This window comes from Aspergillus aculeatinus, assembly GCF_003184765.1.
Source record: "Aspergillus aculeatinus CBS 121060 unplaced genomic scaffold BO66scaffold_57, whole genome shotgun sequence".
NCBI classification, from domain to species: Eukaryota; Fungi; Ascomycota; class Eurotiomycetes; order Eurotiales; family Aspergillaceae; genus Aspergillus; species Aspergillus aculeatinus.
This window is the reverse complement of record NW_020291526.1, coordinates 1-121,278: the sequence shown is the minus strand read 5'-3', so window position 1 is coordinate 121,278 and position 121,278 is coordinate 1. Positions and strand designations below refer to the sequence as shown.

The following is a 121,278-nucleotide window of genomic DNA, read 5'->3' as shown; positions in this document are numbered from 1 at the left end:
CCCCCCCCCTTGCCCTAGATACTCTTACATTCCTCGTCTACTGCTTTACTTGCCGTCATGTCCGCGCGGCTCGGCTAACGTGCCCTTTAGGATCGGCCAATTCTACAACGTGATTCCTTACCAACACTGGAAAGATGAGGTCGAGAAGTGGGCCCGAGCCAAATATCCCGAGCTGTGGGCGCAGCTAGAGCAGATCGAACGCATCGAGCATGACGAGGGCCCACAATTCAATATCGAAATGAAGGAGATTGACATTTAAACGTAGATATAGCGAGTCCTTTCTGCGGGCGGTTTTGTGCGTACAATGCGATTGAGCGGTTTAGCGGTTCATTGATGGCCGGCGGAGTGAGCCTCCGTGCGTCCATTGCTTTATATGCAGTCATTGTGCCACGCAGATGTGTCACATGTACGGACTCGTGAGATTCTGGCAGAAAGGGCAATTGCATCACGATTGAGCGACACCGAATGAATAATCAATCTTAAGATCTCCCTTGCTCTTGGTCGTAATTTGCATACCATACATAATTCCAAAGCTGCCCATGCTACGGCAAGACGATCTAAATTAATCAATCAATGGAAGAACGGAAAAGACTACTCCGTAAAGGTCCTGAAGATGAATAAATCACTCTATTAGGCTAGGCTCGTAGCAGCTTTTCTGTATTCCACAAAACAACTGACGTCCACTCATTATTGATATATCCATAACAAACTGCATATGTGCAGCAGGCATACCCGGAAGATGCATATCATCGCACTCTTTAAGGAATCAAGGAAGACTCATGTATATTCGTCTAAAAATCACGTTTACGCCTGGGAAATCTGCGCAAGTCGCTTGGTCATGCTGTCAATCAAGTTAGCGAAGTCACGGGAGCGTCAAAAACAGGGCACTCACAAATCGAAGAAAGAGAATTGGCTTGGGCTGCTACCATACTCGTAAACAAACCGACTGGCGAGGTAGCTACCAAAAATAGCCCGCAGATAATTCTCCGGTACACGCTGAAGGATAGTGTCCAGGCCGATCTTGTTCAGAAGCAGCTTAGGGAGAGCATCGTGGAGAACCGAGCGACGGAGCTCGACATTATCCCACAACTCGGTGTTTTGAAGCTCTTCATCAAGCTTGGTGATCGCGATACTAAGCTGATCGCTGAGCACACTACGGAGCACACCAGTTTGCTCATGCTCGCGCCAAATAGCCTCAAATTCGAGGGTGGCGTTCTGCTTGATCACTTCTTGAACCTGCTTGACATATTCGCTGTAGAAAGTAGGCACCGTGCCGTCCTCACGAATGCACATGTTCTCCACGAACTCGGCATCATCGAAAGACAACGAAGCCAGAACCTCCAGGGAAGACGAGGTCACACCACCCTTGTTGGCAGACGCGTCCTTGAACAAAATACAGCCGGCACGCTCCAAGCGGAGCTTGGCGTCTTGTGTGATGAACAGATTGGCACCTTCGACAATGTAGGGAATGGTGGCTTTGCCATCGTTGATCAGCTTGCCCACGGTGGACAGGTCAATTGATTCGGGGCGACCACCGCAAGGCACAAAGGTGTCATACTGCTGATCATTGCGCAGATGAAACAGGTTGCGGAAGATCATTCCATTGTGGACGAGCTCGCCGCTAGGCAATCTCACGTTACTCTCGTCCACTAAGACTCGGTAACCCTGGGGCGAAAGCTTGGACAGGTCGAACTCCGAAATCGTGACCCGATTCTTAGCCAGTCGGACAAGCTCTTCCTGGTTGAGACCTTGGGGATCAACAATCACACCGGAGCCGTCCACGATGGCAGTGTACTTTTCATTGGCGAGGAGAATCTCGTTGGAGCCTAGATCACCATCGGGACCACCGGTTTGTAGCTTGCGAATGGTGCTGGGATCGATCTTCAACTTGCGGTAGATTCCAAGAACATACTGCCGCACGGACAACGTCGTCATTCCGTAGGTGTCATGAGGGATGCCGCCCAGTCTGGGGCTCTTCCCCGTGAAGAAAGACTTCCACCATGGGGCACCACGATTCCGGGCATGCTCTGTGGCCCAGTCGACCAGCTCAGCCGTGTTCTCATCTGGGCCCATAAATAAGATCTCGTCTTTGCCGTACAGATCAACAATAGGGTCCTTGATGCCAGGACTGACTGGTGGCAGCAAGAGATCAAGGATACTGTCAATATACTTTTCAAAAGCGACACGGGCCTTGTCCTGGTGATTCACGTCGAGCAGGATTACGCCCTTGGCACCGCCTTCGGGAATGTCCTTGTTCTTGCGTTGCTGAGTATTGGCCAGGTTGTAGTTCTCATCGAACAGAGAGCGGGCATTGATGCTGTAGGCTTCCTTGTTCCGGCTCTTGACGATACGAATACCTCCGCGCGCAATATCACGGAACCGGAGATGGAACCCGCGGAACTCGGAGCTAATGACCAGGAACATGCCATATAGAGGTTGGGGGTACTCGTGCTCCGGGAGGAAATGAGGGTTGAGCCGGAAGCTGAGGGCCACCTTGGTTGGGGTGAAGAAGTTTGTCTTGAGAATAGAGGCATTAAACACTCGGAAAGCGCTCATGACCATTTCATCATGTTCGTTGGCAGCTGTGCTTGAGATGAGCTGCTTCAGCTTGGGGCCGTCAAGGACCTCGTCAACCTGCAGCCGCAAATAACTTAGCGTAGGAAGGAAATCATCCTCAGCTGGTCCACGGGTCTGCACATAGTGGGTGTTGGCAAAGTCGAGATATAGCTTGTGAATGAGTTCCGGATACTTGTTGACGATCTCGGAAATATAATCCGAGGTAAAGGTCTCGGTACGTAGACGCTTCTTAATCTTGGCCAACAACTCCGCGTGAACGCTGTTGCTAGAATCCAAGAGATCGGTTAACGACGTGTACTCAGAGCCCAGGCGATTCAAAAATTGCTGAACGAACACCCACGCGCAGTGGGCATAAATCGTCTCTTGCAAGCTGAGCCGACCAACTGCAAAATGATGCTGGAATCTGTTCTGAGGGATGCAATACAAAAGGGAGACCTCCTTGATAATCTGGTGAATCGCCGCCTCGATCGGGGGAAACTTGGCAGCTATCTCCTGATTGGGTAACGGACGAAGATAGAGCGAAATCACCGTGATTCCGTTGGAGAAATGTTCCAGATACTTTCGTGAACTGGTCAAGCGGTAGTAGTGATACAGATCAGAGAGAGCACTGAAAAGTCCCATGGCCGAGCCTTGCCGGTAGGCAATGACCAGTCTCTTCTCGCGACTCTTTTCAATCTCGAACATCTCAATGACGGGACCAGAGCGGCTGACCGCATTGCTGATGATCTCTTGGTAAATGGCCTTGGTATTGGGGGTGGCCTTCTGCAAGAACCTCTTCTCACCAATGATGTCGATGTTGGTCTCATTGGGATCTGGGTTCGAGTTGACAAACTGACACTTGTAGACGAAGTAGCAACGGAGCTGCTGACCATCATCACCTGGAATCGAGGTAGGCGAGCGGAAAGTCTCTACCCGGTAACTGTTCTCGGGTGTCGAGCCATTGATGTACTTTTTGTCAATCCGCGACTCGTAGCGCGGGCCCTCGACGGAGGAGACGCCCGGCTTGCTGGTGTCGATGTAAACCGCGTGATCCTCAGCCTCCTTGTCCAGTCGGATTTCAAGCTTCTTGTCGTCTCGCGCATAGGCGGCGACCTTGGCGGCGTACAAGGACAGAATTTGCGTAACGATGGCCTCGACAGACTCCGTCTGGAAGTAGGTGTCGTCGATGCCGAGTTGATTGTAAAACCATTCAGTCTCTCCTACAACGAACTCCACTGGAATGAAACCCTTCTTTTCCAGCTGATCCATGACTGCGGATGCAAATAGGTCAGATACCAACCTGGTGCGCGAGCTCTTTAGTTCAAGTAATCACTTACCCTGTTCCATCTGCTTCTCCTTGCCCTCGAACTTGGCAGCCACATAGCCGGGATCTTCCTCGGACAAGATCCGATGTGAACCGCCCCCGGGGATTCCCAGGTGGGTGGGTTGTGGGGAAGGTTGACGGATGCTTGAGCCGGCTACACTCTCGAGGATTTTGTTGTGTGGGTGACGTTGGAAACCGATGGGGGTGCCAGCTCCCGAGTAAGCGCCGTCGTTACTGCCATAGAGCTTGGGGCCGGCCCGCACGGGCAGAGAGTTGGCGCCATTGAGTTGGCCATCGGGGATGGGCGAGGATGAAGGTGCGGGGGACACCATTGTGAGTGTTGTGACTTTTATGACTGGGGGTCTTTGAGGTTGTGTGTAATTCAAGTGGTATGTTCAGTGGACAAGGTTCGGCTTGTGAAGTCTGAAACAGTATGAGCACTGCAGCCAACCCGGGCAACCGCAAATGGTGAAATTCCAAAGGAGAAGTTTGAATAGTGCATTTGCTGAAAGAAAGCGAAAAGAACAGAAGGGGAGTTGAAAACAAAGACAGACGAAGTCGAGGACAAGATAACACGCAAGCGATGAAGGGCGAACGCACCTAGCTCCAAGTTGTGTTTGAGACAAATGCAATTGAGGCGGATTCTTGGATTCTGTGAACTGGTCAGTAGGTGGTGGGGGAAGACAGGCTTATCAGACAGGAAGGGACGGCTTTTACAGTTGTCAAGCTCAGCCATGCAATGCAGTCGACACGTCAACCGCAATTGAGAGAAAGGCAGATAAGAGAAAAGTAGGTCGACAATTGTATTGATTGCGTGAGATGCTCAATCTTTTCTTTTTCGAAAGTTGGAAAGAGTGGGTGACTTAGTAGGGAAGAAGAAGGAGGAGGAGGAGAAGGGATGATCCGTGAGAAGAATTATGCTACAAGCAAAACAAATGACTTCATCAAAATGTGTATTGTGTGAGTGGGAGGAATACTGGGGAAGGCGACCCTTTATATGACTAATTCAAAAATCTTTTGGAGAGATGATCTCAGTTTGGAAGGAAGGCTTTTTTTTCATTTATTAATTATCACGCAGTGTCATGTAAGTTATTTATTTGTTTGGGTGGTAAAGACGGATAAGTTACAAAGAGTCTCCAGTTATGATGCTGGATGATGTTACGACATACTACATAGTTACACTACTAGATGCTAGTAGTAGTATGAGAGGAGATAAGTGAACTAACTAGTCGCAATAGCCGGTGCTATGCGATCGGCCAGGAACGGGGGGGGGGGGGGGTCACAAGTGGAAGGTGGGAAGTGGAGGGGTGGGAAAAGCGCAGCTTCCCGGTCCGGGGCAACTTGTGGTAAGATACTGTTGGTATTGGTACGGTCTCATACATCACATTCAGGTATCGTACCTACCCTACAGGTGGATCGACCACCCCGGGTCCGGGTGGTCCTTTGTGGCTATACTTCGTAGTCAACTGTGCTGTGGCTGATTCTTTTGACATTGATTTTTCTCTACCACATGACACATACTCCGTACTTAGATTGAAAGGAATTCTATACTCTAGCTCTGCACTCAAAAGACACGAATCTATCTCCACTGCATGACCTTGATTGCTACTTACTGGTTCTACGTACTTCGTACAGTGTTGTCGACGCCAAGGGAAGCAAGCTGGAGCTGAGTGGGCCAGGACTTGCCTGTTTGGACGATGAGCCAGACTCACTCGGATGGCGCGAGTGAGATAAAAGAGGTCAACTTGGAAGGAAAATGCCGCATCTATCATTTTTCATTGGCCTGGGAACCCGGGGCAGGTGGAGAGAGGGGGCCTAATTTTGGAAATTCCATCTCCATAATTGCCTCAGCTCCTGGTCGGTGGTTTGAAAGATACAGTAGATAGATAGATAGATAGATAGATGGGTGGATACGTAAATATAGATACATGAGTAGGTATGAGCTGAAAGATCTATTTTGGGAGAGAAGAATGAGTTGCAGCGAGAGACATGAAGAATCATGTCCAGGAACCCGGGGGGGGAGGGAGATCGAGGGGCTGGAATTTCCAATGCTCTAACTATAGATAAAGTAGCCAGGGGTTTGAGAACTAGGGACAGTACGGCGTATAGTCAGCTCAGGTAAGTTAGTTAGTTAACTCTATGAGTAGTAAAGTTCTGAGTACGACCACGCTGGAATAGGGCCTTATCAGGCTCCAGACTATCAAAGAATACCTTAACCATGTTAAAGAACAGAACCTAACAGACCAGACCGGCAACATTCCAGGTGTGTCAGCTGACCGGACCGGGTTTGGATGTGTCATAGTTTGTGACCGCCCGGTTTCCGGTGCGTAATATGAATTATCGAAAATGCCGCATCGCCATTCTCGGCGTTTCGCTCACCTCGTCTCGGCGAGTTTTGTGATTGTATCTGATGGAGTATGTGTGTGATTGTGATTATGGAGTAGGATGAGGAATCTGCATGTAGTGTGTGATGTATATACTCATACCGAATACAATCATGTAGCAGTAGGCCAGCCTGAAGGACGAAATATAGACAGTACTTAGGGTATCAACCTTTAACTAAATGCACTGTACTCTGTACTTACTATACAGGAAGGGTACTGTACTTTTTCTATTGAATGGATCAGTCACTAACTCACAAGTTCATGACGGAGTCATGTGCAGTTCCAATTGCGGGGGAAGCAGCCAAGTCGACTCGGAATCGGTTCCTGGATCGATTCCCGATCCAGGCTCTCTCCAATTTTTTTTTCCAGGGGGGGTAATGGGGGTAATGGGGGTTTGGAGCAATGTCCAGGTGCAGTTTTTGCGGGGGAGGTATGAGAAAACCCCTCTCTATTGCGGAAGTTCCCATGAGTTCTCATTATTAAAATTATCAAATGGCTCAACCCAGTCGCCGGCAATTACCCCATCAAAATTCAAGAGATCAAGAGATGCTCCCCGACTTTTCCCCAGGATCCTTCATCCCCCTCCCTCCCTCTTTTTTCGCTCCTCTCTCTCTCCGCGGGACTGACTCCCCTTCTGAGTTTTTGCTAGTAGGGTGATCGTCGGCCTTCCGTCCTGCAAACAACCTTGCCCTAAATGGGGAGACCCCCGGACCGGCTGAGGAGGGGGAAGAATGGCTGGGAAAGATCCATGAAACTCAAGTAGTAATCTACTAATCTATCCATGATTAAGTTACGTACCTTGGAGTCTAGCCCACTGGATCCATGCGGGATACTTTTTCCTACCCCAACGGACACCAGGATGACGCAGATCTGAAAGAGAGAAAAGGGAACGGAATGGAGAAACGAGTCATCTCCTCTCCGCCGTAGCATACGGTAAGTGAAAGTCGAGCTATTGTTGAATATTGTTGAATAGCTCACTCGGACAGCCTTGCATAGCCGTCGCTTGATTGCTCAAATCGGTCAGCTGCACACCAGCACGAGGGACATTCCCAAGAGGTCCAGCAACCACTGGTCGCCAGCGATACGGAGTACTTGAATTCGCAAAATTGGAGCTGCGCTCCTAGAGGGCCGCAGCAGCAGGGAAAATGCATGCTCGGTGTCAGGGAAATGGTATCGAACGAATCCGGCTGAGTGGACAGAGTCACGAGAGGGAACAACGGAAGCATGCTGAATAACGAACTCACTGCTTCTACTAGTAAATATCTCACGGACCGCAGACTTGCTCAATGCAGCAAGCAATCACTGAACTGCAAGGCGTGATGCTTACAACGAGATTTTGTTATTGGATACGCGTTCGACCCAACGGTCTGCATCCGTGCCCGAAAGCCACTAATTCCTCATCCATGCACCACGCGTCTTCTGAACCCTTCGGATGGATCCTGGATTTCGCAGAGGCCTCGTTTGTACTCGGACGCGCAGATCGAGTTTGGCTAGATGATGCCGACCAGCTAGCGCGAAGCCTCAAAATATGCCAATATGCATGTGTGACTGTGTGGGAGAATCTCAACTGACCATAAACTCTTACGAATAGCATGTAGACACTCTACGGACACGCGAACACCAGCGAACACCTATTTTCATTTCTGGTCTGGTACAGAGAGCTGGATCATATCATACATCCTTCACGACTACCGCTTCTTGATGCTCACGTCAAGGTTGCCCACAGCCCACGCGGCTACAAATACTGTGAAGAGACCGGCAGTGATAGTCACCGGCTTGCGCAATCCATCCCACAAGGAATAATCGTAGGTCACCTAGTTCAATTGTCAGTATGTTTTCAACTCGAGTCAGGTTTATATGATTGTCAAGGAACTTACCACAATCTGAGAGTCACGAGCTTCATCCGTCAGTCCATTGACGGTTAGGCTTAATGCCGTCCGTCCCAGAGTGTCCATGAACGTCTTGTGCTCGGACACGTCGGTCTGGATCTGGCTAGAGCTAGGGAGTCCATTGCTGGAAGCCTTTTCCAGCATCTCCCAGCGAACATTCCGGGCGCCTTCGGGAAGGATCACTCGCACAACGACCTTCTCATACTGGATGCCCTCGGAGGCCTTGGGTCCTTCGATGAAGGGAACCTTGAGCACGTAAGAGTCAGAACTGCCGACGGCCCGACGGAGGAACGTGGAGAGGTCGTTGTTCCAGCCGACGCGGAAACTATAGTTCCAGCCACCAAAGATGGGGAAACGGGGGCGAAGCTCCAATGATGCGTCGCGGCTCGGAACCTTCCCGGGACGGTATCGGCTTGTAGAAACATTGCCGATGTCATCGATAAAATAAGGGTCCACGGAGCCGGGCTTCAGGGGGTACTTCAGCTCGCGAATGGAGGAAGAAGGGAGTTGCTGATAACTGCTGAGGGTCCACTCCACGCGCGAGAAGTGGTCCAAGAGTTCAGAGCCATTGTTGCGCAGCCAGTAGCGTTCCTCCGTGGCCAGGTTGCCGCCCCAATGAGAAACCTCCAGGTCGCGCTCCAGCAGCGAAGCCGTGATGACCGGCTTGGTGAACTCATAGCGAACGACGATCGGGTAACTAGTACCGGGCGCAACCTGAGCCGTGTCATAGGGTCCGTACGTGTAGCTGGTACCCAGACGCTCCGGGTCCGCACCCGACTTCAAGTCCGTGGTCGTATATTCCGGGACATTGGTGCTGGGAAGCTTGAGCTTGGTCTTCTGCGTCACTGTCGTGTATGCTGAAGGAGCATAGGCGGAGAACGAATAAGTGAGGTACTGTCGGTCCATCTGTTTGATAGCGGCCGGGCGCGGGCTGAAAGAGTTGAGGACAGAGTAGGAGATTCCCAAAGTGATCTGAGAGGAGGGCGGCAGGGGTTCGGAGAAGTGAACGATGTAGTATTGGAGATCCCTGTGCGTCAAATATAGCATACATCAGTCTTAATTCGCCGGGGGGGTATGTAGGAGTGCTTGCGGATCAAGCAACCGTGGCATCGTCACCGGCATCACCACCAGCCTACGAGCCATTGGCGACTAAAATGACCAACTCACCTGCTTGGGTCAATTTCAGTAGCTTGCACATTGAGCCTGCTCTTCTCCGGAGCTGATTTATCGCGGACTTCGAGGACTCCGACCTTATCGTAGAGGTGGGATGGCAAAGCCAAATAGTAGTCACTCTGAGCTTGCTTGGCCACATTCTCGACCACGACATTGATGGTCTCACGGAGGTAGCTCTTCTCCAAATTGGTGTTTCGGACCAAATTGGTATTCTTGAATACTTGAGCGGGCTTGAAGTCGCTGGGAAGAGCGACTGGCGAGCTTGACGATGTGGAATCGGCGCATACAAAGCTGCTGGTGGATAGAAACAGTCCGCACAGCGCGGTGAGTGCGGAAAAGGGCCTCATTGTGACAAATGGGCGGCCGTGAAGCAGACCGCGCCTAAAACACAATGTCTCTCGCCAGGAGAAAATTGAGAAAAGAAGAAAAAAAAAAAGAGAGAGAGATAATCAGCACTGAAGAATGAGAGGCAAGTCAAGAGGAAATTGGGCGAGCGGGAAAGAGACGCGGAGATGCTGAGGTGTCCCGATTCGGGGCGATTACGAGTTCCGGCCGGACTTCTCCACCCGCTAGCTAACTCGTAGCCTAACCTCCTTCTCCGCCTTTCCGCCATTCTTATCACCAAAACAGGTGAACCATATTATCTTCTTTCCTGCATCGGTCGTCCTCCCTGGCCACCGCGCACCTCCAACCAGTCCTCATCTCCTCTAAGATGCTCATATGAGCTCGAGCTTTTGCAATTGTCTTAGAGATCTTCCATTCGAATATCTACCTTACCAAGTCTTGTGCAACAGCTGTCAAATGCTCGCCTCTCGAGTGGCCGCTCGCACATGCGGGCGGACAGTGAGAACCGCAGGCCTACCTCGACGGTACCATGGCCTTGCTAATAGTAAATTGTTCAAAGTATCGGAGGAGGTTCGCGATGCCGTCGCCACGGGGAGACCTGTGGTGGCCCTTGAATCAACCATCTATACACATGGTAAAGCTCTCATCAGGCGTGTCACAGTAGATCGGCCGAGACATTGCTGACAAGAGCAGGATTCCCCTATCCGGAAAGTGTCGCATTGGCAACGCTGTTGGAATCTGTAGTACGTGCCAATGGCGGCGTTCCTGCTACCATCGGAGTTCTCTATGGCGAAGCCCGGGTTGGCCTCAACGCAGAAGAGCTCATCGAGTTAGCATCTACTGCGGAGAAGAAGAACGCTTTGAAAGTGTCCCGGAGGGATCTGGGATACATTTGTGGTCTAGTAAGGCAAAAAGTCTGTAGCTGGCTTGGAATTGTTGATCTAACTTTGTATCAGGGACTAGCTGGCAAAAGACTACACGGGGGTACAACAGTGTCCGGCACGATGGTGCTGGCTCATCTGGCTGGAATCAAGGTCTTCGGAACGGGAGGCTTAGGTCCGTACTTCCAAGCTAGGGCAGTTCTCAAACAAGCTGACTTGTCATAGGAGGCGTACATCGCGGTGGAGAAAATTCGATGGACATCTCTGGTGCGAAGAATCATCCTTGCTATCAGCTTCCCCGCTAATGTTGATATAGCTGATCTCACCGAGCTGGGACGAACGCCAGTGGCAGTCGTCAGCTCTGGGTGTAAGAGCTTCCTGGATATCCCGCGTACCCTGGAGTATCTCGAGACAGAGGGAGTCTGCGTGGGGACCTTTGCAGATGGCCGTCAAGGAGCCGTGGATTTCCCCGCCTTCTATACTCGCGACAGTGGCCTCAAGAGTCCGAAGATCATCCATGATGAGGCTGAAGCGGCCGCAATTATCTGTAAGTGGCACATCACAGGAGTTCCTGTTTACTCTTGGCGGTATCTCTGCATTCTCGCCAATCGGCGTTTGTCAGCACTGTGCGATGAGGCCGCTAATTCCATCACAGACGCGCAAACACAGATTCCTGTCTCGTCCGGTATTCTCCTTGCCAACCCTGTCCCCCTCGAGCATTCGATTGCAAAAAGTGAGATGGATGGCATCATCGATGAGGCCATTCGTCTTGCAGAAGTCGAGGGGCACCAAGGGAGTGACAATACGCCATTCGTACTTGCAAAGATCAAGGACCTAAGTGGTGGGAAGAGTGTAGTGGCCAACCGAGCCCTTGTCGAGGCCAATGTGGAGCGTGCAGCCAAGGTAGCTCTGGAACTCTCGAAACTCGAGCGATCTGGCGGGTCATTGAACGAACGGTGAGTACTCATGTTTTTTTTTAGCTCAGCATAGAGACACCCTAATGTCGAGATGGTCGGCGCAGATACATGCCAGCTATCTCCGAGACCACTGGGGCTGACCGAGCAACTGCAGAAGCAGAGCTGGATCTCAATTCGACCACTGAACAGTTGACCAAGGGTGTTGCCAAGGCGGACATTGTTGTGGCAGGCTCGCTGGCAATTGATTTGTCCTGTGACTTTAGTCCTACTGAGCCAACGACTTCTCCCGTCTTGGAGACATCCAATCGCGCAGTCATCGGACAAAGCCTTGGAGGGGTGGGTCACAATGTGGCTATCGCGGCGAAATATCTCAACAGCTCTGTTCTCTTCTGCAGTATAGTTGGGGACGATTTAAGTGGCCGCACCGCGCTCGCTTCCCTCCGCGATGAGAAGCTGCCCATAGCCGGTATTCGTGTTCTTCCTGCATCATCAGGAGCGCGTACTGCGCAGTATGTGGCCGTCAACGATGCAAAGAAGGATCTCGTTGTCGCTATGGCTGATATGGCCATTATGGAATTGCCCGCACAAAGTCTAGATTTTGACGGATTCTGGGAGCCATTAATTGCGCAAGCTCAACCAAAATGGGTGGTTGTGGACGCGAACTGGAGCCCAGAAGTGCTTGTAAAGTGGATGACAGTTGCAAAGAAGCATGGGGCTCGAACGGCCTTCGAACCCGTCTCGACCGCCAAGAGCCGTCGGTTGTTCGGCCGGCGCTCCGCTGCCGTCACGCCTTCCGAATGTGTTCCCAATAATACCGTCAGTCTTGCGGCACCCAACCAGATGGAGCTGACAGAGATGTACGCAGCCGCGCGGGATAATGGTCTTCTCGAGTCCGAAGACTGGTGGCATGTCATTGACGCAATGGGGATGTCTGCGTCTGGATCGCGAGACCGATTGGTAGCCATGACTTCGGCCGAGCTCGTGGATCAAGGCATTCCGCAGCAAAGCATCCAGCTTCTTCCCTTTATCCCGTGCATTATCACCAAGCTGGGCAGGCAAGGCGTCCTTCTCACACAGCTTCTCCGTCCGGGAGACGCGCGTCTGACCAGTCCGGACACCGCCCCATATATCCTATCCCGTGCGCCCACCCACCATGCAGTGATCGGAGGAGTATACATGCGTTTGTTCCCCCCAGCAGCCGTACTTGCGGAGGAAGATATTGTCAGTGTCAATGGAGCTGGAGATACTCTCTTGGGGGCGGTAGTAACGGGTTTAGCCCGCGGCCATGTGGTAGAAGAGGTGCTGTCTTTGGCGCAGGAAGCCAGTGTTCTGACGCTTCAGTCCCCTGGCGGCGTGAGTCGCGAAATCCGCAAGCTCAACTTTCCATGATATCGAGGATTTCATTGAGATCGAGCCTCCTTTTGACTTCATAAATGCACAGTTGATGTTGCTATTGGAACAAATCACAGCCATCATGCTCATCACACAATTGTCTATCATAAGAGAGTTCTGCAGCCAGAAGATGATCATGTCCCACGCTATGCCGTACCATAAAGTCATCATATATAATAGCAAAAACCATCAAGCTCAATACCAATTCAGACAGTAATCCTCTCCACCGCTTCTGCCCCAACCACCGGCAACCGCTCGACGACTTTCGTCCCTGCGCGATTCAACCCCGTGGGGCTGAACCCAGCCGGCACAACCGCCGGATCCAACAAGCCAATCTGCACCAAGACGCTCGCCTGATCCCAATAAACATTGAGACGGGCGACTTTCCCCGCGCAGAAACTCGCCATCATGACGAGGGCGATGCGCACGGGCCGACCCGTCGGTGGAACCGACGGCAACAACCACGGAATCTCTTCGCTGTGGGTGAACGAAAAGTGCAGCTCATCGACGATGCGATCCGCGCCGGTAGTGCGTGAGAGGAGGCGAATCCGTTGATCAGGAGGACCCGTCGGCAGGAATTGGGTGGTGAAGAATTGGGTAAGGGACTTGGGGGTGGTGCCTAAATCATATCAGATACAAATGTTATATATACCCGGTTATATGAATTATTGTTTCGACTCACCTCCCATCATAGTCGGCACACAATTCACCAGTGGAGTTCCCAGAGAGGCATGGTCGTCATCACTGGGCCCCGATGCGTTCAGCTGCACTCCACTACTGCTCCCTATCATCAGCCCGACAATTTGGGCCGCCAAGCGTTCTCGCTCATCTGTCACCGCAGTAGACGAGTCTTGTTGCTGACCGGCCATGGTGCAAGACTCTGACGACGCCGCCAGGCACCGCCAGTATTCTTCCCAGACGGTGTCTACATCCGGGACCTTCCATCCCCCGCCGTTCCCGGGCCAGCCGAACCCGCGCTTCAGGGCCTCGAGGGCTCGCGACCAGGCTAATCGCGCGGCGACGCCGTCGTAGTTTGGTGAGAAGGGCTCCGCAAACCCTGCGTTAGATTCTGGGTAGAAGAAGGAGTGGCAGCGGTGACGCTTGCGGGTATGGGTGGGTGCGGAGGGCTCGGGGCCGGCTGAGCAGTGGTCTCCGGCGAGATGAATCTGGATGGGAAGAAGGGTCACCGATGGAGGGTAGGTCGTTGGCGCAGTGGAGGAAGAGGTTGTCGTGTTGGCATTTGTAGGAGCGGTAAGGACTTTGCTAATGGGACTGCCGTTTGCGTTGATGGACAGATGGTCGAGGCAGTTGTCGAAGTCATGGGGGTAGTAGGCTACCAGAGTGCAAAGTCGGGGGAAGGGGTTGGTGGATGTTGCTGGTTGATGGTGAGACTCGAGAAGCAGTGAGGCCGGTTTGTTGTAGGCTAACGAGGAAACCTTTAGCTACAGTTTCACAGTGTACGGACATCTACCCAGAGGGTCTCTGGGTTATACTAGTCCAAAGGGCAAAAAAGGGTGTCTGACCGACCACGGCATATCGTTCTCCGGGCTCAAGATCATCCTCCCGTTCGTGCAGGAGATACTCGAGGTCTTTTCGATCTCGCTCGCGGTCTGTGTGATATCTCCCAGGGAAGGGCAAATATTCAACATCGAAACCCTCTGCACGGAGTCGGGCTATGATGCCAGCGTCGAATTCGAGGGTATCGGAGGTCAGATACAGCCGACGGGGCGCACCAGTGTCTGAATCTTTGCGACGAAGGTCGACACCGGGCGGTGATTGGAGAGGAGTTGTGCCAGAAGAACTACTTCGACGTCGTCGAAAATGCTGGCGAAGGCGTTCCATGGGGGAGAGCAATATTAGATTAGGGTTGACTGAGAATGGGTCAGACAGCAAAGTGTTATGTACATTTAAGTCAGAAAACCAAGAGCGGTATTGAGGAAAGCGGTCCAAATATAGATTGAGGAAATCCGACTGCCTCAAGATCAGGCAGGCGTGTGGCATGCTGGGCTGACGTCGACGAGTTTTGCCCAGTTTCTTGGGTCGACGTGGAACCAGCCGGAGTTTCGCTTGGCCTCTTGGGAAGACCACAGAGGTGATTCATCAGTTTGACCTGCAAGATGGAATGTATAGTAGATTGTATGGTGTAAATTGTAATTGTATATGTAGGTGTATCTGCATGTTGCGTGGATGTCTATATATCGCTCATCGTCGATCAGTGGGACGGCGATCAATAGCCGTTCCGTTCCGGGGTGTCTCTCCCTCTCTAAATCTAAATGCACATGGTCAATGTGAATTAGCACATCTGTGCACAAACGCACCATTATGACGCATGCCCGTTATTGTGATTCGAACCGGGTCAGCCACTGGCGCGCCTCCCTTACGTCCTCCGCGCATTCTTCCCCGGCCAGATAACACGCATATGCTGGCCGCTGCAGACTCCGACGCGCCACCTCACAGTCCAGGCGAATATCCTCCACCAATGCCTCAAGTGATACATAATCGTACTCTGGTCGGATGTACCCCAAGATCAGTAGGCGCAGGTCTGTGCCATAGAAGTCCGGGAGCTTGTGGAATTTCGTGGGACCGCCGCCCGCGGTGGGGGACGGCGCCGAGAGAGATGGCATGATATGAATTTCCTAGCATCACCGGGAGGTCAATTACTGAAAAATGGAGCCCGAAAGGAAGGAATGCCTTACAATCGACCGTGTCTGGTTCTTATAAAAAGGATTGTACCCAATGCTTAACACGGCCGGTCGGATCGGCGACGAGGCATCCTCGAAGGCGAATCGGGCCGGATCCAAGGCGACCACCCCGTAGTAAACGCCCACCTGCAGGTCCGGATATGCAGCGAGGCCCTCGGCCGGAATGTTGGCGGTGGGGATACCCAACTGCAAGATGAACGCATGGTCAGCCTCACACTGCACGTTGGGTTCGGCGGACATTCAATCACCTCTTTGCTCCCCCGCCCAAAGCCCTTGATCACCGGGCCAGCCAGGCGGATGGGATAGGGAGGCTCCGGGCCTCCATCAGGCCCGGTTACAGGATCACGAGGGCCATCCGGTCGCATCTTCGGTCTGCTGGTGCGGGAGTAAGAGTGGGGGAGGAAATGAAGGGGAACTGGAATGGACAAGCTGCTGTTGTTGGGATTTCAAAGGAAGAGACCGAAAGATTACGAAGAGGGAAAGCGGCGATAAGAAGCCGATGCGATGCGGGGGAAGCAAGCGGGCGGGCGGGCGGGCGGTGAGGACGTCACCAACTGGCAAGCAGATCTCATCATCGACAGTCAAAAGTCAACTGTATGAACTGCAGGACAACGTCCGGTCCTGCTTGACTAGTACTTACTGTACATACAATACATGCTGTAGAAGACGGGACAATTGGATCATAGGCACTTGTTTGAATTGAACGCTTTTTTTATACCATTAACTCCGTACCTCTAATATAAAGGGTAGTATGTGGGAAATCTCGTAATACACTCGCTATTTACTCCATCTCAATGGTGGCAGGGGGCTTGCTAGAAATGTCGTACAAAACACGGGACACTACAAATCACGATCAGTAAGTTCACTCGTGGAACAAGATCCGAACTCAAGACGAAAGACTTACCACCGTGGACCTCGTTGATGATGCGGGTCGAGCAGCGAGCCAGGAACTCGTTGTCGAAGGGGAAGGCACGAGCAGTCATGACTGGCAGACAGTTAGTCGAGGTGAGTCATGACTCAAAACAAAAAGAGCTACTTACAATCGGTAGTCTCGACAGCACGCAGGATGATGATCTCAGCATAGACACGCTTGTCGCCCTGTGAAAGTTGACATCAACATCAGTATTAAGATCGGATTCTCTGGCAATTGGGTAGGGGAACCCATCCGTACCATAACACCAACAGCCTTGCTGGGGTCCAAAGCGGCATAGGCCTGAGCGATCTTGTCATACAGACCAGCCTCGCGGATCATGGAAATGAAAATGTGGTCGGCACGGCGGGCAATCTCAACACGCTCGGGGGTTACCTCACCCAGGACACGGATGGCAATACCGGGTCCGGGGAAGGGGTGGCGCATAACCAGCTCGTGGGCAATGCCCAGCTGGCGACCCAGGGCGCGCACCTCATCCTTAAAGAGCTCGCGAAGAGGCTCAATAAGCTTCATACCCTGGCCATCAATCATGCGCTCTGCATATAGTTAGCTTTGTGACTTCTTCAGATAGGAGAAAAATTAAGTAAGATAACGTACGGGGCAGACCGCCAACATTGTGGTGGGTCTTGATGGTGGCAGAAGGGCCCTTGAACGAGATACTCTCGATGACATCAGGGTACAGGGTACCCTGCAAGAACCACTTGATCTTGGCACCAGCATGCTCGGCCTCGGCCTCGATCTTCTGGGCCTCCTCCTCGAAGACATCAATGAACGTGCCACCAATGAACTTGCGCTTCTTCTCGGGGTCGGTGACACCCTTGAGTCCATCCAAGAAACGCTTGGAAGCGTCCACAACCGTCAAGTTGATGCCCAGGTGCTTGTTCAGGGTCTCGGAGACAATGTCGCATTCGTTCAAACGCATGCATCCGTTGTTGACAAGAACGGCATGGAAACGGTCACCAATAGCCTCCTTCATCAGCTTGGCAGCCCTAGTGACGGGTGTTAGCACTTGCAAGCTAGCAAGAAACTGAGCCCGGCACTTACACGGTGGAATCAACACCACCACTCACAGCACCCAGCACGTGGTCGGTCTCACCGACCAAGTTGCGGATGCGGGAAATTTCCTGGTCGACGAAGCGAGACATGGTCCAGTTCTGTTGAGCGCCGCAAATGTCGACGGCAAAGTTCTTGAGGAGGGTTGTGCCTAGGCCAGTCAATACCTTAGAAGCTACAACGAGTCACACAACCCATTCATATTGCAGCGTACCTTTAGGCGTGTGGGTGACCTCGGGGTGGAACTGGACACCGTAGATGGGCTTGGACTCGTGGGCAATACCAGCGTACGGGGAGTTGGCGGAGGTGGCAATGGTGTGGAAGCCCTCGGGCAGCTTGGCGAGCTTGTCACCGTGGCTCATCCAGACCAGCATGTCATCCTCGATGCCGGCGAACAGCTTGTCGACATGACCCTGGGAGTCGAGGCGCTTGGCGTTCAGGTCGGCATGACCGTACTCGCGCTCGGTGCCGGCGATGACGTTGCTCTTGTCCAATCGGTAGGCGATTTCTTGCAGACCGTAGCAGATACCGAGAATCGGAACTCCAAGGTCGAAGAAGGCGGGATCGACGTGGGGGGCTGTAGAAGGTGACCGGGTGGAATGAGTCAATCCGGCAGGGAGAATCGAGCTTTCATGATTTACTTACCACCCTCCTCATAGACACTGTAGGGACCACCGGAGAGAATGATACCCTTGGGCTTGAAAGGGAGATCGGCTAGCTTCTGAGTGCAAGGAAGCATTTCACTGTAGACATTGATCTCTCTCAGTCTCCGGGTCAGGAGGTGAGTCTGGGTGGTAGAAAATGTGTCAGTGACTCAGGTTGCGATAGGCGGGGTACATTGAACTATTGCGAGACTCTAAAGGAGAGGAAGCGGGGAAGAGACTAACGTATTGAGAACCAAAGTCCAGAGTGAGAATGGTGTCGAAGGTAGCATGGGGGATATCCTGGTCGGCCATGATGACGGTTCTTTCAATTGCTCGTCCCAATTGAAGAGCAAATACAATGGGGTTGAATGATGATGGCGAGGAAGAGAAAGTCGGAGGGGAAAGCGGGCTTGCACTTTTTTTTTCTTTCCCTTCCCGTCGCATTTCTCTGCCGGGCGGTGAGATGCGCCCGATGGTTAAGTCCCCGGCCGGGCGGTCAAAGAGATAACGCTTGACGGTTATCTCACGTGGTTCCGGGCCAGAACAGCATGCTGCTTACATAAGTTACTCATCTGAACTGTTAAGTTAGTTAGTTATCTCGCTGACACAGTCTGGCTCGTTGCCCAAAATCTGCCCTGTGCCTGGTTAGACTAGTACCTGATAACTTATAATTACTCCGTAGTAACCGGTAAGTTAAGCTGGTTGCTCACTAGAACCCGAGTTCGGGATTTCGCTTGGCAGCAAAAACCCCAGATCATCACAAGGCTCGTGGCATTTGAGGAGTACTGAAGAAGATAAAAATGGAGTTTAGCTAGTTACATCTGAGGATCATTATTGGCTATGTTTCTCCCAGACACGCTTTTAGCGCAGCGCCGGTCGGAAGCCTGTGGTGGCGATGCTGAACTGGCGAGGCGCCCGCATGCGCTGTGGACTGCATCCATATTCCATAGTCCCCATCAGTTTAGATTGTCTAGTCTGAAAACAATTTCAAATGGTTGACTTACATCCATATACTTCCCGTCTGTAAATGAACCAATCCGTCCTGCAAGCCACCAAGGCTAACACTCCCATTCGGACATCATGATACGAGCTGCCAGCCATAAAAAGGGGGAGAAAAGGGGTGGTGGCAGAAATGGGAGATATGAACTGTCTGTCTATCAGAAAGAAACACCTTCATTCCGAATGCCCGCTTCCATCCTCTCTCTTTGAATGAATCAACCCACTGTTTCACGGCACGACTGGGCAGCCTCGATGAAACAGGCAAATGGGACCTGCAGGCAACGCCACTCCAATTACTTACACTTGGCTGGGGAGAGTCAATAAAGTGGACCGTGAACAGGTCTATCCTGGGTCAACACGAAGGAAAGGGTCCGCGCGGGCTAGATTGAGCCGCAGAGTTGCATGTTTGCCTTTGCCTACTATTTGCTATGGAGCACTGAGAGAGTGGTACACTGGTGGTACCTGACTCTTGCATCAATCAACTGGGCGTTCCGATCCTGAAGGATTCTCCCAGTGGAGGCTGGACTAAACCATGCCACCAAACAGACTCGATAATCCTTATGGCTATAATACCTATAATGCCTGGTCTCTCCGTCCCTGGACCCTTTTCACTCCTCTTTTTTCCTCTCCTCGTTGTGCAGTAATTCTTTGTCCGCTCTTTTTTCATATTCCTTCTCTCGATAACTTAATAATCTCGTCTAGGAAAAAGGACTCTGCCTAAAGTCCATCCATTCATTCTCTATCTACCGTCGAAATGCGCACCACGACTTTCTTGACCACTGCTGCCATCCTTTGCCTGGCAACCCTGTCTACTGCCGCCAGTACTACTACGATCAACCTCTTTCAGCCTGGTGAGGAGACCATTCCCTACAATGATGTGGAGGCGAGCATCATCGGGGTCACTGGGGATACCACCACTGTTGCTATCGTCTGCGGCCCTTCCGCAGCTGCATCGAATTGTGCCCTGCACAGCCCAGTCACCATTACTGAGGGTCCTTCTACTTTCACTGTGAGCGCCGTCATAACTTCTACTACGGACGATGCAGAATATACGGTTACCCTCGTTGAAGACTGCGATATCACCTCTGTGACTCAAGGTGCCTCCTGCTCCATTTCCATGGATTACACTATCGCCTACAGCGGCGAAACCACTTCTTACTCAACTGCCGCGGAAGCCTCTCTGCCTGCTCGCCTAATGAAGTACTCGCCCGTGACGGTCACTGCGGGCGCTGACAAGTTGTCTTCCTCTGCTGCTAAGGCAACTGGGACCTCTTCTGGCTCTTCTAGCGCTGACAGCAAGAATGATTCTACCACCACTGCCACTGGCAGTGCCTCGACCGAGAGTGCATCTTCTTCCAAGACCTCCTTGGGCTCGAATGCCTCCAGTACCCCCAATGGCGCAGCTGGCCACCAAGCCATGACTCTGGGTGGTGCCTTTGCTGCTGCTTTTGTTGCCGTTATTGGCTTGCTGTGAGCGGTGGGTGGGTTTGACTGACTGACTTGCTGCTTGGTCATGCGACGAGAGTCATCAATGGAACGGTCTCGTCGCAAATTAATTAATTCTTGCCCACATATTTGCATCCTCCCCTCTTTTTCCTAGCTCCTCGAATAACACGACAATTTCAGGCTATCTTTGCAACCTTTTCATGGGCATTCTCACCATGATAACGAGCTTGAATGAGCACCACGGTTGAGATTCTGATCTATTGCTGTTGAATAACTCAAACGAGACTCCATTATATATCCACCTGTTTCACTGTAGACTTCACCGCGTCAGTGCCAACCGGTAACTAGACCTGATAGCCGACTTAAGCTCCGCAGTACAGTACATACGTACGTATGTATGTGTGTATGTGTACTGTACTATACAGACTGAATTCTCTGTCATATCATCAAGCACTTTGTGTCGAAGGAGCGGCTACAGAAGCTGGAAAGTTAAGACTATTCAAATTAATATTAATTAGTTATTAGAAGGAATTAGATACAGCTATATAGTATTTTAAATTTTTCGACTGTTATATAACCCGGTAATACTAGATTATTAATATCGATACATCTTCTTAAAAAGCTCTGTAATACTATTATTCTTTTTTAAATAAATAATTTATAAAGTTTTTTAGTATTAAAAACTTAGTAGATATATAGAAAAAGAATCTTTAGATTAAAGCTTATACAGCCAGCTGGTATTTTTATAAACTATTTTAATTTTAATATTTTATATAAATATTTTTAGTTTTTTTATTAATATATTAAACTTAATATTTTTTATAGATTCTATAAATAAATTAACAAGATTCTCTAAGAACTTAATATATTTTAGTTATATATTATTATATTAAATAGCTTTATAAATCTAGTAAAATATAATATTAATATATTTAGTTTTTTAGTAGAACTAGTTGTTCTAGACTAATATAATTATATTCTTATTATTAATATAAATAATTATTAAATATATATTTTAAAAATTAATATTTTTAAATATATAGATAATCTAGTAGACTTTTTTATTTATAATATAAAAAATTATATATTTAGCTTTATATATTAATATAGTAATACAGATCTATAAATAAGATAACTAAAAAATTAGACTATTTATTTATATAAATATATATTTAGTAGTTAAATAATATATATTAAAACAGCCGGTATAATTAATATTAATATAACTAATTATAATTCTAAGTTTATTAGCTAGATTATTTTTTTAATATATTATATATAAAATTTTATAATTCTCGGTTTAATATAGATAATAAAATAAAAATATAAGATTATTTAAATATTATTTTATTAGATTATTTATATAATAAAATAGCTTCTTAACTACAAATATAATATTAGAATAAGTTTATATTATTAAATATATAATATTTTTAATATTAATTTAATAGTTTTTAATCTTCTTTTTAGATATTTATTTCTAATTTTTAATAGATTTAATATTTTTATTTAAAAATATTTTATATATCTTTTTACTCGCCGGATCTGCGGCTTTAATAATATATTAAAAAAGACTTTTTATATTAAATAAATAATACTAATAGAATATTTAATTTTAATTTTAAAATATAATAAAGTATTATTAAAATCTATAATAATAAAATTGTCAAGGAGCGGGCTGGCGTCTGGTTCTTAGTCTGACTAAATAGTAGAAATAACAGTACTAGCTGAAAGAATCTTTAAAATAGTCTTTCTAGATTTTTTACTAGCTACTAGATTAGGCTACTCTTAGATTTATAAATAAGATATAGCTTAAAAAGCTATAAATAGAATTAAAAATAAATAAAAAATTAAAAAGTTCTATATATTATATATAAAGTAGTTAGAAAAAGCAGTAAGATTATTAAAATTAAAAAATAAAATAGATTAAATAAATAGAATAAATATATTAGATTTATATTATAATAATATATTTTTTTAAAGCCGAGTTTTATTAAAATATAGATTATAGCTTATTAGAATAATAGTAGTAGAAGTTTTTAATTATTTAATAAATATTTTTTAAATATTAAATTAATTTAATAGTTAGATTTAAATATTTAATTTATTTTATAATATATATTAGTTAGAGGCGGCTGTATTTTTTATAATTTTATATAAAATTAAAAATATTTTTAATTTTCTATTTTTTTAGACTATTAACTTCTATATATAGTAGTAGAAATTAATATTAGTTTAGAATTAGTTTTTTATTAATAAAAATAAGTAGACTAATATTAAATATAAAATATATTTTTATATTGAAAAATAAAACCAGTTAATAAATGTATAAACTAATAACTTTTTTAATTTTATATAATTTTAGAATATTCTAGTTAAGTTTCTTATTAGATTTTAGTATTTTAATATTATAAATATTTAACTATATTTTTTAGTTTTTTTAAAATTATTTTATTAATTTATATTATTAGTTTATTTATTTTATATAGCAGATTTAAACAGTAGATATTTTTATTTTAGTAAATTTAATAATAATTTATATTTTTATAATAAACTAGTTTATATTTCTAGCAGCTAGGCTATTTAGTATAATAATAGATTTAAAATCTATATAAAAATAAAATCTATAATTTATAAAAAATAAGATAGTTTTAATAATATTAAAATAGATTATATTTAATATAAATTTAGTTAGAAGAAGCTACTAGCTTTAATTATTTTATAAATAATTTATATAAATTTAAAGATATTATTTAAATATTATATTAATTTTTTTAGTCTGGCTGTTAGTTTTTAAATAGTATATTATAAAAAGTTTACTAGTAATATTAAGTTATTAAATTAGATATTTCTAAAATTTAAAAATAAACTAAAATTTTTAGTCTAAAAAATAGATTAGAATAAACTATATAATTTTTATATATACTAGATATATATTATTATAACAGTAATAATATTAGCAGTTAAATTATAGAAAATCAGATATTTTATTTTTATTAAATAATTAATAATTACTAGAATAATATTATAGTCTTAGTTTTTAAATAAATATATAATAAAGTCTATAAATATATTTTATTATATTTATTTAAATATTAATAAAAACTTTAGAGTTTTTTATTTTATTTTTTAAAAAAGATTATTTTTTAGTAAATATAATAGTTTTTTATTTATTATTCTATATATTAGTAGATATTAGGCTAGTAGTATTCTTAGATTAGAAACTTATATATATAAGTTTTTTTAAAATATTTAAAAATAGGTTTATTATAGGCTAGTCTAATTAGATCGGCTTTAATCTATTTATTATTAGATATTTATAATTAATTTTTATAGAATAAAAAGCTTTTTTTTATATAATATTAGTAATATATCTGAATAACAGTTTTTATTAATAACTAGGATTTTTAGTATTTTTTTAATCTATTTATTTTTTTTATATATAGTATAGAAAGATTTCTATATTTTAGGCGAAAATTATAAGTTTTATTTATTTTTAAATATTATATTTTTTTAAGTATATAGAATAAATACTAACTTTATTTTTAATATATTTTTTATATCTTTTTTTAAAATTATTTTTTTTATTATTTTTACTCTCTAATAAAGTCGGGGGTGGTATTAATAGATAAATAGAATTAATATTTTTTTATTTTAAAATTATTTAGTTTTAGTATAGTAGATGTTTATTTTTTTTAAAAAAATTATCTAATTTTTTAATTAAATTATTAGATTTAATTCTATATTTTTTAGAATTATAAATAATCTTAAAATTAAAATACAATAAGAATTTAGACTATTAAGTTTATTAATAGTTAAAAAGCTTAATAAATATAAAATATTCTAGATTATAATAATTTATAATAATTCAAATTAGAAATAATATTTTTTTAATCTAGAATATTATTTTTTAAAATAATAAATAATAATAAATAGTTTTTTATTATAGATTTTATAATTATATTTAGTAGAAGTATATTTCTTAGAAAAATATATAATAAAATATAATATTTTATTATTATTATACTAAAATAAAACTTTTTTTAATATATAATTAAAAATATTAGTTTTTAGAATAATATTATAAATCTAGTTAAATAATTAAAAAACTAGTACTTTAATAAAAATATTCTTGAATTTATTAAATATTTTTTAGTACTTTATAATTTATATAAATAAAACTTTTTTTATTAGATATATAAATAGAGCAGTTAGTTTTAAAAAATCATAAATAAATTAATAATAAAAGTTATTAAAGCCTAAAAAAATCTATATATTAATTATATAAATTAAAATAAACTATTCGGCTATAGTTTTAATTTTTTTTAGATTTATATAAAATCTTTTATAATTTATAATTAGATTTAGAAACTTAGTTTAAATATAATAAACTTATACTTAAATAATTTAGTATAAAATCCTATTTTTCTAGTTTTTATAAAATATAATAGATATATTTAGAGTATTTTTTATAAATATAACTATAAATTAGAATATTATTTAAATAAATAGTATAAAATATATTAAAATAATTTTTTAAAGTATTATTAATATATTACTAGAATATAACAAAGGCTTTAATTAGTCTAAATAATATTATAAATATTTTATATAGTTTTAGATAGGTTTAGAATACTATAAGATATTTTTAATTTTTTTTAATTTTAATATTATTAAATATACTAATAATATTAATTTTTATAAAATACTTTATTTCTTTTAGATTATTTAGAATTTTTTTTATAAACAGAAGCGGATATCTGTTTTTTATTAAAATAATATTTAAAATATAATAATTAATATAGAATCTTAAATCTTTTCTAGGCTTTTTTATAAATAGTATTAGAAAGATAACTAGTAATAAACTAAAATAAATAAAAAATTTTTTAAATTTTTTAAAAATTATTTTCTTAAAATTTATAACTTATTCTAGAATATTTTATATAAAAAACTAAACAATAGGCTTTTTTTATTCTCTAAAATAATAATATAGTTATATTTTTAAATATAATGGTAGCTTTTTAATTTTTTTAAAAAAGAAAATATTCTTAAAATTCTTAAATTTTTTAGATAAAATTAGTTTTTCTAGTTTATTAATAGGCTTTAAAACTTTGTTAATCTAATTTATTATTACTATAAATATTAAATAATTATAGTATATATAAACAGTATATATAGCTAATAAAACTAAAGAAATATCTTTTTTTATTAAAATTTTTAAAAATATAATATTTTTAGAGTAGGCTTTTATTAGTATATTATATAATATTCTAATCTTCTAAAATCTTAATAGAATTGTCAAGGAGCGGGCTGGCGTCTGGTTCTTAGTCTGGCTAAGTAGTAGAAATAACAGTACTAGCTAGAAGAATCTTTATAATAATCTTTCTAGATTTTTTACTAGCTATTAAATTAGATTATTCTTAGATTTATAAATAAAACATAGCTTAAAAAGCTATAAGCAGAATTAGAAATAAATAAAAGATTAAAAAATTCTATATATTATATATAAAATAGTTAGAAAAAATAGTAAGATTATTATAATTAAAAAATAAAATAAATATATTAAATTTATACTATAATAATATATCTTTTTTTTAAAGCTAAGTTCTATTAAGATATAGATTATAGCTTATTAGAATAACAGCAGTAAAAATTCTTAATTATTTGATAAATATTTTCTAAATATTAAGCTAGTTTAGTAGTTAGATCTAAATATCTAATCTATTTTATAATATATATTAATTAGAGGCCTTTATATTTTTTATAATTTTATATAAAATTAAAAATATTTTTAATTTTTTATTTTTTAAACTATTAATTTTTATATATAATAGCGGGTGTTGGTATTAGTCTAAAACAAGTTTTTTATTAATAAAAATAAATAAACTAGTATTAAATATAAAATATATTTTTATATTAAAAAATAAAATTAGTTAATAAATATATAAACTAATAATTTTCTTAATCTTATATAATTTTAAAATATTTTAGTTAAAATTTTTATTAAATCTTAGTATCTTAATATTATAGATATCTAATTATCTTTTTTAGTTTTTTTTAAATTATCTTACTAATTTATATTATTGGTTTATTTATTTTATATAATAGATTTAAATAATAGATATTTTTATTTTAATAAATTTAATAATAATTTATATTTTTATAATAAACTAGTCTGTGTTTCTAGGAGCTGGACTATTTAAAATAATAATAAATTTATAATTTATAAAAAATAAAATAATTTTAATAGTATTAGAATAAATTATATTTAATATAAATTTAGTTCGAAAAAACTACTAGCTCTAGTTATTTTATAAATAATTTATATAAATTTAAAAATATTATTTAAATATTATATTAATTTTTTTAGTCTGGCCGTCGATCTTTAAATAATATATTATAAAAAGTTTATTAATAATATTAAATTATTAAATTAAATATTTCTAAAACTTAAAAATAAACTAAAATTTTTAATTTAAAAAAATAAATTAAAATAAATTATATAATTTTTATATATACTAAATATATATTATTATAATAGTAATAGTATTGATAGTTAAGTTATAAAAGATTAAATATTTTATTTTAATTAAATAATTAATAATTATTAGAATAGTATTATAGCTTTAGCTTTTAAATAAATATATAATAAAGTCTATAAATATATTTTATTATATTTATTTAAATACTAGCAGAAGCTTTAGGATTTCTTATTTTATTTTTTTAAATAAGATTATTTTTTAATAAATATAATAGTTTTTTATCTATTATTTCATATATTAATAAATATTAGACTAGTAATATTTTTAAATTAGAAATTTATATATACAGACTCTTCTAAAATATCTAAAAATAAATTTATTATAAATTAGTCTAATTAGATTAGTTTTAATCCATTTATTATTAAATATTTATAGTTAATTCTTATAAAATAAAAAGTTTTTTTTTATATAATACTAGTAATACATCTAGATAATAATTTTTATTAATAATTAGAACTTTTAGTATTTCTTTAATTTATTTATTTTTTTTATATATATTATAAAAAAGTTTTTATATTTTAAATAAAAATTATAAATCTTATTTATTTTTAAATATTATATTTTTTAGATATATAAAATAAATACTAACTTTATTTTTAGTATATTTTTTATATTTTTTTTAAAGTTATCTTTTTTTTATTATTTTTACTTTTTAATAAAATCGGAAATAATATTAACAGATAGATAAAATTAATATTTTTTTATTTTAAAACTACTTAGTTTTAGTATAATAGATACTTATTTCTTTTTAAAAAATTATTTAATCTTCTACTTAGATTATTAGATTTAATTCTATATTTTCCGGATCTATAAATAATTTTAAAATTAAAATATAATAAAAATTTAAACTATTAAATCTATTAATAATTAAAAAATTTAATAAATATAAAATATTTTAGATTATAATAATTAATAATAATTTAAATTAAAAATAATATTTCTTCTAATTTAAAGTACTATTCTTTAAAATAATAAATAATAATAAGTAGTTTTTTATTGTAAATCTTATAATTATATTTAATAAAAATACATTTTTTAGAAAAATATATAATAAAATATAATATTTTATTATTATTATACTAAGACAGAACTTTCTTTAATATATAGTTAGAAATATTAATTTTTAAAATAATATTATAAATCTAGTTAAACAGTTAGAAAATTAGTATTTTAATAAAAATATTTTTAAATTTATTAAATACTTCTTAATAATTTATAATTTATATAAATAGAACTTTTTTTATTAGATATATAAGTAGAATAGTTAGTTTTAAAAAATTATAGATAAATTAGTAGTAAAAATTATTAAAATTTAAAAAAACTTATATATTAATTATATTAGTTAGAATAGACTACTCGGTTATAATCTTAATTTTTTTAGATTTATATAAAATTTTTTATAATTTATAATTAAATTTAAAAACTTAGTTTCTAATACTATAAATTTATATTTAAATAATTTAATATAAAGTCTTATTTTTTTCAGCTTTTATAAAATATAATAGATATACTCGGAGTATTTTTTATAGATATAACTATAAATTAAAATATTATTTAAATAAATAATATAAAATATATTAAAATAATTTCTTAGAATATTATTAATATATTATTAGAATATGACAGAAGCTTCGGTTAGTCTAAATAATATTATAAATATTTTATATAATTTTAAACAGATTTAGAATACTATAAAATATTCTTAATTTTTGTTAATTTTAATATTATTAAATATATTAATAATATTAATCTTTATAAAATATCTTATTTTTTTAAGATTATTTAGAATTTTTTTACAAGCGAAAATAGATATTTATTTTTTATAAAAATAATATTTAAAATATAATAATTTATATAAAATCTTAGATTTTTTTAAACTTCTGTATAAATAGTACTAAAAAAATAATTAGTAATAAACTAAAATAAATAAAATCTTTTTTTAAATTCTTTAAAAGCTATTTTTTTAAGATTTATAATTTATTTCAAAATATTTTATATAAAAAACTAAATAATAGGTTTTTTCTATTTTTTAAAATAATAATATAATTATACTCTTAGTATAATAGTAGTATTTTAATCTTTTTAAAAAAATATTCTTAAAATTTTTAAATTTTTTAGATAAAATTAGTTCTTTCGGCTTACTAATAAATATTAAAATTTTATTAATCTAATTATTTATTATTATAAATATCGAGTAGTTGCGGTATATATAAATAATATATATAACTAATAAAATTAAATAAATATTTTTTATTAAGATTTTTAAAAATATAATATTTTTAAAATAAACTTTTATTAATATATTATATAATATTCTAATTTTCTAGGATCTTAATAAGATATTATAGTAATTTTAATAATATTAACTAATAAATTAGATTATATATATAAATTAACTAATATAAAAATCATAGATCTTTAGTTATAAAAAGCCGAGAATAATCGGATAGTAAGTAAAATAAATAATTAAAAAAAGTATATTTTTTTAATATAGTTATAGATTTTTAAAATTATATAAATATAATAAATAATATAGTTTAATTTTTTTTATTAACTTTTAAATTCTATAATTATTTCATAAATCTTTAAAAAATATAATAATAATTAATAAACTTCGGCCCAGCTTCGATTTATTATTTTTAAAATAAAACATCTAATATTAATTATTATATAAATTAGAACTTTTATATTTTTAGAATTTAAAATAATAGAAATAACTATTAAATTAGTTCTTTAAAATTTTTTTAATAAAAATTTTTCTAAATACAGCTTTTAAAATAGTATATAATTATACTAAAAAATCAGTCTATCGGCGGCTTAAAATAAACTTATTTTTTTTAGCTGCTTATTCGGATTAGATAAATAAAAATATTCAGACTATATTAAATAATAAAACTATAAAATTTAAAAAATCTAAAAATAAGATTATTTACTAAAAATTATTTTTATAAAATAATAAAAAGATAAGTAGTACCTCGGGAATAAATAGATATAAAAATTAAATAATAATAAATATAAAAAATAAATATAAGTATTTAGAAATAAAAAATAAATAAATATAATCTATAATATTTTTATATTAGACTTAAAATAGTTTTTAATAAAATAATAATTTAATTTATAATAAAAATATTTATAATATTTATAGTAGTTAGTCTTTTAATAAAAAGACTAGTAGTATATAATAAATAGATTTATAAGATTATATTTAAAAATAATAAATTTTTATAAATAGTTTTTATTTTAAAATTTAAATTAATTTTTTAGATTATAAAATACTAGATTAATAAAAAGTCTCTAGAATTAGTTACAGACTTTAGTATTATATTATAAATAATAGTTATTAAAGATTTAAAAAAAATAGATTAGATTATAATAGTTTTTTTAAAAAAAATATTAGTTAAAAATATATTCTTAAGATCTCTGCTAATATAGTTTTTAAGTATAGAAAAAAAATATCTAAATATATATATATTTTTTAAACTAAATATTTAAATTTAGTAAAAAATATCATAAAATTATAAGATTTTTATTTTAATTAATATAGTTTATTATATATAGTTCTAGTATAATTAAAATTACTAAAAAAATATTTAAGTAGTTATAAAATATTAGTAAAATTATTTAAATTATATTTTCTATTTTTAATATAAAATTAAACTTAAATATATAATATTTTATCTAAACAGCTGATTATATATAACTTTTAGATAGTAGCAGTAATATATTAATTAGTATTTATATTTATTTTTTTTATTTAAAAAATAAATTAATAAAAATTAGAATAGTTGCTTTTAAACTTATTAGAATTAAATAAATATTTAAAAAAATAGAAATAGAAAACTTAGAATTAATTAATATAATTATTTTCATTAGAGCAGCTGTAGTATTTTTAATAATAAATATAAATTTTAAAATATATATAAAAATATTTATTATAAAAGTAATAATTTAAATAGCTTTATTATATTTATATTAAATTTAGTTTTTTTATAGTAATCTTACGGGCGGTAATAACTTTAAATAATAATTAGATTATTTTAACTTTTTTTTATTAAATCTAGTTAGATTAGAATATAAATAGGATTTTTTTAGAATAAGCTAGTTTTAAATTTTTATAATATATATATAAATCTGGTTATAGTAATTATACTATTTTTTAAAATATTTATTAATATACTAAATAAACTTTTTTAGATTATTTAGTATAGCTAAAAATTATAAAATTATTAGTATTTTATTAAAACTACTATTTTTAAGAATAAAAATTATATAATATTAAAAAGTAGACTGGTAATTGGTTTTTAATTTAACTAAATAGTAGAAATAATAATACTAACTAAAAGAATTTTTATAATAATCTTTTTAGATTTTTACTAGCTACTAGATTAGATTATTCTTAGATTTATAAATAAAATATAATTTAAAGAGCTATAAGTAGAATTAGAAATAAACAAAAGATTAAAAAAATTTATATATTATATATAAAGCAGTTAGAAAGGGCAGTAAGATTACTAGGATTAAAAAATAGAATAAATATATTAGATCTATATTATAATAAGAATATTATAATAATTCTAATAATACTAGCTAATAAACTAAATTATATATATAAACTAATTAATATAGAGGTTATAGATCTTGGGCTATAAAAAACCAAAAATAATTAAATAATAAGTAAAATAAATAATTAGAAAGAATATATTTTTTTAATATAATTATAAATTTTTAAAATTATATAGATATAGTAAATAATACAGCCCAACTTTTTTTATTAGCTGTTAAATTTTATAATTATTTTATAAATTTTTAAAGAATATAATAGTAATTAATAGACTTTAGCCTAGTTTTAATCTCTTATTCTTAAAATAAAATATCTGATATTAATTATAATATAAATTAAAATTTTTATATTTTTAGGATTTAGAGTAGTAGAAATAATTATTAAATTAGTTTTTTAAAAATTTTTTTCAATAGAAATTTTTTTAAATACAGCTTTTAAAATAATATATAATTATATTAAAAAATTAGCCTGTCGGCGGCTTAAAATAGGCTTATTTTTTTAACTATTTACTTAAATTAAATAAATAGAAATATTTAGATTATATTAGATAATAAAACTATAAAATTTAAAAAATCTAAAAATAAGATTATTTATTAAAAACTACTTTTATAAAACAGCGGGAAGATAAGCAGTATTTTAGAAATAAATAAATATAAAAATTAAATAATAATAAATATAAAAAATAAATATAAAAATTTAAAAATAAAAAATAAATAAATATAGCTTATAGTACTCTAATATTAGATTTAGAATAGTTTTTAATAAAATAGCAGTTTAATTTATAATAAAAATATTTATAATATTTATAGTAGTTAGTTTTCTAATAAAAAAACTAATAATATATAGTAAATAAATTTATAGAATTATATTTAAAAATAATAAGTTTTTATAAATAATCTTTATTTTAAAATTTAGATTAGTTTTTCGGATTATAAAATATTAGATTAATAAAAGATTTCTAGGATTAGTTACTTAGTTTAGACTTATATAAATATTCTATATAGTAGTTCTCTAAATCTTAAAAAAAATATACTAATATAAAATAGTTTTTTTTAGAAAAATATTATTTATAAGTATAAATTTCAATATATAATTAATATTCTATTTAAGTATTAGTCGAAGTATATCTAAGTATATTTTAACTTTATAAATAAGTTTTTAGAATTTTATAAAATAGTTATAAAAATTTTATTATTTCTAGCAAAAATTAAAAAATTTATTTTATATAATATATTCTTTATTTAAATCTTTAAAGAAATATTCTAAAAGAATAAGAATATTTAAATAGTTAAAAAAATATATTTTTTTATTTTTAATATAAGATTATATCTAAATATAAGATTTCTTTTTAAATTAGCTAATAATATAGGTTTTATAGAATATAGATATAATATATTAATTAGTATTAATTTTTATTTTTTTCTAGATTTAGTTAATAAAATAATAAAAGTTAAATAGATATTTAAAAAAAAGCAGAGATAAAAAATTTAGAATTAATTAATATAATTATTTTTATTAAAATAACTATAATATTTTTAATAATAAATATAGATTTTAAAATATATATAAAAATACTTACTATAGAAGTAATAATCTAAATAATTTTAGTATATTTATATTAAATTTAGTTTTTTTTATAGCTATTTTATAAATAATAGTAATATTAACTAGTTTTTAGATTATAAGTATTTTTTCTACTAGAACTATTTAATTTAAAAGACTAAAAATATTTTTTAAATAGCTTGTTTATTTTAGATTTTTATAATATAGGTATAAATCTAATTATAGTAGTAGTATTATTTTTTTTAAATATTTACTAATATATTAGGTAAACTTTTTTAGATTATTTAATATAGTTAGAGATTATAAGATTATTAATATTTTATTAAAACTACTATTTTTAAGAATAAAAGCTATATAATATTAAAAAATAGATTGGTATCTAGTTCTTAGTCTAACTAAATAATAAAAATAATAGTACTAACTAAAAAAATCTTTATAATAATTTTTTTAAATTTTTTATTAGCTACTAAATTAAATTATTCTTAGATTTATGAATAAGATATAGCTTAAAAAGTTATAAATAAAATTAGAAATAAATGAAAAATTAAAAAGTTCTATATATTATATATAAGATAATTAGAAAGAATAGTAAGATTACTAGAATTAAAAGAATAGAACAGCTTAGATAGGTAGAATAGGTATACTAGGTCAGCACTGTGATATCTTCTCTTATATAAAAATCTAAGTAATCTAATTCTATATTATTATTTCTTTAATATAGCAGAAATTAAAATAGAAAATTAAAAAAATAGATTACTAGTTTTTTAAATTATAAAATAAAAACCAAATCTGTATATTATTATTTAACTTATTATTTATAATAAAACTATACTAAAACTTATTTAATACTTTAGATATTTTTATAATATATTCATTAACATTTTAATAGTTATTATATTAAAAAGATATAATAGTCTAAAAATCTTTAAGAAACTAAATATTTAAAATAATATTATAATATTTTTTAAATTTATTCTAAATAGTACTGGCTGATTTTAGATCGATTATTTTATAATATATTTTAAATAATAATATAATATATATAATACTATAGGCTTTTTTATTATTTTAATACTATTCTAACTACTTAATTTAATATTTTTTAAGTTTTTTAATATATATTTATTTAGTAATTTAAACAGCTATATTTTTACTAAAATTATTAAAAGATTTTATAGAAGGCCTCGGAACTTTTATAATATTTAAAATAAAATATTATAGTTTTTAATTTTATAAATATATTTTAACTATTTTAAATTAATACTAATAGTTTTTAGTGCTTTAAAAAACTGGTAGTTTGTTTATATTAATTATTTAATATTCTATAATATTTTTATATATTTTATATTATTTAATTTTTGTATTTAATTTGCTAATTTTAACGGTAGCTAATACTTAATAAAAACTAAATATAAAAAATAGTTCAGTAATAAATTTAGTTAGTTAATATATATTTTAATAAAAATTTTAATAATAATTAGTAGTATTATAGATTAGTAAAGTAATATGTTTTAGTAATATTCTTTCTACTAAAAAAAGTATATATTAATATAAAAATAATTAATTTAATATTTTAGTCTGAGCCGGGTTTATAATTTATTAAAAAAGCAGCTATAAAAGCTGAAAAATTAAGACTATTTAAATTAATATTAATTAATTATTAGAAGAAATTAGATACAGCTATATAGTGTTTTGAACTCTTCGGCCGTCACGTGACCCGGCAATGCCAGGCCACCAACGCCGACACTTTGCTAGCTGATCAACGATCAAAGTGCTGACTGATTTGCATATATGTGATAACTATATCCTACCTTTACCCCACGCTCTAGTCACTAGTATGTGTAGTAGTACTGGTAGCTGCAGTGCCCGCTATTGATCTGCGCTTGTTCTTCAGGACAATGGTTGGTGTTGTTCTGGAGACAGCCAATCACTTGCCGTAACTCCAATTTTGTCAGCTCTGTTTGTGGTTCCCGGGAGGGGCGGAGGAGAGACTTCCAAGTTGGATTCAAGGGAGGTCACGGGTTGAAGGTTGAATTATTGACTAGTCCCAAATGAGAAGCAAGGGTTGGGCCCAGGCTCCATCCATGATCCAGTCCATCCATGATCGATCACTACCTAGTAATACTGAGTACTTCATACTTGAGTACTACTGAGTCCATCACGTCACACGCGCACCACCACCACTAACTTACTCGGTACTTCCACCGACCGCCCTCGAAGCGGTGTCACTCTCGAACACCCGAACGTTTGAACTGTCCCCCCCACCTCCGCATGAATCAAAGTAGACAAGGAAGAAGAAGAAAAAAAATCCTGAATATTGTTAAGCGACTTGATTGATGTGGGAATTATCTTCGCTAGCCTATTAGACGGTCATTATCTGATTTTCATCTTGTATAACTTACTTATTCTCTTTTTACTGCTTCAAAATCAGCCCCCACGAGAAAGTGTTTTTCCCCCTATGCCCGCGACACCGACCGTCCCTCGCAAGATAGGCAAACCCGCCGCCATCTTGCATCACTAGTGAAACTGCTCGGTCCTCTACTCCGTACTCCTATCGCCACTGCTGCTCCAAGTTCATCTTCCGAGCATTTCTCAAATCCCTCCCCCTCTTCTCTCGCTGCCTTTTGCATTTCTAGACAGAGAGGAACGATCTTGACGGGCGCCATGGCCCGTATATCGCCCACTTTCATCCTCGCCGCAGCGACGGTCATCGCAGTACTCAGTAGCGGCGTGGGGGCATCGTCTATCGGAGATCATTCAGCCCCAGGCGCTTCTCCTACACCCTCCCCGTCTGCTACCATGCAACAGTCCGCCTCCTACCCAGCTGCCTCGGAGTCCGGAGGGGATGATGAGGATAATGGAGAGTGCAGGCTCCTTGGTCCCTTTTCGCTGCTGGTGCAGGCCGCACTTGGGGCCCTGGCGCTCTTATCGCTGGTCTACAAGCGTTGGAGGGAGAGACCCCAACGACCGGTGAAGGTCTGGGCATTCGATGTTTCAAAGCAAGTCTTCGGCTCGGCCATGTTGCATCTGGCGAATCTTCTCATGTCCATGTTCTCGGCCGGCCAGTTTGAGATTCAGAGCAAATATAAGCCCAACCCATGTTCGTTCTATCTTCTGAACTTGGGAATAGATGTGAGTGACCGATTCTGATCCTGGGCAGCGCTGAAGTGATAGCCAACTAATACCCCGGCGATCACAGACCACTCTCGGTATCCCCATCTTGATCTTCATATTACACATCTTGAGCCGCCTCGCCATGTTTACTCCCCTTGCGAATCCGCCAGAGTCTATTGAGTCTGGAAACTACGGTCGCCCGCCCCGTGCTTCCTGGTGGTTCAAGCAGTCGATGATATACTTCCTTGGATTACTAGGGATGAAGATTTGTGTCTTCTTCATCATTCAATTGCTGCCTTTTATCGTCAAGGTGGGCGATTGGGCTCTACGGTGGACGGAGGGCAATACCGCTGTCCAAATCATTTTCGTTATGCTTCTTTTCCCGGTTATCATGAACGCCATTCAGTATTACATCATCGATACCTTTATCAAAAAGCCGCTCTCTCTGCCACAGGGGACTGTGGAAGAGGAGAATGGCGGTGACCGAGCAGCTGAACACGATGACGAGCACCGTCGCGGACTGCTGGCCGGCCTTGATGATGATGTTTCGTTTTCGGACGATGATTCGGTGGGTAAAGGTAGAAGGGGACCTGACTCGGAGAGCTCTACACCAGGGAAGGAAGATCTCGTACAATTTGACTCGGTGGAGTATAATCCCGCCGCTCATGGCGAATGCAGTTCAGCATCGTCAGCGACGGTGTCGGCCAGGTCTGGAAGCGATCGTGATGAGCTCGGAGGATCATCTCCGTCGATCAAGCCGAGTGGCCAACCAACGGATACACTATAACGACTCTCCACTTACACACATGCGATCTTGCGGCGTTTGGTATTTATTCTTCTAAACTGTTTTTGATCTAAGGTCCGTAAAGGCATGGCGATTACTTCTATGCATATTTGATTGTGGCTGTATGAATGGACGTGTACATGAACCATTTGCCATGATGGAGTTATTTATCTTGAGATTTGTGGAATCTTGTTCTGGCGAACTCTTATTAATTCTTGTGATCCCTTGCCTAACCCATATTGTATGTGCCTGAACTTCGAGGCTATAAGAAGGGTCCACCGCAGTGCTCACCGCCCGCAACTGCCGGCTCAAGCGAAAGAAAATTATTGTCTGGCGGCAGGCATCGCATCTGCAATTCTACCTGCATGTGCATTTGTCTCTAGTCGATTACATTCTTCTCGTGCATTTCACCTATCGAGAAATACTCCTACAAACTTGATCCTACAGTTTGTACTTTGCTAGGTTTCCCCACCAACAGAAGGTGGATCAGCCCCCAATGCCCAAATCGACCGTCAAGGAAAAGACCCGCCAAAAGTCCGGCGATGCCTCGTCGCGCTTGGTCTACGAGGAGGGCAAGCCCATTCGCGCCCAGAATGACGACGATGACATGACCAGCAGTGAAGGGAGTGACGATGAGTCGGATGTTCCCGAGAAGGATGAGGCCGAACTCAAGCTGGAACAGATGCTTTTCGGCGACGACGATGGATTTCTCGGCGCACTGAAGACTCAGAACGAGCGCGGTCTGGTACTTGCTGATCAGAGCGATGAGGAAATGGGGGATGGCGATGACTCGGAGAATGACGATGAAGAGCAAGATCTGAGTAAATTGGCTGACTCCGATGTATGCGATGGTTTTTTTGTTTCCTGTTTGTCCGCAGAAAGACATTTGCTGACAGAATTGACTCGACACAGCTGTTCTTCCTTGATTCCGGACCCGGACCTGTTTCTGACTACATCGGCGAGGCGCCTGCGACACCGTCCGATGAGGAGGCTAGCGAAGAGGAGGCCAATGGCTTGCCCGCCTTGTGGCATGATAGCGACGATGACCGTCTTACAATCTCACTGGCGAGCCACCAGCGGTTGCGCAAGCTGCGCGTCGCGGAATCAGAGGACGTCATTAGTGGCAAGGAATACATTCGCCGGTTGCGCAGACAGTTCGTCCAGCTGAATCCTGTGCCCGATTGGGCAAACCCCGAGAAGAACCAGCAGAAGGACGATTCCGACGCCGATGACATGGATACGGATGATGAGGAGCGCTCTTCCACACAACCTCTCGCGAAATTGCTTCAGGGTGCCACAGATCTCGTCAAGCTGGAGGACAACACAGGTCCTGGCGGCAAGAGAAAGATGCGTCAGGAGGTCATTGGCATTGCGAGACTCAAGGATGTCGGCAAGGACCAGCCGGTGAGTGTGATACTGTTCGTTTGTGCTTTCGTGCAGGGAACTAACAAATGAGCGACAGTCGGCCATCGATTCACTCTCTTTCCACCCTCATTACCCACTACTGCTCTCCTCCGGACAGGCAGCCACTCTCTTCCTGCATCACATCTCGCCCTCCGCCCTGGCTCCGAACCCTCTTCTCACATCCTTCCACATCCGCCACACGCCCCTTCACACCTCTGCGTTCCATCTGCCCAGCGGAAACCGCATCTTCGCATCTGGGCGTCGGAGATACTTCCACATCTGGGACCTGGAAACCGGCAAGGTGGACAAGGTCAACGGCACCTCGGACCGGAAGGAAGAGCAGAAGACGATGGAGCGCCTCAAGCTGTCCCCGTGCGGACGGTATGTGGGCTTGGTGGGTTCGGCCCGCAAGGGCGGTGGTCTCATCAACATCCTCGACTCCAACACGGCGCAGTGGATTGCACAGGTCCGTGTGGACGGTCGCGGAGGTGTGTCGGATTTCGCGTGGTGGAGCGACGGCGAGGGTCTGACAGTGGTGAGCAAGAGTGGTGAGGTCTCCGAATGGGACGGCCGCGAGAACCGTGTGGTGGCCCGCTGGATCGACGCCGGCGCCGTGGGCACGACGGTACTCAGCCTAGGCGGACGGTCCGGACGCACTCAACTTGGCGGTGACCGCTGGGTCGCCATTGGCAGCTCCAGCGGTATTGTCAACGTGTACGACCGTCGCGAATGGGCAGCCGCATATGCTGCTGCTGCCGCTGCCTCGAACACGGAGGAGACCAGCCAGACTTTCATCCCTCGGAACCCCGAACCGGTACGCGTGCTGGACCAGCTCACCACGCCCATCAGCCACTTGGTCTTTGCGCCGGATGGACAGTTCTTCGTGATGGCGAGTCGCTGGAAGCGCGATGCATTGAGAATCGGTATGTTTGCTCCCCATGTCTCTCGATCTTTAACATATGCTAACTTCTAATCCAGTCCACCTCCCCAGTTGCACGGTCTACCGCAACTGGCCGACCTCCAACACCCCCTTTGGCCGTATCTCCGCCGTGGCCATCTCGCCCAACTCGGAGCAATTGGCTGTGGGTAACGAGCAAGGTCGGATCCGTCTGTGGGAGATTCGCGGATGAGAGAGGTCATGCATCTACTCGATAGTATTATATAGACGCGTTTTACGGTTTGGATCAGTGGCATACAAAAGTAATTACATTGCACACTCTGCATTGACGTTGGCTTTCGTATCTCATATCAAGCAGCAGCCGGGCTTTTTTCTCATCCTATGCTTACCCAAAGCTAAGCTACTCTGAAACGCAAGAGTCACTTCTGGTAATTTCATCGATTCGGATATAATGTTTGGAATTAGATACTGAAGATTTCCCACGGAAAATATAATGAAAGCAGTCCGTCCCCTTGCCTTTGCCCACCCCCCATCCAAATCCAAAAGGGTATCCCCTTCGTCCCATTTCCTTGCCGCTAATGCCCTTCCTTTCACCATCTCTCTCAGACCTATCTCCCCTCTGTTGATCTCCCCACAACCCAACAGCACAAGGCCCATTCGTAACCTGCAATTCACAAGCCCTAACCAAGCTAGAAAGACGGGTGAACGACCAGAATCAGTACAATGATTTTTTTTTCTCAAACACCAGTGTAGATCAACAAAAGACCAAGCCTAGCTTGTCATTCACAAGGGGAAGGAAAACTCACCAGACCACCCAGACCAAGCTATATATATCACAACAAACACAAAGTCATCACGTCAGCCTTTCGAACTTTCCCAAACCCGCAAATAGAGAAAAGAAGAGAGAAAGAATAGAAGCTTACATTGCCCAATAGACCCGAGAGCTGTTTTTCCCAAATAAGTGAAAAGAGTCATGGTTAGCTTCCAGGTTTCACATGAATGCGAAGGAGGGTGGTGGTGTTAGTGGGTGAGGTAAGTGTTGCAGGGTTCAACTTGAGGGGGGGGGGGGGGATAGGGCAGAGGATGTATGGGAGAGTCTCCTTACGAAATCATCGTCGGTTTCCTATGATTTCTCGTTAGTTATTTACACTACACGGTTATAGAGGTTTTGTCAAGGAAAGAGGATGGGGGGAAGAGAAAACGTACACCCTGGGTAGCGGCCGTCTTACTCGGCTGGGGGGTACTGCCGGAACTGCTGCTGCTGCTGGGCTTGGAGGAAGGTGACGACGAGGGAGTCTGCGTGGGGCTGTCCTCCATTGTGCTCATGCTCATGGGCTGCTTGTTTGTCATCTCGGTGTTGCCGTGGGGGAGGGCGAGCGCCCCCGTAGCTGTCAGGGCCGCAGTGGCGAGGAGGGCGAGGGAGAATCTCATGGTGAGTTGGAGAGATGAGAGAGCTCTTTGGGAACGAAAGAACGAAAGAACGAAAGAAGTGTAATAAGGTCGGAATAACGAAATCGAACAAAAAGAAAAATAAAGAAGGAACGTTAAAGCGCACAGGGGGCTTTAGAGCAAGAAGCTTGTATTTATTTAGGGCTTCATTGCTATGTTTCACGGGAGGGGTCTGTTACATGCCAGGATGAGGAACACATTCGAGGGATGGCAGGGTTTACGTTGGTATTCATCTCATCTCCACTTACCCAGTAGCACGGGACACCCGAAGCACTCAAAATCTACAGGAGTGGCAGAGGAGAGGAGACGGAGATCTAGAAGGGTATTCAGGGTTACTTACTAGGTAGGAGGCCTGGGGAAATTCAAGTAGGGCAAGGGATGGATGTATGGATCACCCACCCCTGCCACTTATCTAGCCCATTGAGTTGCCTGTCTTCGCCTTGAGTACTGACCAGTACCATGTGTAGAGGGGCAGGAGGATTCTGGAGTGATTGGAGAAATAAGGGGGCAAAAAAACAAGCTCATTGACTGTTGTTGGTATTGTTGGTACATTGTGCAGCATCTCAAGACAAGACATTCCACCGCGTGCTCGGAATGTTAGCCTTCAAGTTCCCTTTTCCCTCCCTCTCTTCAGCCACTTCCGCGTCCGCGGCAGCCAACAAATATTCATCTCACTTAAAGGGATCATCCAACATTCCCCCTCTGATGGTCCCGATCGACACAAATTGAACCATGGCAGGCAGGTATGTTTCTACTTAGCATGTATGGGTGTGGTGTATATTGACAATCGTCAAATTCAATGGATAGATTTGGTTACCGTCTATCGACAATTTCGAGTACTTGCGTGATCCTGTATATCAACCTGTCTTAACCAAGTGTCGGCCACTCATCGTCAATGTATGTACTGTACTGTCTCTTTCTTCTGTTCTATGTCGCTGGAGTCATTCATCCCCCCCCCCCCCCCCCGCCCAAAAAACAGCCGCTTTCAAACACCACGCTGGAAATTCTCAAAAAGATTACCTCTTACCCCGCTTCACATGTTTATAGGAGAGTCTTCATGTCGTTCGCATCGCGGATACCCACCACATTGCCAGCCTTGACACGCTTCAGAGTCAAGGCAGCAATGAGGGCGGCACCTACACCAGAACCATCCTCGGCAGCCTGGATGCAGACCTTGTCCTGCTCCTCGGGAGCCCAGTCAAGGATTTCCCGCAGCGCCTGAGCACCACGGGCCTTGAAGTGGGGGTACTTGGTGAACACGGAACCATCGGCACCCACGTGGCACGACTCGATGTTCTTCTTCTTGCAGATGGCAGCAACACCGCAGGCCGAAAGGCGAGCCGCACGGGTACCAATAAGCTCCGCAAGGCGGCGGATCATTTCTAGCTCAGGCTGCGTCGCCTTGATCTTGAGCTTGCGCTCCAGGAGCTCCTCCGTCTCCTGGAGGTTCTCATACGGATCCTCCTCAATGGCGGCCAAGAAGGACGAGTCCAGGAGGTAGGGCTTGCGCAGCTCCGAGGTGTTTTGGCCGTTGAAGATGAGACCCGGGTGGGTCTCCAGCAGGTCAACCAGGGCGAGACGGAAGATCTCACCCAAGTAAAGACCGGCGGTCATCTTCTCGAAAGCCTGCTGGCCGGGACGGGGAGAGTCCCGGTCGATGATGTGATCATACTTGGTGAGGGGGAGCACAATGTGCTCGTTGTCGAATGCGCCATACTCGCAGTTGATGGCGACGGGCATATCGGCGGGCAGGTTCATGTGGCCAAGCTTGGGGATAGAGCCCGCATTCTCCATGTAGGCGGCGTTAACACCAGTGCCGAAGATGCAGCCAATCTTCATAGCAGGGTCGGTGTACGCAGACGCGATGAGGGTTCCGGTAGTATCGTTGATCAAGGCAGCAACCTTGATAGGCAGGCCCTGTAAGTCGCGAGAGTATCACATTAGCACGCCTCAACCCAAAATACGCATGGAAGAGACCCACCTTGTCCTTTAGAATCTTCTCCAGAGGAGGAACGACGTCGTGGCCCTCCACTCCATCAATATCAAAGCCCTTAGTCCAACGCTGCAGGACACCGTGGTCGATATAATCCTGGGTGGCGGGATAGGAGAAGGTGAAACCCAAGGGAAGCTTAGAGAGCTCCTCGCCCTCGTGGTGAGATTCAATGAACTGCTGCAGACAGTCGGCGATGTACTCCCACAGCTCCTCAGCAGTGCCGGTTCTGAGCTCCTCGGGCATCCGGTACTTGGACTGAGTGATGTCGAAGCCACCCTTCTCCTTGGTCAAGGTGATTTCACAGACACGCAAGTTGGTACCACCCATATCCAAGGCGAGGAAAGTTCCCTGTTCATCACCATCGGGGAATCCCATGACCCAGGTGACATTCATGGGCTGAGGTGAAGTCAGCCAGTTAGTCGATCCGATCCTTCTCGATTGCGGAGCTAATTGCCCGGTCAGGCCATACTCACAATGTTACCACCCTCGACACTAAGACCTGTTCACGCTCAACTCAGACCTAGTCAGCTGCAAGAAATCATTGGAATTGTGTGAATGGGTTGGGAATTGATCTAGGTATAGAAAATGTCGAATTTTCGTGATTGTGGTTTTGTTGTTGTTGTTGTTGTTGTTCAAGGGTTGTTCAAGGGGAGGGAAGAGGCTTTATGACGTACCCTTCTCCAATTCCTTCACAAAGTGGTCGACAACCTTCTTGAGTGTGGCACGGTCAACGGTAAACATATCCTCAAACTCCTTGATCTGCTGCAGGAGGTTTTGGGGCACATCGGCCATGGATCCTAAGGCCGGGTCAATTGGAATTCGGCATCCCGACGAGGGAATGGAAGGGAAGGAGGCGTACCCTTGCGGGAAGGGGGGCGCTTGGGACCGAGTCCAACCATTGTGAATAGTGATGATGAGAGGGGTATTGGGAAAAATAACAACGAAAGGGATGGTTGATGGGGGATGAAGAGCAACTGAAGAAGAGAGGTATTATGGAAGGGAGAAGGGAGTGAGGGAGTGTGTAAGAGGGAGAAGCAGAAGAAGAGTGAGTGAGACAAGAGGAGCGAGAATGAAAGAAAGAAAGACAGCGATGACGACGTGGGGCAAAAGGTCGGGTTTGGCGGGGGATATTATCGGGGGCAACTGGCCACTCGGCGCGGGTCCTCCTCACCGGTGACTGGCTTGGGTCGCTGCGGGTCAAAATAAATACGATGTCTAGTCAATAATCTTCCTCAATCATTATACTTGAGTAATCCTTGAAACATGATCGGTCTTTATATGGAGTCTCGAGTGGGCAATGGCGCCAGGGGGATCCGACTGTTCCCACTTCCCTTCTGCGGAGTTCAAGAATGCTCAGATGGTGGAGGTGGGGAGGGAAGAGGGAGGAGGGGATCGCTTTAGGGCTGGGAATTGACTACTCTCCTAATGCATTTGGATTCCTGTCCTATCATTACTGTATGCGAATATGATTCTTGTCTTAGTCTGTCTTTGTTTTATCGATCGTCTACTCATCAGGGTCATTAGAATTCATCAGCAAAACCCCCCTCCGCGGTCGAGACGCCCGAATCCGGGCGGAATGGTCGACCAGCCACCTAAACCAATCTTTCACCCTCTCATGCCCATCCCCATCCCGTCTTCGTCAAAAGCCAATAAGCCATAACCTAATGTCTTGGTTAGAAACTTTCCGATCTATCATCTTCTTTTGTGGCCCGTGTCAGATGGGGGAAGACATGGGCCAGCCCTTCAGTGCTTGTCTCCCCCGCATGCGAGCTGCGGCTGTTATTCGCCGGATCGATTCGATCTGCGCGATCCGCTTTCCCCGCGACGGCTCCCCCTAATTGTTGGCGGACACGTTGTTCGTAGGCCTGCGAAATACCCAGCGTGCGATCGACCTCTTCCGTGAGACGCTCGACTTCCTCCTGTAACTGCTCTTTGCGCGTCCGAGGCGGTGTATCCTCCACCGTCTGTGCGCCGGATTCCTCCGGCAATTTGGTGGCTTCCCACAGCGCCTCCAACTCCTCCTCCCAACCCAGAGCGCGAGCGAATCGACGCACCCCGGTATCGCAATCCCCCAGTACCAGGACGTCGTCTGGGCGCGACCCCAGTCCTCCGACCCGCTCCATGTTGATCAGCACCCGCGGTATCCCATCGCGACAGAACCCGGGCAAGCTAGCAAACGGTTGCACCGTCAGACTGGTGCCCATGACAATGCAGAGATCGGCCTGTTCGGGCAAATCGCTGCTGTTAAAGAAGTCCGACGGTAGCGCTTCCCCAAAGAAAACAATATCCGGCTTCACAAGCCCGTTGCACTCTGGACAGTAAGGCACCTCTCCCTTAGCAATGGCTGCCTTCATCTGGTCCTCTGGGTAGTCCGCCTTGCAGTCGATACACCGCTGGGTTGCAAAGCTCCCGTGGGCCTCAACGATCTTCTCCCCCGGCACCCCTGCCAGACGCTCAAGGCAGTCGATGTTCTGCGAGAAATGTTTTAGAAGGCGCCCCTTGTCGTAGAGCAGTTTGATGAACGAGTGTGCGATCGTGGGTCGGTATCGGCCCGGAGCGAGCTCGCGGGCCAAGGTGTAGAAGGGCTTGGGGTTCTCGCGGAAAAAACTGATGTCGAATACGGCTTCGGGATCGGGCAGATCTAGGTAGGCCAGGTTGGAATAAATGCCCGTGTCAGGGGAGCGGAAATCGGGAATGCCGGCCGAGGTGCTGATGCCTGCACCCACCTGATTGCCGGGTATCTCTTGTCAGCAACTACTCTGTTTTGAGGTCCGGAGATGTCTTACCATAACCACAATGCGTCGCACATTTTTCTCAAGGATATACTTGGCGACTGCCTCGATAGTGCGCTTCTCTAGCACGGATGGGGGGGCCTTCTCGTCCACGTCCGTGGAGGATTCGTTGCCCATGATGCGAACAACACGGCCAATTCAAGGCCGTACTTGATGGAATAGTAATGTAAGTGATGATTCGTGCGCAGTTATAGTTATGGCGCGTCGAGAAGAGCGTGATCCCCTCGAGACACGAAAGAAATAGCCGAAAGTGGCGTGCAATGCAATGGGAAGAAATTCCGAAATGACGTCGAGATGAAAAACGGTCAATTTCCGAAAAAAGAAAAGCCCATCGTCAACATTAGCTGCTCTTCCGCCTCAGGTGTCAACCATCTGCTACTCGGTATAAACAGCTACACTCACCAGCCTGATCACTATTTGATAACGAGTCAGGCTTGTATTAAAGAAGCTATCTACCTTCTAGCTTTTCCGTCTCTTGTTTAAGCAGAATTATGCTTACTAAATACAGTTATCTAACTAATCAATGTACTGTAATTGACACCTGAGGCAGCAAGCCCCACCCGCTGACCGCCTTCCGTAATAATGCCATGTTGTTCGGAATGGCTTCGATGGCCTCCTTTCCTTTCCATCCTTCGGAATAACACATTGACTGCTGTCGCAGCTCAGAGCTGCTCGTTTTTCTTATCGGCAATGGCCAACCCTCCCCTTGGCAAGGTCAATGGCCACCCTGACGCCGGACTCAGCCCAACCAACACCGTCACTACCGTCTTCAACGCCAGCTCCGTCGCCGAGATCAAGGCCACGCTGTCTCACCTACATGAGCAGGAAGCTTCGGTGACTGCCCGCCTAGATGCTCTTGTAGCTTCTCAGAAGGACTTCTCGCGCGAACTTGGACGGTTAGATCTGCTTCGTGCGAACCTGGGCTCACAAACTAGTACCACGCGTGCCATCAGCCATGGCATGCTCGCCGATGCGGCCACTACCGCCGATCGGATTTCCAGCGCGGTTCGTCGTCTAGACCGCGAACAATCTCGTGTGAAGGCTACCCTCGCTGTGGTAGATCAGGTTGCTGAGCTAAAGGCATGTGTGCTGGGAGTGGCTGGCTCGATGGGGGCCCCGCAGGATTGGGAGACTGCGGCGAGCTACCTGCACCGCGCAGCCAAGATCCCCCCGGAGGTGATCCACGGGGCCTTCGCGGCGGAGATGGTGCCCACCGCGGAGGTGCCTGACCCGCCCCATGTCACCCTCGACAACGCCGCCGAGTCACTTTGCGGTCTCTTCCTGCGTGAATTCGACAAGGCCGTCCAGGAGAACAATGGTGCCCGCATCACTCGCTTTTTCAAGCTCTTTCCCTTGATTGGCCGCTCCGAGGTCGGTCTCGACGTCTACGGCCGCTACGTCTGTCAGGGTGTTGCCGCTCGCGCTCGATCCAATCTTAATGCCTCTGGCGGCCAGGCCAAAGACGGCTTCTTCTATGCCAGCGCACTCACCAAGCTGTTCGAACATATCGCCCAGATTATTGACGGCCACGGCAGCCTCGTCGAGCGTCATTATGGCCCGCGCAAGATGAACCGCGTCATCGAGCGCCTCCAGCTTGAGGCTGATGTTCAGGGTGGCATCATCCTTGACACTTGGAGCGATGAGCGCCACGTAGATCGCAAGCTGACCGATATCAAATCTTATGCCTTTACTTTCCTCGTGCAGAGCTTCTTGCCGCCCCAGCGCGGCGGTGGCACGCCTCGATCCATTTCACCTGCCACCCGCGACGGAGCCGCCGAGGATGAAGGCGTCGACATGAAGGAGATCGACGGGCTCCTCAACGAGATGGCCGTTATGCTAGGACGCTGGTCATTATACTGCCGCTTCCTAGCAGACACCTGTAATGTAGTTTGCCTTGGTGTTTCCCCCAAACTGTAACCTAATACTGACTAATTGCCAGCCTCCGGGGGAGAATGATTCCACCAACCAGTTCGCCCTTCCCGAGTTTCTTCGCGAATCCTCCCTTGCTAGAAAGATCAATGAACGTCTCGCCGCTCCTTTCAACACTATGACGACTTTCTTCTTCCGTCGATCCGTAGAAAAAGCCTTTCAGCTCGACGAGCAACCTTCCGGCCTGACTCTCAACCCGCATAAGCCGCTGAAGGCCGACCCACCACACATCACCTCCGCTGTTGACGACATCATGTACATTGTCAACAAAGTCCTGCAGCAGTCCCTTGCAACCTCGCAGATTAGCATCGTCACCAACGTCGTCCCGACGGTTTCGCGCGTCCTCGGCTCTGACTTCATCGGCATGACCCAGCGGAAGATGCGTGACGAATGCTATCCGCGCGCCGCGGTCCAAGGCGCCCAGCCTCCGGAATCGCTCACCATCCCCTTCCTCGTGCTCATCAACAACCTCGACGTCGCAGTCGACTACATCCGGCGCATCCTTCACAAACATACGGAACAGAAGATTGCCAGCCAATCCGAACCTTCGTCCACCACCACCACCGACCCCATCCAGGCCCTGTTCCCCAGCCCCACAGAAGCCCAACTGGCATCTCAAACCCTACACTCCCTCGCCAGCACCTTCGAGTCCAAGGTCACAGACCTCCTCAACGATGGCACACAAGTCATCTTCAACAATGTCATCAAACACCGCCTCCGGCCCATCCTGTCGGACGCCTTCCGCGACATCGAATACCAGCCCCGGGACGACAACGACCCTGTCCGTACGGTCTATAACGCCCCGGCGATCCCCAGCATGAACGAGTATTACGACTCGGACGACCCGATCATCGGCGCCCCCGACGCGGCGGCCGCCGACGGGGAAGCCGACCCGGGCGCGGAGCTGGTGCGCCCGCGCTTCGCGACCGCGTGGAACGAGCTGCTCCTCCCCATCAGCCGCATCCTCACCGCCTCGGCCTTCGACCGCCTCCTGACCGTCACGGTGGCGTATCTGGCGCGGCTCCTGGAGAAGAGACTCTGGAGCTACCACGGCCGGGTCAACGCGCTCGGGGCGACGCGGCTCGAGCGCGACGTCTCCGGCGTGGTCGGCGCGGCGGTGGACGTCGGCGGCTCGCAGGGCCGGTATCGGCACCGTGACGCGTTCGTGCGCTGTCTGCAGATGGTGCTGGTGATGGGTATGGACGAGGACGAGTGGGAGGATGTGATGCGCGGCGGGGAGACGGCGGAAGTCGTCGAGAAGCTGAGTCGGGAGGAGAGGATGAGGATTCGGGCCATGGTGCGACGAGCTTAAGACCCCCTTCCATTCCGATCCAGTCTTAAAGGCAGGGTACTCAGACAGGGTGACTAGCTAAACGTACATAAGAGGGAAGGGAACAGTCCGCCCCATTTTGCCCCGTCAAAGGGCTTGCATGTGGATGATATGAATGTACAATACACATAAACATAGGGTACACATTAGAGATGAGTGAAATTAGTCGTATGTACTTATCAACTGCATATAGTATCAAATTCCGAGGGTTCGTGTCAAGGCTATCGGGCGAGGAACGATCAATGCCCGCTGATCAAAGAAGATTGTTTGCTTCCAGCTACTGCGTACTTCAAACATAAAATGGTACAGTGGGTTGCGGCTCTGCAGCACGTGCCGTGGAGACCCGCTGGCCATGCATGTGACAAATTAGCTAGACAATGATCCATGAGCTTTCTTCTCGCCAGGCCGGACGACAACTGAGCCCGTGGTGTGAGCGAGTTAGTGTGGGTGATGATCTGAAATTACCTCCTAATAAAATCAGCTTGAATGGCTTTTCTAATTTAATTGCACCGTCATCGATTTATATATATTTCCTCAAATTAATCGAATCTATGCTTGTGCTGGTATCAATCCTGAGCACTGAAGAAAATCCTCCCGCCAGCTAAAGAAGCTAGTATATACAAAGCACCCAGCAGAGAGGTATACAGAACCCGCGGGTGTGCTGACCCAACATAACGCCATGTTTAGGGGTAAAAAAAAAAGATAATCCGAAGAGTAATCCCCACACCGAAAATAGTACACAGAAAATGGAGGACAACCGCAAAAGCTGGCTCGGGGGCAAGGCGACGCTGGATATCATAATAGAACAGAAAAACAGATAACAAATATGCGAAATGCTCATCAGGCGTCGGTCTTCTCCTGCATGGGAATCGCCGTTACCGGCTCTCCCATGGGCTCAAGCTCGTGATCGTGTGCCGGATGGTGCTCGGCCACTTGGCGCGGCGCCGGCGCCATCTTGATCTCCTGAATGCCCGAGTCGCCTTCGCTGCAGCCACGACTGTCAACGCCAACCGGGGCGTGTCCGTCTAGCATCATTTCGCTGTGCTCGCCGATACCGTACCGCGCTGCAGCAGGGATCTCGTGGCCATCCTCCAGCTGATCGTGCTTCTGAGGAGTCCAGGCCAAGTAGTCACGGCGGACTTCCACATAATCGTAGGCGAATTCACCCAGTTGATCGTCGTCCATACCCAAAAGTTCTGCTTCCTCCGAGGCGCGCAGCTTGAGACCGGGAATGGCGTTGATGGCGTATGCAATGATGGCAGACATGACGAAGGCGTAGGAGCAAGTGGCGACGACGTAGGCGATTTGAATGTATAGTTGCTTCCAGTTGTGAATAATCCAACCACCCGAGCCGGATCCCGTGTTGACTCCGTCCAGCCCGACGATTGCATCATCTGCGAAGAAGGCGTTGAAAATCAAACCGACGATACCGGCAATACCGTGCTCAGCAAGCACATCCATGGAGTCATCAATTCCAACCCAGTATTTCACTGTACTTATTAGAATCAGTGTATCCATGCAGTGGGGATATGATCGGACTTACCCTTGGTGGAGTAGTTGCAAACAATGCCAGTGACGACACCCAGAATCACGCTGGCCCAGGGAGGGATATAACCCGAGGCCGGGGTAGCTGCGACGAGGCCAGAGATAGTGCCGGAACACCAGCCGACCATGGACCACTTGCGTGCAAGACGCCAATCGAGCAAAACCCAGGTCATGGCCGCGAACGCTCCAGTCAGATTGGTATTCCAGCACGCCATGGTGGCACGCAAATTAGCGCCAAAAGCCGAGCCACCGTTGAATCCCAACCATCCAAACCAAAGAAAGACAGTCCCCAGCAGGATAAGCGACACGTTGTGCGGGCGGAAGTTGAGCATCATCCGTTCCTGACGGCGACCGAGGACCATGGAGTAGGCAAAAGCAGACAACCCGGACCCGATCTCAACGGGGCCGCCACCCGCATAATCCAAGACACCATATTTGTATGCCCACCCATTCACATTCCAAGCCCAACATGCCAATGGGCAGTAGACAATGGTGGCCCAAATGAAAACAAACACCATGGCCGGTAGCATACGACCTCTTTCAGCTACGGCTCCCATGATGATAGCTGCCGTTACACCACAGAATTGCATCTGAAGACCAAGGACAGGGTCAGTCTCCTGGAGAAATCCATGAACAAGGCGGGGGGGTGTACCTGATAGAAGGCATAGAGCAGATTTGGGATGAGAGGAGATCCAGGGCTGGGATCGGCGAGCGTCTTCATGAGACCAAAATTGCGCAAGTTGCCGATGTATCCGTTGGTGGCGGTGGGTGAGAAGGCGAGGGAGTAGCCCCAGAAGTACCATTGAAACGTGACGACGGAGAACGAAGCCATACAGGCCCAGATCATGCTGAGAGCCGACTTTCGACGGGCAAGACCAGAGTATAGGAACGCTAGACCGGGAATCATGACCATGACCATGGCAGCGGACACGATGATGAAGGCCTGGTCTCCGGATTGGAACCATTTGTTCAGGTTCTCCGTTCCTATGACCGAGGTAAGCATTGATGTGAGGGGCAATGGGAGGCTGTCTAGCCCGCATAGGATCACATACGAGAATCGCCTCCCAGTTCATTAGTAGCAAGGGCTTCGTAATCGGAGGGTGCGCCCGTCCAGTTGTATGACGCATATTTAGGGATGTAGACGCCGACGTTGCCCGGCATTGTGACGGCTTAGTTGGCGGATAGTGTAGAGTTTAGAGCAGGCAGTTGAGGTGATATGGCGAGAATGTTGAGAGCGAATTGAGTCACCACCGCCCAAGTTGTCCTCACACTGAGAACTGGCGGATGGCGGAGGGGTGAAGTGACGAGATGAACCAGTGGCAGTATGTCGAGTGATACCAGATATTCTGTTCCTTCTGTTATGACCAAGGGTATCAGGTGATTCAAGGAGGGAGCTGGGGAGAAGTCAAGCACGGCAAGAGGGTGAGTAGGAAGAGCGTGACAAAAGAAGGTTCGGAAGGGGAGGGAGGAGTCGAGATTGAAGGCGTAGTCAACCCGAGATCGGAATGATTGACGGAATCAACGTCAGTTGAGAGGGAGAGACGGTACGGAGGGAGAGAAGAGTGGAAAGAGGGAGGGAAAGAGGGATTGAGAGGCGAGGAGGAGGAAGAGGATGGATGAAGTAAGTCGAGGGGAGTAGTAGGAGGAGTAGGAGGAGTAAGAGGAGTCTAGTATGCGTAGTAGAAGAACTCCGCCGTCGGATGTGGAGAAGGAGAAACCGCCACGGGGCGGAGGCGTGGGCAAGATATAAATACGAAGTGTAATTGACTGGCAACGAGTTTTCTGGAAAGACACCGGGGTGGGTCGACTCAAAACCACAGGACGCTTGAGTATTGAGTGGTAGATAGTTATAGAGTGGGAAAGACTCCCTGAAGTTTGAACTCTTCTGTTCTGTTCTGAATTGAAGCAAGAATGGATCCCGATCCCCCCCGTTGGGCACCGGAGGGTCAAGGTGGAGCTGTTTTTTTCACGGTGAACCGAAGAATTGCTATGCTCCCAGGCCCAGATGAAACCGATCGGCCCTGTCTGGCTGGAACTGCGTCGGAAAGCGAGAGATAAGCAGCTGGAAGGCTTTCAGGCAACCTTTGATGGAGGGAAACTGAGAATGAAGATGAGAATGAGAACGAGAAGATGATGAAATGGAAAAGAAGCTCATGATGATGGACTGGACGGGAAAAATAAAAAGACTATCGGGAAAAGAGACTTCAGGGTAAAAATAAAATAAAATAAAATAAAATAAAATCCAAATACTAAATTGAAAATTGAAATTCGAAATAAGGTGGTCAATCTGGGGGCGTGCGATAACGAAGGGAATGAAAGAGTTGAAAAATCAAATGGGATAAAATAAACTCGGGCCCGACGATCCTCGACCGAACGGCGAACCCTTGCAACTTTCCTCAATGATAACTGCCAGCACTGGTGCATACATCAACTGTTCTCAGTACATTCATGTATTGATTGATTGATGAGGAGAGCAGTCAATCTAGAGTACTCTCATTCGTTAGTTATGAACATTTCTCATCTTCCATCTTCCATCTTTCTTCATCGACTGTGCCAAGTCAATGGCTCTCTTCAGCTTTATCTGTCCGTCAATCAGTCCACCCGCCAATGTTTCTCTCGAGTCGATTATTCCCTCGTGGCAAAAGCCGGGAAGGGACGGGGCAGACCACCCCGAAACCAGGCAAGGCTCGATATGCGCCTACAGGATGCGGTTTAGTCGGTGGCACCCCCTACCCAATCCTACTGAAATCAAATCAGCTATCTACATAGTATATTCTATGTAGACATATATCCAGAAGCACAGGGAATGCTTCCTGCGTCCTGACTGTCGCGCGACAGCGGAGGAATCCTGGGGTCAGCAAATAAGCTGATCACCCTACCCTGTCAGCCCCCGGATGACCGTCATCAGCATCAACTGCTCTCAACTTCGGTATCACAATCAAGGTTACGAGATACCATTCATCCCGCTCGCTTCCATTGGCCTCACCATTGGCGGACAAGATGTACTGCCCAGACCTGACCCTCCGATGCATCAGGACAGTCGAGGGGTCACTGAAGCAAGTGGCTTGAGAGCTGTTGGTTGTGGAGGATATAGTGCACTGGTGGTATGTACTGTCAGTACTGTCAGTACTGTACATTGACCATTCATCCTAGTGCATGTATGGATCAGCCCTCCATCACCGTCCGCCTCTCCATCAGCATTGACAATGTGATCCGGCTGGTCTGGCGAGAAGAAGAAATAAAAATTCCCCGACATTCAATGGGACAACAGGGCTCGATGAACTTGTATTTATGCCTAGGGACCTCCGGGCAGCTACGGTAGGGAGATAGCTACGTATCATGCATCCTATCGACCTCGCTTTCCCTATCGCTCCTTCCCGACGATAACAAAACGGACAGCGGTCGGCTTGAAGCATAAGATTGCATCTGAATGCCTACTTCACTACTGGCTGTAAGTAGAGGTCGCTTACTGCTGGATTTCGAGGCATCGCATTTTTGAGACTTGGCACTCCGGCACGATGTCTCCCATGAATGATATTGGTTCCGGTCCAAGCAGTCGTCCCTATACAGTACCCGCGGACCAGAAACAAGAAACAATTTCAAGGTTGCGTACGGAGACTCCTCGCCCCTGTCCCCCAGATGGACTATCACCATTACGAATGATACGAAAACTCTCTTGCGGAGGAGTGTCGATCCCAGGTTGTCCCAGGTTGTCCCAGGTTGGAAGTTTCACAGTTTCAGTCTCGCCTGCCTGCCTGCCTGTCTGCCTCCTTCCATTCTGTTTGGAGGAATCCACTCAGCCTGTTCCGTGGAACCTCAATTTGGCTGGAGGGAAAGGGAAAGATAAAGATACGGTCTTATCAAAGTTGGTTTCTCTGAGCTCATCATTGCTTGGGAACGATTGGCTGGGAGGGAACGATAAGGTGCTGCACGCCACCCAAGCCGGGCTGGGGCTCCGCTACCGCCGGAAACAGTCTAGCCCAAGCGTCAAGCGGCTCCATCGTGCTGATAACAAGAAGCTTGGCCAATGGAAGCCCCTCTGTTTGTGGGTCAAAACTTCCTCTGCGAAGGATAGACTACCCTAAATCACCCGCAGGCAGTCAGCCTGGCTATCCGTCTAGTAGCTAAGGTCTATGCGCCTTTGAATACTCCGTACATTGAAGTGCCGTTGTGCTAGAGTCTAGGGTCAATCGGACACGGCCTCATGTTGACATAGACAAGAGCATGGTGGTAAGTTACCAAGCGGAGAAGATATACGTATCCGTAGACTTCCCAAATTAAGTTGACAAACATACGAACTAGCCTTCATCCAGTAGCTCACTAAGGCAACCAGACGTAGATTAAACTACGGAGTACATAGGTCTATATCCGAATATCGGCAGGCCTTCTCCAAGGCTATTGTGCCTGGGCCATCGGGACTCAAATCGGCTCTTCCACCAACCCTGCAGTCATAGACTAGGTGACTTACCTAGAGCTTGGGTCCGGGCTGGCTGCAGAAGACAGGGTGGTACAAGCCTGGGGGCGAAGGGATGGATGGAGTCCATCTTGACCCCACCTGCCCACCCTTCTTGCTCCTCTGTCCAGTGTCCTGTGGGCACTGGATCGAACCCTCCAATCTAGGCCTCTACTGCAACGGTAGTTACTCAAGTAGTACATGAGTTTGCCGCGGACAAGGCAACGATGCTTACACCTGATCTGCTTACCAGTCATCAACGTGCATCCATTCTATCTGCCGCCATATGAGCAAAGCTGGTTTCGACCGACCGCATCAGCGGACTACACCCATACTGCCTCGTAGCGGGTTCAACGGGGTGGAAATTTTTCCGAACAAACAATCCGCCTATACCGGAGGTCTCCGAAACACTCGGCGGGCCGGCGGCGACTGCGAGAGCAGGGCGCGCAACCCGCGGAGAGGGTTCCGAGCCTTCCCGAGGCGGGCATCGGGGAAATGAGGAACGCGATGAGCCCTCCGCCCCCAATACTCATTACTAGCTCATTGAACTTCAGTAGCTGGAAATAGAACCAAAAAAAAAAAGATATCAGGGCCCGAACCGCGATTCGAACGCGGGACCTCTCGCATTTTGAGCTATAACCCGACTAGGAAAGTTAGAGATGTCTTGCTTGTGGTATGTTGTAAAGTGTGAACTTACAGCGAGAATCATACCACTAGACCATCCGGGCTGTGATGATGTAATCTACACCTGATTATGTGCTTACATACGGCGGAGAGTACAGCCCGGCGTGTCTCCACGCAAGCCTATCTTTGGGGATTTCCCCGGGCACCAAATAGCAGGCACGGGTCTCCGGATTTGAAGTGATGCTAAGGGTGGGTTGGAACATGATCTTGGAGCATCGGGTGGGTTGGTGTTTAATAAGAGGAACCAAAAAAAGAAAGGAAGAAAATTGATTGGGAAGAAAAAAAAAGGTGCTGCCCGGGGGATGGTACGTAGGAGGCAAGAAGAATTTTTGTGGGTCCGACGAAACGTGGGAACCTCTCGCATTGCGAGTTGATAACCGAGACGGAGATCTTAGATGTTGTGGCAAACATTTTGTGGTCGTGATGGCTGTGGCTCATTCGTAGGCTTGCGGGTGTGTTCTTTGGTATCTTTGCTGTGCCTTTCGGTGCTCACCTCATGTCCCTCTTGGCTACTTCGTCTCCGGACGATGCAAGTCTGCTTCGGGGCGAGTAGGGCATGCATGATGACTGGGTGCCGATCAAGGGGGGCGCGACAGGCCCCTCTGGGAGCAGACCAGGGCCAATTATCAGCCTATTTGAAGGAATCTGGGGTTGAGCATGCACTGTACCTCTCGGGGCTGGGGGGTGCTTAATCGCACGACACTGCAATCTATAGTTATCTGTCCACATGTGGCGTCTGGTCAGCCATCCATAATGGCCGTTGTCCCTTGTGTCTTATGTGCCTCAGGACTCTACATTGTGGTGATAAAGCTTGGTGTTGCGCTAGGCGCGCCGTGCGTGATGCATAATCTCCCATCCCTGCTTGCCTTCGTTGGGTATACATTACGCGTGTGGCTTATCTTTTCGTCGCAGTTGCATCCCTTGCGCGGATTTGGTGTAATTATTCAAGCGTGCAGTCTCAGTATCCATATACCTACCTGCCCTGGTACCTCTCGGATCACGTAGAGCCGCCCGCCTGGAATATATACCTACTCGGATGAGGAACAAACCCCTGCAACTTGCCATCAACACTGGTAAGCATCGAACACGAAGAAGAGAGCATCTAAGAGAGACAGTGGGCCTCATCGACAGCAATAATGCCGGAATATCACAAGATAGAAAATGTGAGTACATTGCATGATCGCAATCGAAGTGCACAAATGGCAACCACAGAGCCAAAATTAGGCGGATAGAGCATTAAAAAGAAAACCCCTACATCAGCAAGGCCTGCTGGCCCAATGGTAAGGCGCTTGACTACGAATCAAGAGATTGCAGGTTCGAGCCCTGCGTAGGTCATTTCTTTTTGCTTCTATGTCATCTTCTTTCTCAGCATCTGAGATATCCGGGCCCACTGCCTCAAGTTCCCTGTATGATCGCTAGACGGAGCAAGGTCGGACAACAGGAGCGCAGGCCAGTGGCGCCGTTTTCTTTTGTCAACAGCGCCTGCGCCATGACCCGACCCGGTATTTTCCCCAAGCCAGTTCTGCTACGTCGCCGGCAAGTCCCCCTAACCCTAACGCGTGCATACTATGGACTGGTCTGGGTTTATTATACCTGCCCAGATAGCCATACAATCTACACGCTGTCAAGTCCGGGGCATGATATCGCGCGCAAAACCCGCATAGCCAAGCTGCGTTGTTCTATTTATCAATATCAAGTAACATACACAAGAACCGTAGCATTTGTTCTATACACATATAAGCCACGATGACACTATTAACCCATAAACTTATACCTAGCCCACCGACTCATACCCATGCATCTATCAGACATTGGAGCTGTATCCCACCCCAACGGCCCGCCGCCGCTGTAACGCCATATAATACTTCCGCGCCTCGTCTACCCAGAAGACGCTGCTGGAGATGCACACCAGCTTGAAAAGGTGTGCCAGGTTCAGCGCCTCCGTCTGGAACACACGCTGTAAGAATGGCAGGTAGATGACACACGCCTGCCCAGCCAAAGAGCCCAGCACGGCGTAATTGAACATCTTGTTGCTGAATAGTGAGATCTCGCCCCGCAGGACCGACTTGCCCTCGCTGCGGCAGGTCAGGGCGTTAAACATATCGAACAGCACGAAGCATGTGAAAGTCATCGTCGTATCGTGAGCCGTGACCACGCGCGCACGCTTGCCGGGATGACCGACATCATCTACATCGCCCATCTCGTACACGTAGATGGCCAAGGTGCCGAGCATAATCACCATGGCCGAGGTCAGAACTCTCTGAATGAGTGGCCTCGTCAAGACCCGAGCTGACCTCGGGCGCGGAGGGCGGTTCATGATAGAGGGATCAACCGGCTCCACGCCCAGGGATTGTGCTGGAGGACCGTCCATAAGAATGTCTAGGTAAAATAGATCAGCAAGGGCATAGAAACGACATGGAACCAGAGTTACTTACTAATCCAGAGGATCTGCATCGCATTCAGTGGATTCTTGAAGCCCAGAGTTGTGCTCAGCAAAACAAGACTGAGGGCAGCCACGCTGGTGCTGAGTTGGAAGGTAATGAAATTCTGGATGTTGTAGAAGATGCCCTTGCCTTGCTCGATGGCTCGCAGAATGGTCGAGAAGTCGTCGTCTGTCAAGATCATATCCGCCGCCTCCTTGGCGACGTCAGTTCCCAACTTGCCCATAGAGATCCCAATATCCGCCTTTTTCAGGGCCGGTGCATCGTTGACACCATCCCCAGTCATGGCTACCACATCCCCGCGAGCCTGCAAGGCGCGAACCAGCTTCATCTTGTGGTCTGGACTCGTGCGGGCGAAAATCGAAGTCGAGGCAATTGCCTGGGAGAGTTCGGTCGTGCTCATCCGCTCGATTTCCTCACCGCTGATGACGGGCCGGGACCCAGGGGTATCATTGACGGGCATTCCTAGTTTCTTAGCGATAGCAACTGCAGTAGTCTCGGCATCTCCAGTGATCATAATGATCCGCACGCCCCCGGCCATCAATCGCCGGATAGACTTGTGTACATCCTTGCGGGGAGGGTCATTCATTCCTACCAGCCCAGCAAAGACAAGCCCGGTATACCGCTCATCGTCATCGCCTTGACTGGTGCGTGACGCAGGCGTACCCGACCGGCTGCCAAGAGTCCTTCCTTTACCACCGTCTCTCGATACACCGCTAGCAAAACCAAGGACTCTTAAGCCTTCTGATGCCATCTGCTCGGCCGCATGCCGCACGGCTTGTCGTCGAGGTTCATCTAGAATCACCTCCCGCCCGTCCTTGGTCAGGTAGGTATCGCAACGCGCCAAGACCTGCTCAAGTGCACCCTTGATGTAGGCCATATTAGTGCCCCCTGGAGCGGCAAGTGAGGATGATTCGCTAGGTGTGCCGCTGCCGATAATGACACCCATCCATTTGCGCTCGGAACTGAAAGGTGTCTCCGCAACACGAGCGCTAATTCGATCGCGAACATCGTCCTCACCAAATATATCAAGTAGATCGAGGATCGCAACATCTGTCGGCTGCCCAACCCATCTGCTCCGAACGCTTCCCGAAGCCCCTTCATCAGTTGAGGACAGCACGGCAGCGGAGGATGCGCTAGCCGGAGAATTCGCATGTACACGAGACAATCTGGCATTATTGGCGATGTTACCAATGCGAAGCACGGTCCGAGCCGCGGGCCCTGGAGTCAGTGACGTGATGTCGCTATGAACCTCAAATGGCTCCGAGCAATCGAAGTGCCACATCTTAGTTACAGTCATGTGGTTGAGAGTCAGCGTGCCGGTCTTGTCGCTACACACAACGTTGACCGATCCCAAGGTCTCGACACTGGGTAGCCTTCGCATGATAGCCCCTCTCTTGGCCATGCGCAAAACCCCCAAAGCTAAAGTTACCGTTACAATAATCGGAAGACCTTCTGGAATCGCAGCAACTGCGAGCGAAACACCAATAGTGAACATCTCGAGAAGCTTCCGACCCTGGATCAAGCCGATCACAACAATCAGTGCGATGACCCCAAAGGAGATGTAGCTCAGCTCTTGGCCGAGCCGATCCATTGATAGCTGCAGCGGAGTCCGTGGACTTTCAATTTCCTGTAGCGACATGGAAATGCTACCAAACTCGGTCTGCGCACCAGTTCCGATGACAATCCCCTGCCCATACCCGGAGCGTACTAAAGTTCCCATGAAAGCGATGTTGTGCTGCTCATTCAAACGAATATCTGCCCCAACCGCGCCGCTGGCAGGTGCATCATAGAACGGTGATCGCGGTGGTTGAATCGGGAGTGACTTCGAACTGCGAATGGCGTCGGAGTATTTGACCACTGGTTCGTTTTCGCCAGTCAAGTTGGATTCGTCAATGGCCAAGTCCGTGGCTGCCGTGATTCGAATGTCGGCTGGGATGCGGTCTCCGACGGTGAACAGGACCAAGTCACCAGGCACCAACTCGTTTGCTGGAACTGTGGTTGACGCTTTGACGGCGTTGGAAATAGATGGGCTCTTGCTTTGAAGCTCCTGTAATTCGATCTCCACAGTGGCTGCCGCGCCCGAGTTTGCTATGGGAGGACTATTCGAAGGAATATCGCGAATCAGGTGCGCATGATGTGGGACGAGACGGTTTAGGGCTTCCAAGGACTTTTCCGACCGGTATTCCTGGACGAAACCGACGCTGACGACGATAGTGACGGCGAGGGTAATGCTAATCGCATCGTCGTAATTACCCATGACGAAGGATACTCCCGCGGAGGCCAGAAGGAGCAGAATTAGGGTCTCACGGAATTGCTTCAAAAACCGAAGCCAGATAGGCTCCGGGTCTTCATGAGGTAGTTCGTTCGGTCCATCGCGTGCGAGGCGAACCTCTGCCTCCGCCGGAGTGAGTCCATGAATGAGCGAGGTCTGCAATCGCTCGGCGGTTTCTTGTGGGCTTAGCAGCGAATACGTAGAGGTGGATGTCTATCCAGTGCGTGACGCTTGAGATTAGTCGTGCCCATGAACCACATAAATCGCTGCAGACGGATCATGGAATGCGACGGTCGTCGAAGTCAAACTTTCGTCCACTTACTGAGGGGGAGATAGTAGAACGTACACCTGCAGGTGTCGTCGATTGGGGCCTCAAATCGATCTGGGCATTATGAAGAGGTAGCGAGGGCGTTTCGGACCTTGACATCTCTCATGCTTTGTCGAAAGAAAGGGAAGAAAAATAAGGCCCAAGAAGATCAAGCACCAGCTCTTACCATCCCGTCGGGAACCAAATTTCAACTTGAAGGAGTGTATGGTTGAGGGGGATGTGTGGCTTTTAGGGGAAGAAAGGGTGAATGTTCCAGATCGCAGGAAAATTCCAAGACGGCGGGCACGGCGAGAAAGCCACGTTCTAGTACTCGTAGGCGCGAGCTGGCCGTAACTGCATCGATAATAGTTCAATTGGATTAAGCCAGGATGGGGGGAGGGGGGGGGGGTCACTGGTCAGTGGTCACTAACATGTGGACACAGGGACAGGACAGGGCCGTGCTGCGAGGGGAGGGTCGGCTTGCGGGCACTGATTAGTAGTCGTGTCTATGTATGTACTCAGTATATGACCTGAGTTTAAAGAAGTAATGGTCGGAGAGTCACGATAACAGAAATCAAGTGCAAGGCGCAAACGATTTACAGAAGGGGATGAGATTCAAGGTTGTTATGCAAGCAGGTCAAATACGAAGCAAAGTGACCAAGCTACAAGCTAAAATCATTATTGAGTATTGAATCGGACCTTCAACCGCACTCCAAGACGGGCTCAGCTCGAGTCTTTTGCTGCCTCTTTGGGACAGGCTTTCTTTTCGCTTTCCCCGATGCAGACTAGTGTTTCCGGATGACGCGTTGATCCGTGGATGCCGCACTAGGACTAGTGCGAGCCGCAGTGCAACTGCTTGAGTGTCTGCTTACATAACAGACACAAAGCTGGGTGACACCACGTGACCCCAGCCATTTTGTCTTACCGCCAATCAGCTGACATGGGTTCGAGAGGGGAGGGGAGGCGGGAGGCTGGGCAACCACAGCTCAGCTCAGTTTACTACCTGCCAGTGGTAATAAATGTTGTAGTACCGTATCAGTATCAGCCCGAGTCAATCAATCAGTCCCTTCCGCCTTCCAGGAAACGCGCTCCCTCTTGTTTCCTCTCATCCCATCCCATCCCACACCCACCACACCACCACCTTTCATCCTCCCACTTCACACCCCCCCCCAACCGCCTGCTTTTCTCCATTCAACTCAACCACCTCTCAGCCTACTGTTTCCCCTCCAACCTATTTGTTGTCGGGCTTACGCTGAGGTCGCAATCAACGCGACTACTATCCAATCACATTTACCCACTACCTGATTCAAATCTGTCGGGTCCGTGTGGTCGCACCTCCTCAAAACGCCGTAGGGGGCGAGCACCACTCGCTGATCCTTTTGTTTTCGACTCCCGGCGCGTCATCGTACGTTGGTTGCCAGGGAACTTATCACCACACATCAAACCCCCCACCACCCCCCCCCGGCACCGGGCGGACTTCTTTTTGGAAGGGTTCTGCTATCGTTGGCTTCCTCTACTCATCAAACTTGGCTTGATCTTTACTATTTCTGCGCCAATATGTTCTACTCGGAGACGCTTCTTTCGAAGACCGGGCCGCTGGCCCGCGTCTGGCTGTCCGCTAACCTAGAACGCAAGCTTTCGAAGTCGCATATCCTGCAGTCCGATATCGAAAGCAGTGTTAGCGCCATCGTCGACCAAGGACAGGCGCCCATGGCATTGCGACTCAGTGGTCAGCTGCTGTTGGGTGTGGTCCGTATCTATAGCCGCAAAGCGCGCTATCTCCTGGATGATTGTAACGAGGCTCTTATGAAAATCAAGATGGTACGTCTTGTCGTTTCATTAATTGATTCATCTCTTGTTTTCTAACCACCTAACGGTGTAGGCCTTCCGCCTAACAAACAACAATGACTTGACAACCACGGTCGTCGCCCCCGGTGGCATCACATTGCCGGACGTCCTCACCGAATCCGATTTGTTTATGAACCTGGACTCTGCTCTTCTCATCCCGCAGTCGCTCAATTTGGAACCTGAAGGCAAGCGACCAGGATCTATGGATTTTGGAAGCCAACTTCTTCCCGATACTGGCTTGCGGCGCTCGGCCTCACAAGAACCTGCGCGCCTCGAAGACCACACGCTGGTTGATCTGGACCTGGGAGAAGATGAGACACCACTGGGTCACGATTTTAGTATGGAAGTTGGTCGAGATGCGCCCGCCCCTCGCCCCGTTGAAGAGGATCTTTTCAGCGATGGTGGGAAATTCAACGATGTCGACAATTTGCAATTGGACCTAGATCTTGGCGAAGACGACGCTCCCTTGGACAAAATGGATCTTGGCGATGACGGCTTTCACGATAACCTCATGCAATTGGACGACCCTATGGACCTCGGCGACGCCGAAGAAGCTGTTCCTGATGCCGATGAGCGATTTGAGCGCGAAAGTACTGTCCTGACCGATATGTCGGAAGAACGAGTCAATAGGCTCCTCGATTCGGACGAGGAGGCCGCCGCGAACGAAGAGAGAGACGAGGAAGCCGGGGAGGAGACAATCGCCCAGCACGAACAACGGGCGAAGCGTCGCAAGGTCGTTATCATGGGCCTGGACTCGGTAGCCGATCGCCCTCAGCACGAAATGAAAGAACAGGCTAAGGACTGCGCGCACATTATGAAGCCTTCGTCGTGGCTACCCCGGGACCCCGTGCTTTTGACTTTGATGAATATGCAAAAGAACGGTGATTTTGTGTCGAGTGTGCTCGGCGGTGACCGGGGACGCGGTTGGGCGCCTGAACTTCGGGACCTGCTTTCTTTCGACACAGTTCAGAAGGCTGGGGAGTTGAAGCGGAAGCGTGACAGTGGAATCGCAGACATGGACGTGGAGGCGGCTACCGCCCCGGCTTTGGAACTCGGCGAAGAAGAAACAATTTTGCCAATTGACGAGGGTGTGGGTATGGACTCTACACTCCACCAGCGCTCGGATATCGATTTTCCAGGTGACGAGGAAGACAACCACGCCCTGCACCTGAGTGAAGATGAAGGAATGGGTCACACACTGGAGGAAGCCGACGATGCGATTGTTCAAGATAGCGGACCGGTCTCTCTGGGCACGAAGCACGCTGTCCACATTCTTCGCGAACGCCTTGGAGAATCTGCTGAGGCGCAGAAGAAGAGCGTCAAGTTCCAGGAAATCCTGCCCGAGAAGAAGGCCTCCAAGGCGGATGCGACTAAGATGTTCTTCGAGGTCCTCGTCCTTGCTACCAAGGATGCGGTTCAGGTTGAACAACGCCCTGACACTGTCGGTGGTCCTATCAAGATCCGTGGCAAGCGGGCTCTCTGGGGCTCATGGGCCGAGGAGGGAGCCAGCGAAGAGGCGGCTTCGCAGGTAACGCCGGCCACCGCCTAAATTGTGAGATGACTTTCTCTCTGTGTGTTCATGTACATCTTTGACTGTGGTTCGAGTGAGCAGGTGGGGTAGGAGTGAATGAGAGTGCTGGCGAGCGAGAGAGAGAGAGAGAGAGTGTGTGTGTATTTGTGGGCTGTGATGCCCTTGGGACTGATCACTTTGTGTGTCGGCGATTGTTCTATTGTGGAATTGATTGGCGTTTTGGGGGTATTCTCTTTCCTTGGGACTGAAAAGGCGGCTATTGAATCAATTGTGTTTAAGAGCCGGGATCTTGCTCTGCGGGTTGTGGGGCGAAGACTGTGTTTGGGCGATAGCTAGGTTTTCTTTGAAGTATAATAGAAGCCATTTTCCGTAAGAATGAATTCTGGTCAAATGGGTGATGTACGGAGTACAATGGATGCACTGCAATTACGTAGTTCTGGATGATAGCATGACAGCGGATGTCGGCCAGCTCCCTAACCTAAGGGACTATATCTGGAAATTGGTATCAACTAATCAACTTATCATTCGAGTACGTACGTACGTACTGTACGTACTGTACGTATTTGTAGTTAGTCATTCGGAGTCAACCGATAAGTCAAAATAATAATGAGTGAGTGGGCTGCTCGGTCTTTGCTCAAAGCCGAGGGGCGAGACTACTCGTACTAAAGACCGAGACACACTGTCGAACCTGCAAACGATCAGCGCGATAAGCTAATGCTCTTGGCCGGGCCCTCTTTTAAGTTAATCGTGATATGTAAGCCATTAGGAGTAACTAACTACGTACCAGTTGAATTCATCATTTGCACCCCGCGGAACAGCTCTCCTCATTCGGCTCAAGGCTCGCTTTCCTGGTCGGAGTGGGGATTCCGTCTCTTGCTCAGTACTAGCTGCCATTTCCCCGACTTTCTCTCGGTCAATCCCTCCTCACCTTTTCGTCCCCCTCGTTCTTCTGCAACTGACACCTCAGTTCCTTTTCTATGCCCATGCCTATCGCATTGACCAAGCCGTCACAAGCTTTAGTGAGAGTAATTCTCCGATACTTGTCAGTTCCCGTCGAATTGGCCTGCAGATCGCTTCCCGGTTCTGCAGAAGATATACTCCGTATTCCGCAGCAACTGGCATTCAACTCGACGAAGTTCATCCGGCAATAAGAACACACAGAGAATAAGGATCGCATAAACTCGGGAGACTCATTAGATCGCAAATCTTGATTGTTTCCATGGTCGCATAAAGTCCTTCATCTAGTCCAGACCGACACCATGTCTGAATCTGGGCAGGCCGAGGAGGTCTCTCGAGAGACGTCCGGTCTATATCTCGACCGAAGCTCCGCGAGTTCGCATCAAGATATCGGAAACTATGCGACTGCCAGGAATCCGGAGTTTGAGGTTGATGGGGCTTATGCTCCCATCACAGGTCGCGTCACGTCACATGAGAGCCAGATGCGCCGAGTGCACTCGCGTAGCTACTCCCTGACTGATGGCTATAGCTATAACATGCCAGACGACGACGAGGTCGAGAAAATACCAAGTCGAAAGGAAGGGCTAGCTGCTGATGACCCTGATGCTTTCATTGTCGGCTGGGACGAGCATGACCCGATGAACCCGCGCAACTTCAACACCTTGCGGAGATGGCTGATTGTGATTATCTGCTCTCTAGGCTCGCTTTGCGTGTAAGTGTCCAACCCCGGGGCATGTATCTGATTAACGCTGATATGACCGTCTGTCTGAAGGACCTGCACATCGTCCATGTACACTGTCACCTACAGCCAGCTAATAGAGGAGTTCAACTGCTCTCGGCTGGTCGCAACGCTGGGGTTATCATTCTTCATCTGGGGCCTTGGTAAGTCAGTCCGATGAGTTTGAAGGACCGTCCCCTCCAGAGTGTGGGCAATGTTAACCTAGAATCCTTGAAGCGGTCGGGCCGCTTTTCCTAGCTCCTTTGTCCGAGGTTTGTGCAACTCTCTGCTCCCTGTTCTGGGACCTGGACTGTCAGCGCGCATAAACAGACAAATCGACTGACATCCCAGTAGTTTTATGGTCGACGATATATCTACATCTGCTCATTCTCATTCTTCTTGATCTGGCTCGTACCCTGTGCAGTAGCCAAAAATATCCAAACATTGATTATCTGTCGCTTCTTTGGTGGCATTGCTGGCAGTGCGTTTTTGAGTGTCGCCGGTGGTACTGTAGGCGACCTGTTTGCCCGCCATGAGCTTAGCGCACCAATGATGCTATACACCAGCTCTCCCTTCATAGGACCCGAGCTGGGTCCACTGTAGGTTCTTGGTCACTATAACATGACGCTGCAAGGCATGCTGACAACTCCAGTGTTGGTGGGTTCATCAACCAATTTACCAGTTGGTTAGCTTTCTTCCCTGCTCAACCAACGAATTTTCTTGGCTGACTGTCTTACAGGCGCTGGACATTCTATGTCCTCCTGATATGGACAGGCATTCTGTTAATCCTGATTGTTTCCTCTGTGCCAGAAACGTATCATCCTGTGTAAGTGGCATTTTCTGTATCGTACCTTGATCTTGCCCATGACCGCCACCTGATATCGGTCATGCAGTTTGCTCAGACGCAAAGCCCGGAAGTTGCGCACAGAGACAGGCGATGAGAGGTGGCAGGCGCCGATTGAAAAACTGCAACGTTCGGTAGCACAGACAGTTTTGCGGTCTACTTACAGACCGCTGCTCCTGCTGACCATGGAGCCAATGTGTTTGAACCTTTGCATCTTCTCAGCTATTCTGCTGGGTATTCTCTATCTGTTCTTTGGTGCATTTCAGCTGGTCTTCGAAAACGTTTATGGCTTTGAGCTGTGGCAGCGCGGTCTCTGCTTTCTCGGCCTCTTCGTCGGTATGCTCCTTGCCATTTTCACGGACCCATTGTGGCGCCGTAACTATGTCCGCTTGGAGGAAAATCACGAGAAGGCGACTGGGAAGTTGGATGACTTCCAGCCAGAGTGGCGGCTCCCACCAGGTATGTTTGCCATGCTCTAAGTTTGATCAGCTTCTGATGGCAATGATAATGCAGCAATTGCCGGGGGTCCCCTTGTCACCATCGGCCTATTCATATTTGCCTGGACAATTTATCCCCACGTGCACTGGATCGTACCACTCATCGGCAGTGCTTTCTTTGGAGCAGGGTAAGTTTCTGCATTGTGTGAGCTTCCTGCTTGTACCAATATTCATGCGCCCCTCGTTCAGACATGGTCTTCTTTGGAGCTTCTTCGCCTCTCATCAATTCTGACTCGTCGCTCTTAGGACCATTCTCGTATATTCGGGGATCTTCACTTTTCTCGTTGACGCGTATCCGACCTATGCTGCCAGTGCCCTGGCCGCGAACAGCTTTGCGCGCTCTATCTTTGGCGGAGTTTTCCCTCTTTTCGGTATTCAAAGTATGTCCCCTCTGTTTCAGCTCGAACGGAAAGCCTGGGGGTGGTAAATTCATGCGCAATCAAACCGAGTGTCGTCGTCTACTTCCAAGCCTGTTTGATTCCACGCTGAGATCTGCCATCCTTGGAGGAAATGCATCCTGATCGCCGATCGCTGACACATGACTCCAGTGTACAATAACCTGGGCTATCACTGGGCAACATCGCTTCTTGCTTTTCTGACCCTTATTATGGCACCATTCCCGTAAGTACTCCTTGTTGCGTGTTTGATGGTTATGTCTGTGTCGTCTTGTCTGCCTTCAATGCCAACTCTGCAATGTCGTTGGGCGGACCGCCGATGCCCCCTTGCATAGAGATCTGCAGCGGCGGCAACATGACATGTCTAACGCCTGAAAGCACATCCACGTCTCTTTCTCTCCGGCAGCAATCTTACTATCCCTGGAGTCAATCTGGCTATGAGTGCTGACTGTAATGCTTCTTTACCTCTGATTAGGTACATATTCTACCTTTATGGCAACCGCATTCGGAAGAAGAGCCGATTTGCTGCATGATCGTCCCCACTATATCTCCAAGAATTTCGAAGATGTAGACATCGTCTTACCGGGAAGCACTTTTCCGGCTAGATCTGGTCGATGAAAGACAACATTCAATAAGTTCTTGGATGATGTATACGGAACAATAATGACGGCCTGCAGCAAACACAGGTACTACTATTGCAGAGCTTGTTTCTAACGACCGATGATGACCCGAGGCGGCTGGGGCGACCTTGGCGGTTCTAGCTGATAGATCACAGCCGCCACAAAACAATTCTAGAAATAAAGCTGGACGGGTTAGAGTCACGTCACACCGTTCTTCCAGCGGACCAATCGTTAGTGAACACCAGCTTCCATCCATCCATCCATAACATCCATATTTACATTGTCAGAACTATACTTTGACGAATCCATAACATCCCACACTTCTCAACCAACTTCTGTCCTTTCCCCTACCTTTGCAACGCGCAGAATAGAACATCACATCATTTCTAATAACCGAGGCACACTGCACCCCATGTAAACCTACCTGACTGAGGCTTCAGAGCAAAGAGCAACAGTCATATCGGGCAGGATCGGGCGGCCAGGGCCAACCCGACGGAAAAACCCGGGGTAAGACTTATACAGCCAAGATATGATTGGTGCGCCGGTTCATCTTTGAGGCATTTGTTTCCTCTGCAGTCATGCTTTTTTTTTTTTTTTTTTTTTTACTTGTGTTTGCTTTTCTCGGTTCCTGGGAGGTCAGAGGCTTTACACGTGGGAGAATTCTGATAATAAAGCCCACAGGAATGCATAGGAACGGAGGATATTTATACTCAGGTAACGTATGGTACAGGCGGTAGTAAACCGGTAACTTTGAGGAAACTGCGAGGGACGCTCCAATTACTCAGACAATTGTATAGTTAGGTCAACAGTGAGGAATATCTGCTTCAATCAGGCAATTGGGATGGTAACATGTAGTTCAGAGTGTACTTACTGTACTACTAGGTACCCTAGTACCTTACACTATAGAAGTGTCGAGCTCTTTAATCTATTGAATGTCCTTTCCAAACGATCATGGAATAGTGGCGGTGCAACACGGGAGATCAGATCCGTATCTCGAGTACTAGATATAGTCTGTTGTTGGAGAGTGATGATGTCTTTCTTCCTCGAATGTCACATGCGACAGCCATTTCCATATCTTGACATCTGCACATCTTCACGTCTTCACGTCTTCACATCTTCACATTTTCACATGGCTGGACAGCTCTCACAGTCCCAAGCCCCCTTCATCCTAAAAACAGACCGCAACAACATCCTTTTCATCTAAAGATCGGTGAGAGTTGAGCGACACGCGACAGCCTGATAGACCGATTGCTTGCATGTATGCATGCAGAAGTGTCTGGTATCTAAATCTGGTACGGTAACCGTAACCGAAACTCCAAACCAACCGACGCTTCGATCGCAGCCATCCTTGACGCCCTCGTGTCTGTCGGTTTTTCCCTTGTTTCTTCTTTCTGTCAATTCCCTCATTTCTGTCGCTAACTCACCACTTCTTCTTGTGTTCTGACATTCTCACCCCCGCGTTTTATCCTTCTACTTCCCCCCCTCCCCCCCTCCTCTTGAGTCTTTTACCCCTCCTGTTGCAAATCCCCTCTCTCCCCTCTCTCCCCTCCTCCTGCTCCTCCCCCCGGGTTCGGTGCCTTATAACTCCTCCCCGACCGACTCTTGATGCGCGCCTGTTCTTGGGTTTCTTGGGTTTTCCCCGCAGCCTTAACAAATTGAGCCCAGTCTTCGCTCTCCACTTCAACTTACCCTACCACAATTACGAATTAACGATCCTTTCCCTTTCCCTTCGAACTGTCGCTCGCGTGACTGTGAAAGTATTGTCAGGATCTTAGTCCTACACAGCAATCTCAATACTCTCGTCGCATTTGACCCCCCTCGATCGAGTTGCAGACCACCTCGTCATCTTACCCTCGGTCCCGCACGCAAGGTTCCCTTCAGCTCTCCTCTCCTCCGCCCGTCCGTCCTCTACAACCCTCCGTTTTGCGGCCGATTCCGCTCTTCGCTCCGTTCTCGCACTTCGACCTTATTGTTGAATATACACCGTCCGTGCTTGGATTTCCATGCGCCTAAACCACGAAACAAACCACATACCTGCTCTTTCCAGATCGATTCTCTGGAGGACGCCCGAGAGATCGTACTCGAAAGGGGATACACCGTGGCGCTGAGGCTGTGATACCTCCTCGGCTATATCGCTCACGTTCGAACATTGAGGTGGCAAAGCTTCCTTTCGACAGGAAACTGCACGTGCGCAACTCGGCTCTCACCCTAAACCGACTTACCGAGTCACCGCTCCGTCGGGCTATTCATGCCGAAATGGACGTGGACGCCAAGGAGAAGAGCTCCCCAGCCCCTTCGGTAGAGCCGACTGGTCCCAATCACGACATCAGGTCGGCCGATGAGCAGTCGGAAACCCCCAAGACGGAGGTGAACGGCAACGAGAAGGACAAAGGCGTCGTGTCGCTTGGGCAAAAGGCAGCCAATGCAAAGGACCCGTCGAGGCCGCGGAGGAAAAAGGCGCGCAGGGCTTGTTTCGCTTGCCAGCGGGCGCATTTGACTTGCGGTATGACTGACCTTGTCTTTAGCTTTCCTTTTCTCTTCCCCTCTTGCATTGGACATTCTCGTGCTTTTCTTCGTATCTAGCTGCTTAGGCGCTCTAATTCGCGCTTCCCGAGTGACACGTCGCGGAGCAGCGAATGTGTAGCTGGATTAAGGACGTGCAACTAATCGAGCTTTTTGCGCACAGGTGATGAAAGACCCTGTCAGCGGTGTATCAAGCGTGGGTTACAAGATGCATGTCAGGATGGGGTCCGGAAAAAGGCGAAGTACCTCCATGATGCGCCCGACGGAGCCTTGATGCCGGGTATCGGTGGAAACTTCTACAACAATCCCCTGCGCAATAATAGTTTGCCGTTGTCAAGAAACGGCGCCAACGCCGTCAACGCGGCCGCGCCGCCGAACTCTGGAGCCAACTTCTATCCAACTCCCCAATCTACGTCCTACAATGTCTACCAAGAGAACCCAATGAATCAGGCCTCGTTCCCATCGCAGTCGCCCGTCTCACCGTCCTACAATCTGAAGGCCACTCCTACCGTTCGAAACAGCAGCCTTTCGTCAGTCAATCAACAGCCAACGACCACGAGTGCTTCGGGTCCGCCTACCCAGAACCCCAACCCGTTCGCCGGTCCATTCTTCGATCCCAGTGACCCCGCATTATTCAACTTTGATCTTTCTAGCATGAACTTCGAAAACCGGTACGGTGCGCTGGAGTTTGGTATGCTGGGACACATGGCGACAGGTGCTGGGGACTCGCCTAGCGATTCAGCCACGCAGCGCGGTTCTATGGGTCGCAGTGGCTCTGCCCAGTTTGCGTCGACTCCAATCACCGGAGGGCCGGGGTTCGGGGAAAGTCCCGGCAACCAGCAGCCGTTCATGTTCGGTGACCCGCTATTAAACGAATGGCCGAGCAGCCAGGCTCCGGGCCAGGCGCATGTTAATGTTCCCAGCGTCTACCCTCAGTCTAGTCAAGGGAACGTGATACCCGGACACTTATCCAAAGCCGATGCGCCTCATGCGTTTGCGATCGAAAGCGGCCCGGGCCATTTCAACAGCCCTGGCGCAACAACTAGTCCTCAAATGACGAGCGGCTTCGAAGAGTCTCCGTTTAGCGCCGCTGTTGCCAGTAAGGCGAATGGCCTGGTTCCAACCAATCAACGACCCGCCATCACGACACCCAGTCTGAAGCACCAGAATCTGCATGTGGGAGTGCGCCGGCGACAAAGGAATCCATCCTCGATCTACGAGAGTGTAAAGGAGCCCTACGCATACACTAGTCGCTTCCACAATCTCACTGCCTTCATTCAACGGAGATTTCCTCCCCAGAAGACCTTACAAATTGCCAAGGCGCTGGCATCAATTCGACCCTCGTTCATCGCGACAACAAAGACGTTAAACAGAGACGATCTCATTTTCATGGAGAAGTGCTTTCAGCGGACCCTTTGGGAGTACGAGGACTTTATTAACGCTTGCGGAACGCCTACGATTGTCTGCCGTCGGACGGGTGAGATTGCCGCGGTGGGCAAGGAATTCAGTATTCTGACTGGGTGGAAGAAGGATGTGCTTCTGGGCAAGGAGCCAAATCTAAATGTGAATACGGGGGGCACATCAGTTCCAAGCTCAGGGGCCTCCTCCCGCAGTTTCACTCCGCGCGGGTCTGCGGGCGAGAATCAAACCCCAGGGCGGCCGCACCCCGTCTTTCTTGCCGAATTACTGGATGATGACAGCGTGGTGCAATTTTACGAAGATTTTGCCCGCTTGGCGTTCGGAGACTCCCGCGGCAGTGTGATGCGGACATGCAAATTGTTAAAGTACAAGACGAAAGAGGATATGGAGTTGGCATCAGAAGATAACCAACGATGGAACAATCACCTGCGTAAGGGTGGAATCGCTAGCGAGGCTGGAATGAATCAGCTGGGGTTTAAGGATGGCAAGGTTGACTGCGCCTACTGCTGGACAGTGAAGCGCGACGTATTCGACATTCCAATGCTGATTGTGATGAACGTGAGTTTACCTAACCCCGATCTAACCTTGGATCATATGCTAATACTCCACCAGTTTCTTCCGTGCATCTGATTTGTGCATGATGATTGAATGGTTGTCAGAGTCATGGCCCATACTGCATACTTCGAGATGTTTATTGCTTGTCTGCTATTTCTGCTTTTCCTCAGTACCATACCCCGGCCGGATTGACACCAAAAGTAACCTTAATGAGCCTTGATTTGTTTTTGACGTTCTTTTCAAGACGGCTGTATTTTTGGAGGCTGTCTGGTTTGTGACTTTGTTCCTTTCTGTATCGGTACATATTGATGCACCGCATGATTCCCATGGAGCCTGCTCTTATTCTGTGTTTATTAAGGTGGGATTTGCGATAGAGTGGTGGGTGGACGTATTTCATTGTTGTGGATCATACCTGCAATCCCTTGTTTTCCTCCTTACGGAGACATGTATCTGATCATCATATTATCGCGATCTATATGTGGATTGAAGCACATTCGACAGGGAGCGAATTCAGGAATGAGAACGATTATCGAAGTGAAGGAGTGAGTGAGGGGACGTTTCAATACAAATGCATTAATAGCAACAAGAAATACTCTCTGTACGCCTCGTAAGCTGATGACTTTTTAGTCATGTGGTGAGCTCGAGGCCTTGCTGGGTTGGCTGGCTTGATAGCACGACTGTGACTTATAGCAACTATGGTTTGGTCGATAGACTGGCCTACGCACGTGCCGGTTTGGAAGCCCAACTTTAGAACAATTTCTACCCAGCCCAAATCAACACATCTTGTCACAAGCCAAGCGAACATCGTGGAATTCGACATTTAAGCCAATAAACTGTCTAAACCCAAGCAAAAGCGGAGGGGGGTCCATGGGTTCCAGAGAGCAAAATTGCTAAAGAAAAAAAGCAAATCGCAATCTCCCCCCAATCCACTAAGTAAAACACCCATCTCAACCAGTCCCAGCCAGTCCCCCCCCCCCTGGGAGCCTACCCGCAAAGCAAGCTAGCTCCTGCACGCATACCGAAGAGGTGGGGGAGGAGACATGGAAATCAATTCCCCGTTGGAACAAACATAAAAGGCCGAATGGCGCATGTTCGTCATTTTCACCAGTCCACCACACAGAACAGGAAAAAAAAAGGATTGGCCCCGCTAGTTTACAGCATGAGTCTCTCGACCTTGTCCTTGAGGGTGCGGATCTGGCCCATCAGGTCACTGGCCTCGTTGGTGGTGATGCTGGCGGCGATGACGGGGCGGGAGACACCGCAGGCACGGCCGAGAGCGAGCTTGCTGGGGACGAAGACGTAGACGCAGTTCTTGTCCTCGGCCAGAAGGGGGATGTGCATGACGATGGCGAGCGGGGAGGTGTCGGCGGCGAGGATGACCAGTTCGGCGGTACCGCGGTTGAGGGTCTTGGTGGCTGTTGTGGGGGGAAGGGTTGGGTTAGTTGGAAGGTGGAAGAAAAAGATGTAGGCGCGATTGGGAAGATGCTTCAATATGGGAGATCGTGGAGATGCTTACCCTCGTTAGCTCCCTTCTTGAGCTGGCGGTAGTGGGAGGCCTGCTGGACAAGGTCCAGAAGGCTCTGAGTCAGGCTCTCGTCGGCCAAGGGCCAGGCTGGATTATCGTCAGTATATGGAAATTTTTTTCTTATGGCTTGGGAGCGTTCTTACCAGCAGAGGTATCAGCCATGGTGATAGATGGGGAAGATCAAATAAAAAGAAGGACGGAAGATGTCGTGAGAGATTTCAAAGAAGCAGGCTCACGCAAAGGATCACTGCCGCGGTGCAGGTCGAGATGCTGGAGAGAAGGTGAAGGAGGAAAAGATGGTGGTTGAGGTTTCAATCCTCATGGGCTTTCCGGGCTGCGGAAAAGAAAATCTTTGGAGGGCGGTCGCGGCGGTGGGGCCGGCAGATTAATGGGGACGGGGGAGTCTAGAACCGAAGGGGAAAATCTCGATGTCTGAGGTTTCAGGCACCCAAGGCGGCAGCCACGCATTAGTTCTGGACTTTTGGCGCTAAGTTAGTTAACTAACTTACATAGTAGTCTAGGGGCTTGAGGTCTCATGCGAGTAACTACTGTACAGTACTTTACTAGGTACCTCAAGAGGCGTTCAAACAGCCACGATGGTCTGGGAGCATTCAGAGACTGGGTCAAGTGGCTACCTCTGTATCCAAAGAATTCCAGCCTCCGAGCATGCATCAATTCGACACACCGTCTTTCTCCTAGGATGTAGTTGGAGGACCGAATTCCCGTACTGTACTATACATGTGTATGGCACGAGCTAGTGCTTTAAGTTGTATATTCGGTACAGTGCATATTGAAAAAAGATATAGAATCCTTGCCTATGATTGCACTAAGTCACCGCAACCAACGACTCGCAAGTGGACGTTATGACTACTGGTAGCTATAGCTAAGGCGAAACTGGCAAGAATATAAGCTATCGCACTAGTTGGCTAGCCTTACGCAGGCCGCTCAGGGGGGGAGCAGGGACCACTAGGCATACAACTACATGATCTTCACCGGGCTGATCCACTGACAACGTATGATGCAGCCGGTGGGCGATCGTGGAGACATGAACTAAGCATTCTGGGGCTCTAGGGCTCCAGGGCCTCAGCTGCACAAACCTCTATTCATTCAATCGTCCCAGGTAGATACAGTACAGTGGTATTATCGCTACAAACTTCACACATAACAATGACGTCTGCACGCCGCATTCCATAGGTTTGCCGCAACAGCCGCAAGTGGCCGGCAATCGAAATGATTATATTGATAGCAGTGACTAACCGGTGCATCGGAATCGATCCCAGCCTGAAATAACCCATTCTGTACCACTTTCTACTCCGGACTTCAGCCAAGCCAGAGTTTCATTCAATCTACCCGCCGGCAACCCTTTCAGACCCATGAATGAATAAGAGCGATCATCATCAAACCCAGAGGAGAACAATAAACGCCGAAAACCCCACAACCAACCCATGTGAACACGCAACCAGCTGCCGGCAAAGGGCATGCGGAGAAAGCGATAAAAAAAAGCATATCATCACGTCATTCTATACCATGCTGCTGTTTGAGACGTTCCAAATTCTCTTGCCTTTCCGCCAGGTCCTCTTTCGATTTAAGCATTTTTTCAGGCTGATGGTATAGAACTAGAAGTCGGAGCAGCGAATGTCAGCCGCGCAATCCTTCTCGTCCGATGACCGTTCCGAGTTCCCACCGCACGGAGAAAACATACCAACGAGATATCGGTTCTGGAAATTGAAGCCATTGAGTTTATCGCATGCCTGTTTGGCGTCGTGAACGTCCTCGTATACCACAAAGGCAGTGCCCTTGGAGTTGTTTGCGATTCCCTGACGTATTTGTCTGCCAGAGACAGCGTTAGTTGCGGAGTTGACGCTAATTTGGACGATGGCGCGTGAGTCACGGAGAGGCCTACCGGATGGGACCGAATTTGCCAAAGAGGTCGAAGAGTTGCTCCGCTGTTACGTTGTAGCTAGATAAGGACCCAAGTTGTTAGCATTCATGTCGTGATTGACGATATCATATGTTGCGGAATGTATCCGTTTGAATGGCGATGCGACGATCGACAGGCGGGTTCTAGAGATTCCGATGCGAGGAAAGGCATACTTGAGGTTCTTGACAAAGAGAATCCTGGAGGCCCGTTAGTCATAAGTTGAACCAGATCCAACCTTCCGATAGAGACAAGAACGCATGCTCAAGGCCCCTGAAGCCCAAGAGCGAAGCGGGAGACTATGGCGGGCTACCGGAAGGGGAGGGGTAGAATTGTTCGAACAGAACCTACCGATTGGCTTCGGGGGCGAGCTTTCGGCTCATTCTCGGGTGGGACAGTAGATGCTGTAGAAAGACGTTAAAGAAGGAATCAAGGTCGAGTCAGATACCCAACGGGGGTCTGGAGGAAGCTATATGAGAAGGAAGAGAGGAGAAGAAGGCAAGAGAGGAGCAAGAGAGAGGGAAGCAATATCCGCGACGAGCACGAGGTTCGGGAGACTGGGCTGCCTTGCCTGATCGGGCTTAGTCGCCTCGGAGGAGGAGCCTCACTTTTAATGGGAGTTTGATGATAGTTGACTTCCTACAGCTCTCATAACTATAGAAAAGATGCAATAGAATCTTTGTTTAGCTTCAGAGTTAGGATATGACCAATGGAAATGGTGCTAAAGTACTCTAAAGTCATATTCTGGGGCCTCAAACGATTTACTAGGAAGGAGTACAACAGCAATACTTTTCTAGGTAGGATTACTGCCTGAGGCAGACAGCAGAGGACTCTCTTTCTCTCTCCCTCTCCCTCTCTCTCTGTCTCCCTCTCCCTCACGCCGGGCGCCTTGTCGTCCTCCTCCGTCCGGCGACTCCCTCCTCCTCCTCCTCCCCTCTCCTCTCCTCTCGGCCTCCATCGCCGCCCATCGTCCCTTGCCAAACCCCTCCTCCTTCCTCCTCCTTCTCCGGCCTTATCTTGAGGCGCAACTCTTCAATCGCTAATTTTCCTTTATCTTCTATTTCTTGAATTTGCCGTTTTCTATCTCCGCTCCGCACCCTACTGTAGTGCAGCTTTCTCCCGTTGTCTGCTTTCTTGCGCGCGCGCTCTCTCTCTCTCTCTCTCTCTCCCGCCCGTCGGCAGAGGCTCGCTCAACTTCCCCCCTCAACCTCCGCCGTGCGACTCTGCTCCGTCGACTTCCTCTCTCCCCCGTCTCCCCCCCCACCACTTCTCCTCCACCAACCTTCCCATTCGGACTTCTATATTCATCTCATTATTCCTCGTGCGCTCCCCATTCTGCCAGGAATGACTTTCTCTTTGCCTGCGGTGGCCCGTCTCTAGCCCGTGTGGTCAAATATCCCCGCTTCGCACCCGTCTGCCGCAAGCACCTTTTCTCTCCTCCGGGCCTCGTCTCGCTCCTTTCCCGCTCGATTTTCTATCTTCAGGCCTCATTATGATTAGTGCAACATCCTTTTCTACCCATCTCGGGACTCGACCACCGCGTTACCGCACTCCCTCACCTCCGCGACGCGCCGTCGAGCCGATTTCACCCTGCTCAACCTCCGACATCCGAGCCTCATGGATTGACCGCAGCATCGCCAGGGTAGCTGCCTCCGATCGTGACCAGTACCCCCCGAACCATGCCGGCTATCATGCTGCAGATCATTCCGCTACTCATCGACCGAGTCATGGCAGATCGAGTTCGACCATCGACGCTCTCGCGACCATCGCTCTAGCCACCAGCCCTACCTTTGCACCTCTCTCCTACCGTCCCCCTTCTCAAAACTCGACACCCGCATTGTCGCTTTTCCCTTCCGAACCCATTGAATCCTCCGAACGTCCCGCCAAGCGACCGCGCTCAGAAAAAGATCAATCGCCGTTCCATTCCCACCGGTCGCTGCCCGTGCACGATGCAAATTCTTCTGCGGTGCTTGATAGCATGAAGACGGATGCAGAGCTTCTATTAAACTTTGCCCGACCCAACTTCCAGCCTACCATTCAGCCCGCCAAACGAGTCAGCATAGATGAGCACGCTCTTTACGCCGGAAGTGAAACACAGCGTTTCGATAGGATTGGGTCCGCAGTGGGATCATGGGCCGCTCACACCGGAATCTCTACCCACAATATCCCAAGCAATAGCGCTCTTCCACCATCTCGAATGAGGTCACAGTCCGATGGATCAGCAGCCATTGCGCGATCAACAATACAGGGCTTGCGACCTAACACCAGTTCTTCAACTCTTCCCCCGATACTCTGGCAGGATGAAGAGGTTGCGGAGGATGATCACTGGGGTTCAGCAAACAAACACATCTTCAGTGGCACACAATCAAATCTTCAGGCTGCCGATGTTATGCGCGGTACCCATGCAGGACCGATGCCGACGGACCTGCCCCCCAAGACGGAAGACGATACGGAGTCGGAGGAGTCAGGTCAGGCTAGCTGTGCTGCTTGTAATCTCGTCCGCATACCTATCGACACCGGAGAGCAGGGTGATGTGACGTGGATTAGTTGCGACGGCTGCAAGCGCTGGTTTCATATCGTCTGCGCTGGGTTCAAAAATGATAGAGAGGTGCGGACTGTGGATAAGTTCATTTGCCGCGCCTGTGGACCCTTGCATGGACGGACGACATTTGTTCGCAAGTCATCTCGCGCCCGTACCGCAATCGACTACGCTGGTCTGAACCAAGGGCTTGTCAAAGCTGCAACAGACTCACTAGAACATCATTACATTGAACCTATTCGCCAAGGCAAGATCCGGTTCCTCCCTGAGAATTTCCCCCGCATGCGCCCGGAGCTCATCACGGCCGAGTACTTTGAAAGAGGCAGTGGCATGACAGAACCGATAGTCATCCCTGCCGAGTGGAATACTCGCAACTCGGTCCCGACGCTACCTCCGGACTTGGACGCTCTAGCGCAGGAAGCGCCCACGCAAGAGATGTTTGATGAACTCTTAGATCATCTCGATGCGGGTGAGCAAAGCCTTGAGCAAGTGGTAGACTGCGGCCAGGATCAACTGGACATGGTGATACCACAAGGCTTGACGGTTAGACAGGTGGCCGAGCTCTACGGACCCGAAGAGAGGGTCGAAGTCATCGATGTCAAATCTCAGCAAGGAGAGGACAAGAGATGGACCATGCAAAAATGGGCTGATTACTATGAGAGCACTGGTGACAAAATAGTGCGAAATGTCATCAGCTTAGAAGTCTCACAGAGTCCATTGGGCAGGCTCATCCGACGACCAAAAGTGGTTCGTGATCTGGATCTGCAAGATTCGGTCTGGCCCCGTGAACTTCAAGCAGTGGGAGACTACCCAAAAGTACAGTTCTACTGCTTGATGTCTGTGGCCGACTGTTACACCGACTTTCATATTGATTTTGGCGGGTCGTCCGTCTACTATCATATTTTGAAAGGCAAGAAGACCTTTTTCTTCATCCCGCCAACGGACAAGCATTTGAAGAAATATGAGGAATGGTGCAATTCGCCCGCACAGGATACCACCTTTCTCGGTGACCAAACCAAGGAATGCTACCGCGTGGACCTTGTTGAAGGCGACACAATGTTGATTCCCTCCGGCTGGATCCATGCTGTTTGGACTCCGGAGAATAGCCTGGTCATTGGTGGTAATTTTTTGACGAGGCTGAACTATGGGATGCAGATCAAGATTGCAAACATTGAGAAGGACACAAAGGTACCAAGGAAGTTCCGGTATCCTTTCTTCCAGAAAATCCAGTGGTATACTGCGTTGAAGTACCTCGAGGAAGACCCGGTTCCCCAGGGCGTTCTCGACGCATTTGCACAGGACGACAATTATCGCTTTCATCGAGACTACCCCATATACTACGAATTTGGAGACAGGACGAACACTGCCCCGCCAGGCTCCCCTTATCATAATTCACGCTTCTATTCACAAGCAGAGTTGGAAGGCTTGCCAGACCTTGCAAAGTACCTTCTGCGTACCGCCTTGATCGCTGGGTCCTACCTCGTGGAAGGGGTAACGATGGATGCTAGGAATGCAGTCAAACGATCAATACCGAAGACGCCAGGCGATCCAGTCGACGTTGTTAAGCAGTTTGGGATATGGGTTGCATGGAAGCGTGGAAACGAGAAAGCACCTCAGTGGACTCGCCCCGGCGTGATCGAGAGCAACCCAAAACTCAGCCTTGTCGAGAAAAAGCCAGCTGGAAGACCTAGTCGTCGCTCAGAGCGCAACGTGGACAGCCAACGTACTTATGCAGAGCGACAGGCTGTGCAGCGACTCCCGGAGCCACCCAAGGACCTGGCGATTCAATCGAGCAACAAGAGCAGCTCCAGTTACAATGTGCCTCCAACCACGGATTCTCATATTCCCACGAGCCTTTCCAGCGCCAACGCAGGCATCAAAGAGGAGCCCGCGCCTAAGCCTCGAACAGCACCTCGGGGCTCGGGGCTCGGTCCCAAACGGGTTGCATGTGATGCTTGTCGCAAACGCAGAATCCGCTGCCATCACAAGGACGAACAGAATGATAGCCTAGCATCCAAACAGACAGCCATGGGTGCTTTCGGTACCGGGGTCCATTCGCCGGCGCATGATGCAGCGTCTGCTCTGAACTCATTGGCGGCCATTGCATCGGAAGCAGGTCTTCAGGACAATGGCGTTAGTAGGAATATGGATCGCTTCGAAGCGTCATTGATCACCGTGGGCACCCCGCATGCATCAACCAACAGGCCTAACGAACTCAGCCCCGAAGGGCAGAATACCGGGAAGAAAGGCCGGAGCAAGGCCTGTGACGACTGTCGGAAGAGCAAGGTTCGTTACGCCGTTCTGCATCTCGTGATATACATATGCTAACTGACCATAGCGCCGGTGTATCCATGATGAGTATGGAAGAATTGATCCCATCAAAGCTCAAGAACGAGCAAAGCCACGAGCCGCGGCTTCTGTGAAACGGCCACGTCCCAATGAGGAAGGAATCGGCTCCGGTGTCAGCAAACGGATGAAGCAAGAAAGCACTTCACCTGTGTCTCGGCCGCTCCATTTTGGTAGCAGAGACCACGCTATGCTGGATGTACATGACCATGTCGGCCATGCTTCTAAGGATCTGGACCTACATGACCCATATGCCGACCTTGCTCATGAGGATCAAGATTCTCCACAACAAGCGGCAACGGACAAGGAGGCCCAGCTCGGGCAGACCTCATACGCATCACCGCCTGCCTTTCAGTCCGACACCGTGGTAACAAACGAGGCCAGCTCTGCTCTTGCTTCTAAGCCCACAGCTACGCTCGTGTCGCCACCGACCTCGTTGGCGGACGATACCGACGTTCCCAACGATTATGCAGATGGTGAAGGAGAGCATGTTGTGATTCTCCACACGCCGACATCTAGCTCGCGACACTCTTCCCGTCAGCCTCGCCAGGTCGACCGGTATATACCTGAAGCTCATGTGATCAAAACGAGCAAGTCGACGACGCACACGCCCAGCGCACGTCGTTCATCCTTCGGCGCGTCAAGTACCGGTGTACGTAGGTCTACTCCCGGCCCATCTTCGGGGACCAAGAAATCAGCGTCACGGCCCTCGTCATCACATAATGCGAAGAAGAGCTTCTGGCCGATGGATGAGAAGAAAGGCGAGCGTGTTACTGCAGCCTTGATTTCCCCAGGCCAAACCAACAAACCCACGAAGCGTGCGGCTGACGACGAGCCGGATGCCGAGAGTCTTCGTCTGATCCGCGAACTTCAGGAAGCCGAATTCGGTCTTCGGAAGCGATCTACGAGAGCGTGAATCGACGGTTGATCTTTTCAGTTGGGGCTGGGTTTGATTTAATTCAGTGATATATCTAGATTACCTTCATCGGGCAACCGGCTTGTCCGAACCGAGAAGGGTCCAACTCACCGGTTCGGCTTTTTCCTGGGATGCGGAGTTTGAGAGTTTGGGGGAGTCCGACGGACATGGTAATGCTTGTTGTTTTCATCATTCTTTGGTCTGATTCATGGATTGCGATTCCATTTGGCGTTCTGTTCTTTGGTTGGGTGTTTTGCTGCTTTTCCATTACCCCGTCTTGCTTATATCGTTCGAGAACCCTTTCAGCCTTTTCTTCCACCTTGTGTGTGTGTGTGTATCCGGCGTTATTGTTTTACGGTTGGGCTGTTCTGATACGGCCAGTCGCCTGTCTAGATGATGTTCTTTCTGGTCCAGTCGTTCCTTCTGGCTTCTCTCTTTATTTCCTGGCCCATGGTCAACGTTCAAATCTCATTCCCGTATGGGGAGGATCGTCCTCGGAACATGAGGCGACCTGCTGCTTTACCTGCTGCTACTCATTTGATCCCAGCGCTGTTTGTACTCTTCATCTTAATTCGGGGATCCCCTAGAACCTATTCCCTTCGTGTTGCTGGACGAAACCTGGGTGGTTGCTGATCTTTCCCTTCCGTCTTTTCGTCACCTTGAAGTGGCCTGCAATGAGTTGATCTTATTTCATTTTTTCCTCTGCTTCATGGTACTACCCCCGCCTGCCTGCCTGCCCATACTTAGCTTGCTTTGCAATCTCTCCACCTTATATGATCGTAGCGAGTAATCTTCCATAACAAGAATTTCCATTGTGACCTGCTAAATTCCATTTAGACATAGCACGCAGTAGCTCACGGGACTAGAATTCGGTGTGCCTCCTTCGCCACAACCCTCCCTCACAATCTCCACTAGGGTGTTCTCTCCGATACCCTCTCTTTCAAAGAGCGAAAACCCGCCATTTTCCACGGCCGGGATGTAAGGCTAACTCTGCGAGGGGAGCCAGGCCCTGGTGGTATATACACAACAACACATTGATCCCTGATCCCCGAATGATAACGGACGTGGACCGTCAAGTCTAGATACCTCCTTCCCGATTCGGTAACCGTTCAGCCTCTCCAGCTCAGCTATGATCGCCGCGTGCAACACACCAACATAACTTCCTGTGAGCGTAAGGCGCCTTTCAAACGCCTGCCCCATCTTATGCAGTTCAGAAAAGCTACGGATGCAAGGGACTGAAAGAGTATTCAGCTGACGTGGTGTGCTAGAGCAGCCCCCGCGAACCTCACAGTTCCTCTTACCCCCCCTTCCCCCATGGAAGCATTGGAGAGACAAAAGATCGCTCGTCAAACAAACGAGAGTCGCGACAGACATATTGGGCACAGTCCATTGGTTTATGATCGGGTTGGGTAGGTGGGTAGGTAGGTAGGTAGGTAGGTAGTTTCGGGGCTAGCACAGTCCACCAAGTCAAGTTCCAGTTCCAAAAGCCCCATGAGTCCATTCTTGGACTTAACCTTGAATAATCTAATGTATGGTGTTCTTGATACTAGTACGCCGCGGGGGTGTGCGCGCTGCTCTATAGTTCTCCAGTGGGCCAAGGAAAGGCTCCTGAATCCCCCTCCACCCGGCCCCCCGCTCTCCTCCTGCTCCGTACTTAGGGAGCTTGATCATTGGAGCGGTGGCTTTTAGCCTGGGTAGTTGGAATTATCGAAAATGAAATCGAAAATCTGTGAGCTTATGGGGACTGGCCAACTGGTCGTCCCGAAGCAGCAGAGTAACAGAACAACTGCCAAACTTGGCAGAGGTGCTGATTGTTAGGGTTCGAAGGCTCAATCCCCAACGCATGCATCAACTTGAACCTGTTTGACCTGTTTAGCATGATGCTCTTGATTGGGAGATGTATTTGCAGAATAACTCTATTCAGCACCACAGCCATCCAGCCGCACCAATATGTACCAAATGACCGAAATACACATCAAACATAATAACAACGACCATGCCGTGACTCCACTACTCATGATCCCCGGCTAGGACAAACACAACGATATAAATCATGTAGGTAAATGGTTAGTGGTACGGACTCCGTGATTTTCGTGTCTATCATCGCCTCGTGGTTCGTTGGTTTCCAGCCCAGACTCGAACAGAACGCCAGTCATCAATGCAATCATGCAGAAAAAAACATGCAGGGGTATATAATCCCACCAAAATGGCAGTAGCAGAAATAATCATGAGAGCGAACAGTAGAAATAGACATCCGACACCAGCCTCTAATTACGCGGATGCTCAGCCGGGTTTTCGACACCCGCACTTGCCCAGCGGCGAGGGCGAGCCTGTTCACCAATGTAATTCTTAATCACGCAAGGACTGTCGTCAGATTGCTGACAGACCTTGCGCCGATTCAGGTGCTTGAAGCGCGGGCCCAGAGGCCCGTTCACGTAATGATACTGACCCGCAAAACGGTACTGGCGTTCATCGCCCAACGGGTAGAACTTGTCGCCCCAGTGCCCATTGAAGTAGAACCACTCAATAGGCGCCGAGGGGCTCACAGTCGATGCCCGGAGCATGTCGCTGGGGAAGTCATACGTGTATGTGTGCACGTTCAAGAGCGGGTCCCACAATGGACCGCGATTGGTCTGGTCGTGCAGCAAGCCCCAAGGCAAGATGTAGGCGTGCACGCCAGGAGTAGCATACATAGCATGGGTGCCAAGTGCGGAATATATGACCGGCTGGTTCACGGTCAGTGGGGGGGACTAACGATCCGGGGCTGGATGAAGATATGGGAATTGATTATGACTTACCCGTTGGCCAATTTTCTCGACAGCTTCGTAGCTGTATGCTTCTCCCGCTGAGTGGGCACTGAAAAAGAGGGCCTTGGGCCGGCCATTATGAAAGCGCACAAGACAGTGTTCCCAGTCCCCAACATGGTTGCCGAATCGTACGTTCAACACCACGTTGCCAAGGTTGAAGCTGTAGAAGAAGAACCAGAAGGCATCCACAATGCCGTTGCCTTTGTCCATCACCAATAGGATGGCTGGCGCATTGCTGCGCCCGCCCGTAGTCTCAACATGGATGGGCTCCCCACCAAAACGTTTGCGCAACTCGTCCCGCAAACCTTCATCTTGTTGTAGATCCTCTGGGCGCAAATAGCCGAGTTTCTCAGGCGACCACTCAGCATCGTTGTCGCCGCCATCCAAGTCATCTCCTTCGCGGAGGGCATGGGCTGAATCGTACCACTGCGCTCGGTCACCAGGTGTGTCATTCGGGATGGGCCCATCGACCCGCGCATCCCAGTCAGGCCAAGACTTTTCCAGATCACTATCAGGATCGTCAGGGATATTCTTGTCGCCTTCCATCCACGAAGGTCGATGCTCGACATTGTCGTTGCTGGTGAGAAACACATTGTGCCCATCCTGCCACTGGTTCAATTGATCCAGGTCATTTAAAGTGGGATGATCCCAATACGATTGGACGGGGGTGTAATTGAGCATAGGTGTAATATGATACAGGTGTTCGGCGATGTCGCAAGGCCAGAATTGCTCATCGGAGAACAAATGGACCAGCGGCGCAAACTGGAAGACATAGTCCGGGATTTCGCGGCGGGAGCGTTCCGCCTCATCCCAAGCGGCCTCGGGATGGGCGGAGTCATTGAATTGGGCGGCACGCCAGGCGGAGAAGTCTTCGTTGGACCCTTGGCCAGCCGCCGCGACTGCCTTGCGGTGGCCGAAGCGGGGGCGCACCAAGCGAAAGTGGGCGGTCCCACATAGGCCGAACCAGCGGCAAGCCTTCCGGTCTAGCCAGGATGGAGATGACGAAATCCAGCGACGTTCGTCCTGATCCTCCTCGTACCAAATGAAGGCCGACGGATTAACAGCGCGAGCGACACTGTTGATCACGACATAGGCAATCAATGAGGATAGAGTGAAAATCGCTGCGGTCGTTGCGCGCACCATCTGTTGACCGACACTCGCAGAAACGGCTGGATCGGCGAGTTGCGAAGGCGATTGGGTCGATAAGGCTACCGACCTGACCTTGTCTGGATCGCGAACTTGATCTTCGAGATCACGGTGGGCTGTGGACGACAAAGGGTGCGTGACCAATTGCCCGTTCGGGAAAGTAGCAGACGTGGTCGAGGATGGATCGGGCTCAGCGATCAATGCGAACGCATCGAGAGGGTTGACAGGGGACGAAAGATCATGAGTCCTGAGAGGGGAGGAGGCACAGAGCAGCGATGAGGAGGAGAGCAATAATATTAAGCAGAGAAGGATGGAGGAAGAAGAAAAAGAGTAATCAGACCGAGTAACCAGACCCAGAGCTGGGCGCCAGGGCAGCAGAGGAGACACTATAAGAAGCCGAGAGAAACGCGGCCATGATCCGTCAGCCGGACCAGGTCCGTAGGTTTCGAGAACAGAAATTGAGGAATGGAGTCAGGGCTCTTCGTTGGTTCATGGAGCTTGCCGGGTAGGGCAGAGCCAGGGCGGCGCATCCGGGGACATCCGGATATGAAGAGGATCGCCATATATGGGTTTATGGGTTTGGTTTAGGGCTGAGAACAACAGGGCATCGGGTGACTCGGGACGAATGGAAAGATGGGAAAGAGGGACAAATGATTAGATCATAAAGGAGGAGGAGGGGGAGACGGACGGATGCAGGTGGAGAGAAGGAATGCCAGCCCGTTCCGCGGTGAGCCGGTGACAATGAATGGAGAGAAGAAATAACATTCTAGACACATGAACGGAACGGGATTCACTTACTGCCACTACTGCTGTCGTGATGACGACGATGGTGGTGGTGATGATGATGATGATGATGATGATGATGATGATGAAAAGCCATGATGATCAACAATGATACCAGTCGAGCTACTTACTTAACTCTCCTGCTCAAGATGGAGTGGGGATGATGGAGCGATAAGTCAGAGAGCGAGAGCGAGAGCGAGAGCAAGAGAGACAGCAAAAACAAGCCTAAGGCCCAAAGCAGAGCCAAGGGAATGAATGAATGATGCAATGCAGCAGTCATTTGTCAATTCGATTAGTCAAGGCTGAAACCAGTTAACTAGACTTAAGAAAGTCAGTCACTGAGAGTTGATTCTGGAGTAGATGATCAGCTGGATCATGCGATGAAAGCTGCGATGAAAGATGCTCATGAATGAGTTTACTTGGTGAAACTGATAAGCAGACCGAGAAGAAGAGCCGATGATGACTACACAGTCTGTCTACTAACTAACTAACACATTGATCTTTACCCCAATCGGGCAGCCGCCCGCGATGACTCGGGACCTATAGATTGGTCGATTCCGGACTCACCGCCTTGATATGCCGGTTCTAAACTTATTCATGTGTTGATGGTTGATGGTTGATAGATACCTTATACTACTCTCATCAACTCACGGTTCTTCCAGGGAACAGACTGTCCATACTATAAACCAACCACACCATGTCGCTTCCTCCGCCTATCCCGGTCGATCCGGCCATGTTAGTGGACCAGCCCCATCTCGATTCCGACATCGACTCGGACTATGAATATGAATATCATCCCACCGAAACTGAGGTCTGCCTTGGCATCCCTCCCTGCCTTGTTTTTTTCCACCCTCTTTTCTTCGAATCCTTTTTCTTTCACTTTCATTCTGCTTCTAACACCTATCCACCACCTAGACCGTCTATCTCACCCTTGACCTCACGTCTCTCCACGGCCCACTTCGACCTCCTCGCCGTCGACAACCTTCCGCGACTGCCGCCTCATCAGCATCAGCAACAGCCACCAACATCTCCGACGAACCCGATGCCGCTGAGTTCACCCATGTGGAGTCCCCATCCGATGGCCTACAAATCCTTGGGCTTCACACCCCTAACCCCATAATTTCATACCAGAACCAAATCTTCAGCGGCACCTGGGCCGATCAACTCGGCACCGACCTGATCTTTGCTCGTCCAGACGAAGGAGGGAGAGGAGGAGCGGAGGAACAACCAGGGGAGACTGCACCGTACGACCCGTATGGTAGCCACCGCACAGAGCAACCCGACACTCCTCTCCGTCACGGACACACCTACGACCTCCTCGCCGCCCCGAGCATTAAGATTATAGGCCGCAAAGCCAATCTCATCTCCGCTAGCCAATCCTCGGCGGTGGCAGCAGCAGCAGCAGCACCGGGATCAGACGAAGGGGTAAACCCTAACCCTGGGCAGTCTGACTACCCCCCTTCTGGCCTCACGCCCCCCGTATCAACAACCGGAATTATCCGTGCCCCCAACCACCCCGCAAGCAACCAAATGCGGTTCCTCGAACGTCTGGCTAGTCTGAAGCGAAGCAAGGGAGAGACCGACACGGTGCGCACCGTCTTCAGCACCAAACGGATCCAGTCTGACCATGCATCGTCGATGGGCGGGCGGGCGCTCGGCTGGGCGCGCACCGACGAACAGCTGGCGGAAATCCAGCGCTTGAATGAGCTGGCGTTGCAGGGTGATGCGGCTGCGATGGCCGAGCTGGAGGCGCTGTACACCCGGCTTGGTGAGGATGTCGAGAGGGAGGTGGGGAGCGATGACGATGACGATGACAATGACGATGACGGTGATGGCGATAATGACGATAATGGTGATGATAATGATATCGAGATGGGAGGCGTGGCGGGAGAGCCGGAGGTTGCCGGGGAGGATCCCACGCGGGATCTAAATCACGACCAGTACCTTGACCCGGAAGAGTTACTCTCGCAGGCTCGTCGAGAACCTCAGCAGCCGCAGCCTTGATCCATGCTCTTCGTTTGACTGCACAACATCCTCTGTTCAGGACGGTTAATCCTCCTCGACATGGTCACGTGAGAGGACCATGATCAGAGGCTCCAAGCCGAGGTCCATCTTCCAAAGGGGAAACAAGCTTTAATAGTCACGAGTACTATTTCCACCGCACTGCCCGGCGGGCTCACTCGGCCCTGCCGACGCTCGCCAGCACTGATCCTGAACGCCGAACAGAAAAGCGTATGAGTAAGAGAGTCGGCGGCAACCGAATCGGAATCCGGGATGGGTCCCTTGGTTTTGCATGCACGCTACCCTACTAAGTTATAGCTAAGGTAGTTAGCGCCCTGCAGCATACGAAGAACTACCGCAATCGCGTAGAGGCTAGGCCCCGGCGCTACCATCACGATACCGTCTACAGATGTACTGTACCGAGGTCGGTCTTCTGCCATGTCGACAATGATGAACCATGGCGTCATCGGGTCTCGGGCTGCAGGTACTCATAGCCGTATTATGTCTCCCACTCTGCATGTGACGGGAAGTCCGGAGATCTGCAACGCGTTCACCATCAGGGTTGACCCTCATGATTGGATGGAATGCACGTTTGCTTTGAAGGGGATAGATAGATTAGAACTTAAATGATTTATTCGCCCTAACAAATGACGAAGTGTGATCTCATCCCATACAGTATGACCGAATATCCAAGACTATTTCCTGTCTCTCGCCCCCCTCACAACAATACTATAGCATATTGAGTAGATAAGTCAGGCACTGATCTATTTCCCCAAAGGTCAACAGACCCGAGCAGTCGTGCACCGTAGCAAAAAAAAGAAAGAAAGCCAAAACACTCTGACTCAAGTCCGCTGCACCAAACGCTTTTTGGTCAATCGATCTCATTCCATTGACATGATTACCATTTAAAGCTATCTCCTCCCCCAACCCCAACCCCATAATATACACACCATCTCCATCCCAATGGAAGATAAGACAACAGAACAAACCAGATTTCAAAAGTAGAAAAGCAATCCCCGCCCCACTCCATACTAAAGATGAAAAGAAACAATCCCACGACCAGGAGAAGACATCACCCCCGAAAAGCGATGAAAAGCGCAAGGAAGTTTTGACCCACCGACACCAGAAAAACAACCGAATAGTCCAACAGCGCAACACCCTATGTTAACCAAAAAGTGAAAAAAAAAGGCACCCAGGAAGCCTGCACGGTTTGGAATGCACCTGCCCCCGGCCCATAGATATTGTAGCCGGGTCCACGTTGGAGATTCAGAACCAAGCTTGAACCGAGTTCTTGCAATAGGGCGAGAGGGAGGACAGAGCCATTGCCCGCTACTGTCTGAGTTTTTGTAAAAACAGAAAAGGTCTGGGATTCACCGGCCCCATAGCGCTCTCGTCTCGACCGGCGACGGAGGGGGGGGAGGAGGAGGCATGGGCACCTCTAGGAGCCCTGTACTCGTTGTTGGGGTTGCTGCGCCGGTAGCGCTCGCCGTCCGGGCTGCGGACTCGACGGCGATGGACTTGGGGATGTGGTTGGCGGCGGAGAGGATGGCGGCGGAGATGTCCTGAGGGAATGTGGAGGAACAGGCGGGAGTGATGAGGGTAGGACGATGACGTTGCGGGGACGTGTTCGCCATTGTGTGCCTTGTGTTATGCTTTTCTGTGGTGGTGGTGGTGGTGGTGGTGTTGTTGCTATGGTTGAACGGGGTTGTAGTTCCGGGTGTATGTAGTTCAGGGTTCGGAGGTGGTTGTTTCTTGGGGTTTGTTCTGGATGGAGGAAGGTTCGCTATAAGTTGTTGCTAGACTTAATAGCACTGCAGTTGAGGAATTAGCAAGAAGTACATCTACAAAGGCGTGGGTCAAGGTAGATATAAGTAATATCAGATGGTAGGCGGGCACATGGCAACTCGTCGTGACTATTCGGCAGACGAGGACCCGTAGGGCCGAGAGGGAAGCTCCGGGGGTATACAGTACATGCTGGAGCTCCGAAATTCGCCGAGGCAGAAAGGATTCCTGGGGCGCAGTCATGTCAATGGAAAGTAAATGAATTGCTTACCTCAGTTAAGTGAATCAGAGATGGTAACAGTAATAGGAGTAGCTGTTGTAATAAGTACTGTAGTGTTCCGAGCAGTGTCTGGTTTAGCGGAAGGTACAGTACTGGGTGGGTTGAAAGGGCAGGGGGAGATGCTTTTTTAAATCCCCATTGACCGAGAACAATGAGCAAATGAAAGAAGGATTAGGAGGGCGACAGAATGCAGGGCGAACAAGCCACTCGACGCCAGCAGTGTACAGTACACTGTACAGTCAACTGTATACAAGGAAGCACAACCACTCGTTGAAGAAGGAGTAGTGGTAGAAGTAGTAGTAGTAGTAGTAGTAGTAGTAGTAGTAGTAGTAGTAAGTTAGTTGCAGGGGTGAATCTGTTGGGGATGGGAAGTAAGTCGCCCGAGTGTTTTGAAAACGACAGATGGAATTCCAATGCGAATGATTAGTGGACTCTACACGGACAGTGGATAATCCCCATGCTCGATCCTTTGTACTATTTATTTCTCCTGGACCTCGAATCGAGAATCCCAACTAGGTTCAGGGCTGGGGACGCCTCACCCAGCGACTCGGTCCAAAGGGTGGGTTGAAGGCTGCATGCTTGCCACGACGACGGAACGGCAAGACAGGACAGGGCGGGAGAACTTCCGGGGAAGAGCTGGGCTTCTTCCGGGGGAGGAGACGAGTAACTTGAGCAACTTGAGCAACTTGAGCAAGAGAGAGATAAATCGGAGTGAACAATTAAAGAACACAAACCGGGTCGTCAAGGGATGGAGAAAAACCCGCTGGGGTAAGGATTCAGCCAGGGCGGATGGAGAAACGTACGTGTGCATTTTGTGGGGAAAGCGAAACAAGGGGACGGACAGGACAGTAACTAACTATATCGTAACTAGTCGCTACTAGTTACCTCAGGGTATGATGGATGCCAGATGGATGAAAGGAACCCTGGAATTGAAGCATAGTCGACAATGTTGACTTACGAGTCCACTCACGGAGTATGTGTACAGTATGTGCATGATGCATACGACGACCCCATCCTTCTAGAAAGATACTCAGCAACAAAGAGAACTCCACCGGGAATCTGTGAAGTCAACAAACAGTATTCAATGAGTGGCAACACCCCCCGGTTTCATCTTACTGGGTATGAGAGGTATCTGATTTCTATTTCTATTTTCTCCTCTCACGCCACCAAAGCTGATCCTTCTCCCTCCCTCCCTCTCCACTTTCCCCCGTATGGTAGGTAGTACTGAGTATACTGTGCACTCGGTATACATACCCCAGAAAATGACTGCAACTGCATTGTCCCTTTCCAGTAGTCTAGGATAGTCCAGGACTACTATATCCATGATCATTCCGGAATCCCTGAAATGCCACCATGTACTGTAGTGCACTGCACCCTGTAGAATCAAACATAGAGACAGACAGCTCTCCAAACCAAGCAAGATGAACCAGGTCTACCTGCCTTTCCCTCCCCGAGTCCCCCCATCCCCCCATCCCCCCATCCCCCACATTCCATCCCTCCCCCATCATTCTGGAGAAAGCTGTACACAAAAAGACGAAAACGAAAAACAAAACAAGCGAAGCAGATCATATCCCATGCAGTCATGATCGACAGCTTCAGCAGCAGCAGCAGCACCACATGCTCTAGTCAAACCCTCTTTTTTTTTGGCCTTCATCGTCCTGCCTCCGACAGCAAGTCCCCAACAAGAAAAAAAAAAAGAAAACCAAATTCGTCGACTTTGAAGAAGACGCCATCCTTCGACTAACGTTAGTCCTGTTGATGTCACTCATCAACTATCATAATCATCCATCCATCCATACGCAACCACCACCACCACCAACACCTCCAGCTTCCACCATCCAGAATAATGCGTGCTGTACTGTACATCTACATCTACATGTGCATGCATGTCCCATATCCACTGATGTCATAACGCAGCATACATCCAATGTAGCAAGGAGAAAAGAGGGAGATAGGACCTACTTCCGTAGTGGATTTTCCCTACCTAGCTCCGTAGCACCGTGTCGTATCCCCATGCCCCATGCCCCATCCCATCCCCCATCCTCTCCCCAGATAGCCTCCCATCCACCAACCAAACAAAAAAAAACGAAATCAAATAAAAAACAGACCCTGCACGGGGCAGGACGGGGGGGAGGGGTGAGCCTGAAAGAAAGGGATGGTTCTAGATCAGATCCTACACACTCGATTACCGGAATAGGTAACCCGGCCAGAACGCGCACCTCATAACAGATTCATACGAGGAACGACCTACAACAGTATAACTGCACATAAACATACTATGCAGTACATGTCTATTCCACAGGAAAGACATTTCAAACCAGGATCGTCAGAGGGGTTCAAGAATTAACTACCAACCAGTCCCCCCCCACCCCCCAATTCTTTCTCAAGGAAAGGATTTCCGGTCAAGATCCAGCGAGTAGCGTGGCGACTGGGAAAAGACAATCGGTGGGTGGAAAGCAAGACGCATAGCATGAAATTGGTTTCGATTGTGGAATGAAACAATACGCGCGGCTTTCTTTCTTTCTTTCTATTTTCGTTTTATGGGCTGTTTAACCCTTTCCTTTGTAAATGTATCTCATTCCATTACTCTATACCCTGGCCGCCCACGGGAGGGAGGGGATATGGGGGTGAGTCTATACAATTTTTCCATCCATTCGCTTTATCCCTTGGTGCAACATGCGACATTGAGGCCGGTTGCTGTTCTTGTATACACAGATGACTGAAATGGAAATAAAAGAAGAAACACAAACATAAGTCGGTAAGAATGCATTCGGGCCTGAGAGAAATGGAACCCGGAGGAATTGACCAGCACGCATTCAACACATACACACATACACACACCACCCACCAGCACCTAACGCCTCGCAAACCAAAATCAACCGGCCAGCCAACCTGCCCTGCTAAGGTCATGAGTAGTAAGGAGCTCATCGACCCGCAGAGTCAGACTAATAGATGAAAAAGAACACAAAACAGAAAGACAATTATTCCTCGAACTTCCTCTTGACCCCGTTCTGGCCGTTCGGGGGCCCACCGCCCCCAGGAGCTTGTCGGTGTCGTTTCCGAGCTTCCTCCTCCTGCAACGCCTGACGCTTTTTCCACGCCGTCTTGATTGCAGGAGCCATGCGGATGAGGTCCTCCTCCGTGACCCGATCCTGGATACTCTCCAGAACCTTATGCACCGTCGAGATGTGATTCGCGTCCGACTTATCATCCCGCAGCCGATGGAACCGCCACCGGCCCTGGTCATCCTGGGCGCATTCGACGATCGTGTCATCCAGCGGCTGACCCAGGGCCTTCATCGCTTCCCACTCGTCCGGCGTGACGAACATCTCCCCGAAGGACTGGTACTCGTTCGTGCGCAGCAGCACGAATAGATGGAAGATCGGCATCGTGTCGTAGTCCGCGTACGGTTCCGTGACCCCCTCGGCCTCGTCGTCGGTGTCCGGCTCGAGCAGCGGGAACTCCAGCCTCATGCGGAAATCGATGGTGTTCTCCGCCGGCGGCTTCCACTTCAGGATGTGCTCGTCGGTGCCGATCTTGTACGGGGTGCTCCGACACGTGAAGATCAGCCCGTCGTTGCCGTGGATCTTCTTGACCTTGGGGATGATCTCGCGGAACATCATCTCGATCCCGTAGCTGAACTGCGTCGACTTGTCCTCCACCGTGAACGTGCGGTGCGGGATCTCCTCGGGGAACTTGCGGTACATGGCGTTGTACGGCCGCAGCACCTTCTCCTTGAAATAGGCCAGCCGCTTGTCGAGCGTGCGGTGCATCAGCGGCTGCCCGTCCAGCACCAGGCAGTCGAACACCAGGAATTTCAGCTGCTGCGTCCCGTCCTCGTAGGTGTCGTTCACGAGCTCGCCGTCCACGATCGTATTCACGTGGAACTGTCGGAAGGTGTCATCGCCGGGGAGCGGGAAGTGCAGCCCCGGCACCCACCGGTAGTCGTTCTTGCGGTCGATCAGGTAGTGCACCTCCGGCGTGTCCGAATCCGGTTCCCCGTGCGCAAAGTACATCAGGCACCGGATGCCATCCGTCTTCTCGCAGACGTAGTAGTCCTCCCGCTGGAGTTCGGTGAGATGTCGCGTCGCGAAGCTGACCGGCTGCGCTCCGGGAAAGTTCAGGTTGTTGCGCCCCAGAAGACTGGCGACCTCGCGCCGGAGCATGTCGGCCAGCTCCGGTTCGGCTTTCACGCCGACCGCGTCGAGGTCGGGAACGGAGTTTCCCATCTTGCAGCTGGACGAAGAGGAGTGCGGGGTGGTGGGTGCGTAGGTAGGTAGGTAGGTAGGTAGGTAATAAGGGCGAGGCGGGATCGGGATTCAATCGGGTGAGGTGGACTCGACAATGGACGGATCGGAGTTGAGGTGGGCGGGCGATGGGGTTCTTTTGGACTGTCTGTAGAGAGTTGAAAGTAGGTTGAGAGTTGTATAAAAATTGAGGTCGGACCGAGGCCTCGCCTGCAAAGCCGCGCGGAGCTTTGCGCGGTGTTAAAAGAAAGGAGTGTGAGGTGAAAGAAAGGGCAGGCGCATTCAGCTCAATTGGGTGGGTGGGCGGGCTTTTGTCGCCGTTCGGCGGAGGTCGCGGTTGTGGCCTGAGGCAGTCTAACGTGCCACCAGTATAGATTTCTTAGTAGCCTTCAGGTAATTATCAGGCACAACTTATTAAAGAAACTTTCGTAATATTGGCAAGGTCAAGAAGCATTACTGACTGAACAATATCTGATGTGAAGTTGCATTAGAATCTCTATCAAATCACACGGCAACTCATTTTGAACACAACTGTACACCAAGTAAAGCAACAATGCATGCATCCAAACACACTCAACACGGGGTATCATATCATCACAGAAGTCAAAAGAGCGCAGCAAAGTTGAACCATCCTTAAAACGCCGTCACCCAACCCGTCCATGCCTCCAACCGCTGACCCATCGCCGTTTTGTAACCCCTTAAATACCACTGGGCAGCAACATGAAGAACCCATCCCACATGGAAAAAGTACTGAATTCATAAACCATTCGCCCGCGCACCTGCCTGGACCACGACCTCACGAGCTTGCCGCCACGGAAAGTTTCTTGGGCGCAGGTGCGGCCGGAGTTTTCGTATCAGCATCTATCGCATTATCCGGCACAGTTGCAGAGACCGGTAAAGCCATGTCGACTTCGTCCACGGGGGTGAAAAGATTCCCTTCGGAGAACAGAGAAGGCGTAGATGAGGTGTTGTCGCCGGTCGAGAAGAGGCCACCGCCGCGCGAGCCGCCCAGAGCATGCGACAGCATCTCCTTGATGCGCACATACTGGTACTTCTTCTTGGTCGAGATCAAGGTGTGACTGACAAGAGGCTGTGGATGTGAGCGCGTGATCGCCGCCATCACGGCATCCTTCTCTTCATCCGAGTCAACCGGACCGTTATTATCTTGCTCGTCCTGCAGCGGCGCGTTGGCGTCGATAGCAGCCTCTGTCAAAAGTGCATCAGCCCCACTGTTTTCACTCATTCTGACTCAAGAAGAAAGAGAAACTTACTCTGCTGCCTCGCCTGGTTTTTCTTCTGATACGCCTGCAGCAACATGTCGTATGGTAACGAACGTCCAGGGACCGCTCGCTTCGCACCCATCGAATGGCTCTTACAAGTCAAAGAGCGCGCACACTGGGCCCCATTCGGCAGAGTAACACCGCACTGTTTCTCGACATCCACGGGGCCCTTCGGTTTGGCGGTCTTCGGTTTGGGCTCCTCCTTCTTTTTCTTCTTCGTCTTGGGCTCCTTGCTATCCTTGTCGTCGCCATCCCCGGCCTCCGTCTTCCGCTTCGTGCCCTTCTTCGCCCCGATCTCCGCCGCCATCCCCTTGGCGGCGCTCTTCTTCGCGCCCTTCTGGCCCTTCATCGACGAATCCTCTCCTGCTTCCCCTTTCTCCCCGCCGGGTCCTCCTCCCGCACCGCCGGCGCCGCCCACGCCCACCTCCTCGGTATCATCCTTATCACCGGCCTTGGCCCGATTCGCCGCATCGCGCGCCTCCTTCCGCTGGCGCGCCTTCTCCTGCTTCGCTCGAATACAGCCGCGGATGTGTTCCACAGCATTCTGCTTGAGGACCGGCCTCTTGCAGGTCTTACAGATGACCGTCTCCAGATGATCTTCTTCTCGCGGCTTGCCCGTCGGGAAGGCGGCCATAGTCTTTTCGTCGATCTCCGGAAGAATCGGGGATGAGCCGGGGGAGGCGGGGGGTTCTGTCATCGCATGAAAGAGGTTTTTCTTTAGCATCCTCTCTTCTAGTAGTTCCAATAGGAAACCCAACGTCATCTTCTGCCTCGAAATGATATCTCCACCCTCCCCTCCGCCTCAGGAACCCAGAGCAGCGCACCCTTTCCCCAGACAGAAACAAGAACACAGGAACCGAGAAAGAAAGAAAGGGAAAAAGAAACATACCATCAGCCTTCTTCCTACCTCCCAGCTTCGCCGACTTCTTCAACTTGATCTTCCCGGGTTTCACATCCTTCTCGGAGAATTTATATCCGGACGCATCAACAAAACTGCCAGCAGTTGTTGTTGTTGATGATGATGATGATGATGATGATGATGATGATGCGACAGAAGGGGCTGCAGCGCACAGTGCAATGGTGGGTCACGATAGATTAGCCCAATATTCTTCTTCTCTCGAGTGAGATTCCGCCTTCAATAGCTTTTCCGTCCCGAGGTATTGTTTCTTCTTGCCCTCTCTCTTCCTCCATTATGACCTCGCACACGCACATACACACACACAGAAACAAAGCGACGAGAGAGGACAGCAAAGCAAGATGTACACACCGTTATTAGAAGTAGCCATGGTTTGTAAACTCGAGCAAACGAGCCCCCGAGAAAGGGCTGATTCAATAAGTAATGTGATATAAAACCCGCAAGTACGACCACGGCTGGTGATTTCGTTCCCTACTACCGTGGCCTTCCTTCCAAGATTGGACGACTGATTGTATTGTGTGGGTTTCGAAGCGTAGAGAGAGGGTGATGACGGGGCGGGACGTTGTCATTCATGTAAAGACCGAAAGGGTGGGTTTTGAGGAGATGAGACGGTAACTTATATCGTGTCTAAGGAGAGAAGTTCGGTGCGAGAGCTAATCGATTGGTCGGAATGAGGGGGCGTATTGCGACAACCCAGCACGGCGTAGCGTTGAAACAGCAGCAGCTGTAGTGCTTGCGATGCGATGATCGAGGCTACGTCCGGGGCCGGGGAGAGAGAGGGGGGTTTCCCGCATGGGGTTGGGTCACGTGCGCGGACTGGTGAAGGAATCCCTGCTTCTTTGACTTGATGGAATCGCGAGGTGTACAATAGATCCAGGCTTGGAGAATAAGTGTTACGTGTTTGAAGCTTATTGAAATTGACTCTAGATTCATTGAGAAGAAAGAGCTGAATTGTCGACCAGTCCCAAACACCAGGCATATATCAAGGGCATTATGTAACACAAACCACTATGCCATCTAAACAATTCAGATGACTTAGAATCAAGTAATCACATAAAATACATTTTCATAACCTGACTGTGCCAGGTACCTCGGCATCATATCTTGATGAGAGGCGGACTCTGCCGCTGACGAAGTATGACATGTCCACGCTAAAGTACATGCTGTTGATACAGTGCAGCATCTATGCAAAAAGACCACACAACAATAGGATGAGACACCTCACCTAGTTGTTGAGCTTCGAGAAACACAAACTGCTGTTGGTCCCTCCAAATCCAAAGCTGTTTGTCAAAGCCACGTCAATACGGCGCTCTTGCGCCTCGCCCGGGGCATAATTGCAATCGAATCCATCTGCTAGCCGCTCCAGGTTAATTGTTGGAGGCATGATGTTCTGAATCGCACTGTTAGTATTTCCATGACAGAGCTTGTTCGAGTGCGAGAAGAACACGCCTACCTCATTGACTGCGAGAACGACAAAGGCAGCCTCAATGGCGCCAGCACCACCAAGCAGGTGGCCAACAGCACCCTTGGTGCTGCTGATGTTGACCTCTACAGCTTTCTGCTTTCCACCTGGGCCGAGAAGCAGAGCTTTGATGGCACTGTTCTCCGCCGCATCGCCCACAACTGTTGAAGTAGCGTGAGCATTGATGTAGTCGACAGCGGAGGGCGAAAGCCCGGCGTTCTTGAGCGCTTTTTTCATGGCCAAAAATGCGCCTTCACCATTCTCCTTGGGCGCAGTCATATGGTGCGCGTCCCCGGAGCAGCCGTATCCCTTTAGCTCCGCATAAATCCGAGCTCCTCGCTTTTTCGCATGCTCGAGCTCCTGGCACCAGGGTTAGAACGTGACGTAAAGACAACGTGATCCCAAGAAGGCTTTACCTCTAGGACCATCACTGCAGCCCCTTCTCCTACTACAAAGCCCTCTCGATCCGCATCGAATGGCCGAGAAGCCTTCTGCGGGTTGTCATTGTAGCTGGTAGCCAGACTGCGGGCCCTAGCGAAACCGCCAACCGCCAAAGGATGGATACAAGACTCCGCGCCGCCGGCTAGCATCACATCAGCATCACCGCACGCAATGAAGCGGGCTGCATCGCCGATTGAGTGTGCGCCTGTGGTGCATGCTGTAGTCGCTGCGTGGTTCGGCCCCTAAATGTAAAGTTAGTCGTGATAGGATATTGGAGGGAGGTTTTGTCTGCCTACCATGAGCCCATATCTCATAGAAATGTGACCAGCACCGAGGTTGATCAACAACTTGGGTACAAACAGAGGCGACACTTTGCGATAACCCTGGCACAGTTTCAGCTGACGTTTATCCTTGATGCTCAACAAGGACACTTACACCCTTTGCATACGCCACAACCGTGTCATAAATCTCATCAAAATTACCAATACCCGATCCGAGACATACCCCCTAGACATAATACCTTTAGTAAAAAAAAAAAAGAGCACCAGTGGAAGGCTTCACTTCGGGTATATATGTACCGTTGCTTCCTTCTGTTCAAAAGTCGTTGGCATCCAGCCGGCATCTTCTAAAGCCTCTTCCGAAGCAGCCATTGCGTACTGCACAAATCGAGCCATCTTGCGCTCATCCTGCCACGGACAATCAGTTGGGGGCTACCCAATAGCCAGGGCAATACTCACGTCTCTGCTTAACCAATCCGAAGCCGTCCATCCGCCTTCGCCTCGAGCACCTTGCGGCACAACGGCAGCAACCTGACAGGGCACGTCCTTGAACCTAGCATCGCGATGCACGACATTGACGATGCCACAATGACCGTCTAACAGGCGTTTCCATGTTCGACGGATGCCTGCGTCTCAGCTTAGCTAACTAAGAAAAAATAAAAAGCTACAGGGAAGGCTTGGGTCCCGCTTTCGTGTGCAACTACCCTCCTGGGCAAGTAATTGAAGTTGTTGGAGTTGTACTTGACCTTCCCTTTTGGGCATGCCAGAAGTGGAGACCGTTTGAAGGGACGCCGCGGAGAAGACGCGGGCGGATTTAATTTTGAATCGAATCGAGATGTACTCACCTACCCCCAAAGGTGTGACTGCTCCTAAGCCTGTGACAACGACTCGACGCATGGAATCTTGAAGGAAAAGAGTTATGTCTGCTTGTTTGTCCACCTGTCTGTCGGTCTACCCGTCAATGTATGTACTGGATTTCGACAAGGGTTTCGGGTAAGATAAGAAAGATTCGAGCAAAGTCCGCGGTAGAAGGTTATTTCGGAGCTAAATCTGGAGCCACCAGACCTGCCCGGTACTGTACTCGTAGTAAGGACCGAGCCAAGAATGGAGCAGGAGTGGATGAGAAATTCAATTGAATAAATTGAATAATAATCGATGGAATGATCTTTGAGAACTGGAACTTGAATTTGGAAATGCCGAAGAGCAACCCGAAAGGGAAGGTTCTCACGACGTCAGAGAAACCAGGCCACAAGGCCGTCAATTTACCTCTCGGGTTCCTCAACACAGCCAATCAGCAGCGCATCTCCTATCGATAAGCCCGTCCACTTCCTCTCCCCGGTACGTATTCAGGACCGAGAGGTCATCGAAGAACGAGGGGGAGATTAATTCTTCTCAGTGCTCGAAATTTCTATAATTTCTATAAGAGACACCGCTGCCGAAAGTCTGCTGCATCGAAGCTTCTTTCTTTCGACCCATTTCTCACGGATCACTCTCCACAATTTCCAATTGCGCGATGAAATCCCTTACCACCTGGGCAGCCTGTCTGGCTTTGGCCGGCACCGCTCTCTCCCACACTCACCACGACAATGACGAAACGATCCCGGAGCGGTTGCGCGAGGAATTGCTGAAGAAATGGGATCAGGAGGTGGGCTAGTCATCAATACTTCTCCTTCTCTTCTTTCTCAACACTAGATTAATTTTCGACGATTTGTGTAGTTTACCTTCTCCGGCATTGCCAGCTTCGCCCACATGAAGCCTGTCAAGTGTCTCGTCGAACCGGATGAGCGTTACGATATTGCCGTCATCGGCGCCCCCTTCGACACAGCAGTCAGCTACAGACCAGGTAAGCTCCAAACAGCCATCTACATCGCCCTATCTTCCCAATGCCCATATGCCTAAACGCCTCCCTCAAAAACAACAGGCGCCCGTTTCGGTCCCCGCTCCATCCGTGCGGCCAGCGCCCGCCAGATGGCCGGTACCAGCTACAACACCCGCGCGGGAATCAACCCCTACCAATCGTGGGCAACGGTCAAGGACTGTGGCGACATTCCCATTACCCCGTTCGACAATGGGTTGGCCGAGCGGCAAATGTACGAAGCCTTCCTGGAGCTGGGTTCCCGGCCGGCCGTGACCCGCGCTTCCTCCACGTACGGCACAAAGGGGATTTCGGCCGGAAAGTCGAAGCTCGTCACCCTGGGAGGCGATCACAGCGTTGCCCTTCCTGCCCTGCGTGCCCTGTACCAGATCTACCAGAAGCCTATCACAGTGCTTCACTTCGACGCACATCTCGATACCTGGAACCCCGTGCGGTACTCGGCCTACTGGCTCTCGGAGCAGTCGCACTTCAACCACGGCAGCTTCTTCCACAAGGCCAGCCGTGAGGGCCTTATCTGCAATGCGACCTCCGCACATGCGGGACTGCGCACACGACTGACGGGCGTTGACGATAGTGATTACACCAACCCTGGCCCTGAGCAGGGATTCATGCGAATTCACGCAGATGATATTGATGAGCTGGGCCCCATGGGTATCGTGGATCGGATCGTCGAGCGCATCGGTCTAGATCCAGAACAACCCGTTTACTTGTCTGTTGACATCGATGTTCTGGACCCGGCGACCGCCCCGGGTACTGGTACTCCCGAACCTGGTGGCTGGACGACCCGAGAGTTCATCCGTATCCTGCGTGGCATCGAGAAATTGAACATCGTTGGTGCGGATATTGTCGAGGTGTCGCCTAGTTACGACAACAAGGGCGAGACCACGGCTCTGGCAGCAGCTCAGGTTGCTTTTGAGATTATCACCAGCATGGTCAAGGCTGGTGCAGGTGAGGATCTGGGTGGGTGGTACGGACGCAAAGCAACGCCCGAGGTCGAGGTTGAGGTTGAGGACGTGGCAGTTGAGAAGGAGGTCAAGGACGAGCTGTAAAATGCGACACATGCGATGACGATGCTATGTGTGTAATGAGTTAGTGAGGTCGTTTAGCAGTATGATGCAGGCACATCCCAGCAAAAACATGTCCTTGTCAATGGTCGGGCCCATATCATCCCAACTCTTCTCTACACGCAACGCAATCTCGAATGGTAGAATCTGAAAAGAAACTTCGGTCATCACTATTGTATCTGTGTTATCTAATCCAGGCCTCGCATGAACGATTTGGGTGAAAATTGCACAGCAAATTGTGATAGGCATGATAACATATTGAGGGATGTGAAAAGAAGAAAAGAACACAGATCGAACCATCAGCCAGCCAAAAGAAGACGCCTCGACTTCCAACGCCAATAAAGACGATGAGAGTTTAGAAAGGAAGTAGAAGGGGAAAAGAGAAGAGAAGGAAAGGATCGGAGAAGGCGGGAGGGAGTTAAGTAGACAGTGGAAGGGCAATCGAATGAGCACGGAGAGATGAGCATAGATAGTGGGAAGGGGTCGGAGGGGTTCAAATCGGGGGCCAATTGTACACGGCATCAATCGGAAGACGAGCTGATGGGCGATATGGTAGAGTATATGTTGGTGACCCTGTTCTTGCTTGGGAGAGCCCTCAGCAGTTTCCCCGGTGCAACCGAGTCACGGCGGGTCTTGCACTCGGGTGTCAGGGCTGCGGGCTGCATGGATGATATTCACTCAATGATCGGAGACAAAAACACATAAAAGTCTCAGGTTAGACGGTGGTCGAGTAAGCCAGCCCCTCCTCCGGGTGAAATTCCCAAAACTCCGTATTGTGAAATAAAACAATCCGTTCCTCCAAAATCATACGACATGTCTGTGATGCCCCGACGACAAGTGTGCAATCCTCTGGCGCGTACCAGCCTGCGATGTAGGAGACGTGATTGTTTTACAATACCACACACTTCTTAGATTTCTTGGGCGCAGGCTCTAGGGCGGCAACGATGGCCTTCAAACCGATCTGTCAGCTTCCTCTATATGCAAAATCACGGGCGCTAGCAGAACGAACCTCATCAAAGACGTCCTTGAGCTTGTACTGCGTCAAGGCGGAACACTCCACGTATTTCACAGCGCCCAATTCTTTAGCCATCCGGTCTCCGTCTTCCTTGCGAATGGGCTGCATCTTTTGACGGGAAAGCTTTTCCCGAACAGCGGGATCGTCGCGCAAATCGGTTTGGGTGCCGACGATGAGACAAGGAACACCAGGGCAGTGGTGGTGAACTTCAGGGAACCATTTTTCGCGGACGTTCTCGAAGGAGGCGGGGGAAGTGACGGAGAAGCAGACGAGAAAGACATCGGTTTGGGGGTAGGAAAGAGGACGGAGACGATCATAATCCTCCTGGCCGGCGGTATCAAAGAGACCCAGGGTGTATGGCTCATCGCCAATCCTAATGCGCAAGAATGATAGTCATCGAGTCAGCCATCTATTGAGGAAGAGTCGCAATGTGATCATCTTGGATCCGATGTCAGGAAGAGAGAGCGACAATGACGCGATCGATGGCATGATGCTGCGCATTTCACCCAAGAGCGTTTCAAGGTGCTCGCCGTGCATGGGGGCAGAGGACATCGACTTACATGACCGTGACAGCATAGTTGTCGAAGACGGTAGGAACATATTCCGAGGGGAACTTGTTCGTTGTGTACGAAATTAACAGGCAAGTCTTTCCAACCGCACCGTCACCGACGACAACACACCTGCAAGATAAAAGAGACACAGATTAGCAGGTCGCCCAAGGAAGAGAGTGCCAAAAGACCAGTATTAGACTTAAAGAAAGGGGGCAGAGGCTGCGGGAGGAAGAGAAACGGGGGGTAAAATGGGGGGGGGGGGGGGGGAGGGGAATGAAAGAGCGGGAAGGGGATGAGAATCGTGGGGACAAAAGGAATAAAGAGAATAGTAGAACGTACTTGATTGTGGCTACAACCATATTGTAAACCTTGGGCTACCCAAGAAAGTCACCAAAGAGACTGTGTGAATGTTCAGGCGAAAGTTGTTGGAGTCCGAGAGGAGGTGGACAGGAGGAAAGGTAAATGCGGTGAACAGGGGGGGGGGGGGGACCGGGGGGGGAGGGGGGGGGAGATGGGAGGTGGATTAGAATAAGAGAGATTGATTAAAAGGGAGGCAGAACGATGAGATGGTAAGGGAGGGAGGTAATCGGGAAAGAGTAAGGCGGCTAAGATAGGACGGAGAAGAGGTCGCAGGTGATGAGGAAAAGACAAAGAGCTTAAGTGTGTAGGTAGAATGGGGAATCACAAATAGTAACTTATCGGTGGGTGTGCGATGTGGTGACAGTTTGACGGTAAAAGGATAATAGGAATAGGAATAATGGGAGGGTAGGTGGAGGAGGAGGAGGAGCCTGAGGAAGGGAGGAAGAGACGGAGAGAACGGAGAGACGGGGGAGAGAGACAGAGAGTGAGTGGAGGGAGGAAGGAGAGAGCACCTAGTAACTTAGAGAGGAGGGAGGAGGAGGAGGAGGAGGAGGAGGGAAGGGAAGATGTGGATGGATGGGATTGAATGGGCTGGGCTGGATGGAGTTGGTGAGGGCCGGGAGGGAGACTGAAAGCCAGCCAATGTGGGAGAACTGCAACGGGGCAATCCGCACCGTTACTAGTACCAGTAGCCAGTAACTTACTTAGTAGTGGATAAGTTAAGGTAAGGTAGATAGGCTAGGGTAGGTAAGGCAGTTAGTAGTTTGAGCTCTATTCAATTATTTAGCTCCTGCTGCTGTACAGCACAGCACATGCCTAACTTAGCTCAGTCATTGAGGAAACCGAAAGAAAGTAGAACAACAATCTTTCTTTTTCTCTTTCTGTTCAAATATCGATATAGCCTTTGACTCCCATTCTCTTCTTCTTTTCCTATCTCTTCATAATCTCCCGTCCTACTAAAGAGGACAATGGAACATAAGCGCTGTCGCCTCCGTGGTCAAACCATCACATAAAATTCAGGCCCCGAAGTCAAATGGCTATAACTGCCACGCATGTCTTCCAGGGATTTTTCACAACAAAACACAGAAATCACCATAATGAACCCAGTCAAATTATTATTACTCAACGAAGCACCTTAGCCCTTAGACGGAGCTTTCTCCGCATCATCCTCAAGTTCTTGTATGAGCGCTAACATATGCTGTGTTGACAGTAACTTTTCTGTTACAGCCCTGCAGACTGGCTCCAAGGGCTCTCGAGCCGCGTCCTGAATCCTCACGGAATCATGTGCCAGAAGGTGATCAAGACCAGAGGGATTCTGCGACAATTCTGGCAGAAACTAACAGGCGACAATCAGCCGTGCAGGAGAGGCACAAGTTAGAGAAAGGATCGATAGGAAGTCGCAGGTTAGAGCAGCTACCCTGGCTGAAACACAAGCAGCCAGGACCCTGATATTTCGATCGACGAGACCGAGCAACAAGCCGTAGCAGAAAAAGCGTTGCTCTGGAGAAGAAACAAAGCATCTATACTCCGTAGAGATTACAGAGTACTACCCAGACAGTGTCTGTCTGTACAAATAGCGCCGAGGCGATGGATACCGCCCGTAAATCTAGCTCCGGCTGGCCTGGCTACAGTGCTTTACCAAGTAAGGTACTGGTATTACCGCCATCTTGATCCAGAAAGGTGAGATAGACGAGTCAAATTGGTATGAAGCGGTATGAGACAGTATGAGTAATCAACTACTCCGTACTTTGGTGACACTAGTCCTGTCTGGGCCAATTGCAGCTGACCGCCTGGGCGGTCACAGCTCTGGCTAGACCACTACAGTGTTAGTCGGGTCACAACCGTCACATTCATCTGGCACTGCGCATGGATCCGTTCGACTCCTACGCGCCAAAGAAGAACAAATCATCGTGAGCAACGACCCCTTATTTAACATGAAGAAAGATACAGACACAGTCAACCACACTTTATTCGAGGACCGCCTGCCTGTCTGGATATTATCTGTAGTATACTCCGTAGCGCATTGTCCTTCCAACTTCCAGCATGGCTACCCACTACTGTGGATCCTCGCTATAACGAACCTCTTTGAAACGAATTCCTCTATATAACGAACCTTTTGGGCTGGGAATTCCCGCCCCCCCTACTAAATTCGTTATTTTCGCCATATAACGAAATTCGTGAGTCAAGACTATTCCTACATACAAATTTCGCTATGTAGAGGAAGAATTATACCTAAATAAGTAAGGATTTATACCTACCTATTTAGAAAGGTAAGATTTTACAGGTCACGTGGTTGGTATTTTTTTTAAGGATCAGGTCTCAGGACATGTATATAAGCTCATACACCAAAAACCCAATATTCGCTACAACGAAATCCTCGTTATAACGAACTGATCGGCCCTTTCCAATTGTTTCATTATAGCGAGGATCCACAGTACTCAAATAATTCGGCAAGACGCTAAGTTTCATGACTTCCCGCAGGCCACCCCAGGATACTAATTAAGTCACTTAGTAGTAAATTGACTAGGCTGAGTGTGTAAGGAGTAACTACTCTGTCTATCCATCGACTTACCCTCCGCGGCGCTGCCGCCCCTCTAAGCCTACTACGGCAAACTCTCTTTGTGGTGTCCCAAGTCTCATGAGGTGTATGTATGCAGGCTGACTCGCTGATAAGTACAAATATTCACAAAAGGTCATCTAATCTAATCATGTCATCTATACAAATTTCAATCGAAAGCAATCGCATTGTCGTTCTGCCGGTGACCATTCATTTCTCACCATTGCAGCTCAGGTGTCATAACTTCATATACAATTTACCCCTGCAAGCCAATTCAAGCCAGGGTAACGGTCGTGGCGGCCCCATACCATGACCAGTCGATCGATCAGGGTGGTCCGATGTAACGGCCGGGAGGTGGCCGCCTGTTGATCCCTAGTACACTAGGGTTACCGCGCGTTGGCGCGGAAATCGACAGGGAAGATGCTAGGCGACAAGCATTTTTCGCTGTTCCCCGCGGGAGCAGTTTCGTATGCATGTGTCTATACATGCACAACAACCATCAAAGACACCTCTTAACGCTCAGATCGTTTCGAGTGTGCCTCAGATTCAGGCCCATCCGCTTCTGCTTCTGCAGGAATGGGCTCATGAGTTGGGGTTTCGCCCATCTGCGCCCGTTAGTCATATAAGCGCCACAGGGTTTCATAGTGACATACCTTGTCGAGCTGATAATTGGACATGAGAAGGCTCAGGGGGATCAATGGGATGGTCGCAATCAGTGCCAGAACCAAGAGTTTGTTCATGGTTTCCTGATAGGCTCGATTAATGGCCACTCGCGCGGGCGAGCCCACAGGGTAAGAAAGTGCTTTGGTCAACTTTCCAAATATCTCACCAACATCCGCCTTGGCCTCGTCGGGAAGGTACTGTTGTAGTTTGCGTGGAATGTGATGTGTCCAGATGGCGCCCGAAATGGCGGCTCCTACGGCACCGCCCATTTCCATGGAGGTAAGGAACATTGCCGTGGCGGCTGCAACGTCCTGGTGGCTGGCGGAGGCCTGAACTCCCAATTGGACAGGTACATTGAGGAGCCCACCGCCCGCACCGACTATCACCTGGGTCCCCAAAATCAAAGCTGGTGAGCTCCCCTCTCTCCGGTAGGTCAACATTAGGAATATCCCAGAAATGTATATCACGCAGCCAATCGTGACGTAGACGCGGTAACGCCGTGTATATTTGATCAGGATCGAAACTCCAAAGGCGGCAATAGTGGATGTGAAAGCGAACGTTTGGGTCACACGACCCGCTGTCGCTACATCGTAGTCCTGGACAACCTGGAGATAAGAGTAGAGGTACGGCTGAACAGAAAAATAGAATGCCACTTCAAAAATGTTAGTTTGATCAGGCATTAGCCTCGGGGTAATTCGCGAAGATTGACATACTGAAGTAGAAGAAAGCCAGAGTACAACCTGCCAGAGCAGTACGCTGTTTGAGGAGGTGCAAGGAAAGCAAGGGCTTGGGAGCCAACTTCTTCGAGCTTTCCCAAGCAGGTAAAGCGCAAAGGCAGACTATGCCAACTATGATCATGGCGATGATGCTGTTATTCTTCCACCCGTTCTTGGAATTGGCCGCCAGTGTCAAGGGAACCAAAATCAAGGTCACTGCCGCGGACAGCAGAATCAAGCCGAACATGTCAAGATCATACCAAGTGTGGCGAACAGCGGCAATGAATCCACGACGGTGAGCGCTTCTGGGCTTAATGAGGTTCAGCCTCTTGGCCTTGCGCTGGTTCAACAAGAGTGAGAGTGCCAAAGGAAGAAACGAGGCAGGCAGAATGATTGACCACATGCCGTAGCCCCAGCGCCATGAGGTATGCTCAAGCACCGCGTTTGCAATCGTCGGCCCGATCCAGACAGTCACTAAAAAGGGTAGCTCTGGTAGGAGTGCAAGAAGTGCACGGTTGAGGAGGCTACTACTGTCGGCGATGAAGACCTGTTGCAATATTTGCAAGCCAGTTGAACCGGCGGAGTAAAAGATTTGGGCTGAGGCGTATGTCTGAACATTGGTCGACGCAGCCATCTGGACGTATCCGAGAACGTATATTAATATACTGACGCAGAAGGCCTCGAAACGGCCGAAAACATCAGCGACTTTTGCCATGGGTGGCTTAATGACAGCTGCGATGGACGGTTAGCCAAAACTAGGAGTATCCGGCCTCAGACAGTGTACCGACCATTAACGACATTCTGAACAACAAGAACAGTTGAGATCAACGAATGTTTGCTGAAAGCGCTTGTAGCATATGCCGAAAGGGACATTACGGTTTGACCCTCAAGGGACGTACAAAATGCCATGAGGAATATGCTTCAGAATGGTTAGTACATATGCGCCTTCAAGTTCTCAGTCCCCTTCCACAAACACCAGAGGCACAAACCTGATATATGCTATGATCAAAGACCGGGTGGTCCAGGTCAGGTTGATTGCTTCAATCTTCCTGACACCCTCCTGTATAGAATCCCCGGAGGACTCTACATCGCTGTCATGTTCGCCTGCCTCATATCCTGCTTGGAGAAGATGTTCTCCTTCCTCGTCGTTGTATTGATCCATTTGACTGATTGTGCCATATGAAACTTTCGAGCGGTAGTCAAGTAAGGGCATTGCGGGTGTGTCGGGTTGGATGATGTATGATCGAGTGGCAGAGTCGCACTAAGGGCAAGGTCCATTTACTGCAACCGACCGTGGGAGACTTGGTTTATAGTCGTGAGTAGTTGTGAAGGCGAAAGTAGCATGTAGATTGGAGGTTGAATAGTGTTAAAGCCGAAGCATCGACATGGAAGAGAAAAGGCGACAAGCTGACGCTTGCGAGGCTGCGCGGACGGAAAGGAGTCTCTGCGACCTGAACCAGCCAGATCCACCGACAAGAGAAAAAGCAATCAACAGGCGACCAACGAAAAGGAGGAATCAAGTAGCGCAGAGACTAGGAATAAACCCCGATGAGGGGTACAGGTCAGAACGGCAGAGCTAATAGACTGGTGGACACTGAATCAAGGTCAGATGGGTTTGGGTACCAGTCCTGCGTTAGGTAACCAGATGCAGACAGTCAAGTCAATACACAGCGCAACGCGTGGATCGCCAGATCTATAGTGCAGGAGGAAGCACAAGGGGCTGAGCTCCAAGGCTTCCAGTCACGGATCAGACCCTCACGATGATTCACACCACTGACCACGATCGACAGGCCGCACTTATGCAAGTCGGTGTGGGAAGTTAGGACTTAGCCTATGGGCTGAACGCCCGTGGCCCAGAAGGGAAGTGTGGCACCCGTAGAGTTGCTGCAGCGAATAGATACTTGGATGAGAGAGGGGGAGAAAAAAAAAGATTCGAAATTTGCTTCTATCCAGCACCAATCGTTAGGTCGAATGCGGGCGGATGTTGCCTGTCGGGCAAGTTTAAGTGGTGACAAAAGTTTGTGCCTTGCGCCCCAGGCAGTCCATTGACAGATACTTGGTTACACGCGGCGGACGACCAAGGTAGAGAATAGATAATAGAGATGGAGGTGGGGGGTGAGGGGAAGATATCGAGTGTCGACAAGAGCCGGTAGGTACCCCTGGCCTTTCTGCAGAGAAGGCTTCGACTGCAGGAGTTCACCCCAAAGAGGCGTGGTGGTTGCGGAAGGTGGGTGGGGATGGGAAGGAAGATAGTGTGGCAAGTGACCGGGATGTCGAATATTACGCAGTGTAAGAGAACATCAGATATGATAAGATCACCTGGTCCGGCGGTCGGACCGAGCGGCAGTGAGAGAGGGGAGGGGAGGGAAAAGCCGGGATCAGATGATGGTGGTGGTGGTGGTGGTGGTGGTGAAGGATAGATGGTCAGGCTGATGTGATCAGTGGTCCGTGGAGACTAGTAGACTAAAGGGAAAAGTGGTTCTCCGCTACTCGTCTTTTTCTTTTCTTTTCTTTTCTTTTTTTTTTTTGCTATTTGTATATGGTTTGATTGGTAGCAACCGGCTCTTATACATTGTAGTCAAGATTCATGATGGATTTCTATACTTACCAGATGGCACAGTACTGTTCCTCCAGTAGTAGGTAGGAAGTCATCCCTCTTTTCCCCGGTCTGACCGCCTGGCTGGCTGGCATTCTGCTTGGACAACTTGGAAGCAAGAATGAAGTTGCGCATCGCCGCTTCATCCACTTCCGCCCCCTTGCATGCGTGCAGACACGACAAACCTGTTTGAAACTGGATTTATCGATCCAAAGACCTCTGTGAAGCGATGTTGATTGGAATGCTTTGCACCTCTCTCTGCATGACTCGACCGCGTTGCCCAATCCAAGGAGAGGTATTGTCATCTCACCGGGCTCCTCATGCGGCTTCGACCCTTTGAAAAGTGCTTAGCATGAAATTCCACGTCCTCTTCCCCCCCCCCAACCCGACCTTACCGGTACATCACTGTTGAATGAAGCCCGGACCCATTTCCTGATTGGGCTTAAGAGATACAAAGCTCGCCCGGGGAAGAATGGATCATGGATGACTCGGGAGCAACCGCGTCATCCAACCCGACCTGTCATCGGAGGCTGTTCTCCCACCACACCACCAACAGACTGAGCAGGGCGAGTGAGGTACGAGGATCAGATGAAATAGCGCGCTCACGGGTCACCTGCGAGTTATTATAGTATTCCCCAATAACTCCCTCCCGCCCAAGCCGCTGTGAGAACAATGAAGAGATACCCTCAGATCGCGAAGGTGGTAGGTGCACTTCGACCTGTGACGAGCCTTAAATGAACCCTACTCGTTAGTCCATCAATGCTTGCAAGCCAGAATAAAAGAAAAGAAAAAAGTCTCAAGTTTGACAAGGTCCTGTCTCGGGGAATAGTGTTTCCTCTGTACGACCTGTCGGTGATTTCTAGCGTGACTCTGAGGGTTGCTCGGCGATTTCGAAAAAAGCATGGCCAGATCTCGGCTCTTAAACCACGAACAGAGAGGGCATTTAGAGAAGGGCATTTGGCTTGCTTTACTGAGAACAGATGGCGCTCCTGTCACGACTACTTGCCGTTGATTCGTGTATTGCCCACTATCATGCTCACAATTCATTTGTTACGCTGAGCTCCAACTGATGTGTATCTTGGTTTTTGTTCACGTGGTTTGTATGTTTTCGAACTCATTACTCTTGAACAACAGTTAGCATTGCCGGACTCCATTTTCATCGATGCAAATATAGTCAGGTCGGAACAAGCCTGTTCAAACAGGTCTTTTTGAATCCGTCGTCGATCTATTGCCATGTCTTGCATCGAATGGGCTTGGGGAAATGCCTCGGAAATGAGTTGCATACCTCACAAATTTTGCATATCAGACGACCAATCAGCTAGGCACTGCAAATTTCAAGGTCATGGTAGGGCCATCAAAAATGCATAACTACAGCGAGAGTATCCTGTACCTGCTGACTACACAACCACAACGCATGCTGCATTCACCGACGCTGGTTGGCGACAGACCTACCATTCCTCTTCACAGGCACATCCATGTGTAGTAAGTACCCTTCCTGACAATATGAAGAATGTTGAAGATTCGTGCTTCTGGAGATATATTGAACAAGATGTCTATGGACAACGTCAAGATTACATTCAGCCACAGATCTCATGAAACCCCTCACTCAGCCGAATCGATAATCAAGTGGCCGAAGTTGACTACCAGATCCTCCTTTTCGTCCGAAGGTTTCGCTGCATAAAGCCCGATCCAAAGGTCTTGCACGTTTGTGTCTTCGAAGAACCAGGTCACCTCTCGAAGGGGAGACTTCTGAACGCCCTCAACCAGATAGATCCATAAGCTGTTATCCGACTCTCGGACAATCTCCAGGGTGGCCGCTCCACCACCTGACGGCACAGGCTGCAGACTCCAGTCCGCCCAACGGTCCTTGGCGACAGTGCTCAGGTGTGGCCTGCCGTTGGCAAGCTCAATGCCGGACTTGACCCATTTTCGAGTTCCATCGGCACCATTGAGGACCAGGATCACGCCTCCCTGGTCATACTTGTGTTTCCAGAGGGCATTGAATGCGACCCTGGCCCTCTTGAAGGATTGCACTGGCACGCTTCTGTACAGGATGGGCGCGTTGAAAGACTTTGTGGAAGGAGGTTTGGCCCAAATGTCGGTTGAAGGGCTCGCTTTGATGGAGAACTCGGCGGGGAGGTTCCCGTCACCAGGAACCTTTTCGGAAGAGTTTGCGAATTTGAAATCCGTCATGATCGCGCGCAGTGTGAGATCCGATGTGGGTAGCGTTGAAGGAGATGGATTAGATCGAAGCGGAAGTTTTGAAGTGCGGAGGCGGGGGGAAAAGATGAAGTGTAATGCGATAGTTGATATGAGGAAACACAAATGAAGATATGAGTAGCACGGTTAGGAAGACCGGGAACCTCAATATGAATAAGAGGCCGGAGGACCATGGCCCAGACCCTACGTCACTTGGAGGGGGAGCAGCTCCACCGTCCAGAAGGCGCTGGGTCAAAGCTGGAGAAGCATCCCAAGGGATCATTGCCCTCTGCGGTAACCTATGACAGCGATGACTCCATCTCCGGTGGGGTTATCGGAGGGGTCGGCGAGGTAGGAAGCACGGCAGACACGAATGTTGCTGCTGCTGCACTAGCCAAAGTAGACAGCTCTGGATCATACTCAAAGAGGCAGATCGATAAGCATACTACTAGGTAGGTGGCCTTCGTAGTACAGCACCTACGAACTGCAGGCGCTGCAAAGTCCGTGAGTGGGAAGATAGTATAAGTACAGTAGCTCCTCCTTGTAACCGATCGAAACCGATTGCATAACTATGAGTGCTCGTTTCACAGGGGAGATGACATAAGCGAGACCTTCTCCTAGAAGGCGGCGTTGCGTTGTCGATCGGTCAGAGAATCTCCAAAATGGCAACCAGCGTCAATTCGATCGATGCTGATTTGGCACGACGAATTTCAGGCATGGGCTGATTGATATTATCCAACTCTCTGTGATGTTTCTCCTTCGTTATGTCTGCCCGTCTCCTTCACCCAGATGAGTATGAGCTAGAAACTCGCTCTTCAGTGGACTCTCAGGAGAGCTTCAATCTCGATGACGCCGATTTCGAATCGCAGGTGCCTCCGCGACCCAGACGGATGCTGAGAAAGGTTCCTTTCCTATCGAGACTGTTCTCTTCGACCTATTCTGGCTATCGTAGCCTGAAGCCTTCGCGACCGTTCCTATCGGCCTCAACACGCCGTGGTTGCTACCGCCGCCTGCTGTTTCGCCGCTGGTGCCTTCGCCTCCATGCCGCCGCAGGTATCATTCTTGCGCTTATCGTCCTAACGTCAATCTTCCGACCTTCGTATACTCGGCTGCCGCCACATTATTCGTCTCTTCGGGATGCAGTGTCGCAATCGACTGAACCCGGCCGTGGAAATCCCCGCAACGAGAAAGTCTTCATCGCTGCGAGCTTGTACGACCGCGATGGCGACCTGGCGCAGGGACACTGGGGAAATAGTGTGCTACGGCTAATTGACCTGCTTGGGCCAAACAATGTCTTCTTGAGTATCTATGAGAATGACAGCGGCGCGGACGGGGAGCGGGCACTTCGCGGCCTGGAGACACAGGTCACATGCAAGAAATCCATCGTATTCGAAGAGCATCTCGATTTAGACTCTCTTGCAAAAATCGTGGCGCCCGATGGGTCAAGGCGAACGAAACGGATCGAATACTTGGCTGAAATTCGAAACCGAGCCCTACGGCCTTTGAGCGATCAGCATGATGTGCAATACGACAGGCTCTTGTACTTGAATGATGTTGCCTTCAACCCGGTCGACGCACTTCACCTCTTGTTCTCTACAAATGTAGCGGATGATGGCGTTTCTCACTATCGCGCAGCCTGTGCTATCGATTTCATCAATCCTTTCAAGTTCTATGACACTTACGCGACGCGGGACTTGCAGGGTTACAGCATGGGGCTTCCTATCTTCCCTTGGTTCTCAACTGCGGGCGAAGGTCAAAGTCGACAGGATGTGCTATCAGGAAAAGATGCCGTGCGGGTCCGCAGTTGCTGGTCAGGCATGGTGGCTTTTGACGCTCGGTTCTTCCAGCAATCTCCGGAAAGCCAAAGCTACAAGGGCGTTGAAACACCAGTTCAGTTTCGTGCTTCACATGAATCGTTCTGGGAAGCGTCTGAGTGCTGCCTCATCCACGCTGACATTCAGGAACCTCTGGCGAACGGGGGAGATAGCGGCATTTATATAAATCCATATGTCCGTGTCGCATATGATCCCCATACTCTGTCTTGGCTTGGGACGACTCGACGATTTGAGAGACTATATTCCTTGATTCAAAATCTGATCAGTCGCCTTGCTGGACTACCATGGTTCAATCCTCGCCGAGATGAGATTCCGGGACAAAATGTACAACAGACAGTCTGGGTTCCAGACGAAAAAGAAGATGGCAGTGGCTCGTTCCAGACAGTTGATAGGGTTGCAGGGAAGGACGGCTTCTGTGGACGCCCGGGGCTGCAGGTCATTGTTGAGCATCGCGAAGAGGGACAAAAGGGGTGGGAAACCATCCCGATGCCATCTTGAGGTTGGCGGTTGTCTTTGCTGAAAGTTGGCACGTATCAGTACATGAATACTATTCTTGCTGTGCTAGTCATTTTGGTAAATGCGTTTGTTTGCACTGAGGGTCCTGATATGAGAGCCTCGTCTCCCCGCCTCTCCGTTAGCCCAAGAGATATATGTAACGCGCGCAGCAAAGTCTCAACTACAAACGCTTTGAAGAACGCCGGTGAATTACCCCAAGAATCTCCCGTAGTTCAATCCGTAGCTTTCACTTGGGGAGATTACTCATTTCAGCTTCGCTTTTATAGATACACCGAGCCGTTGGATGTTATGGTGATCATTCATGCCTTCTCTTCTCGTTCCAAAATGTCACCAGCTTCTTCTTCTTCCTCCGCCTTGGACCTTGTAAACCATCACTCCTCTATGGACATGGAGTTCGCCAACCGTGTCACAGGAGTTATCTACGGGGTGCTCGATTCTCTTATGGATCGGGCGTCCTTGGCCAGCCTTGACGAAAGCCAGCATGCCCCTAAAGCTGCGAAGTGGCCGACAGTGAAGGGCTCTCGTCTCCATCCGGTCCGTCCAACTCTTCCTTCTCGACTTCCTCCAGTCTCGCTTGTTTCAAAGTTCGCGCTCTGCTTCCCGCCTGCTCCAGTTACAGTCTGACCATTTCTTTGAAATACTAACAAGTAGTGGAAACATCCGCAGGCTTCTCAAATCTCACCCGGCAACCAGAAGACCTCCCTCGTTGACTCGGTCAACACACTCAGGGCGTCTTCTCTTGCTCTGGCTTCACCCTCTACATCTCCCTCCTCTCGTTCCCCTTCCATCAGACCCCAGAACACACCCCCTAGCTTGTTTACCCAACAAGACTACACCGAAGAGAAAGACAACAAAACAACGAACATGTATCCCGTCGCTGACGTGGACGATACCGCCGGCTTCATGGCTGCTGCGCGCGCCTGGAAGCCGGAGAGAGACTACTTCAACTCGTCCGCTCAGGTTGCGGATGTGTCTAATGACAAGCAAGGTGGTGAGGATAATTCCGCCAACGCTTTGGACTACAATGCGACTGCTGGCGATGACGACTTCGGTAGGTCACCTACACTTCAACCTGAGAGCCACACAGACTGATTCTCACCTGTGCATCCAGTTGGCATCCCCGGTGATGATGCTTTCGACGGATTCGCCCCCCCCAAGTCCGATGCTGGAGATTTTGAAGCAGGACCCGAGGCTCAGAAGTCGGTCACAGATTGGGACGGAGCTGACAACACTGTGAAGCAGGAGCAGCAGCAGAAGCAGCGTGTTACTGCTGCCGCTGCTGCCACCGCCAGCTTGTCTGTTACCCATACCCCCTCGGAGGAGGAAGATCGCGAGAACCTCACTACCTTCAAGTCGTGGGGCCCTCCCGCTCCTCGTGACAAGCCCGGTACTGCTGCCCCTTTGCCCACTTCCTTGTCCTCAAATGAAGACTAACACCCTGTTTATCTTTCAGCTGCTCGCATCCGTCGTGTTATCATCAAGGGTCTTCCCACTGCCTGGTGTAGCCCTGCCAAGGTCTTTTCGCTTGTGCACGGGGGTGCCATCGACAGCATCAACGTGACTTCCTCTGGCACTGCCCACATCTTGTTCTGTGAAGCCGATGCCTGCAAGGCGTTTTATGACAAATACCCCAACGGCATCGATCTGGATCGGGAGAAGAAGCTCACCGTGTTTGTGGAGATGGGCCAGGAGGTTGACGTTGTCAGCTCCAGTCTCAGTTTCAGTCTCTCCGTCGGGGCCACCCGTGTTGTCCGTGCTGTTGGAGCCCAGATGGATGTCAACATGGAGCAGTTGGTCAAGCTGGCGACCTCCAAGAATGGCAAGCTGGAGAAGATGATTGACACCTACGTCCCCGGGGAAGTAAGTTGTCTTCCCTTGAGCCTGCAGTTCCCTCAACTGATCAAACCGACTCCAGGCCCGCAGCATCGTGTTCCGCTTCTGCAGTGTCGACGACGCCGTCCGCTTCCGTGCCGCCTTTGTCCGCGAGATTGAATTCGAACAGTGCAATGTTCAGTACGCGGCTGATCCGTAAGTGAAACCTATCTGCATACCTTGGCACAAAAGGTTTGGGCTTTGGGCTAAGAATATACAGATGCGAGACTGCGACTGGCTACCATGTGGACTAGAAGTCTGATTGTTGTGTGTCCACGGGTCTGCCATGATCTATATTGTGGATCTTCTGCAGTACACACGGCATTTCAAGCTTTCTACGATGTCTCAAGGACAATTTCTTTCTTCATGTTGTACATTAAGGTGGCTTCGGGCCCATGACTATTACCGAGTTCTATGAAAGCAAGCGCCGTCAATGCAGCTAGCTCATATGTCATATCCAGACTTAGGAATATGCGAAGACGAGAGTCACCCGCTGCATTTGTATTCTACCGGGTAGCCTTTTTTAAGTAGCGTAAGGTATATCCGCTAGAAATATACTAAGGTAGGCAGGCATAGTTCCCATCACCACAACACCACCCGCCAAAGAAAAAGAAATTAAGCAACAAATATCTTCAACTATCTCCCTTCCCTCCCCTTCCCCTTCTCTCACTAAATCACTACCTAGGTACCATCCCTCCACGCCCCAGATCAAACCAACCAGCTATCACGATATTAATGCACAACGATTACAACCCAGCACATGCAATACCCCCATAATTACCATACACAACCCACCACAGAGTACGTATCCGTATCCGTATCCAAAGTACAGTAACCAACAATAAATACCACATTACACTCATCCGTCGGATAGTTAACTAACACTGCCCCCCAAACTCCAGCTCCGAGGCCCTACCCCGAAAACCTCGGGGTTTGTTAGGTATACAGTGACAAACGCCGGAATCGAGATCGGAACGGTACTCACAGAGAAAACAACTTTTCCGACTCTTCGGGTCAGCAATCCAACGCGCCATGCGATGTTCGAAATCCTTTGTCTGCAATGTACATACAGTACAGTCCTTAGTCTACGACGTAACTTACAGTACTAGATGAATAAGTGGCCGCCGACAAGATCGGAGATAGTAGGCCAAGTTAGGTGTTCCCGAAACACTCTATTGAGTACTACGTAAGTTAGGTAACTTAGTTATGAGTAAGGCATGAGTCAGGCATGAGTAAGACAGTCAAGTTAGTTAAAAGTCCGCACAGCAAGCCAGCCAGCCAGCAAGCAAGCACGTGAGTGAGTGAGTGCGTGAGGTTCAGCAAGAACTGGCCCGGGCATGTTTCCCTGGGATGCCCACAATTCCCCTCGGCGAAATCTGGCACGAAGTACAGTACTCCGTAACAGACACCAGATTCTACTGTGCCTACGCTGGCTCAAGACCCTCCTACCTACGAAGGTCTGGACGGGTACGAGAGACATCCGAAAAGTGCGTGCTTTTCCCAAGTCTTTCCTGCTGGTTATGTGTGTGTTTGGTCCGAGATCCGACCGGCGCTGATGGCGGCGATTGCGGCGGACTTAGATTCCTAGATTCGGGAGGGAGTACGAAGAGAAGACCGGTAGGTACTCCGTACATACAGTCCACTAAAGTCAAACTCTACTTGGAGAATAGAAGAGAGTTTTCTTTCGTGTGTGCTTGTACATACTCTGGATAATGAGATTTGACGGTAGTTTCGCATACTCGAGCACCCATCATAAAGGGGTTTGTTCAGCAGGGCTTATGTTGGAAGCAATTAAATGGTTAGGTATCTATCACAAGCAATTTCCGTTCATTCAACGGACAAAGGAATCAATCAAGTCCGACCCCGGTTCCAAGTGGGCTGGCTGGCTTGCTAAAGGTACAACCTGGCAACAAGTGAAGGCGGGTCACTCCCGTCACTTGCCTGCCTGGTAAGGTCACCATTGAGTTAACCGCTCGGTCATTTTGTCCTCGGTTAGCTCTGCCTGACTCGGCCATAACTGGAGTCGGCCACCAAAAGAACCTTTTGACTTATTTTTCTCCCTCCCCCCCCGGTCTTGCCTGTTCTCGCTAGGATAGGCTTGTGCTAGGGACATGGGTTCTCCAACACTCACTCGACAGACAGGCAAAAAGGAAAAACAGAAATGTTTGCGCACGCCAAGCAGTTGGGGTTGTTTTTCTTTTTTTGTGAATTGATTTTTTCTTTCCTATGCCGAGTTTGTATCATCTCTCCGGAGACTGTAGCAAGCGTCAACTACTTAGTTCTCCCTGCGATTCTAGGCTAAGACGTTGGGTAAAATCGGAGACAGACTCTAATCTCGGGGCCAAAATATCCACATGGATCTGACTGGCGCTTGCTTGATCTGCTCCTAACCAGCCTTACTGGATAGGTGTAGGGATGCAGCAGCTTCGTTTGCGTTGCGCTCATGCATCGTTGAATAATAGGCAGTGCAGCAGTCCTGTCAGTCTAGGCATTTGCGGAGGCTAGTCGGCTCCAACGAGGGAGATCACCATACTGAATGGCCTGTTCGTCTGTCAGTGATCTCGTTCTCACTTCTCACTAAGGGCTAATGCACAGTAAACTAGTCTCCTAGCCCAGACTAAGGGCAATCTATTTAGTCCTACCAGATGAGGTAAATGCAGGCTAGTTTGCACGCACGTCTACCGGCGTTAGTCAGTGCAAGTTTGAAACGAGGCTCCACCGGAGGGGAGTGGCAGTGATGGGAAGATGATAGGCGTAGTAACACTGTAGCCTGGTGGTAGTGAAGTTAGTGATGATGACGATTGAAGTTTGTGGTAGTATCAATCGCCCGTGGCTTCTAGCAACGTTGGTTATACTGGGAATCGAAATTTTCCAATTCGAAAAAGACCGGAACCACAGGGTCATTCAAGTCAACCCAAATTAAACTGTAACAAGGCGCGGATTAGGCAGGCCGAGATCCGGTCGAGGGACGGACCCAACACTAAGCTATCATTGGAGTGGATACCGTGCGGAGATCGCCGACGATGAGGAACAAAGTGGTGTTACGTTAATTTCTTTGTCCCCTCTGCTGCCGGTGGTGGGGTTGTCGGTCTTGTGAAGCCTGACGATCGCGACCGGAGTGGTAACGGACTCGACGAAAAGTCACGACATTGATCGCTGGCGGGTTATTGCTGATCTATAGAGACGGCTGGCTTCATCGACCGTCCATGGTTTCATCGGGACTCGGTGGTGGTGTTACCTGAAATGGGAACCGCGCAGCGGAAGTCCTCCGTCTGTCCCATGCGGCCATGTCGACTTCGGGTGGTGTTTTGCGCAAAGGTGAAAAGGACGACGACGTGAGCATACTAGTCGGTAGGCTAAGTTAGACAAGCAAGTTTAAGAGGTGGCATCTGCACGACTGACTCTCAGCCCCATCTCATCCACTGGAACCCGGTTACAAGTACGGAGTAAGCCTCCGTGGGCGCGCCGTAACCCCATCCCTCCCTTCCCCCGTCCCACAATCGCTGTGATGGCTGTACGTACCCTCATGAGGCCCGGGCTGCCTTAATCACCAAGGGAGCTTCGAAGAGCGGATAGCGAGGAAGGGTAGGAAAATTTGACAGCCCGGAATTTCCCCCCCTCGAAGTGAGAATATCTCAGCTGCCTCTGTGCTCAAGCGCGGCCCAAGAATTGGATCCGGTGAGGGGGCAGGCAGCACCGGCTAAGACTAGCAGCGAAAGAGAATGCACCAACGGACCCGACAGTCTGGTCGAGGTGTGATAGTAAGGCATTAGTAGGCAGCCTTGAGCAATTTCCGTCCAGTTGAGGGGTTTCTGCTTTCTGGGTAGGGTGGATAGACAAGGATCCTTGCAAGTGAGGCAATTGGCTTCCTAGCGAGTGCGGAAATGTGGCAAGATTGCGGTAGAGGCCCGTCAATCCTTGGAGCAGCACAGTGGGAGGTGTATCACGAACGTACGATGAAGCTCAAGGTGATGAGAAAGAAGCACTGACTCAGCCGATTGGAAGTGGTTAGTGAGCTAGGCAGTTCTTCAGTCTGTTTTAAGGTACGGAAGTAAGCTTACTTGGATGCGTGCCTTCCCGTAGCCCCCTTCTTTCACCTTCTCCTCCCCTCCCCTCCCCTCCCATTCCCGTGAAGGGTTGTGTTATGGGGTGGAGGGGGAGGGGGAGGGGGAGGGGGAGGG

At 47.6% G+C, this 121,278-nt stretch overlaps 33 protein-coding genes and 2 non-coding genes across 35 annotated transcripts in view; 15 read left to right on the top strand and 20 right to left on the bottom strand.

The window, feature by feature from the left end:
- Positions 1-490, top strand: part of BO66DRAFT_358148 (putative mitochondrial respiratory complex I chaperone (Cia84)) — a 3,020-nt gene extending 2,530 nt beyond the window's left edge. Inside the window, exon 2 of the mRNA XM_025644923.1 lies at positions 91-490. Coding sequence (XP_025499660.1) covers positions 91-259 — 169 coding nt within the window. The 3' untranslated portion in view covers positions 260-490. The remainder of the gene's footprint in view (positions 1-90) is intronic.
- A 122-nt stretch (positions 491-612) lies between these two features.
- On the bottom strand, positions 613-4,385 carry BO66DRAFT_382628 (glutamate dehydrogenase (NAD(+))). The gene is made up of 3 exons (XM_025646018.1): positions 3,894-4,385; positions 893-3,827; positions 613-841 (listed from the first exon to the last, which is right to left on the bottom strand). Exons 1-3 carry the CDS (start codon positions 4,210-4,212, stop codon positions 805-807), a joined length of 3,291 nt encoding a protein of 1,096 aa, XP_025499659.1. The 5' UTR covers positions 4,213-4,385; the 3' UTR covers positions 613-804.
- A 3,517-nt stretch (positions 4,386-7,902) lies between these two features.
- On the bottom strand, positions 7,903-9,803 carry BO66DRAFT_395092 (dolichyl-diphosphooligosaccharide--protein glycotransferase subunit OST1). Its single transcript, XM_025648140.1, has 3 exons — positions 9,321-9,803; positions 8,142-9,180; positions 7,903-8,078 (listed from the first exon to the last, which is right to left on the bottom strand). Exons 1-3 carry the CDS (start codon positions 9,671-9,673, stop codon positions 7,953-7,955), a joined length of 1,518 nt encoding a protein of 505 aa, XP_025499658.1. The 5' UTR covers positions 9,674-9,803; the 3' UTR covers positions 7,903-7,952.
- Positions 9,804-10,127: 324 nt separating this feature from the next.
- On the top strand, positions 10,128-12,858 carry BO66DRAFT_332877 (pseudouridine-5'-phosphate glycosidase/carbohydrate kinase family protein; the record flags this gene model as incomplete). Its single annotated transcript, XM_025644154.1, has 7 exons — positions 10,128-10,305; positions 10,362-10,573; positions 10,628-10,727; positions 10,778-10,819; positions 10,869-11,099; positions 11,208-11,493; positions 11,574-12,858. 7 exons carry the CDS (start codon positions 10,128-10,130, stop codon positions 12,856-12,858), a joined length of 2,334 nt encoding a protein of 777 aa, XP_025499657.1.
- Positions 12,859-13,067: 209 nt separating this feature from the next.
- Positions 13,068-14,703, bottom strand: BO66DRAFT_442666 (dienelactone hydrolase; the record flags this gene model as incomplete). The annotated part of the gene is made up of 3 exons (XM_025651450.1): positions 13,068-13,480; positions 13,544-14,284; positions 14,385-14,703. 3 exons carry the CDS (start codon positions 14,701-14,703, stop codon positions 13,068-13,070), a joined length of 1,473 nt encoding a protein of 490 aa, XP_025499656.1.
- A 494-nt stretch (positions 14,704-15,197) lies between these two features.
- fmn1 (riboflavin kinase) lies at positions 15,198-15,928 on the bottom strand (the record flags this gene model as incomplete). The annotated part of the gene is made up of 3 exons (XM_025651449.1): positions 15,198-15,497; positions 15,558-15,749; positions 15,812-15,928. The coding sequence occupies 3 exons, from the start codon at positions 15,926-15,928 to the stop codon at positions 15,198-15,200; spliced, it is 609 nt and encodes a 202-aa protein (XP_025499655.1).
- A 416-nt stretch (positions 15,929-16,344) lies between these two features.
- On the bottom strand, positions 16,345-18,628 carry gua1 (GMP synthase (glutamine-hydrolyzing); the record flags this gene model as incomplete). The annotated part of the gene is made up of 9 exons (XM_025653165.1): positions 18,435-18,628; positions 18,193-18,334; positions 17,762-18,124; positions 17,539-17,698; positions 17,092-17,483; positions 16,735-17,030; positions 16,604-16,661; positions 16,468-16,548; positions 16,345-16,403 (listed from the first exon to the last, which is right to left on the bottom strand). The coding sequence occupies exons 1-9, from the start codon at positions 18,501-18,503 to the stop codon at positions 16,345-16,347; spliced, it is 1,620 nt and encodes a 539-aa protein (XP_025499654.1). The 5' UTR covers positions 18,504-18,628.
- Positions 18,629-19,998: 1,370 nt separating this feature from the next.
- On the top strand, positions 19,999-20,445 carry BO66DRAFT_309327 (putative GPI anchored cell wall protein; the record flags this gene model as incomplete). Its single annotated transcript, XM_025643267.1, has 1 exon — positions 19,999-20,445. A coding segment is annotated over one exon (447 nt), but the record flags the coding sequence as incomplete, so codon positions are not given.
- A 15,051-nt stretch (positions 20,446-35,496) lies between these two features.
- On the top strand, positions 35,497-37,432 carry BO66DRAFT_358125 (STIMATE family protein). The gene is made up of 2 exons (XM_025644922.1): positions 35,497-36,437; positions 36,505-37,432. Exons 1-2 carry the CDS (start codon positions 35,970-35,972, stop codon positions 37,204-37,206), a joined length of 1,170 nt encoding a protein of 389 aa, XP_025499652.1. The 5' UTR covers positions 35,497-35,969; the 3' UTR covers positions 37,207-37,432.
- Positions 37,433-37,570: 138 nt separating this feature from the next.
- BO66DRAFT_358123 (WD40 repeat domain-containing protein) lies at positions 37,571-39,902 on the top strand. The gene is made up of 4 exons (XM_025644921.1): positions 37,571-38,044; positions 38,116-38,607; positions 38,666-39,530; positions 39,586-39,902. Exons 1-4 carry the CDS (start codon positions 37,700-37,702, stop codon positions 39,735-39,737), a joined length of 1,854 nt encoding a protein of 617 aa, XP_025499651.1. The 5' UTR covers positions 37,571-37,699; the 3' UTR covers positions 39,738-39,902.
- Positions 39,903-41,917: 2,015 nt separating this feature from the next.
- On the bottom strand, positions 41,918-44,251 carry BO66DRAFT_395084 (putative hexokinase Kxk). The gene is made up of 5 exons (XM_025648139.1): positions 43,807-44,251; positions 43,622-43,744; positions 43,421-43,446; positions 42,936-43,343; positions 41,918-42,871 (listed from the first exon to the last, which is right to left on the bottom strand). The coding sequence occupies exons 1-5, from the start codon at positions 43,844-43,846 to the stop codon at positions 41,996-41,998; spliced, it is 1,473 nt and encodes a 490-aa protein (XP_025499650.1). The 5' UTR covers positions 43,847-44,251; the 3' UTR covers positions 41,918-41,995.
- A 180-nt stretch (positions 44,252-44,431) lies between these two features.
- On the bottom strand, positions 44,432-46,031 carry BO66DRAFT_358116 (SIR2 family NAD-dependent protein deacylase). Its single transcript, XM_025644920.1, has 2 exons — positions 45,734-46,031; positions 44,432-45,673 (listed from the first exon to the last, which is right to left on the bottom strand). The coding sequence occupies exons 1-2, from the start codon at positions 45,854-45,856 to the stop codon at positions 44,621-44,623; spliced, it is 1,176 nt and encodes a 391-aa protein (XP_025499649.1). The 5' UTR covers positions 45,857-46,031; the 3' UTR covers positions 44,432-44,620.
- Positions 46,032-46,392: 361 nt separating this feature from the next.
- On the top strand, positions 46,393-49,155 carry BO66DRAFT_358114 (Golgi transport complex subunit COG4). The gene is made up of 2 exons (XM_025644919.1): positions 46,393-47,623; positions 47,679-49,155. The coding sequence occupies exons 1-2, from the start codon at positions 46,430-46,432 to the stop codon at positions 48,978-48,980; spliced, it is 2,496 nt and encodes an 831-aa protein (XP_025499648.1). The 5' UTR covers positions 46,393-46,429; the 3' UTR covers positions 48,981-49,155.
- A 565-nt stretch (positions 49,156-49,720) lies between these two features.
- BO66DRAFT_194670 (ammonium transporter) lies at positions 49,721-52,199 on the bottom strand. Its single transcript, XM_025642479.1, has 4 exons — positions 51,596-52,199; positions 51,196-51,527; positions 50,542-51,133; positions 49,721-50,488 (listed from the first exon to the last, which is right to left on the bottom strand). Exons 1-4 carry the CDS (start codon positions 51,702-51,704, stop codon positions 49,839-49,841), a joined length of 1,683 nt encoding a protein of 560 aa, XP_025499647.1. The 5' UTR covers positions 51,705-52,199; the 3' UTR covers positions 49,721-49,838.
- Positions 52,200-53,870: 1,671 nt separating this feature from the next.
- On the top strand, positions 53,871-54,672 carry BO66DRAFT_194658 (uncharacterized protein). The gene has a single exon (XM_025642478.1). It carries the CDS (start codon positions 54,062-54,064, stop codon positions 54,626-54,628), a length of 567 nt encoding a protein of 188 aa, XP_025499646.1. The 5' UTR covers positions 53,871-54,061; the 3' UTR covers positions 54,629-54,672.
- Positions 54,673-55,586: 914 nt separating this feature from the next.
- Positions 55,587-55,724, bottom strand: BO66DRAFT_t279. Its single transcript has one exon. It is a non-coding gene; the product is annotated as a tRNA-OTHER (tRNA).
- A 1,219-nt stretch (positions 55,725-56,943) lies between these two features.
- On the top strand, positions 56,944-57,015 carry BO66DRAFT_t280. Its single transcript has one exon. It is a non-coding gene; the product is annotated as a tRNA-Arg (tRNA).
- Positions 57,016-57,386: 371 nt separating this feature from the next.
- pmr1 (Ca(2+)/Mn(2+)-transporting P-type ATPase PMR1) lies at positions 57,387-61,047 on the bottom strand. Its single transcript, XM_025646017.1, has 3 exons — positions 60,719-61,047; positions 58,116-60,609; positions 57,387-58,059 (listed from the first exon to the last, which is right to left on the bottom strand). Exons 1-3 carry the CDS (start codon positions 60,821-60,823, stop codon positions 57,485-57,487), a joined length of 3,174 nt encoding a protein of 1,057 aa, XP_025499645.1. The 5' UTR covers positions 60,824-61,047; the 3' UTR covers positions 57,387-57,484.
- Positions 61,048-61,784: 737 nt separating this feature from the next.
- Positions 61,785-64,475, top strand: BO66DRAFT_358107 (kleisin alpha). Its single transcript, XM_025644918.1, has 2 exons — positions 61,785-62,524; positions 62,586-64,475. The coding sequence occupies exons 1-2, from the start codon at positions 62,261-62,263 to the stop codon at positions 64,098-64,100; spliced, it is 1,779 nt and encodes a 592-aa protein (XP_025499644.1). The 5' UTR covers positions 61,785-62,260; the 3' UTR covers positions 64,101-64,475.
- An 866-nt stretch (positions 64,476-65,341) lies between these two features.
- Positions 65,342-68,026, top strand: BO66DRAFT_414798 (MFS transporter; the record flags this gene model as incomplete). The annotated part of the gene is made up of 12 exons (XM_025649495.1): positions 65,342-65,382; positions 65,452-65,751; positions 65,812-65,921; positions 65,995-66,029; positions 66,112-66,356; positions 66,410-66,442; positions 66,497-66,583; positions 66,651-67,060; positions 67,115-67,226; positions 67,345-67,478; positions 67,647-67,719; positions 67,969-68,026. 12 exons carry the CDS (start codon positions 65,342-65,344, stop codon positions 68,024-68,026), a joined length of 1,638 nt encoding a protein of 545 aa, XP_025499643.1.
- A 2,343-nt stretch (positions 68,027-70,369) lies between these two features.
- Positions 70,370-72,685, top strand: BO66DRAFT_332916 (Zn(II)2Cys6 transcription factor domain-containing protein; the record flags this gene model as incomplete). Its single annotated transcript, XM_025644156.1, has 3 exons — positions 70,370-70,616; positions 70,800-72,613; positions 72,668-72,685. 3 exons carry the CDS (start codon positions 70,370-70,372, stop codon positions 72,683-72,685), a joined length of 2,079 nt encoding a protein of 692 aa, XP_025499642.1.
- Positions 72,686-73,762: 1,077 nt separating this feature from the next.
- On the bottom strand, positions 73,763-74,297 carry BO66DRAFT_414796 (ribonucleoprotein-associated protein; the record flags this gene model as incomplete). Its single annotated transcript, XM_025649494.1, has 3 exons — positions 73,763-74,025; positions 74,127-74,222; positions 74,279-74,297. The coding sequence occupies 3 exons, from the start codon at positions 74,295-74,297 to the stop codon at positions 73,763-73,765; spliced, it is 378 nt and encodes a 125-aa protein (XP_025499641.1).
- A 1,016-nt stretch (positions 74,298-75,313) lies between these two features.
- BO66DRAFT_474685 (putative pre-mRNA branch site protein p14) lies at positions 75,314-76,497 on the bottom strand. The gene is made up of 5 exons (XM_025653164.1): positions 76,405-76,497; positions 76,230-76,253; positions 76,039-76,095; positions 75,838-75,965; positions 75,314-75,751 (listed from the first exon to the last, which is right to left on the bottom strand). Exons 1-5 carry the CDS (start codon positions 76,434-76,436, stop codon positions 75,651-75,653), a joined length of 342 nt encoding a protein of 113 aa, XP_025499640.1. The 5' UTR covers positions 76,437-76,497; the 3' UTR covers positions 75,314-75,650.
- Positions 76,498-77,545: 1,048 nt separating this feature from the next.
- On the top strand, positions 77,546-81,854 carry jhd1 ([Histone H3]-lysine-36 demethylase; the record flags this gene model as incomplete). The annotated part of the gene is made up of 2 exons (XM_025648965.1): positions 77,546-80,878; positions 80,931-81,854. The coding sequence occupies 2 exons, from the start codon at positions 77,546-77,548 to the stop codon at positions 81,852-81,854; spliced, it is 4,257 nt and encodes a 1,418-aa protein (XP_025499639.1).
- Positions 81,855-84,121: 2,267 nt separating this feature from the next.
- Positions 84,122-86,222, bottom strand: BO66DRAFT_442648 (uncharacterized protein; the record flags this gene model as incomplete). The annotated part of the gene is made up of 3 exons (XM_025651448.1): positions 84,122-84,580; positions 84,653-86,054; positions 86,161-86,222. The coding sequence occupies 3 exons, from the start codon at positions 86,220-86,222 to the stop codon at positions 84,122-84,124; spliced, it is 1,923 nt and encodes a 640-aa protein (XP_025499638.1).
- A 575-nt stretch (positions 86,223-86,797) lies between these two features.
- On the top strand, positions 86,798-88,812 carry BO66DRAFT_194379 (TFIIIC subunit 6 family protein). The gene is made up of 3 exons (XM_025642477.1): positions 86,798-87,021; positions 87,085-87,401; positions 87,506-88,812. Exons 2-3 carry the CDS (start codon positions 87,288-87,290, stop codon positions 88,592-88,594), a joined length of 1,203 nt encoding a protein of 400 aa, XP_025499637.1. The 5' UTR covers positions 86,798-87,021; positions 87,085-87,287; the 3' UTR covers positions 88,595-88,812.
- Positions 88,813-93,239: 4,427 nt separating this feature from the next.
- Positions 93,240-95,161, bottom strand: BO66DRAFT_395066 (mRNA guanylyltransferase). The gene has a single exon (XM_025648138.1). It carries the CDS (start codon positions 94,880-94,882, stop codon positions 93,635-93,637), a length of 1,248 nt encoding a protein of 415 aa, XP_025499636.1. The 5' UTR covers positions 94,883-95,161; the 3' UTR covers positions 93,240-93,634.
- A 535-nt stretch (positions 95,162-95,696) lies between these two features.
- BO66DRAFT_442644 (deubiquitination module subunit SGF73) lies at positions 95,697-96,877 on the bottom strand (the record flags this gene model as incomplete). Its single annotated transcript, XM_025651447.1, has 2 exons — positions 95,697-96,106; positions 96,172-96,877. The coding sequence occupies 2 exons, from the start codon at positions 96,875-96,877 to the stop codon at positions 95,697-95,699; spliced, it is 1,116 nt and encodes a 371-aa protein (XP_025499635.1).
- Positions 96,878-98,150: 1,273 nt separating this feature from the next.
- BO66DRAFT_395064 (putative beta-ketoacyl synthase (Cem1)) lies at positions 98,151-100,443 on the bottom strand. The gene is made up of 8 exons (XM_025648137.1): positions 100,123-100,443; positions 99,737-99,903; positions 99,578-99,685; positions 99,435-99,506; positions 99,296-99,382; positions 98,975-99,241; positions 98,550-98,918; positions 98,151-98,486 (listed from the first exon to the last, which is right to left on the bottom strand). Exons 1-8 carry the CDS (start codon positions 100,172-100,174, stop codon positions 98,322-98,324), a joined length of 1,287 nt encoding a protein of 428 aa, XP_025499634.1. The 5' UTR covers positions 100,175-100,443; the 3' UTR covers positions 98,151-98,321.
- A 257-nt stretch (positions 100,444-100,700) lies between these two features.
- Positions 100,701-102,272, top strand: BO66DRAFT_474677 (agmatinase). Its single transcript, XM_025653163.1, has 3 exons — positions 100,701-100,922; positions 100,994-101,120; positions 101,199-102,272. Exons 1-3 carry the CDS (start codon positions 100,791-100,793, stop codon positions 102,200-102,202), a joined length of 1,263 nt encoding a protein of 420 aa, XP_025499633.1. The 5' UTR covers positions 100,701-100,790; the 3' UTR covers positions 102,203-102,272.
- Positions 102,273-102,922: 650 nt separating this feature from the next.
- Positions 102,923-104,258, bottom strand: cdc42 (Rho family GTPase CDC42). The gene is made up of 4 exons (XM_025642476.1): positions 104,123-104,258; positions 103,793-103,912; positions 103,227-103,605; positions 102,923-103,166 (listed from the first exon to the last, which is right to left on the bottom strand). The coding sequence occupies exons 1-4, from the start codon at positions 104,140-104,142 to the stop codon at positions 103,107-103,109; spliced, it is 579 nt and encodes a 192-aa protein (XP_025499632.1). The 5' UTR covers positions 104,143-104,258; the 3' UTR covers positions 102,923-103,106.
- Positions 104,259-107,212: 2,954 nt separating this feature from the next.
- On the bottom strand, positions 107,213-109,292 carry mirC (siderochrome-iron transporter MirC; the record flags this gene model as incomplete). The annotated part of the gene is made up of 5 exons (XM_025644155.1): positions 107,213-107,305; positions 107,354-108,015; positions 108,077-108,811; positions 108,868-108,998; positions 109,069-109,292. 5 exons carry the CDS (start codon positions 109,290-109,292, stop codon positions 107,213-107,215), a joined length of 1,845 nt encoding a protein of 614 aa, XP_025499631.1.
- A 2,612-nt stretch (positions 109,293-111,904) lies between these two features.
- Positions 111,905-112,967, bottom strand: BO66DRAFT_194021 (uncharacterized protein). Its single transcript, XM_025642475.1, has 3 exons — positions 112,233-112,967; positions 112,109-112,157; positions 111,905-111,980 (listed from the first exon to the last, which is right to left on the bottom strand). Exon 1 carries the CDS (start codon positions 112,866-112,868, stop codon positions 112,278-112,280), a length of 591 nt encoding a protein of 196 aa, XP_025499630.1. The 5' UTR covers positions 112,869-112,967; the 3' UTR covers positions 111,905-111,980; positions 112,109-112,157; positions 112,233-112,277.
- Positions 112,968-113,449: 482 nt separating this feature from the next.
- On the top strand, positions 113,450-117,578 carry BO66DRAFT_423206 (uncharacterized protein). Its single transcript, XM_025650097.1, has 7 exons — positions 113,450-115,144; positions 115,619-115,735; positions 115,892-116,276; positions 116,337-116,612; positions 116,679-117,085; positions 117,141-117,253; positions 117,318-117,578. Exons 1-7 carry the CDS (start codon positions 113,639-113,641, stop codon positions 117,349-117,351), a joined length of 2,838 nt encoding a protein of 945 aa, XP_025499629.1. The 5' UTR covers positions 113,450-113,638; the 3' UTR covers positions 117,352-117,578.
- A 734-nt stretch (positions 117,579-118,312) lies between these two features.
- On the bottom strand, positions 118,313-118,817 carry BO66DRAFT_395056 (uncharacterized protein). The gene has a single exon (XM_025648136.1). It carries the CDS (start codon positions 118,729-118,731, stop codon positions 118,543-118,545), a length of 189 nt encoding a protein of 62 aa, XP_025499628.1. The 5' UTR covers positions 118,732-118,817; the 3' UTR covers positions 118,313-118,542.
- Positions 118,818-121,278: the final 2,461 nt, after the last annotated feature.

What these genes read in the sequence shown, in the direction of transcription:
- BO66DRAFT_382628 (XM_025646018.1), bottom strand. Translation starts at nt 4,212, where the DNA reads ATGGTGTCCCCCGCACCTTCATCCTCGCCCATCCCCGATGGCCAACTC. An exon ending in GGAGAAGCAGATGGAACAGG is followed by an intron (nt 3,828 to 3,893) that starts GTAAGTGATTAC and finishes TTGCATCCGCAG; the next exon opens with TCATGGATCAGCTGGAAAAG. An exon ending in CAATTCTCTTTCTTCGATTT is followed by an intron (nt 842 to 892) that starts GTGAGTGCCCTG and finishes CTTGATTGACAG; the next exon opens with CATGACCAAGCGACTTGCGC.
- BO66DRAFT_395092 (XM_025648140.1), bottom strand. Translation starts at nt 9,673, where the DNA reads ATGAGGCCCTTTTCCGCACTCACCGCGCTGTGCGGACTGTTTCTATCC. An exon ending in ACTGAAATTGACCCAAGCAG is followed by an intron (nt 9,181 to 9,320) that starts GTGAGTTGGTCA and finishes TTTGACGCACAG; the next exon opens with GGATCTCCAATACTACATCG. An exon ending in CTCGTGACTCTCAGATTGTG is followed by an intron (nt 8,079 to 8,141) that starts GTAAGTTCCTTG and finishes CAATTGAACTAG; the next exon opens with GTGACCTACGATTATTCCTT.
- BO66DRAFT_358125 (XM_025644922.1), top strand. Translation starts at nt 35,970, where the DNA reads ATGGCCCGTATATCGCCCACTTTCATCCTCGCCGCAGCGACGGTCATC. An exon ending in TTCTGAACTTGGGAATAGAT is followed by an intron (nt 36,438 to 36,504) that starts GTGAGTGACCGA and finishes CGGCGATCACAG; the next exon opens with ACCACTCTCGGTATCCCCAT.
- BO66DRAFT_358123 (XM_025644921.1), top strand. Translation starts at nt 37,700, where the DNA reads ATGCCCAAATCGACCGTCAAGGAAAAGACCCGCCAAAAGTCCGGCGAT. An exon ending in GTAAATTGGCTGACTCCGAT is followed by an intron (nt 38,045 to 38,115) that starts GTATGCGATGGT and finishes GACTCGACACAG; the next exon opens with CTGTTCTTCCTTGATTCCGG. An exon ending in ATGTCGGCAAGGACCAGCCG is followed by an intron (nt 38,608 to 38,665) that starts GTGAGTGTGATA and finishes AATGAGCGACAG; the next exon opens with TCGGCCATCGATTCACTCTC.
- BO66DRAFT_395084 (XM_025648139.1), bottom strand. Translation starts at nt 43,846, where the DNA reads ATGGTTGGACTCGGTCCCAAGCGCCCCCCTTCCCGCAAGG. An exon ending in TGTGAAGGAATTGGAGAAGG is followed by an intron (nt 43,447 to 43,621) that starts GTACGTCATAAA and finishes GAGCGTGAACAG; the next exon opens with GTCTTAGTGTCGAGGGTGGT. An exon ending in GTGTCGAGGGTGGTAACATT is followed by an intron (nt 43,344 to 43,420) that starts GTGAGTATGGCC and finishes ACTTCACCTCAG; the next exon opens with CCCATGAATGTCACCTGGGT.
- BO66DRAFT_358116 (XM_025644920.1), bottom strand. Translation starts at nt 45,856, where the DNA reads ATGGGCAACGAATCCTCCACGGACGTGGACGAGAAGGCCCCCCCATCC. An exon ending in TGCGACGCATTGTGGTTATG is followed by an intron (nt 45,674 to 45,733) that starts GTAAGACATCTC and finishes CCCGGCAATCAG; the next exon opens with GTGGGTGCAGGCATCAGCAC.
- BO66DRAFT_358114 (XM_025644919.1), top strand. Translation starts at nt 46,430, where the DNA reads ATGGCCAACCCTCCCCTTGGCAAGGTCAATGGCCACCCTGACGCCGGA. An exon ending in TCCTAGCAGACACCTGTAAT is followed by an intron (nt 47,624 to 47,678) that starts GTAGTTTGCCTT and finishes ACTAATTGCCAG; the next exon opens with CCTCCGGGGGAGAATGATTC.
- BO66DRAFT_194670 (XM_025642479.1), bottom strand. Translation starts at nt 51,704, where the DNA reads ATGCCGGGCAACGTCGGCGTCTACATCCCTAAATATGCGTCATACAAC. An exon ending in TGAACTGGGAGGCGATTCTC is followed by an intron (nt 51,528 to 51,595) that starts GTATGTGATCCT and finishes CCTCGGTCATAG; the next exon opens with GAACGGAGAACCTGAACAAA. An exon ending in TTGCAACTACTCCACCAAGG is followed by an intron (nt 50,489 to 50,541) that starts GTAAGTCCGATC and finishes TAATAAGTACAG; the next exon opens with TGAAATACTGGGTTGGAATT.
- BO66DRAFT_194658 (XM_025642478.1), top strand. Translation starts at nt 54,062, where the DNA reads ATGTCTCCCATGAATGATATTGGTTCCGGTCCAAGCAGTCGTCCCTAT.
- pmr1 (XM_025646017.1), bottom strand. Translation starts at nt 60,823, where the DNA reads ATGTCAAGGTCCGAAACGCCCTCGCTACCTCTTCATAATGCCCAGATC. An exon ending in GTTCTACTATCTCCCCCTCA is followed by an intron (nt 60,610 to 60,718) that starts GTAAGTGGACGA and finishes CGCACTGGATAG; the next exon opens with ACATCCACCTCTACGTATTC. An exon ending in GATGCAGATCCTCTGGATTA is followed by an intron (nt 58,060 to 58,115) that starts GTAAGTAACTCT and finishes TATTTTACCTAG; the next exon opens with ACATTCTTATGGACGGTCCT.
- BO66DRAFT_358107 (XM_025644918.1), top strand. Translation starts at nt 62,261, where the DNA reads ATGTTCTACTCGGAGACGCTTCTTTCGAAGACCGGGCCGCTGGCCCGC. An exon ending in CTCTTATGAAAATCAAGATG is followed by an intron (nt 62,525 to 62,585) that starts GTACGTCTTGTC and finishes CTAACGGTGTAG; the next exon opens with GCCTTCCGCCTAACAAACAA.
- BO66DRAFT_474685 (XM_025653164.1), bottom strand. Translation starts at nt 76,436, where the DNA reads ATGAGCCGAAAGCTCGCCCCCGAAGCCAATCG. An exon ending in CTCGCCCCCGAAGCCAATCG is followed by an intron (nt 76,254 to 76,404) that starts GTAGGTTCTGTT and finishes ACGGGCCTCCAG; the next exon opens with GATTCTCTTTGTCAAGAACC. An exon ending in CCAGAACCGATATCTCGTTG is followed by an intron (nt 75,752 to 75,837) that starts GTATGTTTTCTC and finishes TCCGACTTCTAG; the next exon opens with TTCTATACCATCAGCCTGAA.
- BO66DRAFT_194379 (XM_025642477.1), top strand. Translation starts at nt 87,288, where the DNA reads ATGTCGCTTCCTCCGCCTATCCCGGTCGATCCGGCCATGTTAGTGGAC. An exon ending in ATCATCCCACCGAAACTGAG is followed by an intron (nt 87,402 to 87,505) that starts GTCTGCCTTGGC and finishes TCCACCACCTAG; the next exon opens with ACCGTCTATCTCACCCTTGA.
- BO66DRAFT_395066 (XM_025648138.1), bottom strand. Translation starts at nt 94,882, where the DNA reads ATGGGAAACTCCGTTCCCGACCTCGACGCGGTCGGCGTGAAAGCCGAA.
- BO66DRAFT_395064 (XM_025648137.1), bottom strand. Translation starts at nt 100,174, where the DNA reads ATGCGTCGAGTCGTTGTCACAGGCTTAGGAGCAGTCACACCTTTGGGG. An exon ending in AGTCACACCTTTGGGGGTAG is followed by an intron (nt 99,904 to 100,122) that starts GTGAGTACATCT and finishes GCTGAGACGCAG; the next exon opens with GCATCCGTCGAACATGGAAA. An exon ending in TTGAACAGAAGGAAGCAACG is followed by an intron (nt 99,507 to 99,577) that starts GTACATATATAC and finishes TATTATGTCTAG; the next exon opens with GGGGTATGTCTCGGATCGGG.
- BO66DRAFT_474677 (XM_025653163.1), top strand. Translation starts at nt 100,791, where the DNA reads ATGAAATCCCTTACCACCTGGGCAGCCTGTCTGGCTTTGGCCGGCACC. An exon ending in TGAAGAAATGGGATCAGGAG is followed by an intron (nt 100,923 to 100,993) that starts GTGGGCTAGTCA and finishes CGATTTGTGTAG; the next exon opens with TTTACCTTCTCCGGCATTGC. An exon ending in AGCAGTCAGCTACAGACCAG is followed by an intron (nt 101,121 to 101,198) that starts GTAAGCTCCAAA and finishes CAAAAACAACAG; the next exon opens with GCGCCCGTTTCGGTCCCCGC.
- cdc42 (XM_025642476.1), bottom strand. Translation starts at nt 104,142, where the DNA reads ATGGTTGTAGCCACAATCAA. An exon ending in ATGGTTGTAGCCACAATCAA is followed by an intron (nt 103,913 to 104,122) that starts GTACGTTCTACT and finishes TTTATCTTGCAG; the next exon opens with GTGTGTTGTCGTCGGTGACG. An exon ending in AACTATGCTGTCACGGTCAT is followed by an intron (nt 103,606 to 103,792) that starts GTAAGTCGATGT and finishes CTTGCGCATTAG; the next exon opens with GATTGGCGATGAGCCATACA.
- BO66DRAFT_194021 (XM_025642475.1), bottom strand. Translation starts at nt 112,868, where the DNA reads ATGACGGATTTCAAATTCGCAAACTCTTCCGAAAAGGTTCCTGGTGAC.
- BO66DRAFT_423206 (XM_025650097.1), top strand. Translation starts at nt 113,639, where the DNA reads ATGTCTGCCCGTCTCCTTCACCCAGATGAGTATGAGCTAGAAACTCGC. An exon ending in ACACCTACGTCCCCGGGGAA is followed by an intron (nt 117,086 to 117,140) that starts GTAAGTTGTCTT and finishes AACCGACTCCAG; the next exon opens with GCCCGCAGCATCGTGTTCCG. An exon ending in GTTCAGTACGCGGCTGATCC is followed by an intron (nt 117,254 to 117,317) that starts GTAAGTGAAACC and finishes AAGAATATACAG; the next exon opens with ATGCGAGACTGCGACTGGCT.
- BO66DRAFT_395056 (XM_025648136.1), bottom strand. Translation starts at nt 118,731, where the DNA reads ATGTACGGAGTACCTACCGGTCTTCTCTTCGTACTCCCTCCCGAATCT.